Below are 144179 nucleotides of genomic sequence, written 5' to 3' on the forward strand. Positions count from 1 at the left end.
TAACGAATATTATACAGACGCCCAACAGCAGACCAGAGGAGCGCAAGAATCAAGTCAATGATTTGAACTGTGAGGAAGCAAAAAACATCCAACCGGAAAAGCAAAATGAAAAAAGAATCCAAAAATGCGAGGATAGTGTAAGGAGCCTCTGGGACAGCTTCAAGCGTACCAACATCAGAATTATAGGGGTGCCAGAAGATGAGAGAGAGCAAGATATTGAAAATCTATTTGAAGAAATAATGACAGAAAACTTCCCCCACCTGGTGAAAGAAATGGACTTACAGGTCCAAGAAGCGCGGAGAACCCCAAACAAAAGGAATCCAAAGAGGACCACACCAAGACACATCATAATTAAAATGCCAAGAGCAAAAGATAAAGAGAGAATCTTAAAAACAGCAAGAGAAAGAAACTCAGTTACCTACAAGGGAATACCCATACGGCTGTCAGCTGATTTCTCAACAGAAACTTTGCAGGCCAGAAGGGAGTGGCAAGAAATATTCAAAGTGATGAATACCAAGAACCTACAACCAGGATTACTTTATCCAGCAAAGCTATCATTCAGAATTGAAGGTCAGATAAAGAGCTTCACAGATAAGGAAAAGCTAAAGGAGTTCATCACCACCAAACCAGGATTATATGAAATGCTGAAAGGTATCCTTTAAGAAGAGGAAGAGGAAGAAAAAGGTAAAGATACACATTATGAACAACAAATATGCATCTATCAACAAGTGAATCTAAGAATCAAGTGAATTAATAATCTGATGAACAGAATGAACTGTTGATTATAATAGAATCAGGGACATAGAAAGGGAATGGACTGACTATTCTTGGGGGGGAAAGGGGTGTGGGAGATGTGGGAAGAGACTGGACAAAAATCGTGCACCTATGGATGAGGACAGTGGGTGGGGAGTGAGGGCGGAGGGTGGGGCGGGAACTGGGAGGAGGGGAGATATGGGGGGAAAAAAAAAGAGGAACAAATGTAATAATCTGAACAATAAAGATTTAATTAAAAAAAATAAATAAAAAAATAAGATTACTGTCTCACTGGACTTGTTTTAAATGAACAATTCTATTGTAAATAATACCATTTAAATGACCAGTGCAGAGCTTCAAAGGGAAATGAGGGGGGAAACTAAAAATCAAGATGTTGGTTGTAAATTATTCCATTTTACAATGGATGCCTCAATATTTAAACATATGGTATTACTGGTATTTTAAAATAATCTTAATAATTTCATAAATTCAAATTTTCTTAGTTATATTTTAAAACATCTCATGTATTTGTGAATTAGAAGTTCAACGTTAGGAAGAGAATAACTTAACACTACTTTAGCTGTCAATGATTAAGATGACATGTAAAAACCAAGAAAAACAATACTTAAAAAAAAAACCAGACTTGCAAATTTTCAAAATGAAACTTTATTTTCCATCTGTATATTCCAACTTTGTCACCCTAAAATGGAAAGCGTGTGTTTGTATAGGAGTATGAGTCACATACATCTATACTACCCACACCCAAAAACAGAGAAAACACAAAAATGTTATAAAACAAGGTTTATTCTGTAATAGTTTGTCATAATGAATTGCATTTCTTTGATAAAAATAAACTTTATAAACATTTTAATAATCAGAGATTAGATACAAAAACTAAACATCTGTTAAGTTGTTTTAATATGAGCAAAGATTGGCAACTGAGAAGGGGTTCATTTGGGCTGGTCATCTACTGGCAGTTAAAACTCAAACTCAGGGCAATTTTTATGCTACATTAGAAAAGGGGATAGGGAAACAGTATGATTCAAATTTCTTGAATCAAACAGCATTCTTACACTTTAATTAGAAATAAATACTAGTTACAATGAATTGGCAATTATACATTTTTATACACTATATGAATGGCAACGCAATACTTTAAAATTAAGCACTTTAATGAGAAATGTACAACACTTTAAAAATAAGTTTTGACAATGGCACTGGCAGTTAGATGCAAAAAAAAATTGCTTTAAGAAAAAAAAATGGCAGGTATAACATTAATATACTTTGTTTTTCAATAAATATTTTGACCACATCATTAAAATATTGAAGTAAACTTTAAACATTTCAAACAAAAATTATAAAATATATGTAAACCAGAAAGCCTCAAAGTTCTTATTTAAATGCTACGGTCTTCACAAGTTTTTTAAGTTACTATAGTATTTAAGACGATAGTCTTTACAGATTTGTAAAGCATTCACATCTGTTGCTTAAATTGCTGGGAAAGGCTGGAGAAGGCCTCCTGGTCTACCAAGACACACACGTTTCCTCTTTAACTCTTTCTCTATCTTTGAATTCATGCTAACATTATGTTTAACTGACCATCTGGTATGAACCTTTTTACTTAATGTCTCAGAAAGTAGCAAAAGAAAAAAAAATATATATCCTAAACTTTAGTATATACAAAGAAACCTAAGTTAAGAGAAGTCATGCTGGCTATAAGGAGAGCAGGAAAGGCTCAGAGGTGGAAAAAAGGAGGTGATCCACCGATAATTAGCTTTTCTATGAATACGAGTAATGTTTCCTTTTTCTGAATTTGAAGATAAAATGTTAACTAATTTAGTAATATATTGCACAAATAAATTTGAAAAACACATAGTATTCAAGAAACACTGATTATATTTGGGATGTGAAAGATGAAGATTGTGTTGAGGCAAAATCTTTACTAGAGATCTACTTATAAACTGGAATTGGTTCTAACAATTTATATTGGTGTAAGGCAAATTATAAGTTAGCTTAAATCAGTTTTAAACTATGTTGAAAAATATTTACTTCTCCAGGATTGTTGCTTTTATTACAGTAAGAGTTGTTGTTGATATATTATTTATAAATACAATTTCCAGTTCATAGAAATTCAAGTGATTTTCCTTAACTGAGTGGTTATTAGCCACGTTTTTATTTCAATTCACCTGAGAAATGGGATCATGTCTACGGAAGTAATAACGGGGGACAATAATTATAAAGGTTCTTGCCTTTGAAAATAACTATGTTGGTAAATGGAAAGTTAGGCACTGAATTCTGTACAAGAATTAAGTGTAAAATATTGTGTAACTGTTCTGTTAGTTTTTAGTGCAAAATTGTTTATTGCCCTTGCTAGTGATAAATATAACTTCAATTTTTAAATTTCTGGGAATACATGAAGAGAGAGAGAAAATCAATCTAAAGAATTATTGTTACTCATATTAAGACAAAATAATTATGAAGAACTCTATTAGAACTGAGAATGACTCTCCCCCTCCTTATCTTCATCTGCCTTTACTTAGAATAATTATCTTACTAATGGACAGGAACCAGAGAGAGCATTTTTGGTACAGAATTTCAGCAGAGCCAGGCTGGTGTGGTTCAGTGGTTTAACACTGACCCATGAAGTAAGTCACTGGTACGAGTCCAGTCAGGGCACATGCCTGGGTTGCGGACTGGAACCCCAGTATGGGGTGTGCAGAAGGCAGCCAATTGATGTTTCTCTCTCATCGATGCTTCTATCTCTCTATCCCTTAACCTTACTCTCTCTCTCTAAAAATCAATAAAAACATATTTAAAAAAAAAGAATTTCAGTAGAACAAAATGAACTGGAATCAGGTCATTGAAACACTGTTACTAAAGTCTATCGAGAGGGCCATGGTAAATGGTTTAGAAATATTGTTACTAAAATGATGTTTTATAATCTGTACTATTTTATACTGTGGTAAAGCAATTTTTGGTGTTAATATTCACTGTCTACAGTAAAAAGTGTCAACTTGAGTTAGCCACTTTCTGTAGTAGATGTGACATATATGAAGAAAAATCCAAATACCTTATCCTGCATACTTAAGGACTTTTTCATTATTAGCAAATTTAAAAATTACTAAATTTCAACAGCACCGATTCTATTAATGTAGCTATCCAGGTTCAATTATAATTAACATAGAAATAGAACAGATGACGTTTTGCCCTAATAAAATTTAGAAGTTAAAATATTTATCTCTTAAAAAAAATTCCAAAAAACGCTTTGTAGTCATAGAAATAGCTGAAAGTAACAAATCAAAATCATAAACCTATGTGTGTGTATAAATGTATATACATATATATATGAAATTATCAGAAAATGAAAACAAGATCACTATGAAATAAGATGTTGGAAAGTTGCTTCTGTCATTCTAAAAAGATATATATAATGAATAAGTTTACTTTTATTACCATCCCTTATACCTTCTAAATAATATAGTCAAACTATACAAATGATATGAAAAAATGTCTCATACAAGCAGATTTGTTCAAATACTTAAAATGCCTTAGTCAATGCACATTTGGAACTGTAATATAAAACCTTTAGGCATGGATTAATGGCACATAATAGGTATTATACAGCCTTCTCAAAAGGGTATAATGTGCAAGATTTAATTTTATATAAATTTTGAGATCCATGAAGGTATTTTGTCTCTGTAGTTTTGTTACATCATTTTTAATTGGGTGTACATACACATTTAAGTCATACAAAGCTTGAATGGATTTTCTTTCCTAAATGATCTACCTTTATTTATAATGATGTAATATTCAAAATATTTGCACTAGAATACACTCCATTCGTACTACAAGATTTCCAGAATGCACTACATTTAACAAGCAAACAAAAAGATTCTCTTATTGCAAGTGTGTCAAAATGGGTGTTAATCCATAACACATTCTATGGCTATGTCCTCTCATTGGATAGTTCCTACTCAACAAAGATAGCTAGTGGTTAATATTTAAACAATGGTTGCAATGCACTCTGGGAAAGAATAATTCAGTAAATGCTAAAGTTTTTGGAAAGTAAAAAAAAATTCAAAGATATTATAATAGGAATTGGAGTGCTTTTAAATGAAATTACATCACAAAATGGCCTTTTCTACATCTTATAAATCCTTGCTTTACTCTCTGCCTATGTAACCAAAAGGAATATTCTAGGCATCTAGGGTCTTTTCTAATTTATATTCAACTTTGTCATGCTTCCACAACAAAAATTAAAAACAAAAATTAAGATAAAATTAAAAATCCAAATATTATCCTACTGGATTGCATGTGTCAAGAGAGGAGTATGTGAGATTGAGCAAAATTTTTAGCTACATCAGCAGTTGATTACAGACTGAAAAAGAAAATGGAGTTGCCAATTATTACATTTTGGCACAAAAAGAGAATAAAAGATTTCTCCTACAAGTTTCAGATAGAAGCTATGGATTTTCTTGTATAAAAATTTCAAAAATCTTAGAAACACATCACAAAAATTATGCTTTTAGGACTTCAAATCATATTTATGGTTGGGCATGATCCTAATAGCAATTATTTAATGAAAATTAAAAAACAAACAAAAATGCTTTGAAATAAACAATTAGCATACCTCCCCTCCCCTCCCCGAAAACAAAAATAAGTCCATATGGCTTTGATATCCCTTGTAAAGAATTAAGTAGAACAGTATTGCCACACTTTAAAATAATTTCACACTAACAGGTATTTCTATTTTTTCCGCTGCTTTTGATTGTGTGTCTTTGCAGTACTTATTAGGGAACCCAGACATGTACGAATTCCAGCAAGGTGGAGTAGAGACCCAGCTGCCTCTTTGAGCTCCTCATCAATTTCCTGACATGACATTTTTCGCATCTTTTTGCCTGGCTGCCCCTTTGCAGAGTTACCTGCACAAGGCTGTGATACATAGCCGCTGTCTCCAAGAGGATCATCTTCGTAATCAACATCTGTATCTTCTTCACTGTGAAATCCTTCACTGCCATCACTTCCCACATGACTACTCTTTGGGATAAATTCAAATACTTCATCCACAGAAGACAGAGAAGACACGCTAGACCTGGATGCGCAACGCTGTGCTGCCATGCTATTTGCACTGTAATTGTGGTCTTCTTTTGGGTCAATGCTGGTGGCTAGAGAATCACTCTCTTGTAATCGCATAGCACTGCGATGATTAAATGCACTGCCATAACTCCTTTTTTTCTGCATTGCTGTTTTAAGAGAAAGAGGCTTTTCACCTGTGGAAAATAAAACTTTCAATAGGTCAAATGCATTTGATTACAAAAACAAGCCATTTAAAACAACTATATAATTCCTGAATAGTAAGGGCTGTAAAGTTGGAATGTTTTGTAGGTTCTTTAAAAAAACAAAAACACACACACATGTCTGCTGACACGGCTCAGTGGTTGAGCATTGACCTATGAACTAGGAGGTCACAGTTCGATTCCCAGTCAGGGCACATGCCCAGGTTGTAGGCTTGATCCCCAGTGTGGGGGCGTGCAAGAGGCAGCCAATCAATGATTCTCTCTCATCACTGATGTTTCTCTCTCTCCTTTCCTCTCTAAAATTCAATAAAAATATATTTTAAAAAAACCAGACCAACCATATCATTCTGTGGGTATTAATCTGAAACATTTTAACACCACTTAATGATATGTCTTGACCTTTCCAGGGAAAATGGAATTATTTTGAACTGCTTGCACAGAATGCCTCAATATGTATGTCACCACTACATTAACTACCATTACAATGGTTTGCTAACCATCTCCTGGTTGGTATTTGTAGGTCGTTCCCAATTATTCATTACTACAAATAACATTGCAATGAAAATTCTTCTAGATGCCTTTTCTCACACATATGCAAATATTTTTTTAGGAGAAATACCAAGATATGGAATTATTAAGTAAAAGGATATGCACATTTAAAGTTGCAATTGTTATTTCCAAATTGCCCTCCAAAATGGCTGGACCAATTTTTATCCTACAGTCTATGATAATACACTGTTCCCATACTTAACACTTAACACTATAAATCATTTGAATTTTTCATAATTACATAGGCAAAAAAAGCATCTCAATATTGTTTCATATTGCATTTCCTTGATTTCTAGAGAAGTTGCATATCTTTTCAATTGAGTGTTGTCAATGTGTATTTCTTCTCGAGACCCATCTATTAATATATTTTGCTGGCTTTTTTGTTGAACTGTTTTCTTCTATTCTATTGATTTCAGAGAGGCAGGTAGAGGGAGAGAGAGACAGAAACATCAACGATGAGAGAGAATCATTGATTGGCTGCCTCCTGCATGACCCCCACTGGGGATCAAGCCCACAACCCGGGCACATGCCCTTGACCGGAATCAAACCCAGGACCCTTCAGTCCCCAGGCCAATGCTCTATCTACTGCAGTGGTTCTCAACCTTCTGGCCCTTTAAATACAGTTCCTCATGTTGTGACCCAACCATAAAACTGTTTTCGTTGCTACTTCTTAACTGCAATATTGCTACTGTAATATGAATTGTAATGTAAATATCTGATATGCAGGATGGTCTTAGGCGACTCCTATGAAAGGGTCGTTCGACCGCCAAAGGGGTCGTGACCCACAGGTTGAGAACCGCTGATCTACTGAGTCAAACCAGCTAGGGCTGTTTTCTTATTTCCTATTTGTAGAACCCTTTTAAATACATATACTCAATATGAATCCTTTCTTTTACATAGAATAAAAAAATGTCCTCCCAGTGTTTTGCTTGTGTTGCTTTTCTTAAAGACTTGTTTTGTTGTCAGAACTCTAAATATTTGATGTCTAATATAATTTGCTCATTTTTTTCTTTCACGCATTTTGTACTTTTATCTTTTTTTTTTAGTTTATTTTTTATTGGTGACTAGAGGACCGATGCACGAAATTTGTGCACTCGGGGTGGGGGGTGGGGGTGGTCTCTCAGCCCAGCCTGCGCCCTCTCCCAGTCCGGAAGCCCACAGGGGATGTCCGACTGATGGCTTTGACCCACTCCCCTAAGCCGTCAGCCAGACATCCTTAGTGCTGCTGCGGAGGCAGGAGAGGCTCCTACCACCACCACTGCACTCACCAACCGTAAGCCCCTGAGCGGTGCTCCACCTGTGGGAGCACACTGACCAGGTGTGTCTGCTTCCTAGTGGTCAGTGACCATCATAGCGACCAGTCTTTCCGCCATTTGGTCGATTTGCATATTACCCTTTTATTATATAGGAGAGTATTACAGATGTCCCCTATTTTCCTCGCACTTCCCCACTCCACCAGCTCCTGCCCCAACCCAGGTCTTCACCACACTATTGTCTGTGTCCATGGGCTATGCATATAAGTTTTTTGTTTAATTTCTTCTCATCATCCTCACTCTTCTCCCCTCTGAGATCTGTCAGTCTGTTCCATGCATCTATGCCTCTGGACCTGTTTTGTTCGTCATTTTATTTTGTTCAATAGTGTCCACATATAAGTGAGATCCTGTGATATCTGTCTTTCTCTGACTGGTTTATTTCACTTAGCATAATGGTCTCTAGGTCCATCATGCTGTTGCAAAGGGTAAGAGATCCTTTTTTATAGCTGCATAGTATTCCACTGTGTAGATGTACCACAGCTTTTTTATCCACTTATGTACTGATGGGTACTTGGGCTATTTCCAGATCTTAGCTATTGTGATAATGCTGCTATGAACACAGGGGTGAATACATTTTTTCTGATTGGTGTTTCAGAATTCTTAGGCTATATTCCCAGAAATGGAACTGCTGGGCCAAACAACAGTTCCATTTTTAATTTTTTGGGAAAACTACACACTGTTTTCAGTAGTGGCTGCACCAGTCTACATTCCCACAAGCAGGGTACTATGATTCCCTCTTCTCCACATCCTCACCAGCACTTGTTGTTTGTTGATTTATTAATGGTAGCCACATTTAAAGAAGGCTTTTCCTATTCCAAGGTTATAATTATACTTTCCTATATTTTCTTATGTATAGCTTTCATTTTTACTTTTAAATCTTCAAGCTTAATTTCTAAATACACTATTTCTTCATTTCTTGGTCAATGTAACATGATCTATCATAGCATTAATCTCAATCTTCCAATTGCTCACTAAGGAAATGGAAATATAGTAAAACAAAAATTAAATTATTAGAATAAAAATACAACTTAGCTGGAAAGCATAATTTGCTGTAACATTTAAATACCTTGCATTCTAAATTATAATGAAAAAGGCACTCACAAAAATGTATTTTAAAAAGAAAAGCATGATTACTTACATTCTAGAATTCCTTGTTCTATAGAAGTATTTAAGAGCATCATTGCAGTAGCAGCATCAATATCAGATTCTGGAAAAGGAAAACTAACAATTTTAATGTTTTCTATTATAGGCATTTGCATGCACCAAAAGGTAACCAACATTAAGATTTTGGTGTATATTCTAATTTATAAAAAGACTAGTGATGGGAGGAGACTTGACTTGGGGTAGTGAACACACAATACAATTATGTAGATGATGAATTATAGATTTGTGCACCTGAAACCTATGTCATTTTATTAATCAATGTCATCCCAATAAATTCAATAAAATTTTTTTAAAAAGAAAAAAATTTAAACAAAATGAGGTACATATTTTGCCATCTGCTTTTGTTCACTTAAAATTATGAACAGTTTTGTGATTAGTATTTTATATAGGAGGATTGACAGGTATAGAAATAATAAAAGTTTTATTCTTTAATTATTTACAATGAAAACAAAACCCTGAACTCCAGTTCAATAAGGTTTGTCCTTAAACAGACTAAATTACGTAGGAATGTACATTAAGGCATTATTACGTTTTAACATTTAAAAAAATCCTTATTTATGCATATCTGCAGTTATAAAGTAATGAATTAATCACATGCTAACGGAAATAAAAATAAATGTAATTGGGCAGTCTGGATCATATGAATCTACAAATGCTAAAGGAATAATTATTGCTGGCACAAAAAATATTACTACTTATGTCTTTAGTCATAATTATATATAAGCCTATATGTACGATAGGTTTATATAATACTCAAGAGGTCAAACATAATTATGAATATTCCATAAGAAAAATGGGCTGGTAAAACCAGCAGGTTCTATTCCAGATAAGGTCTGGAATAAGATTTTGTTCTCATATCTATTTTTCTACTGAAAGGTCCTCTCCATCTTAGTGATCTATTAATCTGAATAACTGTAACTCAATAAAAGTGAAATGGTATAACCTAAAATATCAAGGAAAAGTTAGAAAATATTTAAACTTTTTAGATTATAAAGGATACGTTTAAAATAAGACTCAGACATGAAACCTCCCATTTCTATCTCAAAGCTAGAAAATTTTTATTATCCCAGTTTTCCATTTTACTTGCAATATCTAATTATAAAGTTATTTTAAATAAAGTCATAAAGATACTGACTTGTTCTTCCCCCAACTTTACTGTAAATTCTGTAAAGGCAGGCAATGTTTGTTACTGTCTGTAAGTAAATCAGAAGATGGTTGCTATGAGGGAGTACACATAATATTAGAGTTCTTTCCCTTAAATAAAATGTGACCTCATGAAACAAAGTCTCTACGTGAACATCTTTCCAATTAGACTGTCAGCTTCTTCAGGGTAGGAACATTATCTTACCTTTTGTCTTCCATAATACCTGGGAACAATAGTAGGTCCTTAATAAATGTGGAAAGAGTAAGTATATTATATCTTTGCCCTCCTTTCCTTAGATTAAACTGAGTACCACTAAATTACTAACTAACATTGAGCACTTTCAATCATCTTGGCATACTTTAAGTATTATTAACTCATCTAATTTTCACAACTTTATGATATGTGTATTATTTGTATTTCCATCTTAAAGATGGGAAAACAGACACAGAGGAATCTCTAGGAATGAGAGGTAGGATTTGAACCTCAGTGGTCTACCTCCAGAACTCAGGCCCTTAATTTTTACTCCACCATCAACCCTTAATAGGAAATTCTGCAGAAAATTACAGAATATGCTGGAAATTCTTGATTCTGTTATTCATTCAATAAACTAAGTGTCCTGTTATAAGCCTGACATCATTTCATACAGCAGAAAACAAAACAGGAAAATCCCTAACCTCTCAAAACACAAAGAAATAATTAAAGTATAGTAAGCCAGAGAGTCATAAGCACTAGGGAGAAAAATTAAGAGAAAAGTGGTTACAATTTTTAATACAGAGGTTAGGGAAGAGGAGAGGGTAACAGTTGAGCAAAGACTTTAGGAAGGTCAGAGAAGAAGAAGCCATGTGCATATCCGAAGGAAAAGCATTTAGGCAGAAGAGCAGCTAGTGAAAAAAAAAACACGAATCAATAATTCCCACATGTCATAGCCAAGAAGATAGCAAAACAAAGACCTCTCCTATTCCTTTTAGAAAGAGACTTGACTACGACTTTGATAGAGTTCAGTATTCTAACGTGTCTTTGAAGTGAAAAAGGTGCAGCCGCTAGACCATATTGTATCTCTGTGTGAGTTGGAAAAAAGGCAACTCTGTCTCCAGGTGAATGCTTCCCTGTATCAAGGCACACAGCTTGAAGACTGGAAGGTGGGCTGGATTTCAGACCCCACTCTTTCCTCAGCCCGGTGTCCTTATGCAGGACACAACTTGCATGGCATTATGCAAATGTACAAACAGATTTTCCTGTTCCATGAAATAACTTTTCTTTTAATAGAAAAAGGTCTTCCTTATTTCCAATTTTTATATATATATATATATATGTATATGTATATGTATATGTATATGTATATGTATATGTATATGTATATATGATGTGCTGGGGCAGGAGCAAATCTAATACTGAAATTCATTATGAGGAAATAATTTCAGAAAATTTATCATCTTATAAAACTTATAATCTTATAAATGTAACATATAAAACCTTATTAAAATTTAGTGTATCTCTAACTTCCATTACAATTCAGGGAGTCATATTTCTGAACACTATATCTAAAACTAAAGAAAACTGATAATAGGCTTATCTTGGCAATTATAAATAAGCTGCATGAACACCATTTCTTTTCTTAGTTTTCGAATATTTAAAGTGATAACAAAGTGAGGTACTATTTTTGTAACAGTAGAATAATAGATGTATTCCTTAAATAGATTTATTTCTTGTAGAAAATTTATTATACCTAATTAATTTGAACTCTCCCCATAAAATTAACTTTATAGAACCAAAAACTTCTTTGCAAGAAGATTTTATCTACATTTGATTTGTTTGGTTTAGAACATTTATAAGTATGCTTCCCACAATGCCTTGCTAATTAATGCTAACTCTGAATAAATGTTTAACTTCACCATTAAAATATTCATTAGAAATAGAAACCATAACACTTGGTAATCAACACCTGATTATTAATGATTTGTCCAAGATACAATTTGAACTTCTTAGAACAAAAACTCCCTGTACAGCTTTACAACAATTTTTTTTTAAACCTCACCTGAGGATATGCTTTTATTGATTTTTAGAGAGAAGAGAGAGAGGAAGAGAAAAACATCGATGCGAGAGAGAAACATGTGAGAGAAATATCAATTGGTTGCCTCTCCTATCTGCCCTGACTGGGAATTGAATCCCCAACCTAGGTATGCTCCCTGACCAGGGATCAAAACCCACCACCTTTTTGGTGTATGGGACAATACTCCAACTAACTGAGCCATCTGGCCAAGGCTACAACAATTTTTATTTATAGTACCCAATCTGTCTTGGTATTAAAATTAAATTGAAGACTTATTTATCGTCACAATGAAAAACACCTCATATTTTTGTTATGAAATGTGGGATTTATGAAACTGGTGCAGAAGTGACAGTCGGACACTGTGAGGTTCGGAAAAGAGCCTTTAATGCAGTGCTGCTGGTTCAGGGGACTCTAAGATCCAGATCCTGAACAGCCTGGACAATGAGATTTTCTCTCTCTATATTGAAGGGGTTAAAAAGAGCAAAAACAGGGCAGAGAAAGATTTATTGTGCTTAGCAGATATCTTGTAGAAAGCTTGCAGCATTGAGCACAGCATAGCTCAGATACCCAGGAGACACCTGGCATGGGAGGAACTAAGGATGGACCAGACCCATCTCCCACATTCTTTCACAAATGGAGTTAATTATAGGCTAGCAAGAGAGTACAGTAGAAAGCAGGTTACTGGGACTAATTCAGATTGCTAGCCCCCTGAAAATGTCTCATTTTCCCTATAATTTTTTCACTGATAAGTATTTAACACTATTTTAAACACATACTATTAGCTATATTACCTAACATACCCAGGTCATGAAGAAAAATATTTTTGTTTTTATATATCTTTTGTATATATTTTCTGACACTATACTTAGATTAAGCAAATAATTCACTTCCAGCTGAAAGTCATTTGTCATTAGAACCATGAAAGTGATCCAAATAGTAATTTTAAAAAACAAAAGTTCAAAGTCATATTATTTCCCTTTTTAGCCTTCCTAGTTCTGATTGGAGTTCAAAACATATTACTGATTCAATGACTGGTTCAAATAAATTTGTCAATAGTGTGAACTCCCACGTTTCCTTATCCTTATTGCTGGGAAATTAATAATAGTTGAGAAAAAATTTAAAAGGCATAAGTTTTAGCCCTGTGAAAGTGAGGATTATAAGATAACAAGTTTCTATTATCTGATTCTCAGTCCATTTGCTTAATGAATAATATGAGAAGCATAGAGGCAGAATTTAAATGGACATAAGCACAACAATAAGTATAAGAAGATTTACTGCCTTCATCAAAACTAACATACACATTTACAGAGCATCCAAATGGAGAAGCTGTCTCTTGTGATTCTTTAAAGATTCTTTAGGAGAGCAATTTCAATAAATTACAACACTTCAAGCTGCCTGGACCATGGATTTACTTTCATTTCAATAAAGATACAAATTATGCTAATTTGCAATCTTAAATTGAATTGAGATTTGCACTTAGCCTCTAACATTACCATTAACTATCTAAATTTTATATCTGTTGTAGTAAACTAGTGCTTATGTATAAATACTAAAATCTACTACTAGTAATCAGAATGTAAGTTCCATTTTTGTCTGCATTGTTTTTCACTGATGACTTTACTACAAATGCACAGCACACCAAACTTTGACAAAAAAGGTTTTGTTTTACTATCTCAGTATGAGATTCCTGTGCCACCTGCTACTGTTATACAATACTGTAACATAGATGCTAATATATATAATTAGTCATTTTAAGGCAGTGGTCGGCAAACTCATTAGTCAACAGAGCCAAATATCAACAGTACAATGATTGAAATTTCTTTTGAGAGCCAAATTTTTTAAACTTAAACTATATAGGTAGGTACCTTGTTATTAACTTAATTAGGGTACTCCTAAGGCTTAGGAAGAGCCACACTCAAGGGGCTAAAGAGCTGGATGTGGCTTGCGAGCCTCAGTTTGCTGACCAAGGTTTTAAAGTGAACAGGAGAGACAACTATACTTTTTATTTTATTTACTAGAGGCCTGGCGCATGAAATTCATGCATAGGGAGTGTGGGGGTCCCTCAGCCCAGCCTGCACCCTCTCGCAATCCGGGACCGCTGGCTCCTAACTGCTAGCCTGCCTGATAGCCCCTAACCACTCGCCTGCCTGCCTGATCACCCCTAACTGCCTCTACCTCGGCCCCACTCTTTCTCTCCTAAGAGGCCTTTGCTGAGTTACCTCTAAGCTTAATTTGCCATTCTCTTCCTTTCCCGCCAGTGTGCTCCGCATAATTCTAGCCAACCTTCTTCAATTAAACTGCATGTTTTCTGAGATCAGGACCTGGGTCTCTCTCATCTCTGTATATCCCAAAGTGCCCACTACAGTGTCTAGCACTGCGTAAGAACTCAATAATTACTTGTAGAATAAATAACTGTTTATTCATTTAGTATTGTATTTTTCAAACTTTTCCCCGGAAATATAATATCTAGAGAGAATAAAAAGCAAATCTCCTCAGAATTCTATGAAAATGCCCTAAAGCAACCTTATTTAAATATACATTTTCTTAAGTTTTGGTGAAGTCTTTCGTTTTTCTCTTAGACTTCATATTCTATTCCAGGCTAGATCTGCATTTTTATTTATTTATTTATTTTACCTCAGAATACCAACACCTTCCCCACCAAGTTACTTCTTATTAGGGGAATAGGTCTAAGACTTATGAGTACAGGTATGAAGGGAAATAAAGTGTTAGAAGCACTGGGGAGATGATGCATAATATATATAAATCATTAAATGAAAGGGAAGTACCTACACAAATTATAAAAACCGGGATTAAAACTAGCAGGAGAAACTTGTGAAAGTGTCTGCTCCCCAAAGGGAATTTAGAAGCAGAATTTAGATAATATGAGATAAAAACAAGACAAGATTCTAAATAAACCCCAGAATTCAGAAAGAAAATGTTCTCAAAATGTGTATATGAACTGAGCTTGAAAGAGTGTCAGAAATTAATGAGATATACAAAGATAAAGGAAGTTTCAACAATACATAAATGTAAAGAGAAACCACATATACCCATTAGGTAATAGAAAAATGGATACTTACCTTATGTTAAACCAGAACATATCTGAAGTGGACTCCATATACACTAAACTTCTTTGCAAAGTTCTCTTAAACATTTTCACATTCTCTCCTTCCCTTGTTTTTATAGACCAACATTATAATGCTTCCTATGCTCAGCTTAGTGAAATTCCAAAGAGACAGTGTGTCTCTGATATACAGAAATGCTTTTGGTCTATGAATTTCTATTTTTAAAAATCATAGAAATTTATCTAGGCTCCAAAGCAACAATGCTAGAAACTTTATATTAACACATTACTAATCTCTAATATCAATTATGAGTAGGGGGAAAACCCACTGAAATTCAGAACTTTTAATATACTTTCAAAAAGAAGTTTATAAAATTTTATAAATTAACTTATTGTCTTCTTAAAGTTCTTTTAACTTAAATAAACTATAAAAATCATTTTGAACTTTATTTAACTCAGGGGTTGGCAAACTTCTGTAAAGGGTCAAGTAGTAAATATTTTAGGCTTTGTGGGCCAAGAGGCAAAACCAAGGATAAAATACAGAGGTCTCTGTTGTAACTACTTGACTCTGCTGTTGCAGCAAATTACTTAAGTTCTATATTTTTATTTTTTCAACTACTTACAAGTGTAAAACCATCCCTAATTTATAGGCTACGCAAAAACAGGTGGCAGGCCAGATATGTTCCATAGGTCATAGATTGCCAACCTCCTATTCTAGTCTAAGACGTACTTTGAGAATTATCTTCAAGGAAAAATACACGTTAAAGGAAATGAAAATGGGATATAAAACAGTGTATATGTAGTATGAGCGCAGTATTTGAAGAAAAGATATGTCTATGTGTGTCTGTGCATACACACAAACATACCTACTCATGAAAAAAAAAACCATAAAAAGGACCAAAGCAATTGTATCAAAATGTTTACAGTAGAATAAAGGGTTAGGTTTTTAGTTTCTCCTTTATAAATATTTTTATTTTTCAAATTTTCTACAATAAACCTATAAATGCTTTATAATTAGGAAAAAAATTTCAATCCTAATTTTTTACCTAAAATTCTATAATTTAAAATACTGATCTTATACATACCTTTGAGGGTTTGCACCTGATTCTGCTTGAGTACAGAGCTTAAGTAGTGAGGTGATAAAGAGCCACTGAAAAAGAGATAAGACAAAAGTGATTATAAGAATCTTTATTTTGCTTGTTACAGAACTCAGTTACAAACACAACTAATTTCTAAAAAAAAAAAAACCCCAAACTATTTTTACCTTGTTTTCTTTGTTTAATACTACTCAGTTTAGGAAGAGAATGCCAAAGCAGAAAGAGCGTAAGATTAAGATTAAATCACAACTTTTTGGATGTTCTTAGGCAAAATAATTAATCTCTTAGTTTCTTCATCTGTAAAATAGGAATAATTAAACCTCCCATATAGAGATGCTCTGCCAATTAAGTAAGAACAATGCATTTAAAATACCTGAAACAATAAAAACAAAAAATAAAATAAAATACTTGGAACAATAGCAATACATAATAGTTACTACTTGGTGTTGTATTGGATGCTTAAGTTTGACATTATATCACTACTAGGGGCCTGGTGCACGAAATTCGTGCACTGGGTGTGTGTGTGTGTGGGGGGGGGGGAGTGTCCCTCAGTCCAGCCTGCCCCCTCTCACATATTGGGAGCCCTCAGGCATTGACCCCCATCACCCTCCAATCACAGGATCGGCCCCTTGCCCAGGCCTGACGCCTCTGACAGAGGTGTCAGGCCTGGGCAGGGGACCCTCATTTCCCCCCATCACTGGTTCTGCCCCCAGCCCAGGCCTGATGCCTCTGGCCCAGGCATCAGGCCTGGGCAGGGGACCCCCAAACCCCTCCGATTGCTGGCTCTGTCCCTTGCCCAGGCCTGATGCCTCGGCCAGAGGCGTAGACCCCCATCACCCTCCGATCGCCTGATCGGCCCCTTGCCCAGGCCAGACGCCTCCGCCAGAGGTGTCAGGCTTGGACAGGGGACCCCCATCTCCCCCCGATCACTGGCTCTGACCCCCATCCAGGCCTGAGGCCTCTGGCCCAGGAATCGTGCCTGGGCAGGGGACCCCCATCTCCCTCTGATCGCTTGCTCCACCCCCCGCCCAAGCCTGACGCCTCTGACCCAGGCTTCAGGCCTGGGCAAGGGGACCATCATATCCCCCCAATCCCCGGCTCTGCCCCCGGCCCAGGCCTGATGCCTCGGCCAGAGGAGTTGACCCTCATCACCCTCCGATCACCAATCACCGGATCGGCCCCTTGACCAGGCCTGAGGCCTCCGGCAGAGGTGTCAGGCCTGGGCAGGAGACCCCCAGCTCCCTGCGGTTGCAGGCTCCGCCCCTGCCCAGGCCTAACGCCTCTGGCCTAGGCATCCGGCCCGGGCAGCGGGGACTCGCAGCTGCAGCGGCCCCGCGATCGTGGGCTTCGCTTTAGGCCCAGGCAAGGGACCCCTAGCTCCTGGGACTGCCAGCTTCGACCGTGCCCAGCTCCCATCGCTGGCTCCACCCCTACTTCCTGCTATCACTGGCCAGGGCGGAAAAGGCACCTGATTCTCCGATCATGGCTGGGGGGCAGGGCAAAGGCGGCCCAAGGGCCGCCTTTGCCCTGCCCCCCAGCTCTTAGCTCCCCCCTGGGTTTCCGATCACTGTCAGTGGCAGGGGGCTTCTTCCTGCTTTCCCTTTCGCCTCCCTGCACTGTGCCTATATATGCAAACTAACCACCACCTTGTTGGCAGTTAACTGCCATCTCAGTTGGCAGTTAATTTGCATATAGCCCTGATTAGCCAATGAAAAGGGTATCGTCGTACTCCAATTACCATTTTTCTCTTTTATTAGTGTTGATAGGTATTACCACAAAAATTGAAGAGTTTATAAAAACAAACATTTAAGGAGCACTGAATGGTAATGATGCAAAACAGATTAAGTTCCTGATTTTATTAGTAAATATCATTATCACATTGAATTTTCTATATCCATGAAAAGAGACCAGCAATTTCTTCTTAACTCCAAAGATTAAAACATTTTTGGGACAAACTACTTCTGTTTTTTGGAGTTTGTGACAGTGTAAGAAATGTATTTTTCTAACTAAATTAAAAGTCTATTTTCTACTCACAGTTTTATATATACTGTATCTCATTCTCTTCCTCAGAATTACCAATTATGATATGAAAGGGCCACACAAAGGCAGGTCAGCTGGAACTATCATTTTGCCAAATAATGTAAAAGAGAAAATGTTTCTAAAAATAGTTAGGTGCCCTAGTCAGTTTGGCTCAGTGGATAGAGCATCAGCCCACAGACTAAAGGGTCCCCAGTTCAATTCCAGTCAAGGGCATATACCTCAGTTGCAGGCTTGATCCCCAGCCCTGGCTGGGACCTATGTGGGATGCAACCAATCAATGTGTCTCTCTTACATCAATATTTCTTTCTCTCTCTCTCCCCCACCCTTCCACTCTCTCTCTCTCTCTCTCTGGGAAAAAAAAAAAAAAATCAATCAATGGAAAAATACCCTCAGGTGAGGATTAACAGAAAAAATAAATTAAAAAGTAAACAAAAATGCTTAGTAATGTTTCAAGGTCAAAGATTATAACCTTTATGTTGTCATTATTTTATCTACCTATTTTAAGCCATAGATCATTTTATTTACCTTTAAACATGATAAAGTTGAAAATGCAACATACCAAAGACACAATGAAGTGTGTTTTTGTTGGTATACAAAAAATTGCACCAATTCTCCCATTTAATCTTTTTTTCTTTAAATCCTCACCTAAGGATATTTTTCCCATTGATTTTCAGAGACTGGAAGGGAGGGAGAGGAGGGGAAGAGAGAGAGTAACATCAATATGAGACACACATTGACTGGTTGCTTCCTGCACCCAACGCATCCAGGCCAGGGAAGAATCTGCAACCGAGGTACGTGCCTTTGACAGGGAATCGAACCCTCTATCCTTCAGTGCGTGAGCCGATGCTATAAACACTTAAGTACACCAGCCAGGGCTCCCATTTAACCTTTAATTTAAAAAATAGCATAGCTAAATAAAACACATAAGTGACCTTCACTGAACTTATCAGTTTCTAAATTTAGAATGTTGGTGCTTTAACCAGAACATAAGCACCAACATTAACTAATAAAGATATCAACTCCTAAACAATGAAGATATATTCTGATAACTTCTTTTCTAGATTTCATTTGTAAGAATAAATCACTCAGTTTTTGTTACAATGATCCTTTTACTTACTAATATGGTAAACAAGCTTAAAATCTCTAAGAGTATCCTAGATAATAAAAGGCTAATATGCAAATTGACTTAACAGCAGAACGACTGGTCACTATGATGTGCACTGACCACCAGAGGGCAGATGCACAACACAGGAGCTGCCCCCTGGTGGTCAGTGCGCTCCCACAGGGGACTGCTGCTCAGCCAGAAGCCCTGAGCCAGGCTCACAGCTGGTGAGCACAGCAGTTGGCAGGAGCCTCTCCCACCTTTTTGGGAGTGCTAAGGATGTCCAACTGCCGGCTTAGGCCCACTCCCTAAGCCATCAGTCGGACATCCCCCCAGGGATCCCAGGCTGCGGGACCCCCGAGTGCACAAATTTCGTGCACCAGGCCTCTAGTATGTACATAAATTTCAGCATTAGCCTTATTGTTTTTTTACTGTATTTTAGCTACCTGTAAAAGTTATCTAATAATATTTTAAGAAACTAGTATATGAAGTGGTGATAATTGTTGCAGCTGGGAATTCTTTTAACTTTCTCCCTACTTTTTTGTATGTTTGAAAATTTCCACTTATTACTTTAATTAAAAAGGTTTAAAATTTTTCCAAAAATCACATTAACCATTACAGATAACTCTTAAAAATATCTTGACAAAATCTGGCATTTTTAACTCAAATGAATGTACATTAATAGAATTCAAAAAGATTCTAAAGGCTTCTCTAGAAAAAGGAAACCAAATCAGATTTAAGGAAGTCATATCATTTTCAGATACAATTTAAAATGGGAAAGCTATAAGGCCAATAGGAGTCACTGAGTTTGAAAGCAAAAGGCAAGGAAATACTTTACAACTGTATTTACCCGTAAAATCAAAACAAAATGTTACAATGACAATCATCTTACTTAAACATTTTAAAATATACCTTTAATTTCCCACATCATTAGGTCAGCATTAATATTGCAGACAATTCAAATGATTTAGTCTTTTGTAACTAAAATCATATAACTGTCTTTAGAGTTTAGTTATAATATTAATTGAGTACTGACTACATTTCCCAGAATTTATGTTACTTATCCAATATCCTGTTTCCTAATAACACAAGTTAGACTATAAGTAAAACTGCCTTACGCTAATGTCTTATCCATAAATAATTGAATAATTGTCAATAAAAAACGCCAAACCCCTACAACTTTGTTGAATTTCTCCATCTCATACAGGGAAATCTTATAAAGCACCATTGATATATATATATATATGAAAGATCCTGTACCTTTCTGGAGATGTTAATGCTGAAGGGAAAGGTTGCTTCTTCAGAGCTTGCATAAGGTTGGGTTTATATTCTGGATCAACACACCATAAGGAACCTTTCCCATTAACCTAGAATAAAATACACAAGAATTAATAACCTGAAACTTTGTGAAAATAATATAACCCCTAGTTATATGGTGACCAGCATGGACGGCTGTACAAAATGGCCCTCCACACTTTCCGATATCAATAAATGTTAGCCATTACTAGTATTATTGTTACTGAAAACTCAAAAAGAAAAGGAAACTTTCTATACAGCATCATAGGGAATACTTTAGGGAATATGATACTAAGTGAGGCATCAAAGAATAATTCCTATTTTTTAATGGCATTAACAGCAAACAATTTAATGAAGATAATGGCAAATTCCTCAAAGAGAAGTAAGTTGGTGACACAGGTATGGAAAAGACTCTTGTAAAAAATTATAAAAGCTCTGGTTGGGGGTTCAGTTTTTTGTTGCATCATCCTATACAGCAAAAGATCTTGAGTTTGATTCTTGGTCAGGGCACATACCTGGGTTGAAGGTTTGATCCCTGGTCAGGGCGCGCACAGGAGGCAACAGGTAATGTTTCTCTTTCACATCTATGTCTTTCTGTCTGTCTCTCTCCATCCCCCTTCCTTTCTTGCAATATATCCTCTGGTTAGGATTAAGTATACACACGTGCGTGCGCAACACACACACACACACACACACACACACACACACACACACGAAAGAAGCATTAATTCCTTCTCTTAAGATGGTTAAGTTTCAACAGTTGAGGGACTTCTGGATAATATGGCTGGCAATGGGTACACAAGCTCAGAGGCCATGAAAATAAATATTCAATGTTAATGGAATCTAAAAATAATGGAATTTGTAGGATTCTGGAAACTAGAGAATCCTATCTAATAAAAGAGAAACATGGTAATTGGCGTACGACCGCTACCCTTCCCATTGGCTAATCAGCAATATATGCAAATTAACTGTCGGCCAAGATGGCGGCCGTCAGCCAGGCAGCTTGAAACTAACATGAGGCTTGCTTGCTTCAGTGACCGAGGACTCCAACGTTCCCCGCCTGCTGCTGCAGGCCTCTGAGCCTGCAGTTTCAGACATTGTAACAAATATAGACGCTAAACAAAACCCCAGAAACCAGCTTTCAGCCTGCTGGGATCTCAGAGCTGGAGTTGATACAGAGTTTCGATTATAGAATCGAAACAAACCAGATACCTGCTTTCAGGAGCAGAGGCCTAAGAGCTGGAGCCTCAGAGCTAAAGCTGGCCCAGAATAAAAAAAAAAAAGAAAAAAAGTAGCAGTTGGGAGCTTCAGTCCCAGCCTGAAAACAGCCCTCAGCCCCTCACCCAGACTGGCCAGGCACCCCAGTGGGAACCCCCACCCTGAAGGGTGTGTGACAAGCTGCAAACAGCCATCATCCCCTCATCCAGGCTGGCCAGGCACCCCAGTGGGGACCCCCACCCTGATCCAGGACACCCTTCAGGGCAAACCAGCCAGCCCCACCCATGCACCAGGCCTCTATCCTATATAGTAAAAGAGTAATATGCCTCCTAGCACTGGGATCAGTGGAGCTGAGAGGCCTCCCGGCACCGGGATCAGTGTGACAGGGGGCAGCGCCCAAACCCCCTGATCGCCCTGCGGCTCTGTGTGTGACAGAGGGCGGGGCCACAACCTCCCTATGGCCCTGCTCTGTTCATGACAGGTGAAGGCGCCCCAACCCCCTGATCGGCCCTGCTCTGTGCCTGATAGGGGGGAGCTCCCCAAACCCCTGATCACCCTGCGGCTCTGTGTGTGACAGGGTGCGGCATCCCAACCCCCTCACCCCACGGGCCCTGCTCTGTGTGTGACGGGGTAGAGCTATAACCTCCCCATCGGCCCTGCCCTGAGTGTGAGAGTGGCGGCACCCCAACCCCCTGATCGGCCCTGCTCTGTGGGTGATAGAGGGCAGCGCCCCAACCCCCTGATCTGCCCTGCTGTGTGTATGACAGGGGGTGGTGCACCAACTCCCCTATCGGCCCTACTCTGTGAGTGACAGGGGGGAGCTCCCCAACCCCCTGATGGGCCCTGCTCTGTGCGTGACAGGGGGGAGCTCCCCAACCCCCTGATGGGCCCTGCTCTGTGCGTGACAAGGGGGAGTTCCCCAACCCCCTGATGGGCCCTGCTCTGTGCGCCACAACCTCCCCATCGACCCTGCCTTGAGTGTGACAGGGGGCGGTGCCCCAACCCCCCAATCGGCCCTACCCTGAGCGTGACTAAGGGTGGCATCGCAACCTCCCAATCCGCCCTGCTCTGTGCATGACAGGGGGCGGCGCCCCAACTCCCCAATCGGCCCTGCTCTGAGCCTGACCAGGGGCTGCACCTAGGGATTGGGCCTGCCCTCTGCCACCCGGGAGCAGGCCTAAGCCAGCAGGTCGTTATCTCCCAAGGGGTCCCAGACTGTGAGAGGGCACAGGCCGGGCTGAGGGACCCCTCCCTCCCCCCCCGAGTGCACAAATTTTTGTGCACCGGGCCTCTAGTCTATTAATAAAAGCACCTACTAAATTACAAATGGAAGGTGCCTGAAACAAAGGCTTACTTGATTTATAGTTCCCATAATAAGAAGGAACAGCTTATGAAGAAGGTAAGTGAACAAGATACCTGAAGAACCTCATAATATTATCTAACATGCAGGAAAAAGGCCAGGCTATGAGGTAACTCCTTTGAATAGGTTTGAAGATGCTGCATATTTTACCTCCCTCCTTCTTAAATTACACTACATATTTGTAGATTAGGAATCAAAACAGTCCTGCTATAATTAAACCTGCTTTATGTGGTTCCCCAAAATTATTTGACACAGAACCTCTTTATCCCAGGTAATATTTAAGAAGTTAGTGTTCTGTGGGATGCTGATGAGAAAAACTGATGTAATTAGCGAACTCTAATAGAATATACTTTCCAAATATTAATGGGGAAAAAACTATAAATTTTGACTATACCATGAAGAAAAATTAATTCCCTTTTAAAGATCCCAATTTTGGACTCCAACACAAAATGAAAATAAAAATTAACAATCTCACAACAAAGTTCGCTGACCACTTGGAAATTTATAACCATTCTTGGATTAAAAAGCTATCCAAACTAAAATTACAGATTATCTAGTATCTAAAGCAGGGGTCCTCAAACTTTTTAAACAGGGGCTAGTTCACTGTCCCTCAGACTGTTGGAGGGCCAGACTATAGTTTAAAAAAAAACTATGAACAAATTCCTATGCACACTGCACATATCTTATTTTGAAGTAAAAAAACAAAACGGGAACAAATACAATATTTGTATTTGCATGTGGCCTGCGGGCCGTAGTTTGAGGACCCCTGATCTAAAGGGTATATGAAACATTGTTGTATCGAAACTAAGCAGATGTGGCCCTAGCTGAACTTAAAGGCAAATTTATATCCTCAAACATTTTCATTCTTTTTTTTTTTTAAAATATATTTTATTGATTTCTTACAGAGAGGAAGGGAGAGGGATAGAGAGCCAGAAACATCCATGAGAGAGAAACATGGATCAGCTGCCTTCTGCACGCCCCCCACTGGGGATGTGCCCACAACCAAGGTACATGCCCTTGACCGGAATCGAACCCGGGACCCCTTGGTCTGCAGGCCGACGCTCTATCCACTGAGCTAAACCAGTTCTGGCAACATTTTCATTCTTAAACAAGAACTGCAATATCTGAAACAAGCTTTTGTCACATCTACAGGGGAAAAATAAAAAAAGAAAATTACATAATATTTTATAATGTAAATATATTATATAAAATCATATAAAAAGAAAACTGATAAATATATAAACTAAAAATTGGGAAAAGAATAGAATTAATAAATTCAAGAGAGTTTTTAAAAAACCATCAGTATCCCATACACACTAGTGAGCTAGTCAAATGAAATAACTGAAGGGCCCTGGTCAGATATCTCTGTTGAAACGTCGTCCTGATGTATATCAAGATTGAGGGTTCCGTCCCAGGTAGGGGCACATGCAGGAATCAAACAATGCATAAATGAATGGGCTGGGCAACAAATCAATGTCTGTCTCTCTCATTCCCTAATCAATGAATAAAAATTTTTTAAAAAAGGAAATACTGAAGGACTTTAGGAACTGTCATATCACTCATTAACTCTTCCTATTAATTTTCCTATTTCCTTAGCTGAACATCCCTACCTACACATCCTGAACAGAAGCCCGACTACAAGCATATTTCTACACATGTACCACATTCACAAACAGAACTCCATAGCCATGCAAAGAGCAAGTCCAATGGCAATCTCATCCCACTTCCCCAGAGCTAAAGACTATTCATACAGTGATTAAGAAGGCAAGCCTTAGAATCAGGCTGCTTACTTTAGAAACTGGTTCTATCACTTAACAGCTGTGTAACCTTTAGAAAAATGTATATGTTCTCTGTGTATTAGTGTGCTCAAAATATCTCTATAGAAATTGTACCTACTTCAAGAATTACTTTATTATAAGTTAATTCACATAAAGTGTTTAGAATACTGCCATTCAACCACTCAACAAATGTTGGCTACTAGATATTTTTCTCCACAAATGTAAAAATCATTTACAAGTATAACCTTGTCCTCTCTCCTACCATATGATTTTCAAAACTTCCTCAGAACCTCAGAACTAACTCAGAAGATTAGTGAAATTCAAACTATTAATTTGTTAACCCTTTCTTTAATTTGATTTACTTAACAATTACTTAGACAACAATAAAATTTACATGTTTTCTGTTCCCCTGCTCCCTGTTATTTATATAAAATCTTATCCTATCTAATAATAGAGAAACATGGTAATTAACCGTAACTTCACTACCCTTCCCATTGGCTAATCAGCGAGATATGCAAATTAACTGCCAACCAAGATGGCGGCCGGCAGCCAGGCAGCTGAAGCGAACAGGAGGCTTGCTTGCTCCAGTGATGGAGGAAGCCAAGGTTCCCCGCCTGCTGCTGCTGGGCCCTGAGCTGCAGTCTAAGAAACAATGTTGAAATTATAGAAGCTAAACCATCCCCAGAAACCTGCTTTCAGCCAGCTGGGATCTCAGAGCTGGAGTTGCAACAGTGTTACAATTATAGAACCCAAACAAACCCAGATACCTGCTTTCAGCAGCCGAGGTCTCAGAGCTGGAGCCGAGCCTCAGAGCTAAAGCCGGCTCTCAGCTCCAGTGACAGCCATAGAAGGTAAATAAATCCCAGAATAAAGAAAAAAAGGAGAGGTTGGGAGCTTCAGTCACCCGCCAGCCTGAAAATGGCCCTCAGCCCCTCACCTAGACTGGCCAGGCACCCCAGTGGGGACCCCCCCACCCTGAAGGGTGTGTGACCAGCTGCAAACAGCCATCATCCCTTCATCCAGGCTGGCCAGGCACCCAAGCGGGACCCCCACCCTGATCTGGGACACCCTTCAGAGCAAACCAGCTGGCCCCCCACCCATGCACCAGGCCTCTATCCTATATAGTAAAAGGGTAACATGCAAACTGACTCTAACAGCAGAAAGACTGGGAATGACTGGTCACTATGACATACACTGAACACCAGGGGGCAGACGCTCAATGCAGGAGCTGTCCTGCTCAGCCACAAGCCAGGCTGATGGCTGCCAGTACAGAGGTGGTGGTGGGAGCCTCTCCTGCCTCCTCAGCAGCGCTAAGGATGTCCGACTGCAGCTTAGGCCTGCTCCCCGCTGGCAAGTGGACATCCCCCGAGGGCTGCCGGGCTGCCAGATTGCCATCTTAGGCCCAATCCCCCCAGGGAGCAGGCCTCAGCCAGCAGATGGTCATCCCCTGAGGGGTTCCAGACTGCAAGAGGGCACAGGCCGGGCTGAGGGATTCCCCCCTAACCGCCAAGTGCACAAATTTTTGTGCACCGGGCCTCTAGTATAATATAAGCTATTATAATTGCTGAAGATTTGATGTGATGAATTCTAGAGTACTTCCATTTCCCTAAATCTTTTGCAAGGTAATATTAATCTATTACTGAGGCTCTTTTATCTTTGAATATCGTGTCATAATTATTATGGCAGAGTGGCACAATGAAAGAACACTTCTACAGGTTTAAAAACTGAGGTCCTGCCCTAGCTGGTTTGGCTCAGTGGAGAGAGCATTGGCCTGCAGACTGAAGGGTCCAAAGTTCAATTCCAGTTAAGGGCACATACCTCATTGCAGGCTCCTCCCTGGCCCGAGGGCTTGTGCAGGAGGCAACCAATCAATGTGTTTCTCTCCCATCGATATTTCTCTGTCTCTCTCCCACTCTCTAAAAATCAATGGAAAAATATCTTCCAGTGAGGATTAAAAACACACAAAAAACTGAGGTCCTAGAAAACAAAACAAAAAAACACTGAGGCCTTGGCCAGTTTGGCTCAGTGGATGGAGCGTCACCCTGTGGGCTGAGGGGTCCCGGGTTTGATTCCGGTCAAGGGTGTGTGCCTTGGTTGCTGGCGCATCCCCAGTGGGGGGTGTGCAGGAGGCAGCTGATCAATGTTTCTGACTCTCTATCCCTCTCCCTTCCTCTCTGTAAAAAAATCAATAAAATATATTTTAAAAAAACACACACAAAAAACACTGAGGTCCTAAACAGTGCTTCTTGATTGGCTATGTGATAATCAACAAATCATATCTCTAAGAGTCAGTCCTCTCATGCATAATTTACCTGTAAAATAAAAAACCAGGCCATCACTAAGTTGTGATGAGATTCAAAGAAGGTAATTCATATGTAAGTGACAGAGATAAAAAATAAGTTAATACTAGGAGGATATTCTAAAATTGCATATGTAAAGTGAGAGATTATATGGTTTAATAACAGTATATTCTTATTCCTTTACTTCTAAGAGATGAGGTAGTTTTAAAAAACAGTAAGAACAAAAGTCAATTAATTCCAGCCCGGTTGGTGTGGCTCAGTGGTTGAGCATTGACCCATGAACTAGGAGGTCATGGTTCAATTCTTGGTCAAGTCACATGCCTGTGTTTCGGGCTTGATCCCCAGTAGGGGGGCATGCAAGAGGCAGCCAGTCAATGATTCTCTCTCATCACTGATGCTTCTATCTCTATCTTCCCCTCCTTTCCTCCCTGAAATCAATTTTTTAAAAACTCAATTAATTTGGAATAAGAAACAAAGTCAGGTGGTAAAGAACAAGGGGTAAACTAAATTTAAAAAGGAAAAAAGCCCTTGTCTGAGGAAAGGTATGGTAATTGATGTAAGGCAGTGTTTAGCATCCTAGCAACTTAAATACATAGGAAAAGAAAAACCATGGGTGTCCTATCACACTGTAATATAGAAAGAAATATACCACATATCAGGTAAAACGTTTTTGTTTTTTTCTTTCAGTGGCAAGATACCACATGAACTATGCTAAACAAATATTTGAAATTTTGGGGTTTTTTTCCCCAAAGGAAGTTAAGTTTACAAATATACTTTTAGATTAAATGATGGAACTTCTTAAATTAAATATATATTTAGTCACTTGGCCCAAATAATGTTTTGGTGGGGAAACAAAATTATAAAATGTAAGCACCCACAAAATGCTTTGCCCCCAAACCATTCCAGTTTCAGAGAGAAAAGATATACGTAAATTATTTTTGATATATTTACTAAGACAATTATTTTAATAATTCTAGCTATGTTCTATCTTGATATTTCTGAGATTACACTCCTAGAAACTGTTTTCAAATTCTATTGTGAGAGAGCTGCAAATTGTTTTGATAATGGTAGAATCGCTATTTCCTTGAAATAACAAATTAAAAGAACTGGTACTGAAAACTTGAAGTTCGGGGCAGTTAAGTATCTTGAATAAGGTCTCCAAATAACAGTCTGGTTTATGTTACCATGGCAGCACTTCCTTTCACGGGGTCTGTTCATGAACTATCAGTAACAAGAGATAAAACTATGCATTTGCTAATCTATGTTTTAGAGTCTATAAGAAAAAAGAACTTATTTTTAACTAGCTCACTTCTTAAAAACTTGGCCTCTTCATTATTGTGCTTAGATGATAGAACAAATAATAAAGAGCTTTAGAAGTTAAGAATTGTTTTCAACTAAATTTACAAAGAACAAGATAAATCTTTTGTGCAATGGAAACAGGAAATGTGTATTCTCTCATTTACTATTATGCATTTGGAAACACTAAGGCTTTTGGACCTATTTGGTAGAGAAGGATGAAGGTTCTGAAGAAATGAGCCAAATTTTAAAAAGATTTATCTTTTTTTTTTTTAAACTTTTTTTTAAAAAATATATTTTATTGATTTTTTACAGAGAGGAAGGGAGAGAGATAGAGAGAAACATCGATGAGAGAGAAACATCGATCAGCTGCCTCCTGCACATCTCCCACTGGGGATGTGCCCGCAACCCAGGTACATGCCCTTGACCGGAATCGAACCCAGGACCTTTCAGTCCACAGGCCGACGCTCTATCCACTGAGCCAAACCGGTTTCGGCTAAAAAGATTTATCTTAATGGAAGTTGTAAATAATAGATAGGGAGAAAGGGCAATGTTCATTATTCCTGAGATGTTTTTAAAGTACTTGCCCCATACATTTTAGTAGAGTTCCCCCTCTTGACTACGTTTTCAGTGGTTTTTAGAACCACTGAATTAAAAAGAATTAACAAGTTAAAATGGTATTCATATCTCTTGCTTATAGCATGAACTTTTATAGTGGTTAGCATGATTCCCCCCACCTTCCCCTGGGACTCAGCTATCGAAACACGTAATCATCATGCAAATGTAAATTGTACTAGACCAGGTAAAATGTCAAACTTCATATTTCCCAGCTAAAATCCCAGTTATAATATTTTAGTTTGGCTTTATAAAAACGTAAAAAGTAGATATAAGGCTTGGATGCTAATGTTTAAAATGTAAAAACAAAAACAGAATGACAACCACAAAAGAGCATGTCTAACTTTTATAATTTTAAAATCCCAAGGCAGAAAAATACCATGCCAAGATTTTTAGACCTGCCTTTTGAGGGAGTAACTATGCTATGAATGATAGGGGAATCTATCCAACCAGCTATACCAACTGGTTTTTTTATCATTACCACTTTGTAGTCTGACCTGGACGTTGCTATCTTGCCTTTTTCTTTTAAAATTAATCCTCACCCGAGGATATATTTTTATCGATTTTTAGGGAGAGTGGAAGGGAGAGAGAGAAACATCGATGTGAGAGAAACAGCAATTGGCCGTCTCCCGCATGTGCCCTCACCAGGGTTCAATCCGAAACCTAGGTATGTGCCCTGACCCAGAATCGAATTCACAACCTTTTTTGGTATACAGACAACACTCCACCCAACTGACCCATCTGGCCAGGGCCACCTTGCCTTTTTTTAGATTACCATCTCTACTTAATGATCAGTCATCAGAAAAGTGCTGTCAAGGTTGCCAAATTTATTTCCAACATTTAATGGAAGTAAGTATAACCTACTTGCCTTCTGCAGATTAGAAGCGAAATACTATCCTTCTGAGGCATTGATTTTAAGAAGTATTTCATAAATTAAAAAATCCATAAACCTTCCTAATCCTACTTAAATGTGTCACTTTCTGCATCCATATTTCAGACACTTAAGCAAAGTGGTCTATTAATTTTTGTGATGATTGTCACCTATGATTTCCTTTCCTTCCACCCTAACTTGTGGTGACAGCCTGATAATTTTGCCTCAATATATAACAATTTCTATACTTATCCTCATATTCCGTGTTATTTGATAGCATAATTTTTTCTTCTTTATCACACTCTCCCTGTAATCTGGACTTTATGCTTTCCTGTTTGCTAGCTCTTACTTCCTTAATTACTTTCTTTCTCTGAGCATTCAAAAACACTCAGGTTAATTATATAAATAATGCACACATTTAAAATTTATAGACAAGAACAAGTCCCTTTTGATCATTACCACAAATCACACCACATTGAACACTTTATTCTACAACATTTATTACAAATAACACCACAGTGAATATTCTCATATACATTGCCTTGCATTCAAGTATGAATGTTACTTTAGGGGAGAAATCAGAATCTGATCCACTAGATCAAAGGATAAGCACATTTCTATTTGTAATAATTTCTGTCAAGTTGCCTTCAAGTATGATCATATTAATTTACACTCCTTTGTAATCAAATGTGTGAAACTATTGATATTGTTTTATTTCCCCATGTCGTCCTCATCTAATTTGATACTATCAAACATTTAAAATTTTTTGCATTCTAGTAGGTAAAAGTGGTCTTTGATTACTAGTGAGGATGAATATCTTTGCATATATTTATGAGCCATTTGTATTTCCTTTTATGAACTGCCTGTTCATATTCTTTCCCATTTTTCTATTAGGTTTTATTTTCCTTACTAGAGGCCTGGTGCACGAAATTCATACATGGGTACGGTCCCTAGGCCTGGCCAGCAATCGAAGTGTGAGCATCTGGAGTGGAAGGGCAGGTCCCAGCTGACCTCTGGGCCCTGAGCAGACCCTCGGCCCCCAGACCCCCGTGTGCCTCCCTCCACCTGAGTCACAGTGTCTGAGTCCCCACACAGAGATGCAGTGAATGCAGCCAGACACTGCAGGCTGGGATGCAGCATGGGCCTCTGGGCCACCCAGTGGTGCTGCAAGGAAGCCGGGCAGGCAGCACTCTCTCCCAGCCGGCCTCACAGACCGGCTCCTGCGTGAACCCATGGAGGGCCCCAGCGGCTGCAGCCTGGCTCACCCGAAAGGAGGCCATGCGGGTGCGGGGTGGGCTCCTTGTGGGCACCTGGCACCTGAGACCGGGGGCTTCCTCAGTGTGCAAGCCCTGGCGTCCCTGCATTTTCACCACACATCCATCCCTGTCACCCCCACCCCCAGGTAGCTGGCGAGGCGTCGCAGCACGTTTCCAACACTGGCCACGTTCTGCGCCGCCCCTGGTGGTCAGCGCACGTCATGGTGAGCGGTTGAACTCCCAGTCAAACGACTGCCTGAGGGGACAATTTGCATATTAGGCTTTTATTATATAAGGGTTGAATTATGAGTCCCTTAAATATAATGGTGTGCTGCTGACTGTAAACATCTCATCAACTTCACATTTAATGTTGGTAGCTTGAAACTGGCCATGACGGAAATATCTGTATTGTGGATATCTGCAAAAGCTATATCCCCGCTCCCACCCAATTATAAACATTTACCACCAGTACACCACTGCTTATATATTTTGACCCTAATCTTTTGTATCAATGAATTTTTCTTAGCAAATCATTTCCAAGTTTTTTGCAACATTTAACACTATTGCTCATACACACTTACCTCAACTGCCTTATTTTCCATTACACCCTTATTTTCTTAGATTCGTCTACTGAAAATCAATGCTGACTTATACACTTAGAGCTGTAATTCCACAACATCCCCACTATTCCTGTAGCTTATTTCTAAATACCTAGTAGATAGTTCAACTTTTATGTCCCACCATAAATGTAAACACAAACTAGAGAAGAATTAAGTGACATAATTAAAAACTAAACTCTAACGATGCACATGGGAAAAGACTTAGAATCTGCTTCCAAGATGGCTCACTCTCCTGGCTATTGAAACAGGATCTCATTTCCTTGCCACATGAGCCTCTCCATAGGGACACCTAAGTGCCTTTAGGATATGGCAGCTGGCTTCCCATTGAACAAGTTATGCAAGAGCCCAAGATGGAAGCCATGTTTTTTTATGATCTAGTCTCTGAAAAGGCAAACTCCCTCATTTCCACAATATCATCTGGGTTACACAAGTCAGCCCTATTCAGTATTGAAGGAGACTCTCCAGAAAGCGGGGCTCATTTGGGGCCATCTCAGAGGCTAACTATGACAGAGATTGATCCGTTAAAATTATTGAGGCTTTTAAAATGGCCTAATACATAGTTGGTCTTTGTAAATATTCCATGTATATAGTACAGAATATGAGACAGCAATTTGTTACATGGCAATAAATAACTAATACAACCTCCTGTAAGTTAGCTATAAGATGATGATATTTCATAATGTCTTGCTACTCAGGGTGTGTCCATGGGCTAGCGGCATCACGATCACCTGGTAGCCTGTTAGAAATAAAAGCCTCATTCTCCATCCTAGATTTGAATCATAATCTGCATTTTAACAAGATCCTTCTACATTTAAGTTTGAACAGCACTATCCTAGAAAATCCTTCAATCACCTAAAAATATAATTACTTACTCTTTTAACTTTTATTTCACTTAAGAATAGACTTCTGCTGCCAGTTAGGGAATAGTAAACTATAAGAGAACATTACTCTCAGTCTAATTAAAAAAAAAAAAAACTCAAAATAATCTACAAAATCATAATTTTTTATGAGTCCATCTGAGAGCTAAAACTGCAAGACAACTGAAGGAACTGAATTCTAAACTGTGACAGGGACCTATCAGGAGAGATGGAATATGTGGACTGTTTTAATGGAACATGTGAGCTGTTTTACCATTGGCAGAGCATGGAAGAAGTAGTAGTCATAAAGAAGGTAAGAAAAAAAACTACTCAAAATTTAACAAATTCTTAAAAGCCAAGTGTGAGCTAGCAAGATAAGTTAGCATCCTTGGCATTCCCAGGCAGGAAAAAGTCTTCATCCACTAGTCAGTATTTTTCCATGAACCTCCATGCTATGCTCCAGAGAAAGACTGTGGGCAGTGCAGAAGACCTAAAAGAGACATCCTTGGAAATGAAGATAGATATATAGAATCTAGCAAGACAAACCTCATCCATACTGCTGGCCCTGAATGAGCGTAAGGTGAGATCAGGTATTCCTGTGGGATAGGCACACAACCTGTCTATATTCTGGACAAAGCTCCAAAATTAAGCAAAAGCTGTCTGCTACTGAGAGAAAGACAAAATACCCTACTCACCTCAGTCCTAGGCAAAGGACGGCTGCTGCTAGAAGAGAAGTACAAAACCAAGTATCCTCATACTTCATTGACACTAGGCAATGTGCCATGTGTCATTAGGAGAAGGGCAGAAAATCTGCTCATGCCCAGCTCCCCCAATAACACAAAGCACAAATCTGCTACACTGAGAAAAGAAATGGTCACTCACTTGTACCTAAGACATCCCACTGATATTAGCCAGTTTATCTACCATAATGGGAATAAGCAGGAAGCTGGCCTGAGCTCCGGAACAGCACTGTCCAGTAGGACTTTCTACAATAACAGAAATATCCTATATCTATGCTGTCCAATATACCAACCAGTAGCCACATGTAGATAGTTGGCTAGTGATGAATGCAGCTCTAGACTCCACTCTGAATAGACGGGAGAAACTGTCTGCTCCTGGAGGAGGCAAGAAAAAACCCACTCATGAGTCAGAGGCATTCATACGCCTGCTAAGACTAAAATGGGAACAGAAGAACTAAAAAACCCACCTTAAAAAGCCTTGTACCTCCCTAGATGGTTTGGCTCAGTGGATAGAGCATAGAAGATAGAAGGGTCTGGGGTTCGATTCCAGTCAAGGGCACATGCCCGGGTTACAGGCCACGAGAGGGCATACAGGAGGCAGCCGATCAATGATTCTCATCATTGATGTTTCTCTCTCTTTCTTCCTCTCTGAAATCATTAAAAATATATATTTTTAAAAAAAGGCAAAGTAGCTATCATTTTATTTTTTTAAATATATTTTATTAATTTTTTACAGAGAGGAAGGAAGAGGGATAGAGAGTTAGAAACATCAATGAGAGAGAAACATCCATCAGCTGCCTCCTGCACACTCCTCATTGGGGATGTGCCTGCAATCAAGGTACATGCCCTTGACCGAAATTGAACCCGGGACCCTTGAGTCCGCAGGCCGATGCTCTATCCACTGAGCCAAACCGGTTAGGGCAGTAGCGGTCATTTAAAAAAAAAAAAAAAAAAGCCATGCACCAAGTAATAAGCAATAACAATCTATTGCTATTGGAGGGGCAAGAGCATGAAAAGAAATGTCCAGACTCCACTCCAGCCCCCAAATGTGGCACAAGCTGAAAGATAAAGGTGAAATAGAAACACTAAGAAAAATCATCTGATACTCCAGTTCTCACACTAAGCACAAAGTATTGGCAGTCCATCTCTGTAGGGATCTGAAGCCTGTGGTATGCTGAAGGTAACTATGACAATCACAAAACCCAATCCCAGTTCAATTATTAACTAGATTGACCAATGCCTGTTCACACTAACAACCTAATAAAAGTAGAGGCAATGTCTACTTCTGGGCAGAAATATTATTTACCTTAGTCTCTACCAATATCTTACACTGACATTCAATCCAAAATTATGAAACACACACACACAAAAAAAACAGGAGACAAAACAGTCAACAAAACCAGACCCAGAGATGGAACAGATATTGAAATTATTGGACAGATACCACAACTATGACTAATATATTTATAGATCTAGTGGGAAATTTTAGCAGAGAGATGGAGAATATTTTTTAAAGGTAAGTACAAATGCTAGAAATAAAAGGTATGACAAATTCTTTGTCAGGCTTATCAGCAGAACGAACACAACAGAGGAAAAAGTGAACCTGTATAAAGAGCAATAAAAATTATCCAAACTGAAATAAAGGGAGAAAAAAATAGAAAAAGGGGCACAGCAACTAATAGGTGAGACAATAGCAAATGGTCTAACATATTTTTACTTAGCGCCTCAGAAGTAGGAAGTGAGCCAAAAGAAATATTTGAAGAGACAATGAGCAAAATTGTTCTAAACGTAAGAAGAAAAACTAACCACAGATCCACAAACCTCTGAAAAACCAAAGTAGGATAAAAATAAAGAAAAATACAACTAAGTACGTCATAGGGAAACTACTGAAAAGTAGTGATAATGCAAAGAATCCTAGAGGGTAAATAACTGGAGTGGGTTCCACCACATCTCGAGGAGGCACTGCTGGGGCACGGAGGCTCTGCCAGGCATTGATTTTGAGGGGTTCCAGCAATAGGGAGGACAGGATGGAGGAGTTGTGGGCCTGCTGGCCTGCTGGGAACAAGACTTCTATAAGGACAAATATGTCTGGAAGGCTGTGGTCCAAGACCATTTTTGCTGGCTATAAGCAGGGTCTCTGGAACCAGAGGAAGCACACAGCTCTTCTTAAAATTGAAGGTGTTTGTTTATGCTTGATGAGATGAAACAGAATTCTATCTAGGCAAGAGATGTGCTTATGTGTAGTACAAAGCAAAGAACACAGTGACTCCTGGTGGCAAACAAAACAAAACCAGAGTAATCTGAGGAAAGGTAACTTGTGCTCATGGAAACACTGGAATGGTTCGTGCTAAATTCCGAAGCAACCTTCCTGCTAAGGCTACTCGACACAGAATCCGTGTAATGCTGTACCCCTCAAGGATTTAAACTTACTAAAAATAAATAAAATGGATCTGTTTTCCTGTGGGGGCAAAAAAGAATCCTAAAGACAGACAGATAGCTAAAAAAGAAACATAACAGAGGAACAAAGAATGCAGTAGACTTCTCATTAGAAACTAAAGACAAGAGAACAACATCTTTAAAGTACAGTAGTTCCCCCTTATCTGTGGTTTTACTTTCCACAGTTTCAGTTACTTGCAGTTAACTGCAGTACAAAAATATTCAGTTTCCTCAACCATTGATATCATCTGCTCTTGACATCAAACTATCAAGATTATCATGGTCCAATGATCCAGGATCACCTAAAGCAGGTGATTCTTCTCTGATGTATGGTCAGAAGGTCAATAGTAGCCTGGCATTAAGTCACAATGCCTATAACATTTATCTCACTTTATCTAATCCTGTAGGCATTTCATTCACAAAAATAAGAGTGATTATAGTAAAGTAAGATATTTCAAGAGAGAAAAAGAGAGGCCATACTCACGTAACTTTTATTACAATATATTGTTGCAATTGTTCTATTTTATTATCAGTTATTGTTATAATCTATTACTGTGTCTAATTTATAAAATTAAACTTTATCATAAGTATGTATGTATAGAAAAAAATAGTATATTCATATATATAGGGTTCCATACAATCTGCATCCACTGGAGGTCTTGAATTATACTCCAGCAGATGAGGGGACTACTATGAAAACGGCCAACCTAGAATTCTATAGCCCTCCTCCATAAAATGGTTGAAAAAAGTATTTCATTGCTAGTGGACGTGAACTACAAGAAATGCTATATAAACTTCTCCAAGAAAAAAAAGGATCCAGATAGGACATCAGGATTAGTCAAGTTTTTCTGTAAAAGTCCAGATAATAAATGAAATGGTATAATATTATTTGAAGGTAGAATGTGATAAAGATATATACAGAGATACATGTATGTATATACCTATATATACATACATCTTTCTCTCTCTCTCTCTCTCTCTTTCTCTCTCTCTCTCTCTCTCTATATATATATATATACTGAAAATTATATAATAAATTGCTAAAAAAATTTAAGTAATAGCTAATAAGCCAATAGTAGAGATAAAATTGAATCATAAAAAATATTCAATCCAAAAGGCAGGAAAGTGGAAAAAGGGAATAAAAACACACAGCAAATAGAAAATAAATAGCACAGCAATAGATTTTAATTCAACCATATCAATTGCGTTACTATAAATGATCTACATTCCAATTTTAAGGCAATGGTTGCAAGACTACATAAATAAGAATAATATACTGATAGTGATAGAAACACTATACAAACAGAAAACTGGACCATTAAAAACACTAATTTATGTACCTATGGTAGACTGAAAGCAAATCTACACTAATAAAAGAGAAAAATGGTAATTGGCGTACGACGCTACCCTTTTCATTGGCTAATCATGGCTATATGCAAATTAACTGCCAACTAAGATTGGCAGTTAACTGCCAACAAGATGGCGGTTAATCTGCATATGTAGGCACAATGCAGGGAGGCGAAAGGGAAAGCAGGAAGAAGCCCCCCAGCCATGATCGGAGAATCAGGTGCCTTTGCCGCCCTGGCCAGTGATAGCAGAAAGTAGGGGTGGAGCCAGCGATGGGAGCTGGACACGGTCGAAGCTGGCAGTCCCAGGAGCTGGGGGTCCCCTGCCCAGGCCTGACACCTCTGTCAGAGGCGTCAGGCCTGGGCAAGGGGCCGATCCTGCGATTGGAGGGTGATGGGGGTCAATGCCTGAGGGCTCCCAGTATGTGAGAGGGGGCAGGCTGGGCTGAGGGACACTCCCCCCCACCCCCCCCCCCACACACCCAGTGCACGAATTTCGTGCACCGGGCCCCTAGTGATGAATATAATTAAGATCAAGCTGAAGTAATCTGACTTGGCTATTTTTGTCTTCCTTTGATTTCCCCATATTTTAAGGTCTCAATGTTAGCTCTCCCCAACCTCCCCAAATATAGCAATGTTCATAATACTGACCTTGCCATGGCTTCTTTCCACTTTCTGAAAACATTTATTCAGGGACAGATTATGTCGAACAGAATTCTTCCAGCCTGTTGGTGCAGTAGCAAAATATGGGAAGCGGTCCAGAATCCAGCTATAAATTTCTTTGACAGGCAGACATTTATTTGGAGAATGCTCTATAGCCATATAAATGAGAAGACTAAAAGAGTATGGGGGCTTTGAAGTTGCTGATTTTTTTTCTGGGTTCTGGTAGCAAGATGGTCCTAATGATGGCATATCATCTCCCTCTATGTCATACAAAGGACTAACAATTGGAAGACCCTCACTTCCAAAGCTGAAGTTTGTTAGAAGATTAGTACTTTCATGAAGCCAGTTCAAGTTTGTAAGCTCATCATCTGCTGATTCACAGTCCATTAGAGTGGCCTTTGGCCTGGCAGCATCAACAGCTTCAGGCAAGCTTCCCATTTTGTAAATCTGGCTTAATCCTGCAACCTTTTCAGCTCCTGGAGTTTCAGCTCTCTTTTCTGGAGTCATTCCAATTATTGGACCCATTTACTCTTATAGTTCTGCAACAAAGGAAATAAATACCAATCAATGTAATGCTTAAGAGTCTTAGGCTCATGAAAAAATAGAATGCATATTTAAATATCCCCAAATCAGAGAAATTCTGCAATTATCCCACATAATATTTAAGCATAGTATTTATATAATTAAAATTTACACTATGAGAAAGAGAATTTCCTATTTTTTGATATGGCTGTAAATAATGCAGCATTATAGTACCATATTGTATGAGTGATATAAACAAAATTAAATAATGTATTTTGAGTACTTAAACAATATTCCAAATAAACCCTTTCCTGAAATCTAAAATATTATGAAGAGAGAAACCATTTCTCATATTTTTACATTATAATACTGTAACAATATTTCTTATTCATCATCAGTAAAATTATATTTATTATGTTATTTCTTTTGTAAATTCCAGTGTTTTTACATCTGCATTCTCTATAATCTTATCAAGTACTGAGACTGTAAGGGTGACATTCTCTTAATAAAGTCTGAAGTGTTACTATATTTTCAAAGAGAAAAAAAATTTCTAAACTGTTTGTTTGTATTTCTATTTTCTCAAATGACTTCTCTTTTGCTTTTTAAACACACTTCAACTCAAAACCCCTATCGTGGGAGAATAACTGACCAAAGAAGAAAGTGATAGAGCTAAAGTGCTATTTAAGTTATTTAATGATTCAGAAAAGTACCTCATTTCTGAATTCAGTGAAAAAACTTCTATGTTTTCCATCAGTCTAGTCAATATACTTATGCTTATATAACTGAAAGATAAGTATCTCCAAAGTTTTCCTTTACTTAGAATATAGCTGCCAGGTTATCCCAAGAATTATGAAAATTGGTCAATTTTAGATGTTGAGCAGTATTTGAATTCTGGTAGCTACTAGTAGATATAGTCTTAGAGAACTCCATTTTCAATAGCAGTAGTTAATAATTTGGGAGTCAGCTATTTATTATATCTCAAATAACCATGAGTTAAACCCAGAATGTAGGCACTATTATTAACCCAATTTTATAGATAAGGAAAATGATTCAGAGAGGTTAAACATCCTGTTTGAGGTTGTCTGGCTAGCAACTGGATATGCCAGCAGACTGACTTCAGAACCACTACATTATTCTGGTGACAGTATATATACACCATTTTTTATTTTATCATTGTTCTCTCCATAATCAGTTCCTATCTCTCTCACATACACCTATATCTATAACTTCACACACCAAGACATTGTAAAAAGGAAAAGATAAAACTATAATTAATTTGATGTCTATTTCAATTAGTAATGAAAACCACACACACATAAACATATGCCCATGTGCATGCAATAAGTCTTCTACCCATAGAAAAACTTTAAAACTGTGATGGATGAAAATTAATTTGTTGAAGAAAGTCTTGTTTCCTTTAAAAAATCTTAGTATTTACTGTACAAAGAAGGAAATGACTAATTTCTAATGGTCCACTTTTGCCTTTTCACCTATATCTCCCTCCATTTATCTTCAATTACATATAGAAATTAGAGAGTACCAAACAGCACTGACTAACATTTACTGAGATTTTACTATATTACAGACACTATGCTATCAGCTTTGAAATGCATCATCTCTACTTACTCCTCCCTACTACTTAGCTCTATGTTTCATCCTTTCTTTTTGACTGTGAATTCCATATGGGGCAAGAGTCTTTTACTTCTGTATTCCTAATGAATCTTAACAAAATGTTGGGCATGAGTAAGCAATCAAACCATAATTATTTAAAACTGAAATTAACCAATAATCAATATACATGTCTATTCTGGACCAAGTGCTATGCTATCTACCTTTAAGAGTTATTTATTTTTGAAAAAAATTCTTAATGCTAGGAAACATGCTCACTGGTAACAATCAGAAAATTGAAATTCATTGATTATAAATAAGGAAATGAAAATGAAATAAGGCATTTGCCTAAGTTCTAAAGCTAATAAAAAGGAGAGCCAAAATTATAAACCAGGCTGAGTTCAATACTCAAGTTTTTTGTCCATTAAAGTACACTCGATCTCTTAAGGAATTTGTATTTTAGCAACACTATCTAAAACAAATAGATACTGTTGACAGATATGAGAATATATAGTGACAGAAACTAATTTAGATGGTTGCAAATACATGTTATTTCTCTGAATTACAAGTTTAGAATAAAATCTTATTATTTGAAGCTATAAAGTAATATTATGTCATCAAATATGTCAAAGATTACAGCCAAGCAAAGTTAAAAAATCAAGTACTGGCAGTGAAACGCTAATATGCTCTTAGGTTTGAACTGTCACTGTATTTTCAAGGAGAGAAGAGGAATGTTTCTAAACTATCATTTCACAATACTTTTCAACACCATTCACTTAGAACACTAAGTCTATCACAATAAATAGGCAAATAATCTTTTTCACAAATATTTATATAAAAATAAGTATATAGCCGAAACCGGTTTGGCTCAGTGGATAGAGCGTCGGCCTGTGGACTGAAAGGTCCCGGGTTCGATTCCGGTCAAGGGCATGTACCTGGGTTGCGGGCACATCCCCAGTAGGAGGTGTGCAGGAGGCGGCTGATCGATGTTTCTCTCTCATCGATGTTTCTAACTCTCTATCTCTCTCCCTTCCTCTCTGTAAAAAATCAATAAAATATATTTTTTAAAAAAAAGTATATAAATAGAAAATAAATGTAGAAAATATTGAACTCCACTGATGATCACAGAAATGCAAAGCAAACAAAATGTGATATTAAATATGATAATTTAATACAGTACCTAGTATGCAGTAGACACAAATACTAGTAGTAATAAAAGTAATAGTATCTATCTTTGCCCAAATTAGCAATGGTTTACAAATATATACAATTTGGGGCAAGGGTCTCAGGCCATTTTGGACAGCCACCTGGCAATATACACCTAGAATCATTAAAAATGTCATATTCCTTAACCCAGTAATTCCACTTATGAGTCACTTCAGTGAAATAATCATATGTAAGATAAGAGATCCTCTCTTCTCTTTCTTCCTCTCTCTTACACAACACACACACAGATGTCCATCCAAGAATTATGAAAGATAATAGAAACTATAAACAACTCACATTTCTTATTATAGAGTAACTAGTGACCTGGTGCAAGGATTCGTGCACATTGAAAGGAAATTAATTAGAAGGTGGGCGGTGGGGTGGGACAGGGCAAGACAGGCCAAACACGCCCTGGAGCCAACCTCCCTCGGTCCCTCCCCAGCCTGTTGCACCTGGGGTGTCTGCAGAGTGAGTGGGATCCCTCCGGCAGGTGGGGTCCCTTGGCCTGGCCTGCAGGGATTGGGCCGAAACTGGCTCTCCGACATCCCCCAAGGGGTCCTAGAGTGCAAGAGGGCACTCTGAAAAGTTGTTGTTGAATAGGGTGTGGAACGCAAATGCAAGTGTGCAGGAAACCAGATTCGAGGAAAACAGTGCCCCAACAACAACATAACCCACGCCCAGCCAAAGGTGGAATCGCGCGGCCCCATAAGGTATTGGACTCCCTCCTCTCTGGTTTTGGGGTGCGTCACCTGAGAACCATCACTGCCAAGTCACTGCAGCTCAGCAGCTCCTGCATTGAGCACCTGCTCCCTGGTGGTCAGTGTGCATCATAGCTACCGATCAGGCAGACACTTAGCATATTAGCCTTTTATATATATAGATACCTAATAAAAATAAAGTACACCTATTCAATCTAATATTTATTTAGCAGTCATTAAAAATTACTGTCTTAAAGACTACACGGTAAACAAAAAAGCTTTGTTAAAACTAGTTTAAAAAAAAGCCTAATAACAACTCCATGAAGAAAGTGTATAGATTGGACTTCAGTATCAAACAGATTTAGATTTGAATTCTGAAAAAAACACACACAAAAAACGGTAAAAAACCCAAAAAAACAAACAAATATACAAAAAGCTTACTGTAGCCCAGCCAGAGTGGTTCAGTGGTTAAGCGCCAACTAATGAGCCTGGAGGTCAGGGTTCGATTCCTGGTCAGGGCACATGCTGGGGTTACAAGCTCGATCCTCAGTGTGGGGTGTGCAGGAGGCAGCCAGTGATTCTTTATCATTGATGTTTCTCTCTCTCTCTCTCTCTCTCTCTCTCTCTCTCTCTCTCTCTCTCTCTATCTCCCCCCCTTCCTCCCTGAAAGCAATATATATATATAAAATAAAACAAATAGCTTACTGTAGTTTACATTAGTAACTTGGTAATTTTTTCTTTGTTCTTCTATTTTCCAGTATTTCTGTAATGTGTTCATTATTTTTATAGTTTAAAATAAAATAAAAAAACTCGCCCTGGCCAGTTTGGCTCAGTGGATAAAGTGTCGATCTGCTGACTGAAGAGTCATGGGTTTGATTCTGGTCAAGGGCACATGCCTGGGTTGTGGGCTCCATCCCCGTAGGGAGTGTAATGTGCAGGAGGCAGCCGATGATGATATTCTCTTATCATTTATGTTTCTATCTCTCTCTCCCTCTCCCTTCCTCTCTGAAATCAATAAAAATATATTTAAAAAATAAAAACTCAAGAGGGAAAAGGTAGTGCTAGATTACTTTTAGTTGTAGTGTTTTCATTTCACACAAAAATCAAATCATAAAAAGATTTGGACTTATCGAAGTCCTCAAGTCAAAAACAGAAGTCACCTCATAATTTTAGTACAGCCTATTCTATCACCAAGCTTTTCTGTAACACCAATTAGTTCATGGGTAAATAAGGGAATTATTTTACTACAATGTGAAAATCACATTGGTTTGTACATAATTTTTCCCAGCCTATGTTTTTGCGCTAAATAACAACAGCTGAACTCCAAGAAGGCTAACACAGTGGAAAGCAGCAAGCTGCTGAAAACACAGTACTGTACACAATTCTCATTCAACCCATGTTCTTCCTTTTGGCACAGGTTGGCCAGATGTATTTTCCTGTTAGTGCTTAATGAGCTCTCTTCTCAAAATTTTATGCATTTTACTATGACTTCCATAACCCTGTATTTGCACACACTTCCATCAGGCTAATTTCACCTTTTTAAGTCCTAAATCAACTACATTTTTTATTTGTAAAAAATTTAGTATAGCTTTAAAAATATTCTAGTATTCTTATTAAGATTTATTTTTTTGTTAGTGCTCTGGTTACCAACTTTCAGATGTTTTGGGTGAGTTACCCCAGGAACTGTACACAATTTTAGTATTTTCAAAAATATTTATATGTAATATCACAACAGAAAGGTCTGTAGATTTTATACCCAAATCAAGAAACCTTTACGCTTTATTTATTTGGAAAATTCTAGATTTATGAGCAACTACTTCTTAAAATGAACTGAAATCATTCAGTAGCAGATCATTAATAATATGTATGAAAGTTTGTTTCATAAAGCAAAACAATTAAATAAAAGGAAATCTAAGCTAGAGATATATTATTTCCTTTTCTTAATCCTTTAAGAACAATCCTTCAACAAACCACATAATAGTTGTTGCACATAATAAACGTCACTCAAAATGAACATTTAATGCCAAGAGAAAATAAAGTGGGATCTGAAAAAAAATGTACTCTAATTTCTTAGGTTTATAACTATCATAACCCAAGTAATCAATACACCCACTAATAAACTAATTTCTAAAACTTAGACATTGCTACCAAAAAAAAGTAGGTAAACATACAAGACAATTTTAGCAAAATACACATTTTGCTAAATGTAGACTCCAAATCTACATTTCAGAAAGAACAGTTTCTTCTCACAGGAGAATTTTAAAAGAGTTTAAATAAACCCAGTACAATCTCTCTAGAACCCCTGCTAGAGCTTCACTGTAGAAGGGCCACGGCAGTATCTTCAGAAGAGGGTTCAGAATTCAAGTGTACCATTTTTTCCATAGCTGTGTAGCTCATGCATCTCTCAAGGTGTCTGCATGTTATGTTCAATATTACAGTGATAATCTATTCTAGGACAAGAAAAATAAAATGCCATATTGGAATTCTTATATCGTTTCCCAAAAGATTAGAGGAGAGCACTTTTGCTTAGGTTGGTTATTAACACTGGTGTGAGAAGAAATGCATGACAGAGACTAAACAAGAGAAGGAAAACTGAGCCACAGAATTATCTAAAAATAAAATGCTGTATTATACAGTATTAGAGGTGTTGCCCCAAATAACCAAGGAATCCCCTAAACATAAAATGGTAGTTATAATCACTTACCACTCTTTTTACCATTCCTTTTTTAATTTCAGACTTTCTAGATCATTTCCTTTCTATTTAAAAAGAGGTCTGCTAGGGTACTTTCAGGTTTTATTTCTTTGAGCATGTATTTATTTAGCCCTTGTTCTTAAAATGTATTTTTGCTAGCTATAGAACTCTAACTTGAATTACGAGTCATAGTTGTTAGACCTATTTTCACTGAGTATATCATTTTGTGGTCTTCTACTTCCATTATTGTTTTTGAAACCTAGTAGTCCTTTGAAGGTGTTCTGTGTTTTCTCAAAAAAATTTCTCTTTTATTAAGCTCTTTTTATTTTCCATTTTGTTGTCTCTCTGTGTTGCTTTCTGGACTTTTCAGATTTATCTTTCATTATATTATTTTTTATTCAATGGGATCTATTTGCTTTTATCTCTCCCTTAATTTTAATTGCTGTATATTTTCATTTCTAAAACTTCTGATTTTTTACAAAGTGGCTGCTCTTTTCCTCACTTTTAAGTTTTCATTGAATATATTAAAAATACTTATTTTATATTTTACAACTGATAATTTCAAGATGAACTATTTGCAGGTCTGATTTTTCTAATTCTCTTATATTATGCCCTGTTTTCCCTAGATGATTTATACATTTTTATTATAAGATAATCAGTTTCATTAGAACTTCACCAATGGGAATTATTTGATGATGATGATTCATGTTGCTTATGTCAGGCTCCTGAAAGTAACAATCCAGGATCCTTTTACATTCTTAGCTTGAGGTTTAGTGTGAATTCAGGTTGCAAGCCAGTGTGAGGGCTCATTTGTGTTAATACATTTTCAGCAGAGATATTATTTTTCCCTTAGCAGAAATAATCTAGAAAGATCATTTTGTTATCCTTGGTGACACTAAGGCAAAGAACTTCTAGATCACTCTTACACCTAAAATGTATAGACCTATGGAAGTCCAAATTAATGGGGAAGACTATTTCCTGCTTGATGTTTTACCTCGGCTGGGTCTGGGTTTTGCTTCCTAATCCCTGAGCCCCACAAAGCCAGAAAATAGAAGTTCACTTAATTTGGTAAATACCTTCAAGGCAATAGCCAGCTTCAGCACTCAGCTTACCTCTCACTAGGTTTCTAATTAGTGTTTGGTCTAAATATTCTTTATTCTGTGCCAGAACATTGATGCATGTTAGGTTATTTTCAGCAGAAAGGCTGGTCCAGATATGTAGTTCACCATTCTGCGGAAAACAGATATTTACATTAGTTTCCAATGGCAATATCTCTAATATGCATTAGCCTGTATGTTAGAGCATTGGCTCTTAAATTTCTTCTGCCTCTGCATACTGGAGGAATTTGATTTACTGCTCATTATGACAGTGATTCCCAACTGGAATTAGGTACAGAACATTTCCCTGGAGGCTGAAATTGATTTTCAAAAATTCGGTGCAGATTTTTAAAAAGAGGATGCTTTCATCACTTTTAAAAACCATACTCTTTAAATACAGTAAAGCTATTTCAACCCCTTAACTATGATTCAGTCCATAATTATAAACAAGTATTACTCTCCTGATAAAAATAATACTTATAGGGGATGCTAAAGTATATAGGACTATTTGCCAGTTTATCAGTGTTTCTCAAATAAGAATGTCCCAAGGATGTTCCTGGGGACAAAAGCTTTGTAAATTTTCATTTTTTTGCTTTCATTTCAATAACAGTATAAAAATGTATTTTTACTGTTTTCAAAGAGAAAAATAAAAAGACTTAAAACTACTCGAGGAACTAAAGTCAGTGATTCCTCAAAATGGGATCTATAATTTTTTTTCTACAGAAGGATCCATATATTATTTAAGTTAAGAAATATTGCTCCACACTAAAGGCCTCATATTGCTAAGTTTGAGTTACTGGATTAATCTTAGTTCAATATCCTAGCCCTCATTTGTACTGTAGTCACTGTACCTGATTATACAGGTGTATGACCACTTAGCAAAAATCTTTAAGGACAGATACATTTCAGAATTCAGAGTATTTTGGAATTTAGAAAGGGACTACAATGCAAATATATGTTATGTGATGTGTCAGTGAAGTCTGAGGCAGCACCCCATAACAAACATGTTAATATTTCTGTAGCAAAATGTATATTCACACTAAAAGGGGGTTAAATAAAGCTCACCAATAGTCATATCAATTCAGATCATGTTTTGGCAATACAGTGGGGCCTTGACTTACGAGTGTCCCGACTAACGAGTTTTTCAAGACACAAGCCGTCTCTCGGCCGATTTTTTGCTTTGAGTTGGGAGCTAAAATTCGGGTTACGAGCCAGCTTCAGATACCCCGCCGCTAATTGGCGCAGCGAACGTCACAGTGAATGCCACAACATCAGCCCAGCATCACGTGCCTCACTCGTTCACTTTATGATTTGACATACGAGTAATTTGAGTTACGAGCTCCGTCACGGAACGAATTAAACTCTTAAGTCAAGGCCCCACTGTATGAGAAAACTTTAGGTTTTTCAGAGCATTTTGGATTTCTAAATCATGAGGATGGAATTATAGAACCATTATTTACTGGAAAGCCTGATAAATTTCATTAGAATTTCATATAAGATCATACTTAAGAAAGATCAAATAAGGGTAAAGAGCTCACCTTAAGGTTTATAAATCTAATGCATAAACTTGGTAATTTTTTTCTCCCAACTACTTTGTAGTCTCTTTTTGTCTACTTGTGGCTTAATAGTGGAAGATACAGAATAAGTAAGCTCCTGATAAGCAGAAAATATTATATTATTAATTCTAAAATGTCAGAAGTACCTAAATGTAATAGGAATTTAAAACTCATTCCAAAGCCAACATATTAGCCAAACTGGATTATGATTACAATGTCTCTTCAGCTAGCAATGTGGATAAAAGGTAGAGAGAGAGAGAGAAGTGTAGTAAATATATATTATTTAGAATAACCTTTCCTGATCCTTTTCTAAGAAGCTTCAAGATGAAATCTCTTACTCCTACTAAACTCATGGCCCTGTTGTCATAGTTGTTAGATTTTATGGTGAAATAGTGTACAACTGTAAAATGAAAGGCTTCTTCCTTAAAAAAGAACTTAATATGTTTAACACTAAGAGAAATTAAACAGAAACTTAAGGGGGCAGTATATTTGAAGTTATAAAGAATAAGCAATTTCATATTATAAAAAAACCATAAAAGAGAAATTTAAATCATTATTCTTGATATTATAATCACATCTGGAAGCAGTGAAGCAGAGTGTTAAGAGCCTGACCTGTGAAGATATATGCGTAGGTTCAAATCCCAGCTCTACCAAACAATAGGTTATAAGATCTGTCAATTTAGAATTTTAATAGTACCTACTTTCATAAGATTGTTAGTACACATTAAATGAGAATAAATATAAAACACTTAGAACAGACGTAGTACAATAAATACTAGCAATAGAGATGGTAATTATTATTATTGTCATTATTAATTTTTAAAAATTATTATTACATTTTTTCCTAAAGTAATAGGTTTGCAAATGTTACATTTTTCAAATAAAAAATAATGGCACAGAAAAAAAAATATGGCACAAAATTTAAAAAATCTTCTGGTATTAAGGATGGGTCTCCCTCATGACCAATGATACCCATTGGCAAAACAGCCAACTGAAATTAGGCCTTTTTCAGAAGAGTGCTGCAATAAGTATCATCATTTTCTTTTTCTTTTCTTTTTTTTGGTATTTTATTGATTTTTTACAGAGAGGAAGGAAGAGAGATAGTTAGAAACATCGATGAGAGAGAAACATCGATCAGCTGCCTCCTGCACATCTCCCACTGGGAATGTGCCCACAACCAAGGTACATGCCCTTGACCGGAATCGAACCCAAGACCTTTCAGTCTGCAGGCTGACGCTCTATCCACTGAGCCAAACCGGTTTCGGACATCATTTTCTTTATGACGCAACTTTCACTTCCTTACTCTATTTGATGCACTTTTTAGGTTATGTCAATATTTTTTTTGCCCAATCATGCAACATGACAGAACCCTTCAAATCTTTCTAGTTAAAATAATATAAAAGAATCTAACCTGGCCAGCATGGCTCAGTTGGTTGGAGCATCACCTGTAGTCCCTTACACCAAAACATCACAGATTCAATTCCTCAGGGCACATACCTAGGTTTCGGGTTTGATCCCCGGTCGGGGATGGGAGGCAGCAACTGATTGCTGTTTCTCTCTCACATCAAGTTTCTCTCTCTCTCTCTCTCTCTCTCTCTCTCTCTCTCTCTCTCTCTCTCTTTCTCTCTTTCCTCTCTCTAAAAATAAATAAAAACATGTCCTTCGGTGAGGAGTAATAATAAGAGTAATAATAATAATAATAATAATAATAATAATGTAAACTTAAATCACATAAACTTTAAGAACTTTTGCCGAAGCCTGTTTGGCTCAGTGGATAGAGCGTCGGCCTGCGGACTGAAAGGTCCCAGGTTCGATTCCAATCAAGGGCATGTACCTGGGTTGCGGGCACATCCCCAGTAGATGTGCAGGAGGCAGCTAATCGATGTTTCTCTCTCATAGATGTTTCTGACTCTCTCTATCCCTCCCTTCCTCTCTGTAAAAAATCAATAAAATATATTAAAATATCATCTTTTTTAAAAAAAACTTTAAGAACTTTTTTAGTATTTTATTATCTAGTGTCTCCCTCTGGCAAAGTCTAAATTCCTTTATTTACAGCTTTGGCTGATAACATTCTTACACACACACACACACACAAATACACAAATCATAAAAAATAAAGAAAATAACTACACTATCTCTGAAATAAAAATGTTGAGTTTTCACTAGTAACAACATTCTCAATAACAAAAAGAAAAGATATATGGCAAATATAATGCTATAATCAAAACAGGACAAAAATATAAATACCTACATATATTGTTATATTCATTTGTATCCAACTAATTCAGAACCTACTATCCTGTTACAAAATTTTGATCATGTTAAAATAGTCAAAATAATAATTTTTCTCTACTCTCAAGATATTACTCATATTGTGAATTTCAAAATTAATCTAAAATACTTTCAAAATATGAGTTCATGAATATAAAATTTAGTGACAAGAAATCAGGCTCTCAGTCCAGCAATTCTCATGAATATAAAGTTAGTGTATACTTTAATAAATAATACAGCGCCATAGCAAATCCTATATAATAAAGATGTAATATGCAATTGGTTGTTAGGTGGTGAGGTGTAACGACCGACCACGTAACAACTGGATCACGGATCAGCAGGAGGGTGGGGCAGCGAGCTACAAGTGGGTTGTGGAGAGCTACAGGAGTGGGCAGGGCAGCAAGCTATGGGGGGGCGCAGGAGGTGGAGGGAACTACAGGAGGGTGGGGGAGTGAGCAGAGAGCTACTGGAGGGTGGCAGCGAGCTACTGGCACAGGAATTCGTGCGCAGGGCTACTAGTAAGATACACTTCTAATCAACTCAATTCTGTTAATGATGTTTAAATACTTTTAAAAAGTGCTTTTCAAATTATATTATTGAATATCTTCATGTCACATTTTTTAATTTTAATTGTTTTTATCTTACCCATATTATAATTAGAGCCAAAATCTGTTATTATTTGCAAGATAATGTAATAGTTAAAAATTTATATTTAATCCATTACATTACTAAATAATACTGAAAAAGGATTAAGATCAAAATAAAATATGATAGTCAATTTTTTATATCCCAAGGCAAATTAATTACAATTAATTTTTTCCTTGCACCCCTGACACAATCATTGAATATTTCTTTCCTCATTACCCAGAAAGAGTAATAAGGAAAATCAATTTTGCTGTTTCTAAAAAGCTTTTACTACACTGGCATGAAAAGGAACCCTACCACCTGTTATGTTCTACTAGAACTGGGAAGAAGTTGAAACCAACACTTGAGCAATTATACCGAGAGACCCTGAAGACTTGTAGTCAGCCCCACGCTTAAAGCAAGAGATGATTAACCATGAACTACATGGCAACGTATGACTTACAGATGTAGTTGTTTTATCTTTTCATCACCTACTAGTCCAACTTCCTATTTAAAATCAGTCTCACTATACTTACTTTAAAGATCTGAATTCCTGAATCATGTGACGAATGATCACTATATTTTTGGTTATGTTCAATTAAATGAATCTCCAATTTCCAATTTGGTCAATTTTACATGGTCTTAAGACATTTGGAAATTTTATTTTTATTGACTTGCCATTTTACTTCCCATCAAGAACTTAATGTCATCGGTAAATCAAACAATCTTATAAATGTCAAAAGAGCAATCAGAGATTAGACCCCTCCCCCCACTTCAGATTTGTGGCTTTCCCATACAATCACTTTAAATTAAGCAATATTAAAAACCATTTGATTTGGGCTAAGACACCCTAACAAAGGGAAATAGGCAATCATTCACTGAATTCAGATTACTAAACAGTGTTTTTCATAGAAAAAATATATATGACAGAGCTTGGCATACCATAGAAATACAAAATGTGCGATTTTATTAAAACTGCCTGGCAATTATCTCAATTCTTTATTGTAAGTTAAACATTGTCTTTGATTAAGCTATACTATACAATTAAAGAAATTTACATTCAATTTCCCTCTCCTTTCATCTCTAATCTCCTTTAGAACCATTTTTACTTATTAATTATAATGAGGTACCATTTCTCAAGACTGAAAGCCATTGCATTATATTTCCTATAGTTTTTCAACAGTACACTAAGTTTATTATAATAAGCTCAACATAAAATATTTTAGCAGTTTACAGATACTAATAATTTTCTAAATCTTGGGAGTTATTCCTTTTTTTTAAAGGAAAACAATTTTCTTCTTGTTAATTTATCACATCAGTAGCAAAAATCAAGTGTAACATTTATTGAGCACATACTATCTGCAAGGCTTTGTGTAATAAACCTAACAAATGCTAAAACTTTAAAGATATTCTATTAACTCAAAATACCTGTTAACTTTGGTAACCCTCAATAGAAAAAAAGATATATAAAAGGAACTCACAACCTTTTCTATTGAATTAACAATACATTCTTTGTTTTTATTAAGATTCTCAATTATAAATACTGTCCATCCCATAAAATCCAATTCTGAGATTAGGGGGTAGATTCAAATCCCAAATGTACTGCAACAAGACGTATGTTTGATTAAAATGCTACATGATGTCATGTATCCAGGACAACTGAAGCATTATGGTCTCTTAGGAATAAAACTGCCTCTTGGTCATAGATTTAGGTGACACAGCATGTGATCCATTGTCTCTAAACAAAAAATGTGTGCAGCTGTATTTTCCAGTCAAGAAAGGGGGGTGAGGAGCAGAATACAAAAGGGTCAAAGATTTGTTTCATAGAGAAACTGTTTTTCAAATAGGGGTAAAAAAAGAAAGAAAATTGAGTGGGTGGGGGGGGAACCTTTCTCCAACTCATACTAAAAGCAGAAAACACTAAAATCTGGGGGAGAAAAATCTGTTGTGGTAGACTACTGAATCCACTTTTCTCCTACACTAACTTGCCCAGATACACTGTGTAAACCATGGCTTAAATGCCACTTCTATCTAAATAATTTTGTACTCTTTGTACACAGTATATAGAGTTCTCCTATACATTGTTGCAGCATTTGCCTCAAAAAAAACCACCACCACCACCACCACCAACAACAACAAAAAACACCAAAAGTCTCAATTGTTCATCAGTTTCTTGGGGAAGTTAAAAATGAAGCAATACCTTTATTTTTTTTTTTTTTAAAAAGAACACATTTGCTTCTAAGCAGTAACAAACCTGATATTTTCTGCATAAAGATCAAATACTTCTTTTTATAATGGATCCCTAGCATAGGTAACTCTGCCTTTCACACAGAAATACTGATTTTAAAAAGCAGTGCCACAAGATATCTAAATTGAGTGAAAATTGTTTTCACTAATAAAAAGTTATTTCGAATAAATGTTAAAAAAGTTGATGACACAATAACTTGTAAACTTTCATCAGTATCTAAAACGTAACACTAATTACTTTATATGTTATTAAATATAATGATAGAAAAGAAGCACTACTAGCTCTCAAGAGTAAATCTAGTTTAGAAACTCATCTCCTCAAACTTTGGGATAGCAATCAATGTGGTGTCCAAACAAAAATATTTTGGAGGCTGGAAAAATTGATCGCACAGAAATAAAAAAACAAAAATAATCAGTAATGAAATTAGAAGTAATATCATCTGTGCTACAAACCATATAGTGACCAGTTAGCCAGCCAACCAGCACTTTGGTTCTTTGAGAGTCTTGTACTCTGCACTTGTATAATAACGTGGAAAAGGAACAAAGTAACAGAAACCTAAAAGTCAACAGATCTAATGTCCCAGAGTACAAAGGTAAGTATGGTTAGCATTGGAATAGAAACAGCTGGTATTCTTTGTTGTCATGATTTATTTCTGTGTAAGATTATTTTCAATGCCTTGAACACAAGCCATTATTAGTCAGCCATGGAGTAAGCCTCTCCCAGCCAATTAAATTCCACTGAAAATAAGCATTTTTTAAAAGCACACTCATGATCAGAAATACATTTAATAAAAGTATAAAACGGCATCTTACCAGTAAGTCCCTTTTGTCAAATTTGGAAAGCAAGAGTAAAACTTGGTATAGTAAAACTATACTGGTTTATTTAATATACTGATTTTATATGTAGTTCTAAAACAACACAAAACTACAATTAGTTTAACACAGAATTAAGTTCATAAGGACTAAACGGACCCTATATGTACACTTACTGAAGTAAAATATATTTATGCTAAAACCTATTAAAGATATTTGTTATTAATTAGATGATCTCCAGAGCATTTTAGAAAGTAACGTTTACCCTAATGAACACTCAAGTTCCTAAATAAATTTGAATGGAATATAACCTAAATTCTAAGTAGCCATATTAACAGCAACTATATACAGTTAAGTAGTCTAGTTGTCACTACTAGGAGACAGGATCAGCAATAGAGTCGATGGTAGTTCTACTTGATAATATAAAGAATACTGAAAGAGAAACGGGCTATTTTTCTTCTTAGAGATCAATGTATGTCATGATTGTTTTTTGGTAGGGTTTATGTTGTTGTTTTGACCTATTGAGTTTGAGATGTTAGTGAGACAATCAAGTGGAGTGGGTATTTGGGATACATGCGATCTAAAGTTTAGGAGACAGGTCTGGTCTGGAGATAGATTTTGGAGTATTAATATCTGTAATCTGCCCATCTCTCTCCATTTTCATGGTCCACTATGCTCCAGGTCAACAGTATCTCTCATCTTAACCACCACAAAGGTAGTCCACATAAATGGTACGACCCTGTGGTTGTGTTCTAAATGCACACACACAGTGGCTCTGACAGTATCTTCCTAAAAGAACAACCAGAGAGTAGAGCCCCCATTTCTGATTTGTGGCTTTCCCATCCAAAAGTCTAATCTCCTTGAATCTATGCCTGATCCTCTTTTTTCTCTAGAACAAAATGTAACTAGAATAATCTTGTGAAATGCAACTCTGACAATGTCCCTTTCTTGCTCAAATCATCAAGGGAACCCTTGGATCAAAATGTAGGTAAGTAGTTCTTGACATGTTATATGAGAGGTTCTGCATAACTTTGCCCCTGTGTAATCTCTCTGGACACATCTTTTACCACTCTTTCCCTTGTCTCCCCACTGTAGATTTCTGAAAAGGCCTTGCTTTCTCCTTCTTCGGGGCCTTTACAAATGCTACCCACTTTGGCTAAAATACTCTTCATTTCACCTAGCCCTGGATAACTATTTATCACTCAATCTCAGCTTTAAAATCTTAAGGGAAACCTTCTCTAATATCCCACACTAGAGGGGACTCCAAATTATATTCTTTCATAATATCCTGTACTCTTTGATAACATTTATCACACCTAAGGATGGTTTAATACACATCTTTTCCTGACTTACTGAAAGCTCCATAAGGCAGATTTGGTTGTCTGTTTTGCTTACTGCTCAAGTTATTTGTTGTCTAACAGATCTTGGTTCTAGCTATGCCACTACATAACTCTGACATCTATTAATGAGATGAATGGGCTTTCATTCTACAATAATCTAGATGCTATTAAAAACTGAAATCCAAATACTACTAGCTTTCCTGCAAATACATACATGGTAAAATTTACAATTCCTACCTATATGTACATTTCTTACATGCCTGAGTGTATGTGCCTAAATTATGTACATATAGTATAAAGGTAAGAACTAGTACTTTCATATATGTGTTGTTTTAAGTGTTTCACTAGTATTAACTCCTTTAATCTTCATAACAGCCTTACCAGCCTTGCTATTAGTAGTGCCCATTTTCTATATGGAAAAATACATAGAGATGAAATGATATGCCCAATATCACAAACCTTGAAGAGGCACAACAGGAATACAAATTCAGGGAATATAGCTCCAGAACTCACATTCTTCATACTACACTAGCTGACATCCTGCCTAGATAGCTTCAGAACTACAAAAGAAAGACTGAAAAAAAGTACATACTACCATCAATAAATCTGACTCAATATCTACATCCTCAAACAAATTCTCTACTTGAAGCTAGTGCAAACTAGACTAATCTTGTTCAAATACTTCCTTTGTGTTTCTCTACTTATATGCTTGCTCCTGCTATTCTAACATCCAATTGTTTACACCTTGCCTACTACCATTCAACCAAAGGCCTAAACCCAGTGACAACTCTTCCATGTAATTTCCACCCAAACATCTTTTAGAGATATTTTTCTCTCCCCTACTATGTCCAATTGCATTTATATATCTTCTTTTTTACTGGAGTTGTTTTTGTCTCTATAGCTCAAAAGAAACAATAGACACAAATTACTTTATAAACACTAAAATTCTATACCTTATAAAATACTTAATCCAGACTAAACAGAAAAACAGAGGAGAATAAAAAATATCAATGAACACAACACCCTCAAGCAGATTGCTTCAAGCAAGTACAACCTGGCTCTAACTTGCTGCCAACTGGATTAAAAATGCAAAGGGAAAATTATACCCAAATGTACCACATCATTGCATTTTCTTCAACTAAACAAAGGAAATATATTTGATCAAACTATACGTTTAAAAAATTGAGTGAAATATGATACTTATTTAAAAAATAGTTACTGAGCAATTAACATTAAAGTACAAAATACTATGCTAGATACTATGTTTCCATTCTGCTTTGTGATCTTTTCACTTCCTAAATTTCAGTTCTCCACTTAAGGATTACTGATATACCATTAATATAGTAAACCTCTATCATGGCTGTATTTCCTCTTTTAAGGTAAAGAAACAAACTATAAGAATATAAGTTTATCAACTTCCTGAATTCTCTACCTCCAAAATTATTAATATAATTTAAAATTTTACATTAACTGTGTCAAAATTCTAATTTAAATATTAAATTATGCTAAGTGGGCTATTCAATATAGTATGAAAGGTATAACTGTACTAATACACTTTAGAAAGAATTTCAATAGGCGTTCAAAGTAAGAGTGTTTTGTAGTTAACCAAGTTAATTAAAAAAACAAAGAACTGAAAACCTCATTCAACAAGTCTTTAGTCAGATTTTATTCTCCAATAAAATTGTTATTTTTTAATTAATATTCCCATTGTTAAAATGGCATCACTTTTTTACTCTTCTATTAAGTGACTTCCTTCCAAAAAAAGTTTATCATCAGTTTCAAAATTTTGATTAATGTTCTTTATTTAACTCGACCTCATTTTTTTTCCCAAAAATAATCATAGCATCTCATAAAGAAGAGCGCTCAGGATCTGTTTTCCTAATGTGCTTTTCCCGACATACCTGTTAAACTACTTCTCAGGGGGAAAAAAGCTAAGTGGAAAAATTACCGAATACCTATGAAAATAGGGATCGGGCCTAAACTGGCAGTCGGACATCCCTCTCACATACCGGGACTGCTGGCTCCCAACCGCTCGCCTACCTGCCTGATTGCCCCAAACCACTTCTGCCTGCCAGCCTAATAACCCCCTAACCACTCCCCTGCCGGCCTGATCGAAGCCTAAATGCTCCCCTGCCAACCTGGTCGCCCCCAACTGCCCTCCTCTGCCAGCCTGGTCGCCCCTAACTGCCCTCCCCTGCCAACCTGGTCACCCCTAACTGCCCTCCCCTGACAGCCTGGTCGCCCCTAACTGCCCTCTCCTGCTGGCCATCTTGACCACATGGGGGCGGACATCTTGTGAGGGCATGGCAGTCAATTTGCATATTACCTCTTTATTATATAGGATTATGTTTATAAGTGCCATTAAAATCAAGGCCTTTATTGAGAGGATACATTTTATTTTATGTTGCCCTGGCCGGTGTGGCTCAGTTGGAGCATCATTCTGTGCAATGAAGGGTTGCAGGTTCTATTCCCAGTTGGGGCACATATCCAGATTGCAGGTTCAATCCCTAATAAGGATGCATATGTGAGGCAACTGATTGATGTTTCTATCTCACATTGACGTTTCTCTCTTCCCCCTCCCTTTTCTCCCTCCCTCCCTCCCATTCCCTCTGAAAAGCAATGGGAAAAAATATCCTCAGGAGTGGATTAACAAAACAACAAAAAAATTCTACTCCATGTATAAATCAGGCAAACTCCAAAAGAGTAGAAATAAAGAATCTTGCTCCCCACTATATTCTTAGCACTTAAATACAGTAGCTGCTCAATAAATAGCTATCCAAGTTTAAATGTTTATTTATTGAAAAGAAAATCAGGTTGAGGAAAATAAAAAAATACATGAATCTGCCCTGGCCAGTGCAGCTCAGTTGGTTGGAGTGTCATTCCGTACGTACATCTGAAAGTTTCGGGTTTGATTCCTGGTCCGACCCATACCTAGGTTGCAGGTTTGATCCCCTTTGGGGCATATACAGGAGGCAACTGATGGATGTTTTCTCTCCCCAACCCCCTCTCTCTGAAGGCAATTAAAAAACAAGTACATGAATCTAGGTTAAGGCCTAGAGCATGGACTGTGCTTAGTGACTTGCTTCCAGAGCAGAATATGGAATGAGTGGATATGGGGGTGAAACCTAGCAAACAAAGACCTCAAAAAGGTGATCATGGTTAACATAATTTTATCATATTATTTGCAAGTAACCTTGATATATTGTGATGAGAATGGCTCTTCACCTCTGTTGTCTTGCTCCCTAAAAACCATGACTCCAGTCTAATCAAGAAGCATCAGAGATATCACCTCATACCTGTCAGAATGGCTATCATTGATAAATCAACAAATAAGTGTTGGTGAGAATGTGAAGAAAAAGAAACCCCTCATGCACTATTGGGGAATGCAGATAGGTGCAGCCACTGTGGAAATCAATACGGAGTTACCTCAAAAAATTAGAATGGCCTGCGGACATCCCCTGAGGGGTCCTGGATTACAAGAGAGCACAGGCCAGGCTGAGGGACCCACTGGTGCACTATCGGGGCCGGGGAGGGACCATAGGAGGGTTCCAGGGCGTGTCCGACCCATCTAGCCCTGTCCTGATCACCCGGACCCCAGCAGCAAGCTAACCTACTGGTTGGAGCGTCTGCCCCGTGGTGGTCAGTGCACATCATAGCAACTGGTCGAATGGTCAGACACTTAGCATATTAGGCTTTTATTATACAGGATAGCCAAGATTTGGAAGCAGCCCAAGTACCCATCAGTAGATGAGTGGATACAAAAGCTGTGGTACATTTACACAACGGACTACTACTGAGCCATAAAAAAGGAAGGAAATCTTAACTTTTGTGACAGTGATGGATGGACCTGGAGACAATTATGCTAAGTGAAATAAGCTAGTCAGAGAAAAACAAGTACCATATTAAGTGAAACCTAATGAACAAAATAAACAAAGTGGAGACAGTCTCATGGATACAGAGAACAGACTGACAGCTATAAGGCAAGGGGTTGAGGGCTAGGTGAAAAGGGTGACTCAGGGACACAGATAATAGTATGGTGATTGCCAGAGAGAAGGGAAGGTGGGGAGAGATAGAAGAGGATAAAGCGAGTGGGAGGATAAATGATGGACGGAGACTTGATTGGAGTGGTAAACAAACAATACAATATGTAGGTGATATATTGCAGAACTGTGCACCTGAAACTTGTATAATTTTGTTAATCAGTTTCACCCCAATAAATTCAATTTAAAAATTTTTTAAAAATCCCAATCGAGGAGCAGTCTATAAAATTTCTGACTAGTACTCCTCAAAATTGTCATAGTCATCGAAAACAAGAAAAGTATGAGAAACTGGAATTCTGGAACCAAAAATGGGCACTAAGGGAAAACTAGTGAAATCTGAATAAAGTGTGTAGTTTAATAGTAATGTAGCAATTTTGTTTCCTTAGTTGAGACAAATGTACCATAGTAATGTAAGAAATTAACAAGAGGAAAACTGGATGAGGTATTACTCTATGTACTATCTTGCAACTTTCTGTAAATGTAAACTAGCCTAAAAAAAAAAGTTTATTTAAATTTTAATAAGTTTAGGATAAGGGAAGTAAGGAATACATAAATCAAAATCCCTTGGAAGAAAATAATAACAAACATTATTTTGGTCCCTTTATATTTGGTGGTAAAAATAGAGATAGCATTCTCATACAGTGGAAATAAAGTTATTAAAACAATACCATAGTTATTATACAAGTCTATATTATGAAGTCACATGTGACCGAAGCAAATGCCCCCTGAATTCTAATTTCTCACAATATCTTTTTCTCAGTCCTCAACACTTCATTAACTCTATGACAAAAATTCCTAACATAAGCTGTCAGCTCTATATTGACTGAATTATCCCACACTTCCAGCTTCTAGTCACGAAAGGTCAAATTCACCTTACACTCAACTAAACTCACCACTCTCTTTGTGATGTTCCCCTTCTAAATCTCCTTCTCAAATTTTTCTTTTTTCAATATATCTCTTCCCTTCTCCGTCCTCTTCAGTCCCACAGTTAATAATTAGTCCTACACACTGCTGTCAAATGAACCTTCCTCAAATAAGGATTTTATCACATCATTCCAGGCTCAAATGCCATATTTAAGTTCAGAAGTGATGTTTTCAAGGCCATCCATAATTGTTTATTCTTTTGTACCCATCACATATAAAGAAAGACCTTTCCATCATCTCTCTACCTTATAGGGTAAGTCCTGCTTTTCCTTTATTCACAAAATAATAAAATATCCACTAAGCATATAACATATATCTGAGAAGATAAGATTTTATAATCTTCTTGGAGTAATAAAACTTAAAAAGATAACTAATAACATGGGAATTTGTCTATTCAAGGATGTATCCTCAGTTCCTATAAGAGTGCCTGGCACATGGTAGGTGCTGAAAAAACATTTATTAAATGAAAACAAGGCAGTACAGAATGTTACAGTCCAAAAGAATTTGGTGTTAATAGTGATGAGAGTTTTCAGTTGGAGAGAGAAAGGCAGATCTAAAATTGTATTATTTTAAGGCTCTCAGGGCAATCAAAATTACAACTAAACCTCAAGCTTGAGCAGATCTTCAGCAGTTAAGAGGATGTGTGCAGGTGCACGTCAACAGAAAAATGTTATATCAACAAAGGTAAAAAAAAAAAAGAAAGAAGTAAAACTGGTATATCATGTTGAAGTAGTGAATAAACAGTTCTTATAGGTTAGTGGAAAAGATGGGAGAAGACAGGAACCAAAGTTTGAAAAGTCTTGAGAAGAAATTTGGTATTCATGCTTGATCTTCAGGAAGATGAATTTAATGGGAGTAAAACTTTAGAAAGCAAGAGAGCCCTGTTTCTTCAAGAAGCCTCCCCTATCTACTCAAACCTCTAGTTTTCTTTCCCTCTTAACTTACAGCACCTGCCTGCATCATACAATTTAACTCTTAACTATATCATCTCACATTGTAAACTCACTTTCACATGTTAATCTTGTCTCTTCAACCTAACAGGGATCAAATCTTAGGCCTCTTTTTCTTCCCTAAGAAATCAGCAAAGCATTAGATCTTCAAAAGTTTGTTCTTGGAGGACCTTTTTGCACTTATGCAAAAATTACAACTGAAGAGCAACACATACATAGCTAAGCTATAAACTGGCATAAGAACAAGACTATTTTTTAAAGTTTCATTTGATAGATCCCATAATTAATAATGTAGTTATCTTCCAGTGTATGTTTTCAATGCTTTCTGCTTTATGTAAGTATTTCATTACCTCATTTACTTTTCTTTCTCACCTAAGCATTGCTCTCAGTGGTGAGCACACATATTCATCTCTCAATCCCATTATCTTTTCTGCACTGAAGCCTTCCTGATATTTTTATCTGTTAACTTCATGAAGAACCATTATCATGGTGTAATTAAAACTCTAGTAAATGTTGCTGCTATAATTTCTCTACACAATTCTAAATGTTTCTAAATTTCTCTACACAGCCTTAATGTTTCCTGTGGTTTAGCACTCTTCCAGTAAAACTGGTTAAATAAAAACATATGTTATGGAAATAATTCAAATACACAAAGTATTCACAAAATGAAACGATGCATTAGTTAGTAACCAGGGATTGTATTTAAATTCTAAAAGTTTCCAAATGCTCCAAAAGTTTAGATTTTAAAGTTTTCAATCTTTTGACATTTAATTTTTATATAGTCTAAAAATTAATTTTCATTCCCTTAAAATCTGTTCATGTTAGCATTCATATTAATACCTTTCCAAAAAAAAAAAAAAAAAAACTTAAGAAAGTGTGCACACATAAACCAAACGAGCGTTTATTTCAGCCCTAAACAAGTACTTTCAACGGTAACAATCTTTTCAGGTCACGACTTCTTTGTAAAAAGAAAAAACTTTAAGATTTTATAAAGCGACCAAAAAGAAATCCTCCAGAATGTGATTATTGATGATTACACCAGAACCTCTCATTAATGGCTTTAACATTCAAACATCGCCCCAACTCCCGAGGTAGGAAACCCCATCCATAATGTACCATTTTATTCCCCACTACTCTTTAATGGGTACTTCATGCTGCTAAGATTTTAAAAATGAATCATCAGAACGGCAAAGGACGGCAAAAATGTCAATATATACCTTACAAGGACTGCAAGGAAACAGATAAGTCTTTCGATTTGGACATGTACAGTTCAGCTTTTTCCACTTCCCCATCTCAGAAAACACCAAAATAAATGTGGATGGAAAGCTACGGCCCGGTTACAAAGCCCCCGGCTACCGGCGAAGTGGCACCCTAGTGGCACTAGGACAATCTCTTACACTCCGCCGGCCACGTGGCTGTCACAATTAGGAGGACGGGAGAAACAGCGTAAACTAACCAGAAATAAATAATCGCACTCCTCCCCCCGCCTTGGAGTTCGGGTAGAAGCAAGTATGTGTCATTTCTTTGCATGTAAAGACTTTTTTTCCTGTAAGGAGAAAACTAAGTGCAGAGGCCGCTACAAAGAGACTTGAAGTCGAAACAGGGTCAAAGGAGATGCCGAGAGTGTGCCCCCAACGAACTGGGTACCCCAACTCCCTTGAGCTGCGGTGGGAAAAAGCATCCCGAAAAAGGGTGAAAGGGGTGGAGTTGAGGAAGATGAAGCACAGGCTCGTGGGCCGCTTTCCCCGGACTCCCCCCGCCCGCCCCGGTTCCAGACTCGCTGCGGCGGCGGCCGTGGGGCCAACTGGAGGCGTAAGAGCCGCACGCACGCCCTCCCAGCTCACACCCAGGAGGGAGGACCGAGGGCAGAGGTAACCGCGGCCCCAAGAGCGCAGGCGAACAGGAAGTGTCCATTTTGTAGCGCCGAAACACTAACTCCCATCCCACCTCGACAGCCACCCTCGGAGGCCCCCAGGGCGTCCGCTGGAGGAGGAGCCAGAGGGTGCCGGGGTCGGCCACCCCCACATCCGGGACCCGAACCCGGCCACCCCAATGCCCCGGCACCCAACCGCCCGAAGTTCACTCCTGGCGGCGCCTTCCCGGACGCTACTTGGCCGGGCTCAGCCGGAGTCCGCCCGGGGCCGGGCGAGGACTCCGCGCCCCGCACGTCTGGCTCCAAGACGAGCCAGGGGAAGGGGCGTTGCAAAGACTCCTGGGGGGCTCGGGGCAGCCACTTCCTCGCACAGTGGATTCTCCCCAGTCGAACCCCAAGCGTCCTCGGGGTCACCTCCAGCCTTTCCCGAGAGACGGCACCCTTCGCCACAGTTTCCTCCGCGCGCCACCCGCTCCCGGGCGGCCAATACCTTTCAGGGAAAACTCCGAACTCCTCCCGGGGCCGCACTCCCATCAGTTCGACGCCCCCGGGGAGCCCACGCACCACCCAAGCGGCGCTCTGGGGAGATCCCCGAGCCGGAGCCAAATCCCCAGGACGAAAATGTCCGGGCGCGTCACGGGACAGCCGCCTCCGGGCCCCACGCCCGGCGCTGGCCGCACGCGCTGCTGGTGCCCGGGAGCTGCGCCGCGACCCCGGGCGGCGCCGGACGGAGAGGGCGCCGTTCCACCTGGGACTCACCGTCAGCTCGGCCGCCGCGGCGGGGAGGCAAGGGACGGGAAGGGGAAGACACAATATGGCAGAGCACCGCAGCTGCTCCCGGCAGTTTCCAGCAGCCGCCTCCGGGAAGACGCGGCCACGAGCAGGCAGCAGCAGCTGCGGTGCCGGCCGCGGCAGTACCACATCCCCCCCTCCCGCTGGCTTCCTCCCTCTCCCCCCGCCCTCCCCCCCGCTGCCATGGCAACGTGGCGCCAAGGAGATTAGCCCCGCCCCTCCCTCCCTGGGTTCCCGCCTCCCGCAGCCTCTCGGGAGGAGCGCTCGGCCCGCCCCTTCCCGTCCCCTCCCACCTCAGCTGAAGGGCCGGGCTCGGACCCGGAGGCGGCCTGGGAGGGCGGGTAGGGGAAGGAGGAGGCTGCGGTGTCCGGAAGGGCGGGGCTCGCACGGAAGGTAGGGCGGAGACGTGGTGGGCCAGTGCGGGTTTCGGGCTGAGGAGAAGCTGGGGAAGGCGGGAAAATGGAAAGGCCTCGCGTCCCGGGAAGGACCTATAGGAGTGCGGCGGGGCGCGGCGCGGCCGCTGACTGGCCGAGGAGGCGCGGGGCGGGGCGAGGGTGGCTGTCCCGGCCGGTCGTACCGGGACCGCGAAGCCGGTGTTGGCCCTGCAGGGACAGCCCCCAACAGCCCGAGCCTCTGTGCTTTCCCCCGAGAGCCTTCCTCCCTCGGCCAGGCTTTTTGAAAGCGCTGTAGGGACGATAAAGCATGAATATAAACTTAGGGCATTAGTACCCGCGCTGACTGAAATGTGATGTGGAAACTGAACTCAAGGTATTTGTGGTGGGGGAAAAAAAATGACTTTGGAATCAGAACCAAAATGTAATGAGCATAGCATTTGCAGAGTGCACACAAAGTGCTAGGGACAGGGCTGTCTTTACGTGCATGGTCATCACCATAACGCGAACCTAGCGTTGCCAGATAAGATACAGGAGTGCCCAGTTACATCTGAACTTCGGGTACGGGTAGCATAATTTTTTAAATATAAAATGTTCCACTTGGGCTATTCTTTCTAATTTCTTTTGTTTGCTAAATCTGCCAACCCCATCCTAACTCTTACAAATTTCCAGAGGAGGAGACTGAGGGTTAGAAAAATAACCTGTCAGATATAAAGTAAGTGGCAGAACTAAGGCCCTATTTTACTAAAATGATGATGCTGATAGTGAAATCTCTGAATATCTATATCCACGTCCCCCAAAACTACAGTAGTGATTCCTACCTCCTCACAAATGCGTTGAGAGGGTTAAAAGAACAGGTATATGAGAGAGACCTGCGCAGTGCCTGATGCATAGTAGGTGCTAATGGAAGTTTCCTTCCTTCCTGAACAACCCATGTTAACTGGATAGTCACTGTGTGCCAGGCTCTGAGTGTAAGTGAGCTGAGTATGGAACAAGCTGCCAACTAACAATAAAACAAGTCCAGCTGAGGGGGTGACAGTGATGAAAAAGAATTAATAGGCATCAGGATATATAAAAACAAAAATGGAAGTTTGATCCGTCTCATTCCACAGATGAAAACACTGCATTTATATGATTTGTCCAAAGTCATCTGCTAATTGCATTTGTTTTTCTTTTTAATCTTTATTGTTGAGGTTATTACAGATGTCCCTCTTTTTTCCCCCCTATTGCCCCCCTCCACCCAGTTTCCCCCCAGCCCCAGGCCTTCGTTGCCCTATTGTCTGTGTCCATAGGTAATGCATATATGTACATAAGATCTTTGTTTAACCTCTTGCTGCCCCCCACCCCCCTTCCCTCTGATAATTATCAGTCTGTTCCATGTCCATGCCTCTGATTCTATTTTATTCACCAGTTTATTCCATTTATTAGATTTCTTATTCGTCTATTTTTAGATTCACTTGTTGATAGATGCATATTTGTTGTTCATAATTTGTATCTTTACCTTTTTCTTCTTCTTCCTCTTCTTAAAGGATACTTTTCAACATTTCATATAATCCTGGTTTGGTGGTGATGAACTCCTTTAGCTTTTTGTTGTCTGTGAAGCTCTTTCTCTGACCTTCAATTCTGAATGATAGCTTTGCTGGATAAAGTAATCTTGGTTGTAGGTTCTTGCTATTCATCACTTTGAATATTTCTTGCCACTCCCTTCTGGCCTGCATAGTTTCTGTTGAGAAATCAGCTGACAGTCGTATGGGTATTCCCTTGTAGGTACTAACTGCTTTTCTCTTGCTGCTTTTAAGATTCTCTCTTTGTCTTTTGCCCTTGGCATTTTAATTATGATGTGTCTTGGTGTGGTCCTCTTTGGATTCCTTTTGTTTGGGGTTCTCTGCGCCTCCTGGACTTGTAAGTCTATTTCTTTCAGCAGGTGGGGGGAGTTTTCTGTCATTATTTCTTCAAATAGGTTTTCAATATCTTGCTCTCTCTCTTCTTCTGGCACCCCCATAATGCGAATGTTGGTACACTTGAAGTTGTCCCAGAGGATCCTTACACTATCTTCATATTTTTGGATTCTTTTTTCTTTTTGCTTTTCTGGTTGGGCATTTTTTGCTTCCTCATAGTTCAAATCATTGATTTGTTTGGGGCTCCCTGACCCAGCTGCATCTTGTTTGAGAGATTTTACCTTGAGCAAGGAAAGGCTATTTATTTGCAAATGCTGCTTCACACAGCTTGGATGGGGTTGTAAATTGGGTGAGGCGGGGTCTTAGGGAATCACCAGGATGGAGCAAATAGAAATGGCTGCCAGTCAGCCCTGCAACTGGGGAGGTCCCAACATAGGAACAATGATCCCTGCGAGCACCTCCATCTGGAAGAATACTGCCCTAATGCCAGATAATCCATCTCCTCCTGGTATGTGTCTGTGCTCCCCAGAGCCTCTCCCTGGTGTTGGAGCTCAGAGGAAGCAGGACCTTGTAAGTTCAGTTTGTAGTGCCGGGCTTTTAAGAGGAACAGCTGGGTCTCCTCTAGCCTCTGTGTCACTGAGCCCCAATCCACGCCAGTTTTTACAGCCCATATTTCTTACTGCCTATAGGGACTTCTTTTTCCAGCTCTGGGATCCTGGGCTGGGGCTCTGGTGTGGGGCTGGGACCCCTTGCTCCTCCAGGCAGCCTCCACAGAGACAATCTTCCTCCCGATTAAAAAAGAGGCACACATGGGTGCAGGATCAGCCCATTCCACACTCCGCGTCTCCTACCAGTCTCAGTGTGCTTTCTTCTTACTTCTCTAGTTGTAGGACTTCCATTCAGCCAGCTTTCCAGCAGTTCTGGATGATGTTTGTTCTGTATTTTAACTGTAATTTTGATGTGGTTATGGGAGTTGGCAAGTAAAGGCATTTACCGATGCTGCCATCTTCCCCCTCTCTCTGCATTTGTTTTTCTAAATCTCTCTCTGTCTCTCTCTCTGTCTCTCTGTCTCTCTGTCTCTCTCTCTCTCTCTCTATATATATATATATATATATTTTATTTATTATTGATTTTTTACAGAGAGGAAGGGAGAGGGATAGAAGGTTAGAAACATCGATGAGAGAGAAACATCGATCAGCTGCTTCCTGTACACTCCCTACTGGGGATGTGCCCGCAACCAAGGTACATGCCCTTGACCAGAATCGAACCTGGGACCCTTGAGTCCACAGGCTGCTGCTCTATCCACTGAGCCAAACCGGTTAGGGCCTCTGCATTTGTTTTTCATTACGTTGTCCTGAAGAGCCTCAGAACTACATTCAGAGTCAGAAACCACAAGTATTTAATAAACTTTATTCAAAGACAAATGAATTAGAAAATATATTGTTTAAAATGCCCTCATGTTTAGGATAGAAAGTGAAAGAAACTCAAATATACATGTTTAGAATTTAAATGTGTTTATAATTGTACAAAATGTATTTAACAAAAGACTTTTTGATCATGAGTTGATGATTCTAAAAATAACCAGTTTACCAATAAGGTATCGAGACTTTTAGCCCCTTGAGGTCAGTGACCATGTCTTTCTCATCTTTGTAATCTAAATTCTTAGAATAGCTTTTGGAATAGGGGTGATGTTCAATTCTTGTATTCTTATCAGTAAAAGAATTCTTGTTAGTGAAAGAAGTAACCTTCCTCAAATTACATGGTACCAAGGCTACCAAAAACATTCCTAAGTACTAATCTGCCATCCGGGCTAAAAAAGTATAATTGTGAAAAAGTCTAATTTTTCTTCTTTAAGGATTATTTTCATTGTACTTTTAAAATAAAAGGGTAATATGCTAATTAGACCAGATCGACCGGATGTCTTCCAGATGTCTGACTTCCTTAGGGACAAAGCCATGGTGGCAGGGGCCGAGGCAGAGGCAGTTAGGTGCGATCAGGCTAGTAGGGGAGAGCGGTTAGGGGCAAGATCAGGCTGGCGCGGGGGAGCAAGCAGTTAGGGGTGTGATCAGGCAGGCAGGCAGGCAGATGCGGTTAGGGGCAATCAGGCAGGCAGGAAGAGTGGTTAGGGTAATCAGGGCAGGTGAGCGGTTAGGACCCCTGTGGGGTCCTGGATTGGAGAGGGTGCAGGCCAGGCTGAAGGACACCCCCCCACACACATGAATTTAGTGCACCGGGCCTCTAGCATTTAATAATACCTACATTTCTATAAGTCCTGGTATTGGCAGTAATATGGACCAATCCTCCTACTGAGGACACTAGAAAAACTCAACAAAATATCATCTCAAAGGCATCAGAGAGCTTACAAAATAGGAATTACCAAACCATCATCTGAGGAGCAAAGGAAACCTAGGGAGGTCCATTTATTCATTCCATAGAGGGTTGCTGAGAGATGGGGGGTGGCAATTAGAGTTCGGGGTATGCTAAGGGGCTGGGGACTCTGTTGAAGACCCATTGCTTTGGATTGGTAATTCAAATGGCTATATCCTAGAAGTGAAGGGGTTAAATCTATTTTAAATCATCTCAATTCCAAGATTGGATTCAGATAATTCCTTTGAGTTTAGGCCTTGCTCAAGTACTTGGTGGAAGCAAACTAAAATTCTATGTGGAGGAAAGTAATGTCATTTCTATAAAAAATTTTACAAATACAATGTCTAGTACACAGTAAAATATAACCAGTTACCCAAGGAAACAAGAAAAACATAACAGGAACAATAAAGAATAAAAACAAACCCCAAAGGGATTTGGATAGTGAAATTATCACAGATTTAAAAATGACAAATGCTTCCTATCTATACATAAGTAAAACACAAGTTTAAAAATTGAGGCAGAGCACTAGAAACTTAAAGAAATAAACACATGAAATTTTAGAAACAATAAATCCTCATCTACTAAATGCTCTGTACTGGTCTTTTCTACTCATTGATTCGCCTCAGAGAGGCTGGGCCCATTTAAATAATCTCTGTGGGCGAGGTTCAGGTCTCTTAGGAAATCTGTCACACTTAATTTCGAGGTAACTAAGTGTGACAGATTTCCTAAAAGATCAATAAAAACATACTTTTTATTGATCTTTTAGAGAGAGAGAATTGAAGGAGAGAGAGATAGAAACATCGATGAGAGAATAACACCAATTGGCTGCCTCCAGCATGGCCTTCACTGGGGATGGAATCTGAAAGTAGGGCATGTGCCCTGACTAGGAATTGAACCAGCAAACCCTTGGTGCATGGGATGATGTCCAATCAACTAAGTCATACTGGCCAGGGCCATAGTGGCATTCTTTAGGCAGAAGGAAAATTATCCCTGTTGTAAGGTTAGATATACATGAGGAAATAAAGATCAATTAAAACAATAAATATGTGGGTAAATAAATGAATATTGATATTGTCTATATAAGATAATAGTAATGTCTTCTATATTTAAAAATACACAGCACTGGCATAAAACTCAGGAGAGGGTAAATGAAATCAAGTGTTCTAAAATCCATACATTGTCTTACAGGTTGGAAGAAGTTACAATTAATAGTAGACTCTGATAAGTCAAGAATCCATCTTGTAATCTCTAGAAGAATCACTAAGACAATTGTAAAAGATTAGTCAAGGGTCACCAGAGAAACAGAACCAACACAATGCATATGTGTGTGTGTATAGATAAAGAGAGAGACTTATTTTAAGTGATTGTGGAGGCTTAGTAAATCCAAAATCTTCAGGGTAGGCTGGCAGGCTGGCGACTGAGGGAAGAGTTGCAGTTTGAGTCCAAAGGCAGTTTTCTGGCAGAATTCCTTCTTGCTTAGAAGTGGTCAGTGTTTGTTCTATTAAGGCCTTCAACTAATTGGATGAGGCCTGCTCATATTATGGAGGATAATCTGCTTTACACAAAGTACATTGATTTAAATGTTGATCATATTCAAAATACACTCACAGAAACATCTAGAATAATGTTTGAACAAATATCTGGGCACTGTGGCAATGCCAAATTGACACAAAATTAATCATCACACTATGCAACTTTCCATCTAAAACAGGGAGAAGAGGAACAGAGTAATAAAAAGTAATCAATCTTGCCCTAGCTGGTTTTGCTCAGTGGATAGAGCGTCCAACTGAGGACCCAAAGGTCCCGGGTTCGATTCCGGTCAAGGGCACGTACTTTGGTTGCATTTTACTATATTTCATAATTTTGTGGGTCAGGAATTTGGATAGGAAACCAGAGGGACGGCTCATCTCATCTCTGGGTGATGGCTGCTGGGTGAAATGTCCTAGATAACCTCTTTACTTTCATGTTGGGCACCTCAGGTAGGATGGCTTCAATGGTGGGGGTTAGCTGGACCAACCTGACTGAAATCATATGTGTGGGTCCTTTATTCTCATTGTTAATCGGGTCCTTTGGTTTTTGTTCAAGTAGTTCCATGACTTTCTCTTCTTCACATAGCCTCTCCAGGCAGATAGGCAGACTTCTTATACACAACCTCAGGGTTTTCAAAAGGACTTGGAGTTAGCATATTGTTACTTTTCCCACATCTGTTGGATAAAGCAAAATACATGTCCTTTCCAGAGTCAAAGGGAGGGAACTATATAAGGGTGTAAATGTTAAAAGATCTGATAAACCTGGAACTACCAATCAATTTATGACACAAGACAAAAAAAAATCACAATTCAGCTACATGCTGTTTATAAGGGATATGTCTAGAACATACTAATGCAGAAAAGGATAGAAAAAAAAAACTAAACCATGTGATATTTTCTAAGGAAAGCTGGAATAGCTATGTTAATATTGGATTAAGTAAACTCTAAGACAATAAAGCACTACCAGAAATAAAGAGAGACTCTTCATAATAATAAAGATTTAATTTGCCAGGAAGATTAAAAAATTCCAAGTTTTATTACCCTAATAAGATATTACATAAAACAAAGTTACACCACTACAAGGAGGAATACAAAATTGATGATTTCAGCAGGAAATGTTAATATATTATTACTAGAAAAAATACGCAGAAAATTCAGTAAGAATATAGGTTTGAACAACACTGCGAGCAAAATTAAGTGTAAAGGCATATTGAGTACATTCCTATAGTCCCTTATATATATGAACAAATTTATCAGATTATATTATTTCTGTTTTGGCTCATGAAATTGGAAGGGACATCTGAGGATTCTGAGCCTTCAGGCTGGTGAGAGGCTATCTGTATTTTACAGATATAGTGTTAAAACAGATATAGTTTTTAGTTTTACCTTATTCATTAAATAAAAATATTAAATTCCTACTATTTGCCAGGCCCTGAACTTAGTAAAGATGAAAACTATAGTTAAAACTGCTGATAAATCAGAAAACGCAATGTGGTTTTATAAGTACAGTGGTAGAGCTTTGCATAAGGAGCAATGAGAACCAAGTTCTAGCTCAGGAGATGATGCCTGAGCAAAGTTTGAAGAATGTGGAATAGTGGCTATGTGTGGGTGGAAAGTGAAACTGCACCTAGCAAGGCCTAGTTCTGTGAGAGCTTGACTGTTCATCAGAGAACTGCGGTCATTTGGAATGTCAGATGTATAAAAGGTTGCTGGAGTTAAGAGTTATCTGGTTGCAAGAAACAGAAACTCATGCCAGTTGGCTAAAATAAAGGAGTAACAAATATAAAAATAGGCAGGGATTATGTGAGACACAACTGTGGGAAGCACAGCTAACATTACAAGAAGTCTTGTTTCCCCTTTCTCTTTCTCATTGGCCGATTTCTAGTTTTAGCTTTTCTTTGTGTGGCTGCTTCATTTCCTCAGCAGACTGGCTTTTCTGCTCACTTACCTGCTTGCATGTAGGCTACTATTGCTGTCCCAAATAGTGGCCCCAGCTCCACCTCTGGCCACACCACCCAGTTTGCCCAACTTTCCAGCTTAGCAACCTACAGTTATTACTTAACTCCATCTCAGGATCTCAATTCCATATTCCCAGAAGCTGTAATCTGACTGGTACAGTTTCAACATGCATGTAAATCAAGGGTCAGCAAACTATGGCCAGGGGGTTAGGAGGGGGCAATCTGGCCTGCCTTACACTTTTGTAAGTAAAGTTTCATATTGTCTATGGTTGCTTTGGCATTAAAGGACAGAATTGAATAGCTGTGACAGAGAACATATGAACTGCAAAGCTGAAAATATTTACTATCTAGATCTTCATAGAAAATGTTAGTTGACCCTTGCATTAGACAGTTAGATGTGGGGATGTAGTGCTGTTTAGATGCTTAAGCCCCTGTAATTAAAACTCGAGAGTTGTTGTTTTTTTTTGCAGAAAAAGGATAATATGGAGAAAAGGGCAACTGAGGAAGTATTTTGAGAAAGAAACTGAAGGCTCTAACATAGGAAATATAATCAAACTCTCAAATATGCACTAAATTTTGAACACAAGGTGAAAGAGTGTGAGACAGTTACTTCTTAATCTGGAGAAATTCATTAAGATACTAAATTTAGGAGAGTGTGTCATCCTAACTACCTTTAAATATCTCACTTGTGGCAAATTTCCCAGACCCTGCGCAGTTAGTTCTTGGTGAAATGAACTGACTGAGGCACAATGTTCACTTTACAAAAAGATTTTTAAATGTATGTCCAGAAGGTTAAATGTCATTTAACTTTCAAAAGAGAGAGCAAGAGAGAAAAGAGGACCTGAGAGAATGAGACATTTAGATAGAAAAGACTGAGGCAGATAGACTGAGACTTGGGGGAATAGGAGGAGATGAAATCTAGAATTTACATTTGGTAAACTTAAGATTATTGTGGAGAAAATCTTTCATAACTAGTCTTTGGTTGAGTAGAAAAATGATTTGAGTTTTAAAAACCTTAGAGATCATTCTAGTCCTTGCTATTCAAAATGTTGTCTGAGCATACTCAGCAGCATTGGCATCAGAAATGCAGAATCCCAGGCCCAACCCCAGACCCACTGCATAAGAATCTGCATTTTTAAAGATCCCACAGGTGATTCATATACACATTAAAGTATGAGAAATTGAAGCACTGAATTAGAATAGTAGCTTTTAGAGTCTTCAACGTAGAATAGTTGTGGGTTATTTTGTTTGGAGCCCAACTCTATTAAATAGATCAAAGTGGACCTGCTCTGGTTGAAGATGTGCAGATTCTAAAAGGCAGGGAAGGGCTTGGAAAACCTAGGCATTTGCATCCTCTATTCCTCAAGGAACATAGTTTGAAAACCAATAACCTGGCAGAATGAGCAGAAGTAATACCAGAATCTTCAGGGCCAGCCTTTGTCAAACTCCCAGGTCTCTTCCACTTCTACCTCATTGAGAACTTCTACTACAATGAATCCCTGTTAGTGATGGGATATATTCTGCCTTTAGAGAGTTGGAATTTTTAAAAACTTAGAAATCAATGTTCTCGGTCCCTTGTCTGAGATTAAAGATGGGGAAACTAGGGCGCAGAATGTGGCCAATGAAACTCCATTCAAATACATTTTAAAATTATATATATATCAAAAGGAGCTGCTATAGACAGTTTGTTTCTCCCCAAAATTCAAATGTTGAAACTTAATGTGTGGGGAGCCGATATAGAGTTAAGCCTCGGACTGACCTGTTAGCAAAATCACAAACAAGTCTTCTTCCGAGTCTTAACTCAATCCGAGAGATGGCTGCTGATTTACACACACTGTCATTTAAAAAATTAAAATGGGGGAATTTGCCGGAAGCCAGTCCACCCTTGCTGCTTGACACAGTTGCTGCAGGGAAGAAACATCTGCACAGCTTATGTTTCAAGGGACCTGGCATATATGGCATATGTTTGCTCCCCCTCTTAGCGCTATGTGTTTTAAACAGGACCACCTCCCCGAGAAAGGTTGTTTCCCCAGGTTAGGGATTAACAGGACTAAGGAAGAGAATAAATCAGTAAATCCCCCTAGTGTTACAGAAATACCATGTACTACTTATGAAGAACTTGGACTAAGACTGTTGGCAATAAATTTGGGACTTGTTGGGCCCACATCCCCAGGGGTCTGCCCACCAGGGAAAGCACAAAGGCCTATACCCCTGGAGACCCACCGACACGGCAGTCCCAGGGAAGGCAAGCAGTGAGGCTGGGAGGACATAACCTTTACTGGGTAGGATAATCTCCTTCAGTCACTTCCTTGTAGCCTATCAGTAGAGCAGTGACCTTGGAATAGCCCTTGTAATGGAAACACAGAGATTAACCTAGACAAGATTAAAATCAACAGGACTAGATAGAGACAGGATTTTTGGCAAAGGTCAGATAAGAAACAAGGAACTATAGAACCTTACCCAAAACATACCATGATGTGATTATAGAGGCATGCTTATAGGATCAAATGGTATAAATATAGATGTAACAGGACAATAGAAAAAAGAACCTTGCTATGCTGATCAACTGAACTCTGTCTCTGTGTCCTTCCTTCTTCGCCGACTCCGTCCACACCTTTGGGAACCCCTGGACCTGCTGGGGCTGGACCCCAACATTAATGCCCAATGTGATGGTATTAGGAGCCCTATGGAGTGGTATTAGTGCCTTGATAAAGAGATGCCATTGAGCTCCCCTGCCACTTCTACCATGTGAGCTTTTAGCAAGAAGATGGCAATCTTCGAACTAGGAATTGGGAACTCATCAGACACTGAATGGTGGGACTTTCCAGTCTCCAGAACAGTGAGAAATACATATTTGTTGTTTATAAGCCGCACAGTCTATGGTATTTTGTTATAGCAGTCTGAATGGACTAAGACAGGCAAATCTAAAGCTTAAATAATTCTTAGAGACTAAAGGGTTTCAGAGCAGACCTCCTCAAAGTGTGCCACTTTGGTATGTGAATTATTTTGAGCTGAAGGCAGTTGTAACCCTGTGGGCTTACAAGAAACTTCACCTCTCTTTTAAGTTTGGGACCTAACCCATAACAAGATTTATCACCAGAAATAACTTTTTTATGTCATATCTATGTGGTAGGACAAACTTGTAATTACTGAACATCTGTTCTTATCATTCTGTGAATGATCTTTCCTTGCTCAAAAGCCCTATGGTGTCTTACCTCATTCTTAGCTCAGAATGCCATATATACCTCATTTTAACTTTCTGTCTTTGAACCTCTCACATATATGGGATCTCTGACTCTCTCATGTATATGGGGTTCCCATATGTAGGTATGTAATTAAATTTGGTTATTTTCTCTTGTAAAGTTGTCTCATTTGGTGATTAGACCAGCTGGAAGAACCTAGAAGGGTAGAGGAAATTATCCTCCTTCCTCACAAGACAAGAAGGTGCTGAAGTTCCATATCCTTCACTGGTCCTTCCTGACTTAGCAATCAAGTAGAGAGACCATCTGTGCAGTTTTTAAAACCTCTAGACCTAGAGAGACTCAAATTTGAATCCTGGCTCCATTGCTTACCAGCCCAGGCAAAATATTTCAATATTTTCTTAACCTCTTCATGTCAAAAATAAAGATAATAACTTCAGCCTCAGAGGGGTGCTGTGAAGCAAATATATGTGAAACAATTTAGCACATAGCCTGGTAAATAAGTCCTCAATAAATGTTACTATTAATATTATTTTTAAAGGAACCATGACTAAAAGGTCAACCTACAACAATTTAGAAATTGCTTAAAAGGATTACCCATATGAAGTTAGAGAAGACTGTTTTCTTCTTCACTGCTACTGCTAAAAGAGTAAAACAAATTATATTTATAGCAATAGGCTATCTAGTATATGCAGTTTATTCTAAATTAAATACTACAGTTGTGAATGGTTTTTGATAAATGAGGTAAATGTTTAGGGAAGACAGTGAGTATTAAAGGGATTCCAAATTATATTATAGCAAATGCAACTTTGTTTTCCACAGTAGTATTGCTTTTAGAGTCAGGCATTTTTAGTAACTATGATCGATGGCTTCAATCTGTCTTTTTTTTCTTTTTCTTTTTAATCCTCACCCGAGGATATGTTTTATTGATTTTTAGAGAGAGAGTAAGGGAGAGAGGGGGAGAGAAACATGGATTGGTTACACGTTTTCTGCAACTATCAACTAATTCAGAAAAAAATTATATGTGTATAGAGAATATGGAGGAGTGATAGAGCAAATGTAGTTAATTGTTAATGATTGATAAATCTGGATGAAGGGTGTATAGGAATTCTTTGTATTATTCTCACAACTTTTTTGTAAGTTTAAAATGACCTATAATAATAAAAGCATAATATGCTAATTAGACCAGATGACCTTCCGACCTTCCGATGAAGCCGGGGTTAGAAGGAAGCCTGGGCCCCGGGTGCCAGAGGGAAGCTGGTGCCAGCAGCTGGGGGAAGGAAGGCCTATTCTTGCATGAATTTCTTGCATCGGGCCTCTAGTTTCAAAATAAAAAGTTAAAAAAAAAATAAAACCAATCATTGAACAAAATTCTCCCTCTATCCCTTAGCTTCCAGCCAGGATCCAGCAACCACCAACACAAATAGGAAAACCAATTGGAGAGAAAAAAAGGAAACAAATGACTTTTGCCTTACTACTTGTCAGGTACTGTTTTTCTTTGTTTTATTTCATTTTTGTAAGACTCTTAGAGCGCTGGTTCTTGACCTCATCTATACATTACAATCACCTAGGGCGGTGGTCGGCAAACTCATTAGTCAACAGAGCCAAATATCAATAGTACAATGATTGAAATTTCTTTGGAGAGCCAAATTTTTTAAACTTAAACTATATAGGTAGGTACATTGTTATTAACTTAATTAGGGTACTCCTAAGGCTTAGGAAGAGCCACACTCAAGGGGCCAAAGAGCCACATGTGGCTCGTGAGCCACAGTTTGCCGACCACGGACCTAAGGAGTTTAAAAACTCCCTATACCCTGGCAACAGCCCCACTGATGAATTTAGAAGCTCTGAGTGGTGGAACATAGTCATCAATATGTTTAAAGTTCTCTAGGTGATTCCATTGTGCAGCTAAGGTTGAGACCACTGCCTTGCACTAAAACTTTATTATCGCCCTTTTACAATGGTCTAAGTCAGCAGTTCTCAACCTGTGGGTCGCGACCCCTTTGGGGGTCGAACGACCCTTTCACAGGGGTTGCCTAAGACCATCAGAAAACACATATATAACTACATATTGTTTTTGTGATTAATCACTATGCTTTAATTATGTTGGATTTGTAACAATGACAATACATTCTGCATATCAGATATTTACATTATGATTCATAACAGTAGCAAAATTACAGTTATGAAGTAGCAACGAAAATAATTTTATGGTTGGGGGTCACCACAACATGAGGAACTGTATCAAAGGGTCGCGGCATTAGGCAGGTTGAGAACCACTGGTCTAAGTTGAGGTCTAAGGAAATTCAGCAACTTGCTCATGGTTACATAGCTTGTGGAAGTGGCAAAGAAGGTAGAGGTGGACATGGTCACACAGAAAGGGGGTGGTGATCATGTGACCCCATTTGGGGGCTCTCTTCACCACACCCGTTGGTCTTCTTGGGTCTTCAGCTGGCTTTCCCCAAACCTGGCCAGAAGGCAAGGAACTGAGATGGATGCTGCAAAATACAATCAGACGTGCTTTGGATTTTAAGGAACTTATAAAATGACATAAGCATATGAAAGCGAGTGAATATTAAAAATTCTATAAAAGTGCATAGGTGCTTTGTGAAAGGGTAAAATTAGCTAATGGGAATAAGTTCAATCAGGAAAGGCTTCTTAAGTAAAGAGACATTGACATCACTAAATATTCGTTCTTGTGAAAACATATCTCCTTTCAACCTTTTCTCCCAACTGTTTTCCTCCCAAATGTAAGGAGCAACTTCTTACATTTTCTTCAACCAGACAAAACAGACCTAAATTTTTAAAATTGTAAAATAATAATTTTTGAAAAGGCTTCACTCCAAATTTAGAATAATTAAATGTTTTCTTTAAGCCATGTTTTTTTTTAAATAACTTCTAAAGCATTAGGATAAATTACATCTCATTTTAGTTTAGCTCATCTATTAATTTTTCATATTGCTGAACAGATAATGTTCATGTAATAAACCATAATTGTTTTTCCAAATTTATCCTAGCTTTCCCAAACATTGGGGAATAAACCTTTTCAAGTGCTGTTTAAGCCCAACAAGAGGAAATTTGACCCACAGTTTGTCACTTACCTCATTAGCATACTAATATGATTACAATTTGCATTTGACTAACGGGTTGTTCTTTCACCCTTGTAGTCTTGTTGGTGGAATATCACAGTTTTTGGTTGATTTTTAAAACAAATTGTCTAGGGAAAATAGGTGATGTTGATATAAGAAGTTTGGACGTGAATTAATTGCTCTTAAACAATTCATGTGAGTTTAGCCCCTTCTGTGGTGTAATTTGCACAGCTCTCATAAATGCTCAACTCACATTGCCACTGAAACAAAATCAACCCTAAAATATTTCTCACACTGTGTAATGAACGATTATTTTTTTCTTAGACTCAAATTACCTAGGTCCTGCAGTGATTTAGGATGGCTCTACTTATATAAGTAAAAGTGTGGCTGTGGCTTTCCAATAGTTTTTTCAGGTAACTAGTTCAAAATGAACTAACTCTTTATTAACCATTTACGGTGCAATCTACCTTGATGTGGGTACACATAGGAAGGAAATTAACTGGACCATGTTGGTGACAGTCTTCCTGGTATCAAGATTTTTATTATTAAAATGTAATTAGATATTTTAAGTAATAACAAGGCCTGTAGTGAAAAAAACCACATTCACTGTAGAGAGAGGCAGGATATCTCTGGTATAATGACGCCATTGCATTCATATGAGCTATAGATTGAGTATTTGTGGCTCCCCCAAATTCATGTGCTGAAACCTAATCCCCAATGTGATAGTATTTTGGAGATGGGGACTTTGGGAGGTGATTAGGTTGTGAGAGTTCAGATTATAAAGATCCCAGAGAACTGCCTTCCCCTTTTCACGGTGTGAGGACACAGCAAAAAGATGGTGGTTTATAAAACAGGAACTGATTCCTCACCAGACACCAAATCCTGCCAGTGTCTTGATCTTGGAATTCCAAGCCTCCAAACTATGAGAAATAAACTTCTGTTGTTTAAACTACCCAGTTTATAATGTTCTGTTAAACCAGCCCAAATAGACTAAGACTGTGTGTGTCCCAGGTACACCAGTGTAAGGAGATAATAGATAGATAGATAGATAGATAGATAGATAGATAGATAGATAGATAGATAGATAGATATTTTATTGGATAATAATATAAATATAATATATATAGCAGGTCCTTTAATAACTCTTTTTATTCAACATCATTTTGTTATAATGTTGGTGAGTTAAAAAAAAAAATCAATTACCAGAGGAACCACTCTCTGTGTTCCTCAACTGGCACATTCTCCCCATGTTTGCATGGGTGTTCTCCCAGTACTCTGGTTTCCTCCCACATCCCATGGATGCACACATTAGATAAATCTAAATCATCTCAGTATGAGTGAGCCTGGGGTGAGGTATGAGTGCATTGTACAATGGAGGAGTGTCCCATGTAGGGCTGGTTCCCGCCTTGTACCCTAAACTGGAATAAGTTGGTTGTAAAATAATTATCTTACTTGTTTTTATTCATCTTTTTAACATATATTATAGTATAGCTCACATTTATTTTAGTGTTTAATTTAGAAGTGTTTGGGCTCTTTATTTAGAAGTTTGGTGATGTTTTTGTGGCCGTAAGAACTTAACTCTTGTTTATATCAATTAGCTTGTGATAAATTGGTTTTGTTGCACATCATTTCTTTTAAAGTCATAATTTCCAAGACCTTATTGACAACATTAAGTAAAAACGTACAGTGTGTGTGTGTGTGTGTGTGTGTGTGTGTGTGTGTGTGTGTAGTGGGGGTTTAGAATGAGTCACCTGAAGATGTGCCTCTGTGGTATGTGGATTGTTTTGAGCCAGAGGCAACTTTAGCTTTGGGCTCAAGAGAAACTTCTGCTCATCCCTTAACTGCCTAGAATTTGAATTAGGGGCCAATAAAAAGGGACCATCAGAGATAACCTCTTTTGACCTACCTATAGGGCAGGGAAAACTTCTATTTACTAAATATCTGCTCTTCTGCTCATCCTGCAATGATCCTTTGGAGCCCCCAAGGCAATTTACTTCATCCCTAACTCAGAATGTCAAATATACCCATGTTCCCTTTCTGTCTCTAAATTTGTCATGCATGTGGGGTCTCTGACTCTCTCATGTATATGGGGTTCCTATACGTATGTAGGTATTAAATTTGATTATTAGACCAACTAAAAGAACCTTGAGGGTAGAGGAACGTTTCTTCCTTTCCCAATATAATATATATTTGTCAAAGAGAAACATTTCTTTCTTTTTAGGAGACATCAAATACTCACTAGGTCCCTTAGCTCAACTGGTAAGATTGTCTTTTCTCTGTCCTAGGACAAAGTGCCAAAACCTCCCTTGCAGTAGAGAAGGGACCTACAATTACAATACCTGTCAATTAGGAGTACAAAATAATTAATTGGTAGAGGTAAAATTCCTAGAATGCTGAGAAGAAGATATTAATTTTTTTGAGGGCTGTGGTGGAGGTCTTTTGGTCACACAGGTGACTTTCTATTGCATCTCTACTTAAGAAAAAGTACCTGACAGTTATTCAGGGAGTGGGAGGAGAATAAAAGAGGGATGACACTAATCATTACCAAGCACCTACTCTATGCAAGATACAATAATAAACACACTTAATCTATGTTATCCTGCTTAATTCTTTTTATTTAGAAGTTTGGTGATATTTTTGTGGCCAGAAATATGCTGTAGAAACTTAACTTGGCAACCATAAGAGAAAGGACTGATTTCTACACCTGTCAAATTGTGGAGTTATAGTAACTTGCCTAATGTAACACAGTAAAGTGATATAGCAGAGGTTTAAACCCAGTCTTATGGTCTCCAAAGCCTGTTTTCTTTTTACTATACCATGCTGCTGTCAAAATGTAAGACGGTTCAGTAAAACCTAATAAGAAAATAAAACTGAATATTTGGTAGTCTGTTGAAGTAAACACAATAAGTTTTGGGATTAATATGGCAAAAAGAGTATATTGCTCAGGGCATGGGAGGAGAAGACAAGAAGATAGCTAGAAATAAGAACAAGAGAATCCAGACTTCTCAGCAACCCAGAAGTGAGAATAGAATGTGCTTTGTTAACTGAACATACTGAAAACTCTCAGGACAGATTTCTTCTAAGTTGAGCAAAGATGAACTATGAGCCTGTATATGCTGACCTATATGTAGCTATGGTTTTCAAAAAATAGTCTCATCACTGATAGTGGCTTTAAGAGAATTAAACTAAGTGTTTGTGGATGTCATTGAAAATTTATGAAGAGGAGGAATATAAAAGAAAAGTGGGAGTATGTAGGAGGATATTTCTTTAGAGTATATACAGGGGAATGAAATTATTGGAGCAATGGGTGTGGATCTGCATATTAACTGGATATTACCCAAGTGAGGGAGGATAGCTGTTTCTAGGAAATCTTTCCAGGAATATCACTCTATGGGAGGAAAGGAAACTGCATTCACTCCATTAACAATTCACCAACCTCATCAAGAGCCCATTATGAATGTGGCACTGGATTCTGGGAGATGCTAATAAATCCTCAGGATAGTTCCTGCCTTTGAGGAGCAGATCATATGATGTGGAGCCAGAGCATGGACCACTGAAACACTACATATTCCTCTGGTGATGAGAATATGTGAAGGGCCATCTGGGAGGTCATCGACAGGAGAGATGTGAAGAACCTTGTGATAAGGAAAGCCTTCTTAGGGACTTGAGCAGGGCCTAGAACAGTGATGGCGAACCTGTGACACGCGTGCCAGAGGTGACACGCGAACTCATTTTTTTTGGTTGATTTTTCTTTGTTAAATGGCATTTAAAGATATAAAATAAATATCAAAATAATAAGTCTTTGTTTTACTATGGTTGCAAATATCAAAAAATTTCTATATGTGACACGGCACCAGAGATAAGTTAGGGTTTTTCAAAATGCTGACATGCTGAGCTCAAAAGGTTCGCCATCACTGGAAGGACAGGAAGGTGGGAGGAATTAGATTGGGACAAATAAAAGGAACGAGAACCAGGTGGGAATATCCAGGCTTGGGTCTTCTGAGCCCTAATGCGCACACATGACATATTCACCATATACATCTGATACATGCATGAATGTTGGCATGTATATATTTCTTTACACTTTCTGACTGAAAGGCTCAGTGCAAGGAGCCCAAGAGCCAGGATGACTACCTAAGGCTATTGGTCAAACTATACAGGTGTATGGCCAGATGAACCAACTCCACCTTCAACCACATGGTACTGAAAAGGTTGTTCTTAATTTGCATCAACCGGCCACCTCTGTTCCTTTCCTGAATGATCTGGAAATGAAGCTTCCTAGCTGGGAGGGCAAAATCACTGTGGTTGTAGGGATTATGATTGATGACTTGCGTGTGCAGGAGGTGCTCAAACTGAGGGTGTCTGCACTTTGTGTGAGAAGCAATACCCAGAGTTGTATCCATAAGGTTAGGGGGAAGATCCTCAAGTTTGACCAACCGGCCCTGGACTCCTCCAAGGGCTGTGGCATCATTCTGCTCTCTGGTCCTCTCAAGGGCCAAGAGGTGTCCAGGTATTTTGGCAAGGCCCCAGGAGCCCCTCATAGCCACACCAAACCTTACATATGCTTCAAGGGCAGGAATTCCAGCACACAAGAGGCTGATGGGCCATTATGGCTGCAAAAACTACCCCAGATCCTACCTTGTTATTAAAAAAGATTTTTGAAGCTGGAAAAAAACAAAAAACAAAACAAAACAAACAAAAAAAAAAAACAAGAAGAAGAGTACATTACACATATTACTGGTAGGAGTGTAAATTAATACAACCACTTTTAAGAGCCATTTGGTAATATCCAGGTAATTTGCACCCTTTGTTTCAATGATTTTGTTTCTAGATATATACCCTATGGAAATTCCTCCTCATGCACACAAGGGAAAATGAATAGAATGGTTATTGCATGTTATTGCATGATTTTAACAATAAGATATTAGAACCAATTTACATGGCAATTCATAGGAAAATGAATAAATTGTGGCATATTCATCCACTAGAATATTAATGATACAACAGTTAAAATCAATGAAGTGGAGCTATATACATCAACATGAATAAATTTCGAAAACATTAGTGAGGGATATAAGCAAATTACAGAGGAATGTATTCAGAATGATTTCTATGTAAGGTTTAAAAACATGCAAAACAGTTCTTTATGTCACATATATGAAGTGAAAATATACCACAATACAGTTGTCCCTCTGTATCTGTGGGAAATTGGTTCTGGAACCCCTGAGAATACCCAAATTTGGGGATGCTCAAGTCCCTTATGTAAAATTGTGTAGAACAGAGCATACAGTTAACCCTCTACATCTGTGGATTCTCAATGGCAGATCAAAAATATTGTTTTCGATCCATGGTTGGTTGAATCTGCAGATGCAAAACCCAGGGATACGGAGGGCCAACTGTATATTTATTGAAAAAATGTGCATATAAGTGGACCCACACAGTTCAAACTCATGTTGGATCTACTGTGCTACATATCATTTATTATGTGGTAAAAAATAAAATTTACAATAGTGGTAACCCTGACCATGACAAAGTTGAATACAACTGGGAAGGAGACTTCAACAGTTTGTGTAATATTTTATTTTTTAAAATGTGTAATGGGCATATGAGTGCTTATTTTGAGGGGACATAAACATTCAGTTCATAACAAGTATCAAACTCCAAAAAATCATTTCAAATAATTTCAGAATGCTAGGGCTGAAGCACTACAGACGGATTATTTAGATTCAGTAACACATTTGCTTGCTTTAAATGAGTCCATATTTGTACCAAAGTTATACTTCCAAGCAGAACTACTAGTATATACCACTTGGTAAGATTCTGCTTTATTAAACTAACAAGGTAATTCTTCGGTCCTAGGTGATTTGAGGAAGATACAAGAATCTGCACAAAATAATAGCAGTAATCTAAATACAGCCAAGTCAATTGTATCTGCTGTGCACTAACAGAAAGATGCCTCAGTTTTAGTAGATAGCCCACTATGTAATCATCCTAGTTGAATAGCCTCAGATACTTTGTTTTGAAAGGACTGCAGAAATCCTGCAGGTTTAATTGCCAATAAATCAGCATGACCTCTACTCCCTGGCAGTCCTTTTCTACAATGATCTTTTCAACCAGAAAATGAAGAGATAGATTTTTCAGGGTATTTGTACTGCCTGTGGTAAGATAACAGAATTACACTTGCTGTTTTCTCCATTATAGGCTGTGCTAGATAATGAAGGACTCTATTAATGATATGTTCTGTTTGCTGTTAGGTTATTTTAATCTTGTAGTTATTTCTCTTTGTTGTTATGGAGAGCTGTCCTTCCTGTTGTGTTTTTTTTTTTTAAAAAACAAACAAACCCTCTATCATTTGTTAGTTCAATATTTTATCATCACCAGAGATTTTATTCCCTAGTTAATTCACACAAATTTGCATTAAAATATTCTAGCTCACTTAGAAAGCTATTTATAAACTGATTGAATTAGATGTTGCTCTTAGCTGATTTTCAGATTTGTTTTAAAAAGTAGTTATTTTCAATCAATATTTCCAATTCATGACTATAACTAATACAGAAATCTTAACACTCATCCATACCCAAATGTAACATAACCCTGCTGTTTGTACTTTTGAACTATTCATTTGTTTAAGTTTATTTTACTGTGAATGAGTATTATTTGGTGGTATATATTTATACATTTAGACTTTTAATTATATGAACTCTCTAAGAAAACATCAAAATTAAAACTACTAAACAATAGGTTGTATATCCTAATTCATTTTGGAGTGCTCCTGCCACCTATTTTACCCTCTGTTCTTTTAAAAATATATATTTTTATTGATTTCAGAAAGGAAAGAGAGGGAGAGAGAGAAAGATCAATGATGAGAGAGAATCACTGATTGGCTGCCTCCTACACACCCCTCACTGGGGGTTGAGCCTGCAACGTGGGCATGTGCCCAGACTGGGAATCAAACTGTGACTTCCTGGCTCATAGGTTGATGTTCAACTACTGAGCCATGCCGGCCGGGCTACCCTGTGTTGTTGAGAACGAAGATAAATAAAAAAACCCATAGTCTTGAGTTTGAATTAGAAATATCAATATTAAGTCAGAGGTATTTATGTTTAAAAGGGTATGTTTTTCCGTATCTGTGTGTTATTTTATTTTATAAGAAAAAAGTCTCTTAAAGGAGGTTTTCTTTTTTATTTTGCATATCTCTGTCCACTGAAGAGGCCCAGAAACAGTGAGCATCCTAACAGCCAACTGTGGTCTTGGAATACCATACTACTATCTCTCCCTAAAGAAACGTGAGTTTCATGGAGAAATGGCTGATTTCAGCTTTTGGGTAGTGTATTCGTTTTCTAGGGCTGCTATAACAAAGAACCACAAACCAGGTGACTTAAACAACATAAATTTATTGTCTCACAGTTCTGGAAGCTAGAAATCCAAAATCAAGGTTTTGGCAGGGTTGGTTCTTTCTGAGGGCTATAAAGGAAGGATCTATTCCAGTTTTCTCTTCTTGGCTTATAGATGGTTGTCTTTTTTCTATGTTTTCTTACATTGTTCTCTCTATATGTATCTCTGCATCCAAATTTCCCTTTTTTTTTTTTTTATTAGGACATGAGCCATATTAGATTGGAGCCCACTCTAATAACCTCTCTTTAATTTAATTACCTCTGTAAAGATCCTTTCTCCCAAAAAGTCACATTCTGAGGAGGGAGAGGTTAAGACATCAACATGTAAAATTCAACCCATAACAAGCAGTAAATAAGGTTTTCCCCATCTGAAAGCAAAGCATTCCTATGAAAACTTTCATAGTTGAAACGGTTTGTATAAACTGAAGCAATTACCATAAGACACATCTTGCTAACAAATACACAAAGTAAAGCAAAATAAAGCACAGATGCTCACAGACACAGGTCAAAGCTACTGAGATGCTGAATGTAGTTCCTGGGGCAGGAACTTGGGGATAGCACTCTCACTGCTCTGGGTGTGCGCTGCCTCTACAACAGCTCACTGCAAAAACAAACACTGAACACCATTTTCACTTTTTTTCATAAAAGCAAAAATCCTCTTTGGAATTTTTTTGTTTAGTAAAACAGGTACTAATATAGGTCTTTTGTAAAAGCAAAGTGGCGTAAAGTGAACTTTCAAAAAGCTGGGGATACCTGTAAACAGAATGAAAATAAAAACGTGCCGATAGTGAGGAAGTTATCAAGATTTACCAGTGTCATGTCTGAAGACCCAGGAGCTAACCTTTGGTGAAAGAAAAGATAGGACAATTGCAGCTTGAGCTTCAAAGTTGATGCGTGTGTGTGTGTGCATGTGTATGTGCGTGCATGTGTGTGTGTGTGTGTGTGTGTATGTGTGCGCGACAACCAATAAATGAAAAAATATGATTGAATTAGAGTACCATCATCTTTCAACTCTCAACAAATTAATGGATATAGACACTGAGCTGCGAACATCACAAAAAGAGAGACAACTAGACATGTGCCTCCCAGTGAAAGAAAATATCAATACCTAGTGTCTTAGTCCATTTAGTCTTCTATAACAAAATACCACAGACCGAGTGGCTTATAAACAGCAGATATTTATTGCTTGCGGTTATGAAGGCTGAAAGTCTAAGATCAGGGTGCCAGCATGGTTGAGTTCTAGTGAGAGCGTGCTTTACACTTCATAGATGGTCATCTTCTTGCTGTGTCCTCACATGGTGGAAGTGCAAAGGAGCTCTCTGGGGTCCCTTTTATAAAGGTATTAATCCCATTATGACCTAATCACCCCCAAAAGTTTCCACCTATTAATACCATCACCTTTGGGAGTTAGGATTCAACTTACAAATTTTTGTGTGTGTTGCAGGGCGTGAGGGGGGCGGGGCGGGGGGAGTGGGTGGGACTACACTCAAACATTCAAATCATAGCACTTAGTTTTCCCAAAGGATCAAACTTGAATCTGATCATGCCTCTGGATCCAGCTGCCAATATGCGGAAAATAAGAGGACAGAGAAACTTGAACTGCACTGTGTGTATTCAGTCAGCAACATTCAGAGTGTAGGAGAATGTACGGGTTAAACCGTCTGGATTCTTCAACAGATAGGGTGTAAAGAAAAGAACTGGAGGAGGAACCTATAGATTAAAAGAGATTTGAAAGTAAAAACTTTCCTAACAAACAAATAAGATTAAACAATAGTCTAGGGTTGCATAATTGGATGTTTTGTTACACTTGGGTGTTAATATTGTAAAAAGAGCCAGATTGTAATACTCAGAATAGTGGTTACTTTTTGGGAGAGTGGGGGTTATCTTTGGAATAGGTATTATGGAAGGGCTTCTGCATGGGAATTGGGATTGGTAGAGTTCTATTTCTTGGCTTTGATGGTGGTTACAAAAGTATTTACTTTAATGACCCATCAAGTTATACATTTATTTGTGTGGTTTTCTGTGCCTGTTTTGTTTTTTCAATAAAAAGGTTTGTCTTTTAGTGTTAGTGTTTTAAGAACAGTGCAAAACATGAAGCTCTTTAGAAGATATTGTGCTGTATACTGCTTTAATATCAGGATACTTGTTCATGGCTTTAAAGAGTCCTAATTTGACCCCCTTTCTCATTAAATTCAACAAAGCCTGTTCTTGGGTAACAGACAAACACTCATTTCTGCTGCAACCTGACTTAAGGACAGGCCAACAAAGCAGAAAAGAAAAATGTTTGCCATCTAAGCATATTCCTGTAAAACATTGTATTAAGCTAAACCAGGAGGGCAAAGGCATGGCAGCATGTGTAGTGGTATTGCAAAGCCTCTTTGAGAAGTTAGAGAACCCTTCACTCTCTGTTCAGGTTTACAGCTTCACTCCATTCAGATTAGACCAAGACATCACTTTTATCCATTCAATCCATTGATCTTTCAACTTTAAGCTGCAAAGGGCTACCTGGAGATAAGTTTGCAACCCAAGTCAGTCTTTAAGTTATCGGCAAGCACTTCTCTGAAAGCTAACTTCCCTGAAGTATTCATTGAAGCAGAGAACTGGAGTCCATTGTGCAGAGCAATAACACATTCCCTGCAATGAGTGAAAAGGGGGTCTTGGGGTCTGTATCAGACAATTTGCAATTTATTGAGCACGGGTTTTTTTTGTTTGTTTTTGTGGGGTTTTTTGTTTGTTTGTATAGTCTCAATTTCAAATATGGAGCTGGAGTTCCAAATATATGGTCATCATACCCATACTATAAAGTCATTCTTTGTCTTCTTTCTTCCACTCCTAATGAAAATGGTGCTGTACTTGCAGGTGGATCTGACAGATTTAACACATTCTTAAATTTTAAAATTATTATAACCAGCCCAAGAGATTCTGAGGATGTGCCCTAAACCCCCAAGGTGCCACTTGGAATAGTGGGGTTTATAAGCAGGCAGAGTTATTTAAATCCTATCAATTCTTTAAGGCTTGCCTCAGCAACATCTTTCTGTTTAAGAGCATAATAGACTGAACCACTTCCAACCTAGCTATCATTATTGCTACTGTTACATATTGTTCTCCAACTATTTCTTTTTCCTTACAGAAGCATTTTATTTACTTATTTCCTTTTTTATTGAATTTATTGGGGTGACACTGGTTAATAAGATTATATAGATTTCAGGTGTGCAATTCTATAATACATCATCTGTATATTGCATTGTGTGTTCACCACTCCAAGTCAAGTCTCCTTCCATCTCTATTTATCTCTCCTTTACCCTCTTCTACCTCCCCCAGCCCCCTTTCCCTCTGGTAACTACCATACTATTGTCTGTGTCTATGAGGGTTTTTTCCTTTGCTTAATCCCTTCACCTTTTTCACCCAGCCCCCCAAACCTCCTCCAACTACTTTTTAATTATTAACTTTGTGACCCTATCTGGTTACAAAGCTTCCTGAAGGCAGCAATTATGTCTTATTTTTTCTTTATTCTTAAAGGAAACACCCAATATTCATTGATCTCATTGCTTTGATCCTTTGATTCATCCATTTATTAAATCAACAATAGTATTTATTGAGGACCAACTATGTGCTATTCTCTATGCTGGGATCATAGCTATGAGCAAGTTCGTGCTCTCATGAAACTTCCATTTTAAATTATTGGAATAAGGAAAAAACCCAGGGAACCTTTTATTTTGTTCAAAATTATGGACTCTAAAGTGACTAACCGCCCTTTCTACTCATTCTGCTGCTTAGTGGTAGGCAAACTAAAAGAAAAGAAAAACAAAACAGGTTTAGCAGGTATGAATTCTTTCTGATTGCTCTTCCCTGCAGTGACCTGCTTACTTCAACAAGCCAAGTAGAGCCTTTCAAAATCCTGAGGTGGGCAGGGTTTCAGTTTCCCTTTGACTCCCTTTCTTATTTATCCCCATTACTTTCCCTCAGCCATATTCTATTTATATACATGTATATACTCATGTATGTGTATGTAGATATGTGCATGCGTGTATGTACATGTGTGTTTATATTATAAGGTTTGTCTCTCTCTTCCCTCCTTCATAGCGTTTCTAGGGAGACTTTTTAAAGCAGTAGTTACCCTAGTGCCCTTCGCCCTCTACAAAGATTTCTTAAAGTCAGGGCTGTGCCAAAGCTATAAACCTTTGCCTTTGTGATTCTCTTTTTGATGTTGGAGCTTTCTCACCACCTGCTGTTTTTGAATAAGCAATTCCCAGGCTTTCACAAGCCTGAGTATTTGGCTACTTCTTAACCATTCTTATTTATTTCTTCAATAGTGTTGAAGTGACTAATTTTATAGCACAGTGACTACAATAACATTGATTCTCAAAGTAGGTATTTTCTTGGTTTTATTTGTTTTGACAAAATAATCTTTGACAGAAAGAACTAAATACAGTTGCCCTGGGTGAACTGCCAAGCTTTATAATGGATATAGCATAAAAATGATAAAACTCTGTCCTTAATAAATATTGTGCAAATTAGTGCAATGCTGCAGATAATGTTAACAATCAATTAATGCATATATAGTAACTTCTGAAGGAGGCAAAAGTGAAAAAGTCAAAGTCTGTCCTCAATAAATATAAAATCTCCCCTGCATCCCAGTGCTGCTACCAAGCCAACATATAGTAAGCACAATAATACTTGTTAAATGAATGAATTCAATTCATTTACCCACCACTCCCAGATCCCTAATACTTTAAACCTAATTATCTAAGAAGATAAGGAAACATATTATGAATATAGATAATAGAATATAGATAATAATATGAGTATAACAATTCATATATTATTTTAAACCAGTATCACTATGGCCAAAACTTAGTGCTTTAAAGCCAGGGCTCATGTCAATAATTGTTCACCCATTCTTTTTTTTAAAAAATATATTCCACTGATTCCTTCTACAGAGTGGAAGGAAGAGGGATAGAGAATTAGAAACATCAAAGAGAGAGAAACCTCAATCAGCTGCCTCCTGCACCCCCCCCCCCCCCCACTGGGGATGTGCCCACAACCAAGGCACATGCCCCTGACCGGAATCGAATCTGGGACCCTTCAGTCCGCAGGCTGATGCTCTATCCACTGAGCCAAACCAGTTAGGGCATCACCCATTCTTTATACATCATCTGAGTAATCTGATTACAGACAGATAGGAAGAGAAAAGTTTCACACACACACACACACACACACACACACACACACACACAAAAGGAAAAAGGAATCAGGAGTATTTTTCTTGTGGAAATGCACAAACATTCTAGATACTTTCAAGGTTTTCTCTAGGTGATCCATTCTTGATACCCAAAGAATTGTTGTCAGAGGTGCTTACTGCTCCAAGATGGGGCTGAGTGTCTTTGAAAGGAATATGAATTAGTGGGTTTTCATGTAGGGTGATTGTTTTTTATTTGTCCAAGTAGAAAGGGCACATGCAAAGCAGATGGCTCTCACTTAGTACAGATGGCTCCAGATGACTGTACTGTTCCCATCTTAAGCTGTGAGGAAGCTCAAACCAAGTGGGTTGTGGACACACAATCAGTGAAACTTGTAGGTAACTGTGGAGAGTCTTTCCTACATGTACTCTGACCTGAACTTGATGCTGCAATATCTCCTTGGGTAGAGAGATTTGTTTACCTCAGAGGAGACTTTTAAAAAGATTCAAAGTCCTAAAGCACTAAGGGATTTTAGTCAAACAAGTACATTCATGTCTCATTTCCTTATCGGAAATAACATAGAAAATATTGAAATTGCTTAGATATCCTCTTTATTCATACAAATGGAACAACAATAATGCAGGGATCCAGCAGAGCCTTTAACTGAGTTAAACAGTTGGTCTAATCAAAGTAGTTTCTCTAAGAGTAGGTCATATTTCTGCCCTGTGGAAGGGAACCCTTGATGCTGCAGGTAGAGGCCTGATCCCTAAAGGCTACTAGGAGTGGGAGAAAGCATCTTAGAATTTCCTTCCCTGCCTTAACTCTAAGTCTTCATTCATTATGCTATGTCCTAAGCCCCCCAGACATCAAGATCCAGAGCAACCACCCATAGCCTATGTTTCTGTATAATAGTGGTAACTAGCATTGGTTGAGTGCTTACTATGTGCTAGGCACACACTAGTTACATATATTATCCTGCTTTATCCTCCCATCCTGATGAAATAGGTACTGTTATTACTACAGAATAGGCTCTGATTGGACATATTTACTTCTGGGCAGAAATATAAACACAGATTTTGGCTCTGGGGGGCTGAGGATCAAGAGAGAGAAAGTGTTTTGTATTAGTTATATCTTGCTGTATGCCCACCAAAGCTACCTCAAACTTAGCAACTTAAAATAACACACACTTATTAACTCACTAGAGGCCCAGTGCATGGATTCGTGCACCGGTGATGTCCCTCAGCCTGGCCTGCACCCTCTTGCAATCAGGGACCCTTCCAGGGATGTTGGACTGCAGGTTCCAGCCTGATCCAGGCAGGGGCTGAAACCAGCAGTTCGACATCTCCGAGGGATGTAGCAGTGTGTGAAGCGGCAGGCGGCCGGGGAGGAGCCTGAGCTGGGGCCCAGCACTGTGCCGCTCCTGCTCATCCCAGCCCCTCTGCGCCTGCTGCTGTGGCCGCTCAGTAGTGCTGCCACCACTGCTGTGCTCGCCAGCCCAGCCATGAGCCCGGCTTCTGGCTGAGCGGTTCTCCCGCTGTGGGAACACACTGACCACCAGGGGGCAGCTCCTGCATTGAGCGTCTCCCCCCTGGTGGTCAGTGCACGCCATAACTACTGGTCAACTGGTCCAGCAGTTGAATGGTCAACCGGTAGCATAGGCTCTTATATATATAGATAGTTTCTAAGGGTCAGGAATGTGGGAGCAGCTTAGCTGGATGGTTCTGATTCAGTCTCTAATAAGCTACATCTTGGTCAGGGCTGAAGTCATCAGAAGGCTTGACTAGGATAGGAGAATTCACTTCCAAGATGGCTGACATGCATTGTTCTTGGCAAGAAGCCTCAGGTCCTTGCCCTGTCAGTGTTTTCACAAGGCTTCCTTAAGCCATAGTAGCTGTCATCCTCTGAAAGACTGATCCAAGAGAGAGCAAAGCAGAAGCCAAAATGTCTTATAACCTAGCCTTGGAAGTGACATTCCAAATCACAGATATGAATAACTGGAGGTGTGGATCTGGGGATTGGTACCCATATCTTTTAAAGCTGAAAACCATGAACCAGCTCTTCTTCATATTAAGAAAATAAAGCCTTGGAATATCTCTGGTAGGCTGGCAATATCTGACTTTAACAATTAGGTGTTAGGTAAGTGCTGTGCTGGCTGGAAATGGTCTTCACCCATTCAGATGAAGAGCCCACTCAAGATTAGGGCTGTCAGTTATCTTTGCTCTGTAAGTGAATCACCCAACTGGGGATTATTATATCAATTGTTACTTTAGCAGAAGTCAGGTCTGTACCACCGTTAGCCTGGCCATGTCAAGGATTTGTGATTCCCATTTTATAGCTTTGGAAATGTAGACATTTGCTCAAGATAATACTACATAATTAGTGGAGGTGGCAAGGATTCTAATGCAGGCTATTAAACTGCAGAGGTCATCCTCACAACCAGAACTCTATAGGGACCTACCCTCAAAGGGCAGGCCATACTCTCATAGTTCTTTCTAGTCACCAGCTCAAATAGGAGGAACGTGAGCTAGGGCAAGAAATAGGGCATAGCCAGAGTGTTACTCAAGATTCCCTTGGCAGGACATCCCAGAAGAATGGCAGGCATATGTGTAGTTAGATCAAAAGAATACTCAGGGCTGGAGATGGCATGAGAGTATTGAAGGAAGAGATTTCCTGCTTCTGATGGGCTGATTGAGGGTCTTTGTTTCCTAATATGTGTGAAAGTGACATAAAAAATTCAGTATTAGTAAAAAGTATTGCAAAGATAATTTTCATTAATGCTGAATAATTAAATGAATGGAAGGAAGTCCTAGCTGGCTTTACTCAGTGGATAGAGCATCGGCCTGCGGACTGAAGGTTCCCAGGTTCAATTCCGGTCAAGGGCACATGCCTGGGTTGCAGGCTAGATCCCTATTGGGTGGCAGCGGGGGGCGGAGAGTGGGGGGATGCAGGAGGCAGCCGATCAATGATTCTCTCTCATCACTGATGTTTCTATCTCTTTCTCCCTCTCCCTTCCTCTCTGAAATCAATACAAATAAACAAATAAAAAGAATGGAAGGAGACGATACAGATACCTGCATTGGTAAGGTAAAGGAAACACAAACTGTAGTCATTAACATGAAATGTTTGCAGTTTGTGTCTGGCTAATATAATCACATTCAGGAATAAATGCAAGGAAATCATGGGCTCTGATGTGCAGTTAGGAGCCTCTCAGAATTTATTCCACTGGATATTTCTCTTGGAACTAGATCTGCCCTACTTCCTCCCTCCAAAAATTAAATAGAAAGTAGCTATTCCTTTAAAAAATTATGTTAGCTCTAGTGATTCCATGATGCTGAACCAGAAGGATGCAATCATAAAAGAATTTTGTTAGAGATGATGGCAAATTAAGAAGCTCATTTGTGTCTTCCTCTTCTGCAAAACCTTCCTTGATTTTGCCATGGTGGCCCAGTCACTCCCTCTTCCTATTTTGCCCGAATGGGAATTTGGATTAAGGATATGCAGGAAAGATAATTTGAAAACAGGAACACTAGGAGAGAACAGGCACTGGGGATGGAGGATTGTACTGCTCTAAGGAATTCTAAGGCTCTCTTCCCAGCCAGACTCTAAATGACTTTGAACCTTTTTCTCCTTCCCGTAGGTCCAAGAAATTCAGCTTGCTTTCTTTTCTTTTCTGAGCTATTAACACCTACTCCATTTCTTGGTTCTCATTTCCCTGCAAGAGTGAATGTGGAGTGGGATATATCCCTGTTTTTCTGTATATGAAAATAAGTTCACAGGCCCTTTCAGTTGTAAGGGTTTGGTTGGGAGCACCATGGAAAAACAGAAGGGAATTTAAAAAATAACAACATAAGAAAGTTATGAAGTCTTCAAAAAACTTACATAGTGTGCAACTTTATTCTTACCTGGTACCCAGAAATGTAGATGGCCCTTTTCTGCTCCTGAGGGTTTACATCTCATCAGGGCTCCTCCTTTCTGCACATCTTCTCTCTCTTATCTTGTTCCCCCAGACCCCTTCCCTGAGGGCCTCTCTTTTAAAGTTTGTGTCTGGGCACATAGACATTCAAGTAGTCCCAGACCCAAGGGATCACTTACTGCCAGAGTCACCCAAGACAGTTCCCTTCATCTCTATTAATGCCTCCTCATGCAACCTCAGAAGTTCTTCACTAGAAAAAAACAAAACAAAAAACTGCAGTTGAGGAGAAAGGACATGGGAAGAGGCAAAGATGTGGGCTTTGGGAAGGCACCAATAACACACCATACCTACTTTGCCATTTGCTGAGAATCATTGGTGCCAGAATGTGGTCTGGGCGCTCCTGGCCAGCATCAATAGGTGAAGCATTTTTTTTTTAATAGCTTTTTTATTGTTGTTGTTAATCCTTACCTGAGGATATTTTTCCATTGAGTTTTTAAAATATTTTTGTTGATTTCAGAAAGGAAGAGAAAGGAGGGGGGAGAGAGAGAAACATCAATGATGAGAGAGAACTATTGATCAGCCGCCTCCTGCACATTCCCCACTGGGGATCAAGCCCACAACCCAGGCATGTGCCCTTGACTGGAATCGAACCTTGGACCCTTCAGTCGGCAGGATGGCGCTCTATCCACTGAGCCAAACCAGCCAGGGCCCTAGGTGAAGCTTTTAATAGGCTGTTCTCTGTAAATATGAATCTGGACACTCCAGATGTTAAAGGTGTGAATCACAGGAATCCAACCTGGCATAACCAGGAAGCCAAGTACTTTACAGGACAGACCAGTGACTCACCACAACTTGATACTATCACAAACAAGGACAAAACTTGGAAGCTTTGGTATGCTAAATGGGACTAGTCATTTTTTATAGTAGAACAGAGAGTGCATCTAAAGTGAACTTTCAAGAATGTCCAACTGCTGGTGTGCTTCATGCATTCAACAGGAAGTTCAACAAAGAATGGAAATTGGAAGCTGAAATATTGATGTTGCTTCAAAGGACTCATGAGTAGTTAAGTAACTTAGGTGTAGCTTGTTAGTAGTTAAATCTTTAGTGATATGAAATACGCTTTATGTGAAAAAACTCTTGAAAGATGTTCATATAGCTTATGTTCTCACTTACATTTGAAAAGCATAGTCATAGTGCTGAGTGCCTCTTGGAGTCATCTGGTCTCCCTAGTATCCTGATTTCAGCCCCTCCCCATGCAGACAGTTATAGTCTACATCCAGCCTAGGACAGGAAAAAAAAGGCAGGTTTGGAATCGGATGGATTCGTGATAATGGATAATCTAAATTGAAAGCATACATATAAGAAATTATAAACATTTTATGAGATAAAACTTTCATATGAAACAAGTGACCAGGTGCATGGATCCATGCACATTGAAAGGAAATTAATTAGAAGGTGGGTGGCGGGGCGGGACTGGGCAAGAGAGGCAGGACATGCCCTGGAGCCAACCTCCTGCAGCCCCTCCCAAGTGTCTGCAGAGTGAGCAGGGTCCCTCCAGCAGGTGGGGTCCCTTGGCCTGGCCTTCAGGGATCAGGACAAAACTGGCTCTCTGACATCCCCCGAGGGGTCCCCGAGTGCAAGAGGGCACTCTGCAAAGTTGCTCTCATATAGGGTGTGGAACGCAAATGCAAGTGTGCAGTAAACCAGATTCGGGGCCGACAGTGCTCCAGCAACAACATAACCCACGGCTGAAGATGGAATCATGCGGTCCCGTGAGGAATCGGGCTCCCTCCTCTCTGGTTTTGGGGAGCTGCCAAGTCACTGCAGCGCAGCAGTTCCTGTGTTGAGAGTCTGCCTCCTGGTGGTCAGTGTGCATCATAGCAACTGGTCAGACAGAAGGAGGGTCACTTAGCATATTAGTCTTTTATATATATAGATGTATACTTTTAAAAATTAATCTTAAATTTGAAAAAACAACCACAAATAAAACCCCTACATTGGAGAAGGCAGTTTGATGACACAGTTGTTTGGAGAAGTTTTTAAAAATAATAAAACAATAAAAGAAAACTCACTGAAGGATTTTGAGAAACTCCAGATGGACTCAAACAATTTGAAGGAGGCAGTGGGTAGCAATATGACAAATGAGGTCTGACTTAAGTATCCATAGTTTTCAAAAGGAAGTTTGAAATTCTCAGAAAAGCTAAATTTTCTGAAGAAGAAAAAAACTCTAGAATTCACAATTCTCTGTCCATGGTTTTTGAAGAACTATTTATAAGTATGGAACAATCCTAAGTGTAAAATGGGAGCAATAGGTTGCTTCCCTGTCCAAGACAGCTGGGCCATTTGTTCTTATTCAGCCATATGGAAGTGGTTATGGATCCCAGGATACTCCATGTTGTGATTCCTCCCTCCACATCCCCATCCCACTCTTATCAATTCTGTTAGGTTCTTATGGTACCGTATACTTTCATTCTGTGGCAATTAACATAGTTTGTAATTAGATATTTACTTGTTTGATAATTTGATTATCTGACATTATCATACTGCAAATGTCAAGAACAGGAACTGTCTGTTTTGTTCAGAATTGTATCCCTAGTGCCTACTTAAAGTATGGTATCTAATAGTAATTAATAAATATTTTGAACAAATAAGTAAGTGAGCCTTAGCAGATGGGTTGTTTTTTTGTGTTTTTTTTTCCTGCTTGGAATTTCTTCCCTCTTTCTATTTGGCTGGTTATCTCATATTTATGTTTTTCAAAACCCAGCTTGTATCACCACTCCCAAATACTGCTCCTATGAAGGAAATTACAGCCTCCTTTCTCTCCATGTCTTTTAAGCATCTGGATTGCTATACTCACAACACTCACCTGCAATTACTTGTTTACATGGCTCTCTTGACAATTAGACTCTGAGCTCCTTGAGGCCGGCAACTGGATCTTATTTATATTTTTATTCTTAGTATATAGTGGCATATACTAGATGCTCATAGATGTTTAGGGAGTGAAGCAATAGAGGAACCTTATATTTTCTAGCTACCTCATCAAAGGAAAAGTCCATTTAGGGCAGCTGTGAGCCATAGGTTGACAGTTCAGTAAATGTGCAGGACACCAATAATGTCCCCACGTAACATTGGTGTTCCCTTTGCTTTCAGGACTTGGCACTTTTCTCCCTCATTCCTGTAGTTCAAATGGAATGTCCCAGGCCACTGTAGGGCAAGTCCACGATGCAAGCTGAGACAGTCAGAGAGTTTGTCTAGGTATTTTTTCTTCCAGTAGGTGAGTGATAGATAGCAGCTCTTTACTCTCTGATGGTACTAATGTCCAGGTATGAGCACAAGTCATTCCTCACCACTTGGAGAATGTAGAGTCCTTAGAGAATTTAAGTGCCAAGTTCTAATGAGACCCAGCCAATCATCCCTGTATTTTCAGTTATTTGATTATACAGGCAAGTGCATTCCCCTTTGACCTAGTTCAAGTTATAAGACTTAGTAATAGAGGCCAAGCTCAGCTTCTTTAAAAAAAAAAATATTTTTATTGATTTCAGAGGGTAAAGGAGGGAGAGATAGAAACATCAATGATGAGAGAGAATCACTGATTGGCTGCTTCCTGCACACCCCACACTGGGGATTGAGCCTACAATGCAGGCATGTGTCCTGACTTGGAATCGAACCGTGACCCCTTAGTTCATAGGTTGATACTCAACTGCTGAGCCACGCCGGTCAGGCAGAGCTCAGCTTGTTTACCACTGTTGGTCCTTAGCCTTTCATCTGAAAACTTCTTGGACAAATAATAAAAAATATCTGTGAGAAAATAGAAGAATTATATATTGGTCTTTGCCTCCAGTTCCTGGCACAGAGCTCCTAAAACTGTTGTAATTTCCTGAGTGATAAGAGTACTAGGAGCATCCTTTGTTCTAATATTTGGTCTTTGACCTCCGTTCCTGACACAGAGTTTCTAAATCTCTTAGAATTTCCTGGGTCATAGCAGTAACTCTTGGTGGGCTCCTAGATGGGGGCTGGTCATCAGAAAGACTAAGCCGTGATTAAAGTTTGGAAATTTCAGCTTAACCTCCCATTCTCCAGAGAGAGGCTGGAAATGGAGTTAATCATTGATCATGCCTGCATGATGAAGCTGCCATAAAACTCCCAAAAGTACAGAGTTCTGAGAGCTTCCAAGTCAGTAAACACATCCACATACTTGGAGAGTGAGATACCCTCTGAATTTCTGCTCTCAGGACCTTCCCAGATCTCACCCTATTTGTATCTCTCTATCTGGCTGTTCATCTGTATCCTTTATCATATATTTTAATAGGATGGTAAACATAAGTGTTTCTCTGAGTTCTGTGAGCGCTCTAGCAAATAATAGAATCCAAAGGGAAGAGGATCATGGGAACTTGAAATGTATAGCCAAGTCAGTTGGAAGTTGTAGGTAATCTGGAGACCTACTACTTGTGATTGTCATCCAAAATGTGGGTGGGGGGGAGAATAAAAATAAAATAAAATGTGGATGGGGGAGCAGTCTCATAAGACTGGGCCCTTAATTTGTGGGATATGATGCTGTCTCCAGGTAGATAATGTCAGAATTGAGTTAAATTGTAAGACACCCAGCTAGTGTCACAAAACTGCTTGGTGTGGGAAACTCCCCCCCCCCCCCCACATACATATCTGGCATCAGAAGTGTTGTGTGAGTGTGGTAGTAGTATGAAAGTAAAGGAGAAACACAGGAGGAAAAACGAAGTGAGGACTTCAGGGCCAGGTTTTTTTTCTTAATACAATATTCATTTGGAAGGCTTTTAATTTTATGATGACAGAATGAAGGTAATTCTGCTCTCCCTTTCTCCCCCTCAAAAATTATCCTAAAGCAATAAGAACAAGAATAAGAAACATAGAATTATCTTTAGTAAAACTAGGAGACAATTGTCACTCTGAACCAAAGAGGAAGAAGGTCAAACTAAAGTTCCTGCATGGGGCCATGTTAAGCAGAAGGAGCTGATTCACTCCACCCACCTGCAGAAAGGCTTAGGAATCAGTGTCACCAAGTACCTGGAAGGCAGAGAGGAGCGGAGGGAGTGGAAAGATGTTTAAGGGTGTGTAAGGAACAGATAGACTTCTAGGATCCCACTTACTCTATAAGGGAGCTACCTTTCCCCCACCCTCAAAGATGAGAGTAGGAGCTCTGGAGAAGCTGAGCTAGAAAGTCTCAGGAAATCAGGTACAGAGGAGCGCTAGTGAGGCATTAGAGTCTAAAAAGAGGGAAATGAGGACTTCAGGGCCAGGTTTAATGGAATTACCTCCCTGCCCTCCTCCCATAGGAGAAACTGAACACCATCAGTAGCTGAAATCTAGGGATACCAAGTGAAAAAGTTGGCTAGCGGGGAACCCAAGATGGTGGCATAGGTAAACACTGGAAATTGCTGCCTCGCACAACCACTTCAAAAATACAACTAAAAGACAAAACAGACATCATCCAGAACCACAGGAAGGCTGGCTGAGTGGAAATTCTACAAACAGAAGGAAAGAGAAAAGCACACTGAGACTCAGAGGAGGTGCGGTATGGAAGTAAAGTGCAGAGGTACGGAGGCGCACCTGGAAAGGGCTGGCAGCTAAGGATGCGGTTGTCTTTTTCAATCAGGAGGGAGTCTCAAGCTCCCGATTGCTCCGAACTCCAGTTCTGGGCAAGTCTCTGGGGACCCAGACTCATATGGGGAGAAACTGGACTGTCTGGCATCAGTCAGAACTTGAGGGCGGCTTTCTCTCAGAGGTGCTTGCAGCGATTACCGGGACACTGAGAAGCGGAGCCTCTTAGGGCAGGACTGAGGAGCAGCCATAGCTGTTTGCTCCGCCCTGTTGATCCCCTGAGACCCTGCCCCACCCAAGCTGTGGGCAGAGGCTTTTGCATATGAAAGGCCTGGCCCTTTGCAATCTGAAAATTACCTGGCAAACTGCAGCTGGATCAGAGAAACCCAGAAAAATCCAAAAGAAGGCCCAAGGCCCCACAGCAGCTTGCATTGCTTCACAGCTGGGCTCCTGCTGGGTAGCCTCAGGCAGAGGCTAAATTAGCACTTCCTTAGAAATCCAAGAGCCAGTGTACCCAGTGGTCAGAGTGGGACCATCCAGATTACAACTCCTCAGATCCATAAGGGACACACTCAGGGGGCAGATTCAGTGAGCACCAAAGCCCCACTGAAGCAAGTCTTGCCCCAGAAGGGTGTCTTCAGCACAGAAGTTCTCCCACTGCAGACACAGCTGACTCTCACAGCCAATTGGCCTGGAGGTCAAATCCTCCCAGTGATACCTACAACAATCAAGGCTTAACTACAACAAGACCGTGCACAAAGCCCACAAAGGGGTGCACCAAGAGTGTCCACCTCTGGTAATTGGGGAGGCTGACCCACTGGGCCCTATAGGACACCTGGCACACAAAGCCACTCTATCAACACAGGGAAGCAGCCAAAATGCGGAGACAAAGAAACAGGTCACAAATGACAGAAATGGAGGAAAGCAAACGACTGGATATAGAGTTCAAAACCACACTTTTAAGGGTTTTCAAGAATTTTCTAGAAACTGCCAATAAATTTAATAAGACCCTCAAGAAGTCCAGTGAGACCGCCGATAAATTTAGTGAGTCCCTCAAGAAATCTAGTGAGACCCTCGAGGATATGAAAAAGGACCAACTAGAAATTAAGCATACACTGACTGAAATAAAGAATATTATACAGAATTCCAACAGCAGACTAGAGGATCCCTAGAATCAAGTCAAAGATTTGAAATATGAAGAAGCAAAAAACACCCACCCAAAAGCAAAAAGAAAAAAGAATCCAAAAATATGAAGATAGTGTAAGGAGCCTCTGGGACAACTTCAAGTGTACCAACATCCGAATTATAGGGAGAAGAGAAAGAGCAAGATATTGAAAACCTATTTGAAGAAATAATGACAGAAAACTTCCCCTACCTGGTGAAAGAAATAGACTTACAAGTCCAGGAAGTGCAGAGAACCCCAAACAAAAGGAATCCAAAGAGGACCACACCAAGACACATCATAATTAAAATGCCAAGAGCAAAAGACAAAGAGAGAATCTTAAAAGCAGCAAGAGGAAGTAACTCAGTTACCTACAAGGGAGTACCCATACGACTGTCAGCTGATTTCTCAACAGAAACTTTACAGGCCAGAAGGGAGTGGCAAGAAATATTCAAAGTGATGAATACCAAGAACCTACAACCAAGATTACTTTACCCAGCAAAGCTATCATTCAGAATTGAAGGTCAGATAAAGAGCTTCACAGATAAGAAAAAGCTAAAGGAGTTCATCACCACCAAACCAGTATTATATGAAATGCTGAAAGGTATCCTTTAAGAAGAGGAAGAAGAAGAAAAAGGTAAAGATACAAATTATGAACAACAAATACACATCTATCAACAAGTGAATCTAAAAATCAAGTGAATAAATAATCTGATGAACAGAATAAATTGGTGAATATAATAGAATCAGAGGCATAGAAAGGGAGTGGACTGACTATTCTCGGGGGCGAAAGGGGAGTAGGGTGTGCGGGAAGAGACTGGACAAAAATCGTACACCTATGGATGAGGACAGTGGGGGGCGGGGTAAGGGCAGAGGGTGGGGTGGGAACCCGGTGGAGGGGAGCTATGGGGGGGAAAAAGAGGAACAACTGTAATAATCTGAACAATAAAGATTTAATAAAAAAAAGAAAGTTGGCTAGCCCCCTGCTTATATTGCAGGTCACCAGAAGGTAGGTCCATCCTCATATAAACAGGTGCCAAACAGCTCTTAAGTACCTCATTTTAAGTTTTAAATGGATCACTGGAGATCTGAGGAAAATTTCTGATGTAGAAGTTAGAAACTAGAACAATAACAGTAACAAAAACTCAGAGAAAAAAATCCTTTCAGAGAGAAAGAAAAAAAATCATTCTAAAGGATTGGGGGGAAAAAGTATCACTGTACTTCTCAGCAACAACATTTACAACTAGAAGCTAATGGAGTAATGCCATTAAAAGTCTGAATAAAAGTTATTTTCAATCTAGAATTCTACACCTTCCACCCAAACAAACCATTGATTATGTGTGATGATAGGATATACATTTTCATACATGCAAAATCTGAAAAAGATGTTTCTTTCACATATCCTTTCCCAAGAAATTGCCAAATGATATGTTTCACCAAATGAGGAAATAAACCAAGAAAGAACACAGTGTGTCCAGAGAACAAGGGATCCAACACACGAGTGAGACAAAGGGCATCTCCAAGATCATGGCAAAGAAAGTCCCAAAAGACCTCACATAGATGAGATGATGTGGTAGACCTGAAAATGACTTGTATAAATGAAGTGGGGAACAAAACAGAACTACTAGATTATCTAACAGGTCTGGTCATGTGAAATTTTTTAGTGAGAAGCATTTAATAGAACTGTTGGTGGGTGTGGGAACACTTACATTTAGTTCAATGGAATCTAAGGAAATGAAAAAACAGGCAGTTATCGACTTCAGGAGGAACCAAAAATATACAACAAGGAAAATGCAATCACCATACACCTATTGACTCATTAGCAAACAGTACTTATGGTCAGATTAAATAACACTGAATATGAGCCTAACCAAAAAATATGATACAACAAGGTTGGGAGGATGGAGGAATAGATAGGGGAAGAGGAAGAGATCTAATTGCCTCACCTACAATGAAAGGAAATCAATAGATAATATCTAGCTTGATGAATAGAGCGAATCACACACCCAGAAACTTGGAGGCAAATAGAAACAACTATAAAAGCTGGAAATGATGATCTCTGGATAATAGGATGGTGGGGTGGAACAGAGCTGTGTGAAAATATTGCTGTTTTTTGATACAAGCCTTTTGATATTACTTGACCTTTTAAATTATGTATATATATTGCTTTGATAAGTAAAAATTAGTTTAAGAAATATCATATTGAAGGAGTACCAAATTATTAGCTGGCTTAATTGCCCACATATGTCATTACTTACGCTTGAAGAATTGAAGATGTGGTCAGAGAGCAGGTCAGAGGATAAATTATGAAGAGTGTTGTATGCCAAGCCAAAGAACTCAGATTTTATTGTGCAGGGAATCTTTAGGGATCTTAATGGGATAATAGGATCAGACATGCTCTCTGAGCATTAGTTTCCTAGGCTGGGTTGGCCTTGGAGGGACTAATATGCCACTTTTTTCTTCCTCAACATTTTATTATAAAAATTTCAAATGTTTCATTAGTTACTATTTTAAAATTTTTATTTATTAGTATTTATTATATATTATTAAGTAATTATAAATTAGTTATATGTATTATGAAAATTTTCAGAAAATTTGAATTATATAGTGATTATCCATATAGCTATCTCAATTCTATAATTAACATTTTACTATATTTGCCTTCTCACAAAATTATCCATTTATCTATCCCTCTGTCTGTTTGTCAACCCCATCTGATATTTTTAATACATTGACAGACATCAATATACTTCATCTCTAAACACTTTAGCATGTGAAGCTTTTGCTTTCACTTCTTTTGGATATATATCCAGAAGTGAAATTGCTGGATCATATGGTAATTATAATTTTAAATTTGGGGGGAACTGCCATACTATGAATAATAGCTTTACTTTTTTACATTCCCCACAGCAGTGTACAAGGGTTATAATTTCTGCACATCCTCACTAACACATTTTTTTCTTAGTTTATTTTGATAGTAGCCATCCTAATGGGTGTGATTTGCTCAGTGTTTGAGCATTGACCTATGAACCAGGAGGTCAAGGTTTTTTGTTTTGTTTTGTTTTGTTTTGTTTTGTTTTAAATTGTCTCAGTGACTTTTTTTTTTAAATATATTTTATTGATTTTTTACAGAGAGGAAGGGAGAGAGATGGAGAGTTAGAAACATCGATGAGAGAGAAACATCGATCAGCCGCCTCCTGCACATCTCACACTGGGGATGTGCCCGCAACCAAGGCACATGCCCTTGACCGGAATCGAACCCGGGACCTTTCAGTCCGCAGGCTGACGCTCTATCCACTGAGCCAAACCGGTTTTGGCCAGGAGGTCAAGGTTTGATTCCTGGTGAGGGCACATGCCCTGGTTGTGGGCTCCATCCCTAGTGTGGACGTACAGGAGGCAACCAATCAATGATTCTCTCTCATCATTAATGTTTCTATTTCTCTCTCTCCCTCGCCCTTCCTCTCTGAAATCAATAAAAATATATTTAAAATTAAATCTGAGTACATCTTCAAATATATTTAAGGCCCCAATTGTGGGTCTTTATCTTGAAAGGCAGCCAATGGTACTGAGGTGAGCTTCTGGAATTTGTTTTCTGGCTGCATGGACACTTCTTCATCTCATTCTATCTGGTCACTCCTTGCAGAGCCCCACTGGAGAACTCTTGAACAGTTTCAGTGGTGTAAATTCTCATGACTTCTGACCTCGGCTCCTTGGCAGCATTAACTATACACTGCAAACCTTACTTTCTTCTGGAACTGCAGTGCATTCTCTCTGCTAGACTGAAGGGAGTCTTCCCAGAGTCCTGAATAGGTCCAGCTCCTCCCTAAGGTAACATAGTTCACAAAAGGCAACTGAAGGGGAACTATACAAGTTTTACTTGCAGGAAAGAGATTGTATAAAGATAATAAGCAATCTGAGAGAGTTATAAAATAATAGAGTGAGGGCAGATTTTGAAGATTCCTTGTAGTACTGACAACAAAGCTGAGTGAAGGAACATTTGGCAGGCCTCATGCCCCAGCCACATCCTCTGTCACCCCATCAGCTCACACCTCTGAGTCCAGTTCTGTTCTTAGGGGTCTTCAGTGTGGGTCATTTCCCCCATTTTGCAGATAATTCTAAAAATATTTCCAAAAACTTAGGCACAGGCTAATGGAAGAGAATTTATGATTTAAACATTTTTAATTTCACAATTAACTGCTACTCTGGGTAAGTCAGTAAACCTACTACAATTGTGTTCTCAGCTATGAAATGAAACAATTGGACAAGAAGTGTTCAAGAGCCCTGCCAGCTCAAAATAATTTTAATTTCAAAACTAATTTTGGATGATCCAAAAAACATTTCCTTTTAGTTTTAGCAATGCTATTAGATATATTTTGAACATAATCACCTCATAAGGTTTTGTGTGGTCTATATTTAAATAAGTTAGTATTTCCTAAATATACCTTAGGCAGAACAAGTCACTTGGGGTTATGCTGGTTGAATTTCAAGGAAATAGCAATCCACCAAGTGGATATTTCACATATGGTTAAGAATTGGAAGGCTCTAATCAGTCTTTAACAGGCCTGAGAGTCAAAGTAATTCTCATTCTGCCTTCAATGGTGACCTCATTAATGTTGAGTATATCTCTGAAAACTCAGAATCAGATGTTTGTTGCTGTTGGTTATCTGCCGGAAAAGTGTATATTTGTGTGTCTGCATTTGCAGAGAGCTGTGATTTTCAGTCATTCCTTCTTATCCACCACCACTTCCAAATGCTTCTTTTCTAAAAGCACACACAAAGATATCACTGGATTAAATGTAAATATAAAATGCTGCATCAGAAAAAAAAATCAAGTGTGTGCTCAGTGGTAGTCAAAGTCTATAATTGCTCTTGTATCACTCCCTTTTACTCATTCACTATCAAATTCACATGGCAAACAATGTAAAAAGAGACTAAATTCAGAATTGTCATCATTTCCCACAGTATTACTGTGATTAAAAAGTAATGAGCCTGTTATTGTTATGGGCCCTGAAATGTTTTAATGGGTTTTCCAGCCTGCTGAGAATCATTCCAGGACACTGAGCCAAGCAGAGTGAAATCTGAATCACCCAGTTGTTTCTGACATACCTTTTAATTGATGTCATCAGACATTTCTTGGAAAGTAGAGTAAGCCAAGGCCCACGTGCTAGTCATGTTCATTTTCATCAATTTAAGTTATATTCACTTATTGAAAATAATTCTTAATTCTTATTTATTCACTCATTCTATGTTCTGGGTAAACTTTAAAAATGATGTTAAACATGCTTCCCCTGATTTACAATGTATGTTTTGACATGCATGTAGCTATTAACACATGCAGAAGAGAATATCATAGGTAATTCTCAGTTTTTAAACCCTTTAACACCCACTTTGGTAGCATATAGTGTACAGGATAGATAAATTACTTTTATGATTCTAAAATAAGATTCACGTTTCTTTAGGGTAAAAGTCCATATTATCAAGTCTATCAGTTAAAGTTAAGTTGCAGGAAACAAATCACTACCTATTTCAAGCATAAGCACATTAAATATGGGGAATTAGGTGCTTACAGAATTGTGGGGAGGCTTATAGGAGTGGGATAAACTGGTTCCTTTCAGATGAACTCCAGAATATCAGGAAAGTGGGGAATCAGGACCTTGCTCTGGAAGTGTTGAGTTCAAAAACACACCACCAAGACTCTGATCCAGGGATCAGGAAGCTTCCATTTTAACTACCTTTTGATATCTGTGAAGCTAATCTCTGGACACTAGGACACTGTTGCAGAAAACCCTGATAATTCCATGACCATGACTGTTAGCAGCAACAGCTAAGAACATGAGAAGATGGTGCCTACCCCTTCTGCTTTCAAAATCTTTCATAATGCACTGAATTGGTGCAATCTATTTCATACCAGAACCAGCTGCCAGGGAGCATGAGAAGTGTGAAATTTCATTTTTTTGACACAAATAATCATTACTATTGTCATAAGTATCACAAAGGTAAAGCACAGAATACAATGACAACATATAACAGGTGATCTGTTGCAGGGGTCAGAGACATTTTTCTCCCTATATTTTTATAATAAGTTATACTCTTTTCTACATCTTGCCTTTTTAAATTTAATAGAATATCTTGGATATTATTCTATAGCAACACAATGGGCTTTTACATTCTTTTTTTAAATGACTGTATATAATTATGTACATTATATACAGCATATGTACATAATTCATCTTACCATTTCCCACTTAGTGAACATTTAGGCAGAATTCAGTTCTTTGCTATCACAAATAATGTTAAAGTGAATGGTCTTGTATTTACATAACTTCACATGTGTACAAGTATATCCATAGGATAAATTCCTAAAAGTAAAGTCACTCAGTCAATGGGTATGTTGTTTGTCATTTTTAAAAGAAAATATTTTATTCATTAGTTCATTTTTTTGAATAGCTAATTTACAGAGTAAAGAGATAAAAAATATAAAAAGGTAGATAGTGGAAAGTAGGTTTTCTTCATCCAGAGATATTCTATGTATATACAAGGGCATAGACACACTCATATGCATATAGAACCACATATGACATATGAGCATATAAGTTAATATGTAGAATTTCTCTTCTTTGGCAGATTTTTATTTCATTTTATTTTATTTACATTATAGTCAATGAAGACCAGGAAAGTTTTTCCAAGACATAGAGAGACCCCAGCCTTCAGTGTACCATTGTGTTAGAAACATTCTTTGTTGTTGCCTCATCAATTCATCTTTATTGTCCATACATGGGCTTTCACTGTGCTTATGTAGTTACTCTGGAGGCAAGGTCATCTATGGATATGGGCTGTCCTTGGCCTCAGATTTTCGAAAAAGATATCTTATGCTTTGTGTAGAGCACTCATCAAGGGCTCCATCTTCTCCATATCTGGCACATTCCCTTTGCCTCTCTCCTGTGTTGAATCTGCTGTTTCATGTGGCCCATATATATTCCTTCTTGCTTTACTCCCTTCATATTTTTTTCTAGCAGTTTTTTTTGGAAAAGGGTATTATAGAATAAATTTTTTGAGATCTTAAATATCTGAAAGTGTTTTTATTCTATCTGGCTACTTAATTGATAAAGTGATGATATGGAATTCTAGATTAGAAATATTTTTCCTTCAGTATTGCTCTATTGACTTCTAGTTTTAAGTGCTGCTGTTGAGAAATGTAAAGCTATTCTGATTCTTGCCATGCGACCATTTTTTCAGTAGAATTTCTTCTTTGTTCACAGTGAAATTTTATAATGCTATGCCTCTGTGTGAGTCTAATTTTCATCAATTCTCTTGGACATCCAGTAGGTCCTTTCAGTCTAGAAACCCTATGTATTCTCTTAAATTATTCATTGCTGATTTCCTCCCCTCTGTTATTTAGATGTTGGATTTTCTGACTGGGCTCCACTTTTCTTATCATTTTTCTATTTTCCTTCTTTAGTCTTTTCGCTCTATTTTTTGGGAAAATTTTTCAACTTTATCTTCCAAAATTTCTAATAAGATTTTTCATTGCTGTTTTTAATTTTTAAGACACTTTTTTGTTCTTTGAATTTTTTCATTGCATTTGGTGTGCAGACTCTTCTCATCTTCCTAATGACATTAATATAATTTTTTAAAGTATGTTTTATTGTTCCTCAAAGGACTCTTCCCTCTAAGTTGCTTTTCCCCCCCATATTTGTTTGCTTTGTTCTTTATCTTCCATCTTAGGGTCTTTCCTCAGATATCTTGTAATTGTTAGCTGTCTATTAATAATATAAAGTAAGGGACTGATTTTCTGGGGTGTTGAAATAGTCCATATTGTGTTAGGGGTATGAGTTACACAGATGTGCACATTTACCAAAACTGCTCAAGTACATTTAAGATCTTTGTTTTTTTGTTTTTAACCCTCACCTGAGGATATTTTTCCATTGATTTTCAGAGAGAATAGAAGAGAGAGATGGAGAGAAATATCAATGCCTCCTGTACTCACACCAACCTGGGCCAGGGTTGGGGCGGAGCCTGCAACTGAGGTAGGTGCCCTTGACTGGAATTAAACCTGGGACCCTTTGGTCCGCAGGCCGATGTTCTATCCACTGAACCAAACCAGCTAGGGCGAGCTTTGCATTTCAATACTATACATAAATTATACCTCAAAAAACATTTTAAAAAACTAAAAAAACAAGTGAGGAATCAAAACACTGGCAGCTCTGAGCAAGTGGGTGGGATTTACCAAGCTAGAGGTTTGCCTTTAGGACATATGGTAGGCCATTTGTTGGTACAGGGCCCTGCCTTCAGTGGGGCCTGGCATTCCCTAGTCCTGGCATCTTCTTCTACCTCCATAAGGAATACTCCCCCAAGCTCTGCCAGGATAAAGGAGGGCAGTTACCCAGCAGTGTGGAATGGAGAAGTTCTAGGGGTCTAATTGCTTCTCAAACATCTTTCACTTGACCCTCCTTATTTCAGCATGATGCCTCTTCACCCCAGCTCCAGTATTATCTAGTACAACGAGTTCTTGAACCTATTGAGAATTCCACAATGTAAATTGGTTTGTACTCTGCTTCCTCACTGCTACTATGCAGCTTCCAAAATATTATTGTACCAGCCCAAGAGGGTTGATGTTTTTTAAAAAAAATCTCTTTATTGTACTTTTTTAGGGTTTCAAGAGGAAGCAAAGTTAGGTGTGTGTATTCAAGCAACTATCTTAACTGAGGAGTCAGGAAATCAGAAATATGCTTTTTAATTCTCCAGTTTCTGCAATACAAGAAGGCCCTCTCTAAGGAGTTTGGAATACATGCTAAAAGTGACTCACCAAAGCTATCATAGTTAACCCCTTTAACTATTCAACATCTATACATAACCTTCTAATCATACTTTAATGTCTAAACAATAGCAGTCTAACATGCTTTCAGCTAACAAAATGCAATGATCCTTTGTGCAAATGAAAACGTTTTCAGTATCTCTGAAGGGGAAATTAAAAAGTTGTCTTCCTTATGTGGTAAGCAGACAGACATGAGCAGAGCAAGGACATTGGGCCAGGTACAGAAGGTCACCAGGATAGAAAGCCCTCGCTGCCTAGTAAGCATGGACAATTGAAGGTTGGGAACTCATCCCCAGGGTGACCTTTCATCCCCTAGCATATCACCACTGGTCATGTGGTTTGGACCCCCTGACCTTTCATATCTCTGGTCATTCAGTTTAGAACTCCTGACCTTTCCTCCCTAGAGAGAACATCTAGGCCTCAGTTGTATTTCAGCTCCAGGCCCAGAAAAGCAGCAAAACCAGACAAATGACACCAAGGCTGAGTTAGGACAAGTTGCATTGAATAATGACCCCTGCCCTGGCTCTGACCAATCAATAAGTGGAGATCCTGACCCTGAACGAAATATTATATTGAGATCTTCCCCTGGGACCTCCCATAAAATCTCCACCCTTAAAACTCATAGGATGAGGACCCAGTGCACTCTCCCTCTTGGGAGCATGCCTGCGTTTGCTTCCCCCTCCCTCCCATCCTCCTTCATGTCACCTTGACCTTCCTGATTCTAAGCTCCAAGGGCCCTTCCTTTGCCTCTATAAATTGTTTTTCTAAGAACATTTCTTCTGTGAATTACTTCTACCTCTGTGATTTTCTAAACAAATGTTTTCTTATAGTTTGAGTCTTGGCTCTGAATTCTTTCCTAGCCAGAACTCAAGTACTGAGTTTGCTGAACCCAGGTCCAATCTGACCCTACCAGTCTAACACCTGGTGTCATTCCCACTGTCACCAACACTTGTACCTCTCTATGAGTAAAGTTCATTTTTCTAGTTCAGGAACACTCTCTCCTGGATATCATGTAACCTAAGAACTAAATTATAAAATTAACTACCACCAACATATCTTATATGAAATAGTAAGGAAGAGTGGATACTTGTTATCTATAATTATGTGTGCATTAGGAAGAAAATATGGATGACTGCTATAGTCCTTGTTTCTGCAACTAGTCACAAGGCCACAGTTGGTATTTACAATTTCCTTCCTTTGTACCAGCAATTCAGCTATTTGGGACTCATTTTGTCTGTTAATTCAATTAGTGGCAGGGTTAGGCATTTTGAACTGCCAACAAGAAAATTTTAAATGGGCCCTCCCTTATTTTTGTTATTTTCAAAATGCAAATTTCCAGCCTTCTGGCATTTCAGGGAGTGTTCTGATATTATCAATTCCTATGAAAAGAGGAAAGCAAACAGAAATCATGTGTTGTACTTTTCTGTGTAGATGAGAATCTCAGGTGGAAATTACAGCTTGTCAGCTGAATACTTTCAGAAAGTTAAGCAATAATAGATTCATTTACCAATGGTAGACAGATGAACATGCCTTAGATTGAAGACTAGCAAGTAGTAAGGTTGCCCTTGTTCTTCATCCAAATTGTGAAGCTTGACATTGTGTTCAGGACAACCACCAGCTTCACTACAGAGATGGTCATCAGGTGTAATTGCAAGCAGAATTAAGGTAGTCCTAAAGAGGGTAGTTTGGGAAGGGTAATAAAAGTTGTTTTGGTGCCCTTTATCCTCTATCATCAGCCTCAGCTTTTCCTTCTCTTCCTGACCAACCTCTGCTAAAATATTAACTGTTTATAATATGTCATCTGATAAAAGATTGGAATAACCTCTGAAAGAGATATTTACATGTCAAAAGAGTAGTCATAAAATTTAAAAAGCTTTTGAAATTAAAAAGAGTAGAACTTACCTATAGAATAACAGATGATAGAATTCATGTGCCCCATCAGAAGGTTCCATTAGCCTGTAAAATCATTCCACTAAATTGATTTGTAACATAGATTGTAAATAGTGATGGGGACAGAGTTAAATTCACATTTCATGATATATGGCCTACATTCAGACCCTATTGTCATTGAGCTCAAAGGTGGCTTTAATCATTGATAGTTCTATTATTATCAAGCCCAGAGTATGTGAGTAGTGGTCAGCTGGGATGTTTATGACATAGAGCTATAGTCTGTCAACACGGGTTATATCTCAGACTATCCAACCATCTTCCAATTTCAGTAGCTGGTCTCCAGGAAAATTGGTTTAGGACTCAATGGTAATGTTCCCAGGTCTCTTTTATCTGGCAGTTTATAAACACTTCTTGATGCTGTTTTCACATTGGGAAATTCTTTAGCAAAGTTGAATTGAAAACTAGTATACTAGCTATGATATGGCCTACATTAACATTGGGAATTTTCCAGGGCAGAAATAGGCAAATATTGAGTAATGCCCTAGATTTTAGGGCCCAAAGAAAGGAGTGATAAAAAAGAAAGGATTTCTTTAGGTTTGCTTTGCAGCAGTTCTCAACCTGTGGGTCGCGACCCCTTTGGGGGTCGAACGACCCTTTCACAGGGGTCACCCCATCGGAAAACACATATATAATTACATATTGTTTTTGTGATTAATCACTATGCTTTAATTATGTTCAATTTGTAACAATGAAATTGGGGGTCACCACAACATGAGGAACTGTATTAAGGTGTCGCGGCATTAGGAAAGTTGAGAACCACTGCTTTAGGGGAAGGAGGTGGGGGAAATCTTTGGTGCTCCGTGGGAAAACTGAAGTACACCGACCTCTGCCTTGGGCAAGTCAAAGGATGCCTCCAGCCCTTAGGTTCAGAATCGGCTAATTTGGAGTTTGTGATCTTTTGACTTTGCCTTTGTGCCATTTCTGAGAATAAGATTTATTAAACAATTTACTAAAAGGGGAAGTTTTCAGAGGGAAATAATGAAAGTATTTTAGAGAATGAACTCTTTTCACAGAAACAATTGATAGGCTAATTGAAATGAAAACAGTTTACCATTCATTATAACAGGCCTAGAAGGCCCTTCCCTTGAAATGTTTTATTAGCTTTAAATATAGTTACTCTAAGTACTCACAATGAATTATGTTACACCTCTATGGCTGAGTTTATAATTCATACCTGCTCCTGTCCCCCAACAAGCAGTTCAAACGCCAATTTTACTAAGAGCTCTAATTTCAGACAAGTGCTGCAGAGCCCAGACTGCAGAAAACCTTCATTGTTGCTCAGAAAAAAAAAGGGGGCTGGTGGCAGCAGTAAAAAACTTTCAGGAGGAAGGAAGCAAATGACTTAGGTAAAGTATTTGGATAGTCTGTCAAATAACAAACCAGAGGAAACTGTGGGGTGGGTCAGGAAAAAGGTTAACTAAAAAGACCTTCAAAGCAGATGTAAACAACCTGATAGGAACGAGTGTATTTGTGGGTTTGGGTTGCCATGACCTGAATGTTTGATTAATGTGAGAAAATGGACAGTTTAAAAATTTAAAAGGCCAGTGAAATCCAGGCTTTTGAAAGCTTCTGGTCATTTTGTAATCTTTAAACCTTACAAATCAGGTTGGCCCCAGAGAAACTGAATATAGGCATACCTCAAAATATTGCAGGTTTGGTTCCAGACCACCACAATAAAGAGAGTCATAATCTTTTCGATAGTGGAGGATCTTGCCTTTGCTTTGTGGGGGAAAAAATTAAATGCTGTATCTGTCAAGGGCAAATAAAATGAGGTACACCTGTACAGACACCTATAGAAGATTTACTCTGAAACTGCCTTTAGAATGGAGACACACAAACGTTAGCCTCGCTGCATAATGGAATGTGAACCCTGTTTTACTGTATAGAGGTTAAATAAAAAATATACTCTCTGTTATCTTGGTCTAAAAGTTTTATACTGCAATTTATTTAAAAAGTACTCTCTTTAGTTCAACTTAAAACTATACATTTAACACCTTTAATTAGAGGTTTTATTAAAAGAGTGAAGTAAAACAAAACAACAAAAATGATTATAATTGCTGGATCTATGTAGGTCAGTGATGGCTAACCTATGACACGCGTGTCAGAGGTGACACGTGAACTCATTTTTTTGGTTGATTTTTCTTTGTTAAATGGCATTTAAATATATAAAATAAATATCAAAAATATGTCTTTGTTTTACTATGGTTGAAAATATCAAAAAATTTCTATATGTTACACAGCACCAGAGTTAAGTTAGGGTTTTTCAAAATGCTGACACGCCGAGCTCAAAAGGTTCGCCATCACTGGTCTAGGTGGATGCTTTGCTCATAGTACATGTGCATATAGGTGTTCAGCACCAAGCCCTGTGCCAAGAAGGCAGGGCAGAGAATAGACTGAAAGAAACCAGGTCACTTGCTTATTTAAATATTTATTTAAGAAATAAGTTTAATACATAAATCAGGGAAAGGAAAGGGAGAAAAGAGTTTCTTCTGTTTTTGTTCACTTTTCAGGTCCAGGCATCTCTACTCATTTCTGTTATGGAAACAACTATTATTGATAATATTGGAAATTAATTTCATTTTATTTATTGCATTTTAACAAATATTTAAACTGTGTGATTTTTCCAATTGGGGTGCTTTATTTTGGCTCTGAAATTTTATTTATAATAGCCAGCTTGTTTTGTTGTTCACAAATGTATCTCACCTGCTAGACTGGAAACTCCTTGCAGGTAAACTTCTCTCTTCTCAACCCTCAAGATACTTTGATGAAGAAGGGGCCACATACTAAACCTGACAAGCTCAGTAGGGATGCAGAGAACACCTCACTGATAACACTTTGATGCTGCCAATCCTGGAGGCATTGTTCTGGTATTAGAAATTGCTGGAAGGTAGCCAGTATCCCAAATAGCAAAACTAAGCCATCGTCTGAAATTGCTACTTAGATATTATCCTAGTCACACTAGAAACCTTGAACCATTTGCAAGGAATTATGAGGAAAATGCAAAGTAATCACATCTTCAGGGGAGCATGCCAAGGTGCAGATGAATAGAGGGCTTCTTTGTTTACTGCCTCACCACCATCGTTTATGACATCCGCTAACAGATGCCACAAACCTGGAAATGGGCACCTTCATGCGCTGTGTTTTGGAAAACACTCTATTAACATTGCTGACTAGAGCATCGAGGAAATAAATGCACTGCAAAAACAACCCATGAATAAATACAATCAGGTACTCTTTTGACGGCTTGAATCCTTTTCAATGTGGAAATAGAGACAACAGATGCCAATAGGGGAAATTATACCCAGTGTTCTGAAACTGCAATAATCAGGTCAAGCACAAATGCAAAGGGTTTGAATGGCTTTCAGGACTTGCAGCTGATGATTCTAGAAGAAGCCAGGGCCATCTGGAAGCCCAAAGAAAATTCTGTCAGGTAAATAGAATGAGTAGAATTAATTATAGCAGTAACTAGACTCGCAGTGGTTCTCAACCTTGGCTGAACATTAGAATCACCTGGGAATCTTTTTAAAATCCTGATTTCGGGGCCGCATCCTCCGGAAATTCTGTTTCTTTGTTACTAATGTTGTGGCCCCACCCCATAACAAAGAAACAGAATTTCCAGAGGATGGGGCCCAGAAATCAGGATTTTAAAAAGATTCCCAGGTGATTCTAATGTGCAGCCAAGGTTGAGAACCACTGAACTAGAGTCAGACCACCTGAGATGAAGGAGCCATGCTAAATGGTACTTTATGTCTCTACCAAAGTTGGGTAAACCTGGATGCATGGCTGTAACATTAGGAATGTCAATAATTTGATTTTCTCCTTCTGTAGCTAGAGTGATTATTTAGACTGCAGTAGTTGGAGCAGAACTGATGAAGTCAGCAAGCCCTTTTATATTTTCTTATTAATTTCTCTTTGGTGAAACTCCTTGCTCCCCAGCATCACCACCTAATTATCTCAGGAAGATCCTATCTTTGGCTTCCTGGAATCCTAACTTGTCAAACTTTGTATTGCACAGTGAGTTTTTTTATTTATTGACAATATCCAGGAATAAGGTGTTCCTTATATAGGGTGTCCCCCCAAAAATGTATGTACACTTTGAATAATTATTAATTCCAATGGGTTAACTGAAAAGAAACATTAAATGAGCTATCAGCTTTTAGTAGGGTATACACCCTGTATATAAAAGAATATTCCATATGACTAAGACATTCTTTTATGCCAAAATATTAAAAACTGGTAAAGATATTTGCAATAAGCATTCCTGTATTAATTATCCTTTGCTGGGTAACAAATTATCCCCCAAATTAGAGGCTTTAAACAGCAAACACGTATTGCCTTATAGTTTTTGTAAATCAGGAATCAGGAAGCTTAGCTGGGTGCCTCTGTCTCAAGGTGACTTATAAGACACCAATCAATATGTCATCAGGGCTGTTGACTCATTGGCTTCAGATGCTCACTGATGGGTTGTTGGCAGGATTCAATTCCTTGTGGGTTGTTGGCCTGAAGGCTTCACTTCTTCACTGGATGTTGGCCAGAGGCCTCTCCCAGTTCTTTGCCCTGTGAGCTTCTCCATAGTTAGCTCACAACATGGCAGCAGGCTTCCCTCCGTGCAAGTCAACAAGAGAGGCTACATACTAAACAAGCAAGACAGAAGCCACAGTCTTATTGTAACCTAATCTGGAATGTGACATTCCATCACTGTTGCTATATTTGATTTGTTAGAAGCAAGTCACTAGGTCCACCTGCTCATTCTTAAAGTATTTGGACCTATTCCTAAGTGTCTATGTCAAATATCTTCTCCTAGAAAATACGATTTTGAGTCTTATACTATTTATTCTTTTTTTAAAAAAAACTTCCAAAGGTATTGTGATGTAGCAGGTCAGTGGACCAGTATTTGAGAAACACCACTCTAGAGCTGTGCTTCTTGAAATTTCAGTGTCCATAAGAATTACTTAGGAACCTGTCCGCAATGTGTATTGTTAGCCTTTAGCCCAAGAAAGGCCAGTTCAGAAGAGTTGGGTGGTGAGTTGAAGGCCTCTCGTGGGCCACTTTATGTCCTCACAGCCTCCTTCGGCCACTGCCATGGAGACCGGTTCTACGGCTTCCACAGCTTCTTGGTGGCACCTTGCACTGGGCCTGTGTACCTCTCCCTTTCTGCTCCAGAGCTTTTCTGAACACCAGGGGCAAGGAATGTCTGAAGGAACCAGTTGGCATTCGCCCTACAACACTTTACCTGATATACAGATTCATAGATAGAGAGCAGGCTGACAGCTGTCAGGGATAGGGGCAGTGGAGGAGCAGAGGGGTGAAGGGATTGAGTAAAAAAGAAAAAAAAATAGAAAAAATCCTCATGGACACAACATTGGTGATTTCAGGAACAGTGGAAGTGAAAGAGGGTATAGGAGGAATAAATGGTGATGGAGGAGATTTGACTTGGGGTGGTGAACACACAATACAGTGTACAGATGATGTGTTGTGGAATTGTGCACCTGAAACATGTATGATTTTATTAACCAGTGTCACCTCAATAAATTCAATAAAAGAAAATTTTTTTTTACCACAACAAAACTGAAACAGAGACTGGACTGGTGATTGCCAGAGGGAGGGAGGGGTAGGGGGAGTGGGTACAGAGGTGAATGGATTGAGAAGTACAAATTGGTAGTTACAGAATAGTCATGGGGATGTAAAGTCCAGCATAGGGAATATGGTAAATAACATTACACCTGAAAGCAATACATAATAATATTAAAAAACAATAATTTACCATATTATAGCTTGTATTCATATATATTTAAAAAGTCCAATTTATAGAGATGTTACATCCAACTTTCTAAGAAAAAGGAAGAAAGAACATTAAAATTAAGTGAGAAAGAATTAGCCACTGAATATATGTAATTACACTTAATCCTCACAGTAGTTTCATTTACCAGATGATAAAGCCAAGCATCAGTTGGGCTAAGTAGGCTTGCATGGGGTTTCCCAGCTACTAATAGTGAAAAGAACCTGAGGCTGGGTGTGTCTCATTCTATAAACCTTTTCTAGTGAACCAAATACTATTTTCCTGATTATAATCTATAAAGCACTTGATAAATGTAAATTGTTAAATACCTACATCTTCCCTTTAACTGCCTTCATCAACTTCAGAAACATAGTGATATTTATATTTAATAACGAACATTCCTGCTACCTTTAAAATGGATCCACATTTTTAGCTGCAGACAGCTGCTTCTGGTTAAGACAAATTTCAAAGTTAGAATACAAACCATTATAAAGCAAGGCATTGAAATTTTTTCTCTGGTTCTTGTTCATGCATCAAATCTACAATTTCTTGACCACATAAGACTTGTACAGTCTGCACACTTGAGTTAGTTATCAAGTGGTTTAGAAAAAAAAGGAGAAGTGTGAATTCAGAAAAGCAGCTGATTCTAAGTGGAATGATATCAGACAGTCTCAAAATAAGCTTGATCCGAGATTGCGTATTCTCCTATGAATTGGTTGGTAACTTCCTCACTTTGTAGTGATTATGTTAAATCACCTTTCTATTTCTGTAAGATTAGGCTATTGATGGTTTGGGTAGAATTCATGCCTCTTTTTCAAATGGAATCTTATGTGGAACATTAATATGTAAATCAGATAAGAAAAAATAAACTGGGTAAGGGCTGAAATGGAGCCCAGAGGCACATCAGCTGGGCTCCAGCTTGGGAGCTGCCCAGGCCCTCTGCAGAATCCCCACATAAGACCATCTCTAAGGTGCCTTGCAAGTCAAAAATTCTATGAATCAATGGCTCTGTTGGGTATGTGTTAGTTATCTTATTGCCATGAAAACCAGTTGTAGTCAACAAGGGGAAAATAACAATTACTGCCTTGCTCTGGGAACATCTGGTCTGGAAATTAGAACATTTTAGTTCTAATCCCAGCTTTACCACTATGTAGGTCTGTTACCTGGGACTGTTCACCTATCTATGAAATGAGGATAAAATATTTCCTATCTATGTTATTTTCAAATACATTTTCTTGTGAGGTTAAAAATTCCCTTTGACAAACATAAAATTAGAGTATAACTGTAAAGTATTGCCTTCAGGAAGCTATATAACAAGAGGTATGGATGTTGACTTTTCTTCCAAAGTCACTACTGTACAGTTACTACCTATGTTTATAATTATAATAAAATTAAAATCTTCAACTATAAGTTTGATTAATGTCTGGGTGTTCATTCTCATTTGTGCATTGTTACAAAATATTTCCAGAAAACAAGTGGGAGAATTTCTTTGTTAAAAGAAAAAACTTAGTTTTTATAGTTAATATATTTTATTAAATTTCTACATGATCCTTATTAAAATACCAAAATGAAACCATTTCAACCATTTAAACCTATAACAAATGACATTTGTTGAAGATCTTTCAAGACTTTCTATATACAAATAGAAAGATAGTAGGTAGGTAGATAGGTAAAAATGTAGGTAGACTGAGAGAGTTAGATTGGTAGACAAAAAATTGGAATTATACTCTACATGCTATTTTAAAACAAAAAATATGTAACTTTAGACTTTCATTTAATGGAGGTCAAGGAAATTGAAATAGAACTAGGAATTGATGAATTTTAGATAAATGTTTCTTCACTATGAAAGTTGTTAGTTACTAAATTTCTTTTAAAAGTATGAAAAATGCTAAGAGGCTGGAATCATTATGTAGAAAGTATTTCTTTACATTTCATTTTAGACCATAGCTATAGTTCCTATGTAATGCAAGATGAGAAAATTAGCATATTTACTCTTCTACCATATTCTTTCTGTGATACCACTTACATTATGCTCTATAGCCATAATTCCCGCAGTTATTAATACATGGTCCTTAGTTTTATATTTAAGTGAATTAAAACTTCTTCATTAATTCTGTTACAATGACTCCCATATTCCCTATTCCTATGTTATTTTAATTTGCTTTTTGTTGGCAGTTTTTTTTTTATTGCTTAAAGTAATACAAAGGGTATTACATATGTGTCCATTCCCCCCCCTCCCGCCCTAGACAGTCCCCTAGCCTCCCCTATCCCCCAGTGTCTTATGCCCACTGGTTATGCTTATATGCATGCATACAAGTCCTTTAGTTGATCTCTTACCCCCCTACCTCCTGTCCCCCAACCCTCCCCATACTTCCCACTGCAGTTTGACAATTTGTTTGAGGCAGCTCTGCCTCTGTATCTATTATTGTTCAAAAGTTTATAATGTTCTCTATTATCCATGAATGAGTGAGATCATGTGGTATTTTTCCTTCATTGACTGGCTTATTTCACTTAGCATAATGCTCTCCAGTTCCATCCATGCCGTTCCAAATGGTAAGAGTTCCTTCCTTTTTAGAGCAGCATAGTATTCCATCGTGTAGCTGTACCACAGTTTTCTAATCCATTCATCTACAGATGGGCACTTAGGCTGTTTCCAGATCTTAGCTATGGTGAATTGTGCTGCTATGATCATAGGGGTGCATATATCCTTTCTGATTGGTGTTTCCGGTTTCTTGGGATATATTCCTAGAAGAGGGATCACAGGGTCAAATGGGAGTTCCATTTTCAGTTTTTTGAGGAAACTCCATACTGTCTTCCATAGTGGCTGCACCAGTCTGCATTCCCACCAGCAGTGCACAAGTGTTCCTCTTTCTCCACATCCTCTCCAGTACCTGTCGTTTGTTGATTTGTTGATGATAGCCAGTCTGACAGGTGTGAGATGGTACCTCATTGTTGTTTTGATTTGCATCTCTCGGATGATTAGTGACTTTGAGCATGTTTTCATATGTCTCTTGGCTTTCTGAATGTCCTCTTTTGAAAGGTGTCTATTTAGGTCCTTTGCCCATTTTTTGATTGGATTGTTTATCTTCCTTTTGTTAAGTTGTATGAGTTCCCTATAAATTTTGGAGATTAGGCCCTTATCAGATATGACATTGGCAAATATGTTTTCCCACACAGTGAGTTTTCTCGTTGTTTTGTTGATGGTTTCTTTTGCTGTGCAGAAGCTTTTTATTTTGATGTAGTCCCATTTGTTCATTTTTTCTTTAGTTTCAAGTGCCCTAGGAGCTGTATCAGTGAAGAAATTGCTTCGGCATATGTCTGAGATTTTGTTGCCTTTGGATTCTTCTAGAATTTTTATGGTTTCCTGTCGTACATTTAAGTCCTTTATCCATTTTGAGTTTATTTTCGTGTATGGTGTAAGTTGGTGGTCTAGTTTCATTTTCTTGCATATATCTGTCCAATTTTCCCAACACCATTTATTGAAGAGACTATCTTGGCTCCATTGTATGTTCTTGCCTCCTTTGTCAAACATTAATTGAGCATATTGGTTCAGGCCGATATTGGCAGTTTTATCATCAAATTTTCTTCCCAACTTTGAGCATTTGGAGAACCAAGATGGCGGCATAGGTTAACGCCAGAGTTTGCTGCTTTGAACAACTACTTCAAAAGTGAAACCAAAAAACGGAAGGGACATCACCCAGAACCACAGGAACGCTGGCTGAGTGGAAGTCCTACAACTAGGAGGAAAGAGAAATGCACACGGACACTCAGAGGAGGCGCAGTGGTGAAGTCAAATTCTGAGGTGCGGAGTGCGCGGAGCGGGCTGGCGGCGGAGGGCGCGGTTGTTTTCAATCAGGAGGGAGTCGCAGACTCTGAACACCAGATCCGGGCGAGTCTTTAGGGACCCAGACTCAAACGGGAGAAGCGGGACTGTCTGGCTTCGGTCAGAGCTTTGCAGCGGGTGCTGGGACTCAGAGAGGCAGAGCCCCTGGGGACAGGACTGAGAGCCGCCATAACTGCTCTCTCCGGCCCACCCTGTTGATCCTGTGCGACCCGTCCCGCCCAAGCCCTGCACAGAGGCATTTGCCGGATAGCCTCAGGCAAAGGCTAGATTAGCACCTCCCTAGAGGACAGAAGTTCTCTCACTGCTGACACAGCTGATTCTCATAGCCACTTGGCCTGGAGGTCAAACCCTCCCTGCTATTAGCTACAACAATCAAGGTTTAACTATAAGACTGCGAACAAAGACCACTAGGGGGTGCACCAAGGAAGCATAACAAAATGCGGAGACAAAGAAACAGGACAAAATTGTCAATGGAAGATATAGAGTTCAGAACCACACTTTTAAGGTCTCTCAAGAGCTGTTTAGAAGCTGCCGATAAACTTAATGAGATCTACACGAAAACTAATAAGACCCTCGATCTTATATTGGGGAACCAACTAGAAATTAAGCATACACGGACTGAAATAACGAATATTATACAGACGCCCGACAGCAGACCAGAGGAGCGCAAGAATCAAGTCAATGATTTGAAATGCGAGGAAGCAAAAAACATCCAACCGGAAAAGCAAAATGAAAAAAGAATCCAAAAATGCGAGGATAGTGTAAGGAGCCTCTGGGACAGCTTCAAGCGTACCAACATCAGAATTATAGGGGTGCCAGAAGATGAGAGAGAGCAAGATATTGAAAACCTATTTGAAGAAATAATGACAGAAAACTTCCCCCACCTGGTGAAAGAAATGGACTTACAGGTCCAAGAAGCGCGGAGAACCCCAAACAAAAGGAATCCAAAGAGGACCACACCAAGACACATCATAATTAAAATGCCAAGAGCAAAAGATAAAGAGAGAATCTTAAAAACAGCAAGAGAAAGAAACTCAGTTACCTACAAGGGAATACCCATACGACTGTCAGCTGATTTCTCAACAGAAACTTTGCAGGCCAGAAGGGAGTGGCAAGAAATATTCAAAGTGATGAATACCAAGAACCTACAACCAAGATTACTTTATCCAGCAAAGCTATCATTCAGAACTGAAGGTCAGATAAAGAGCTTCACAGATAAGGAAAAGCTAAAGGAGTTCATCACCACCAAACCAGGATTATATGAAATGCTGAAAGGTATCCTTTAAGAAGAGGAAGAGGAAGAAAAAGGTAAAGATACAAATTATGAACAACAAATATGCATCTATCAACAAGTGAATCTAAGAATCAAGTGAATAAATAATCTGATGAACAGAATGAACTGTTGATTATAATAGAATCAGGGACATAGAAAGGGAATGGACTGACTATTCTTGTGGGGGAATGGGGTGTGGGAGAGGCGGGAAGAGACTGGACAAAAATCGTGCACCTATGGATGAGGACAGTGGGTGGGGAGTGAGGGCGGAGGGTGGGGCGGGAACTGGGAGGAGGGGAGTTATGGGGGGAAAAAAAAAAAGAGGAACAAATGTAATAATCTGAACAATAAAGATTTAATTAAAAAAAAAAATTTTTCTTCCCAACTTTGAGAAGTCCTGTCCCTTTTCTTTATATCTGAGGGACAGCTGCCTGGCATTATCATTTAGAATGTGGCTCAAAATAAAGAATCTTTCCACCCCAACACACATACACACAAGATATTTTTAACAAGTTGAAAGTTTATTGCTCTCTCACATAATAGAAGTCCAGAGCTAGCGCAATGGCTCCGTGAACTCATCAGAGACCTGTAGTCTTTCCAGCTCACTGTTCTATTATTTCTTGGAAGTCCGCTTGAGCGCCAGCCATTATATCCGTATTTCAGGCAGCAGGATGAAGGAGTCAAGAAGTATGGATGAAGGAGTCAAGAAGTATAGGTCCCCGCCCTAGCCGGTTTGGCTTAGTGGGTAGAGTGTCAACCTGTGGACTAAAGGGTGTCCTAAGTTTGATTCTGGTCCAGGGTACATGCCCGGGGTTGCGGGCTCGATCCCCAGTGGGGAGTGTATAGGAGGCAGCCAATCAATGATTCTCTCTCATCATTGATGTTTCTACCTCTCTCTCCCTCTTCCTTCCTCTCTGAAATTAATAAAAATGTATTTTTAAAAAAGAAGTATAGGTCCCGATATTTAAGGAGAATTCTCTGAAATGGCACACATTTCCACTTATATTTCACTAGACAAAATTTAATTGCATGGCTATAGGATATAGTCTTTTAGCTGGTGGCACTGTCTAGCTCAAAATCTGGGTTCTTTGTTTTAAGAAGAGAGAAGCAAATGGACATGGAGAAATAACCATCATTCTTTGCCTGCCATACCTGGATATGAAGTTTGGAGTCATGCTTTCAGGCTCTCAAAAACTGTGTAGTGATGCACCAGATATATATTACTTTTGACAATAATATATATCTATTTGTCTCCCACATTACATCCAATGCCTCCCCACATTCAAAGTGAGCATTATGCTGAATCTTACGTCACCATATCTTTGATTTCTTTTTATATTGTCTTATTGTGTCAATATGTATTCCCTAAAAGGATTACATATGCAATATATATATCATATAAATCATACATATATTTGTTGGTTGTTATTAACTTTATAAATAGGATACCATCCTTTATGTAAAGGATGTACTTTTTTATTTACATTACATTACATTGCTCTTATTCATCCATATTATAGTATGTCATTACAGTTCATTTGTTTTGGCTATTATAAAATACTAGAGGCCCGGTGCACCAAAATTTGTGCATTCGGGGGGAGGGGGGTCCCTCAGCCCGGCCTGTGCCCTCTCGCAGTCTGGGACCCCTCGGGAGATAACGACCTGCTGGCTTAGGCCTGCTCCCAGGTGGCAGAGGGCAGGCCCAATCCCTAGGTGCAGCCCCTGGTCGGGCTCAGAGCAGGGCCGATTGGGGAGTTGGGGCGCCGCCCCCTGTCATGCACAGAACAGGGCCAATCAGGGGGTTGGGGCGCTGCCCCCGTCACACACAGAGCAGGGCCCATCAAGGGGTTGGGGCACCGTCCTCTATCACCCACAGAGCAGGGCCGATAAGGGGGTTGGGGCGCTGCCACTCTCACACTCAGGGCAGGGCCGATGGGGAGGTTATGGCTCTACCCCATCACACACAGAGCAGGGCCCGTGGGGGGGGGGGGTTGGGGAGCTCCCCCCATCAGGCACAGAGCAGGGCTGCTCAGGGGGTTGGGGCCCCGCCCCCTGTCACACACAGAGCTGCAGGGCGATCAGGGGGTTTGAGCGCTGCCCCCTGTCACGCTGATCCCGGTGCTGGGAGGCATATTACCCTTTTACTATATAGGGTAGAGGCCTGGTGCATGGGTGGGGCCGGCTGGTTTTCCCTGAAGGGTGTCCTGGATCAGGGTGGCGGTCCCCACTGGGGTGCCTGGCCAGTCTGGGTGAGGGGCTGAGGGCTGTTTTCAGGCTGGGAGTGACTGAAGTTCCCAACCGCTCCTTTTTTTCTTCTTTCTTTTTTTATTCTGGGCCAGCTTTACCTTGAGGCTTGGCTCCAGCTCTTAGGCCTCCGTGGCTGAAAGTAGGTTTCTGGCCTTTGCTTACAATGTTGCGAATCTGCTGGCTGAAGTCCAGCGGTATTTGTTACAATGTTTCTTAAACTGCCCGCTCAGAGGCCTGCAGCCGCAAGCAGGGAACGTTGGTTTCCTCCAACGATCCTCCGTCACTGAGGCAGGCAAGCCTCATGTTAGTTTCAAGCTGCCTGGCTGCCGGCCGCCATCTTGGCTGACAGTTAATTTGCATATCTCTCTGATCAGCCAATGAAAAGGGTAGCGGTCGTACGCCAATTACCATGTTTCTCTTTTATTAGTGTAGACTAGAGGCCTGGTGCACAAAAATTTGTGGACTCGGGGAGAGGGGGGTCCCTCAGCCCCGCCTGTGCCCTCTCGCAGTCTGGGACCCCTCGGGAGATAACGACCTGCTGGCTTAGGCCTGCTCCCAGGTGGCAGAGGTCAGGCCCAATCCCTAGGTGCAGCCCCTGGTCAGGCTCAGAGCAGGGCCGATTGGGGAGTTGGGGCTCCGCCCCCTGTCATGCACAGAGCAGGGCAGATCGGGAGGTTGCGATGCCACCCTCAGTCATGCTCAGGGTAGGGCTGATTGGGGGGTTGGGGCACCGCCCCCTGTCACACTCAAGGCAGGGTCGATGGGGAGGTTGTGGTGCCACCCCCGTCACGCACAGAGCAGGGTCGATCAGGGGGTTGGGACGCTGCCCCCTGTCACGAACAGAGCAGGGCCCATCAGGGGGTTGGGGAGCTCCCCCCTGTCACTCACAGAGTAGGGCCGATAGGGGAATTGGGGCACCGCCCCCTGTCACACACAGAGCAGGGCGGATCAGGGGGTTGGGGCGCCACCACTGTCACACTCAGGACAGGGCCGATGGGGAGGTTATGGCTCTACCCCGTCACACACAGAGCAGGGCCAGTGGGGGGGCGGGGGTTGGGGCACCACCCTCTATTACCCACAGAGCAGGGCCGATCAGGGTGTTGGGAGGCAGCCACTCTCACACTCAGGGCAGGGCTGATGGGGAGGTTATGGCTCTACCCCGTCAGACACAGAGCAGGGCCTGGGGGGGGGGGTTGGGGCGCCTCACCCCATCACACACAGAGCAGGGCCGATCAGGGGGTTGGGGTGCCGCACCCTGTCATACACAGAGCCGCAGGGCGATCAGGGGGTTGGGGAGCTCCCCCCTATCAGGCACAGAGCAGAGCTGATCAGGGGGTTGGGGCGCCTTCCCCTGTCACGAACAGAGCAGGGTGGATAGGGAGGTTGTGGCCCCGCCCCCTGTCACACACAGAGCCACAGGGCGATCAGGGGGTTTGGGCGCTGCCCCCTGTCACACTGATCCCAGTGCCGGGAGGCCTCTTGGCTCAGCTGATGCCGGTGCTGGGAGGCCTCGCGGCTCCGTTGATCCCGGTGCTGGGAGGCATATTACCCTTTTACTATATAGGATAGAGGCCTGGTGCATGGGTGGGGGCCAGCTGGTTTGCCCTGAAGGGTGTCCTGGATCAGGGTGGGGGTCCCCACTGGGGTGCCTGGCCAGCCTGGGTGAGGGGCTGATGGCTGTTTGCAGCTGGTCACACACCCTTCAGGGTGGGGTTCCCCACTGGGGTGCCTGGCCTGTCTGGGTGATGGGCTGAGGGCTGTTTTCAGGCTGGCGGGTGACTGAAGCTCCCAACTGCTCCTTTTTTGCTTTTTTTTTTAATTCTGGGCCAGCTTTAGCTCTGGCTCCAGCTCTGAGGCCTCTGCTGCTGAAAGCAGTTATCTGGTTTGTTTGGGTTCTATAATCAAAACACTGTATCAACTCCAGCTCTGAGATCCCGGCTGGCTGAAAGCAGGTTTCTGGGGTTTTGTTTAGCTTCTATATTTGTAACAATATTTCAAACTGCAAGCTCAGAGGCCAGCAGGGGCAGGCGGGGAACGTTGGTTTCCTCTGTCACTGAAGCAAGCAAGCCTCATGTTAGCTTCAAGCTGCCTGGCTGCCGGCTGCCATCTTGGCTGGCAGTTAATTTGCATATCGCCCTGATTAGCCAATGGGAAGGGTAGCAGACATATGGCTAATTACCATGTTTCTCTTTTATTAGATAAGATTCTATGGCATGACTATACCACAATTTCTGTATCTACTTTCTTTTCATAAGCATTTGAATCATTTCCAAGTTATTGTTATATTAAGAGTATTTCAATGAACATTCTTTCACATCTTGTAATGCAGGTCCAAGTGTTTCTTTGGGTTTATGCCTAGGAATAGAATTGTTGAACTATAGAATATATCTAAAACAGAATTCATGATGATACCCTCAAACCCAGCCTCCTCTCTACCTCCCTATTTCTGTTAGTAACATCCTAATCACCAGCTCCTTTGACTCCCCAGTCCTCCCTGTTCCATATATTCAATTGATTGCCATGCTTGGAAAGTTCTTGCCTTCCCATGTTATTATCCACCTCTCCTGTTCATTAATTCTCCCTTTTACTCCCTACTTCTAAACATAATTGTTAATAAATTTTAATCCCATCATTTCCCTGTTCTACATCCTTTTGTGTCTTCCTATTATCTATGAGATTAAATGGACCCATAATACAGCATTTAAAGCTCTTTACAGTAGTGTTCCCCACCACCTTTCAGCTTTAATGTCTCTGTATTTTGTTAGCAGAGAATATTAGAGTTGGAAGACAATTAGAGATCATTTAGGTAGACACACTTACCTACTAATGAGGAAACAGAGGCCCAAAGAGGAAAAAGAATTTTATATATGTGATCTGTTTGAACAATTTTATGGCTATTGTAACTACTTCACAAAGAAGGCAAAGAGAGGCTTGGAATCTTCCATCTTTTTTTTTTTTAATCCTCACAGGAGGATATGTTTAGATAAAGAAAGGGAGAGAGGAAGGGAGAGAGAGAGAGAGAGAGAGAGAGAGAGAGAGAGAGAGAGAGAGAGAGAGAGAGAGAGAGAGAGAAACATCAATCAGTTGGCTTCCTGCCTTCCAGGAGCAACACAGGTATGTGCCCTGACCAGGAATCAAACCAACGACCTTCCAGTGCACAGGACGGTGTTCAACCAACTAAGCCATTCCGGCCAGGCACGATCTTCCATCTTGGGTTGAGGATCATGGAGTTTAATAGTTTTAGGCAGGGAGAATGAACCTGAATATATCACATTGAGAAAAATAGTGAGATATTGGGCTGGAAGAAAAGAACCATAAAGAATGTACTCTTCTGTTATTATGTTCAGTTTGCACAATATTAAGATGTTGTTCTTTGGGACTGGAAAAGTGAAGCTATCTATGCTCTTGAAGATACTAGTTGTGCCTGAGAGACATGCCTTTCAAAGAGGAAACCATAAAATGGAGATGGAGGGGCCCTAGATGTGTGGTTTGGGTAGTAGGGTTGGAACTGAAATCTCTGTCTCTCTCTTTTCATCTCCGCAGCACCCACCTCATTTCTCTCCCCATCTATCAGTCTTGCTTGTGAAATAATAATAGATAGTATTTACTGAGTGCTTTTCATATGCTAAGTGCTATACCTAGATTATCTCATTCAATCCTCATCAATTTTATAGGATAGATACTATTATCTTCATTTAAAGATGAGCACATTGGGCAAAGAGAGAATATACCCAACATGTGAGTAGTGGGTTATAAAATGTCATTCTTCAGCTTTAGACAATTTGGGAATTAGGAAAGAAGAACTCAGTTTTTATGCCTAAAAATTTTGCTGGTTTTTTATTTGGGGATAGAGTGTGGACACTCTGGATGCTTTGTAGAATAGGACAGGTTTGGAGCACCTTGAGATTGAGCTTATGTTAGAATGATTCAAATTTTATGATATATGAGTCTTTTGAACTTTTTTTCTTTGTGTTTGTTTTCCTTAGTAATTAATATAGCCTATCCATTTTGTGCTAGGAACTAGGTTATCCAAGAGAAGGTCTTTTTGTTTATTCACCTGAGTCAGAGTGCTTAAGAGGCAGTAGCATGCTCATGGAGGAAGACATTTTACTACCAGAAGAGCTCCCAGTCTTTCCTGGGGAGTTCCCTTCCAGTTATGAATCCTGAAATTCCAGACAAGTTCTAATAAAAAATATTGGTATTTCTTTCTGTCTTTCCCTCTCTCTTCCACTCTAAATAAATAAATGAATGAATGAATAGATAGATAGATAGATAGATAGATAGATAGATAGATAGATAGATAGATAGAAAGAAAAATATGCCTGGATGAGGATTAAAAAAATTACCATTTTACTGTACACAGAAGCTATATTAACCAAGCTGATGGCTCAGGGTGTCAGGAGTAGTAGAATTTGGGATTCCCAGGGGCGAGAGAGGCTGGGAGCCAACAAGAAATGTATCTACAGTTTCATGTAGGGTCTGCAGTCTGCCCTGTTTAAGGCAAACTGTCCTTACTTCTGTGGAGGAGACAACTAGCCTGAGATGCTTTTTTTTAGATTAAAAAAAATTAGATTATTAATTCTGTCACAGTTTTAGCAGCTGTCTTGTAATTCCTTCCCACAGATCTAACACACAGTTCTGTGACTAAAGGAAACAACATATTTATCCTATGAGGCGTTTCCAACGATGTAAGTCTACAGAAAAAGATCCATCGGGATAGACCTCAATCTGAGCTGCTCCTTTCTTGGAAGACGTAGTAGGAACCAAAATACACCTTCCCTGACTGCCCTGTTTCACTGAGACTGCAGGAAAACATACTTCTCAGCTTCTCCCCATTCCTGCCCTTGGGAACCTTGGCCGCAGCCAACCTTCCTTAAAGTGAGATCTGTTTTAGGCCAGAAACATAATCCTCAAAACATATTTCTATGTCTTTGGTTTCCTACCAGGCTGCCTCTTTTCTAGAGCCAATATTTTCATACAGACAGCAAATTGACTGTGGTTAGGATACAGTTTTATTATATCTATTAACATTATTTTTAAAAGTGTAATGACAGATTCAGAAACAAGAGGACCCCATATTTTCCTACTGGTGACATGAAGAGCTGTAACAGAAGTTCTATCTGGCGGCAGTAAATGGAAAAAAAATTTTAGTTGCTACATCGAAAGCTTGCCCTCAACTAACAAGCACAATTTTTTTCATTTGCCTTCAGCTGCACACAACTGGTTTCTCCCCTCATCACTACTGAGGGACCCAATATGGTCTCCTCCCACCCCCACCTCCCCATCTTCTCCCTCCAAGCTGTAAAAAACTACTTTCAAAAAGCATTTGATAATCTCACTTGAACAGTTGTATTAATGGCTGATAAATGATAAAAGGAAGTTAGTGGAAAGTGTCTGAAAGCACACCTGAGTAGAAATCCAAGGCTTGGCTTGTTTGGATTCTAGTGAATCCTAGTGTTGAGGGAAAATGTTCCCAGACTTTTGGAGGCAAGCATGCCTGAATTTGAATCCTGGCTCCATCACTTATTAGCTGCATGACCACAGACATTTAATCTTGTGTTTCTGAGTTTCCTATTCTTTAAAGTGTATATTGTAATATTTACTTTATTCAATTATTTTATGGCTTGCAATAGTTTCAGCTTATCTGTGATTTCACTTTCTCAGGTTTTAGTTACCCAGGGCCTACCACAAAAATATTAAATGGAAATTTCTAGAAATAAACAGTTGTAAATTTCTCACTGTTCTGAATGGAGTGATGAAATCTCCATCCCACCTGGGATGTGAATCATACCCTTGACCAGTGTATCCTTGCTGTATACACTCCCTGTCCATTAGTCACTTAGTAGCCCTCTACGTTATTCGATCAACTGTTGCAGCATCCAAGAGCTTGTGTTCAGGTAACCTTTATTTTACTTAATAGTAGTCCCAAAGCCCAAGAGTGGTGATGCTGGCAATTCAAATATGCCAAAGAGAAGCTGATGGTGCTTCCCCTAAGTGAAAAGGTATGTGTGTACAGGAAAAAACATCATATATATAAAGTTTGGTATGATCTGTGTTTTCAGGCATCCACTGGGGGTCTTGGAACATATGCCCTATGGAAAAGGGGGATCTACTATATTTGTCAGGTAGCACAGTACTTGAAATATAAAAAGGCACTAAAATGGCAATTATAGTAAGTTGCTAATAGAAGAGGATTGAGGATGCTGTACTCCTTTTTGCCCAGTCAATTAGTGGGTATTTCTTTGCTTCTTATAACAAACATCAAACAGATCATGGTTCTTATGACCAGTAACAACTTTCCATAGAACTAGCTCGTATCAAGCTTGGCTGTAGGCAGATCTGGGGAGGCAGAGATTCCCTGGCAGAAAGACAGGATGAGTCGCCTTTAGAAAACATTGCCAACCCTCAGCCAGGGAACAGACTACATCTCTTTGATCAATTATCACACTATTGCTTCTCCAGTGCAACTTATCAAAGAGGTAGAGAGAAACATGGAAACAAAAAGGAGACAAGCAAACATCACCTGGACTGTTCCTTTCTTGGTTCCCTCTTTTATCAGGTTTTCTCTTATCTCTGAAGAATACACTTTACCAGGATTAAGTTAAGCCCCGGGAAGGTGCTACTCCCCATCTTCCGTCCAGCCTCTCCTGTGGATCACTGCTATATGATCATAAAGATTTTTCAAGGTTATCTGGTCATCCTTCATGAGACTGGAGTCTCCCAAGAAAGAGGACTGTGTATTTCATTCGTTCATTCATTTATCCATTGATTTATGTATTTATTCATTCATCACTATAAAATTTAAAATAATAGTTAATATTGACTGAGCTCTTCCTATATGCCAGATAACTTGCTAGGATTTCCCCCCATATTACCTAATTTAACTATTTCAACAACCCTGTGGTGTAGTTACTAATTACATTTCATTTTTCAAATGAGAAAACTGAGGTACAGATGTCACTTGCCCAGTCACATGGGAGAGTTAAGTTTCTACCATTTGACCAAGTTAGTGTTAAACAGACACTGAATGGTATAAATAGTATATATATATATGATAGCTCTTGTCCCCCAGGAACTTGGGTAGGTTCATAAGACATAAAATAGGGCTAAATACTAAAATAAACATACTTGGACAATGGAAATTAGTGTGGGCTTGACCAGTAAAAGAAGAACTCCTAGGCTGGGGTACTGGGGTGCTAAGAAGATAGGCAAGCTAGACCTTATCTGTGTTATTATTGTGTTTGTTATTATAAGTGGTGAGAAGTGAATGCAGTTCAAGTCCGTTCGACCAGCACTTATTGTCTATTATCTGCTAGGGACCGTGTGAGGTACTAGACAGATGACAGAATGAGACATGCTTTCTAATATCAAGGATACACAAATAAATATGTAGAGCATAATGCATACATACAATAATAAAGGCTTGTGCAACACATAGAAGAGAAGAGTGAGTCACTGAATTGGGGCCAGGGAGACAGAGAGAGGTAGCTGGGGAAGAATCACTGAGGAGTCAACCCTTGCACAGCATTCCAAAGGATGGCCAAAATGAATAGGGGTTTTCCCAGGAGGGTGAAGTGGGTGGAATGCATAGCTCAGTTCAAGGTTTGGAGGAACAGGAAGGACATGGCAGGAATTAAGCAGGTAATAGAGTCCTGGCAGGCAGTTCAGGATTCAGGGTCAAACTGAACTTAGCAGAGAGAACTGATATATTAAAGAGGAAACTAAGATAGAAAATAGGCATGTGTGACAGGGCAGGGTAGGGGCAAGGAATAACCAGGCCTCAGTGGGCATAACAGTGTCATGGCTAACTACTGACTGGTGTGTGGGGTACAGGCCACTTGTCATGTGACTTCTTCAAGAGCTTCCCAGTGGAGAACCTGATTTTTAAAGCTTCAGCTACCTGCTCAGGATGGGCTCAGGGACAGGAGGACCAGGCCTCTGACTTTTACTGAATGAGGCTAAGTCAATTCCTTCTTTATGAATTCTGCCATGTTCAGACTCTTGGCTCTCTGGATCATTAAAATAGCTTCCTAATTTTTTTAGCTGTCTAACACAAGTTCCTCTGATCCATCTTCTAGACAACCCTCAGGGTGCGTTTTCTAAAAGGCAAATCTGATTATGTCATTTTCCTGCTTAAGATCCTCAGTAGCTGCCCATTGTCTGCCCCCTGCTCTTTAACAAGGCCCCTTACAGTGTAGCCCTGCCAAGAGCAGATGTTTTGGGAAGATTCTGAAGCTGAAATGTCAAGGCTCCCCAACTTCTGTTCCTGGGAAGTTGCTAGAGGTGTGTTTATATGGTTATTTTGTATTCAGTTTTATAAAAAGCCTCTCAAGTTGTGAAAGTTCCAGGTCCCATAAAACCTAACTCTATTCCATGGGTCCTTGTTCCTTCTCTCTCTCTCCCTTTCTTTCTTTCTTTCTTTCTTTCTTTCTTTCTTTCTTTCTTTCTTTCTTTCTTTCTTTCTTTCTTTCTTTCTTTCTTTCTTTCTTTCTCTCTCTCTCTCTCTCTCTCTCTCTCTCTCTCTCTCTCTCTCTCTCTCTCTCTTCACTAAAAGCCTGAGGTTCTCTGAACACCCAGCCTGGAACACTCCCCACTAAGCTGTCTGTTCTTTAGCACCCTCATGAGGCATCTCTCCTGAGGAAAGGCTGCCCTCATCCCCACATCCCTGAAAGCTGCTCCTCCATGCTGCCCTGTACCATGGGTATACTGCCAGATTCCTGCAGGCTTCATGCCACCTAGGTCCTAGGAGCTATCCACCCCACTGAACTGAGACCTGCTTCACCCAGGTACTTGCAATACAAAAGCAGCACCTGGGATGAAGAGGAGAGTCTCAAATAGGCTTATTGAACTGATCTGAAATGAAATGTCACTGCTGCCTCTTATAATTCACATTAGTCATCATTTATTGTCGATACACTAAGTGTCATGGAGTAAGTAAGGCACTTAAAATAGATTATCCATAATCCCCACAATAACCTCAAGACTGACTCACAATGAAAAGATAATATTAGGTTGACCCACATCAAATTGCCAATATTTGGCCATCTTTGGTGTATACAAACAGTAATTTCATGTGGTTCAATGTAATAGATTTAAACCAAGTCAGCCTGCCTCCCAAGGTAATGCTGTTTTTTGTAGAGAGGAAGACCCATCCTGACAGGCTGAGGTAAAGAGAAGAGATCTTAGAGCTGCAGTTGCAGGGTAAACCCTGGCAAGCTTGCTGATCATTGTGTGGGAGAAGTACATGTGATAATTCTTTTTATTTCTATTTTCTTCTATAGACTGTATTTTAACAACCATAGTCAAAACAATCAAAATATTGGTTGGGTGGTTGATGTGTTTATTTTCTTCCCCTGCAGTTAAAAATATCCCAAAGGGAAGGATTCTTTTTCTTTTCTTTGGGGGTGGGAGGGGTGGGGGGTGGGGAAACAGAATGGACAGCATAGTTTTCCTTATTAAGATTTTAAATAACAGCTCCTTGGTAGTCTTATGAATAGGAGAGCTCCCCTTTATTTTTTTTTTACAAGATTATATTTTAAGTAACAGCAGCTTTCACATGACACTCCTTGCATAATGATTTTTGAAAGAGGAAATTGTGTTTATGTTTTAGGATAGCACTTAATTGTCAGGAACATAAAGAACCCAAGGCAGCATTACTATTGAAGCCTGAAAGAAAATGGAAAGCTTCCAGTCCCATTACTGTAGTGCAAGACAAAGTCATAATTAATATAATTTATAAAGAAGTTACTATCAAAGGGAGTATGTTACCAAGCCCCACAATTCCCAGTTGTTGAGCTAATTTCGCTAATAACTGCTTTGCCATAACCACTCCCATTATATATAAGCAGAAATAAATTGATATATTCACATGGGCCACACCACAGATCCTTCATCAACTCTGCAAAGGTATTTTGAACATTGCCTGAGGAAGGATTTTGAATTGATTGTCTAGAGCAGAATAGAAGAGAACAAGAACAGAAAATGGAAATTTGCAATTACAGCTCAGAATATCTTTAGGGAAGCTGAACCACTGCAAAGCACGGGTCAGCCACACCAGATGACAAATGAGGATGGGGAAAGACTCCTGACTGCTGGCACCCCTCACAATTCACAGGATGACTTTTATTTTTCCCTGGTCCCTTTCTCCATCTCTTTCATACCCCTTTTAGTTGCCATCCAGAGAGAGCACTATTCATCTTCAGATACATACATTCAGTAAACCTTCCATAAATAGAACCACTCCCAGGTCTCTCCCCACCTCATCACAGGAATGTCTCCTATCATTATCAGCTCCCAAACATATGTGAATTTAGATCTGAGCAAGACCAAGTTAGGCAGCTGCTACCCCTGCCTTCACGTTAATCTGGAGCTGAGGGACCACAGGTTTAGTTCTATGAGGAAAAGTTTACTCTTTCTCCTTTGCTGTCAGTCTAATGCTATCCTTTCTTCTTCCTCATGCAGCGGTTCTCAACCTGTGGGTCGAGAACAATGAAAATACATCCTGCATATCAGATATTTACGTTACAATTCATAACAGTAGCAAAATTATGAAGTAGCAACGAAAATAATTTTATGGTTGGGGGTCACCACAACATGAGGAACTGTATTAAAGGGTCACGGCATTAGGAAGGTTGAGAACCACTGCTAGAGACTCCCAGTCCCAAGCAAAGTTCCATCTAGACCAGAAGAGAAAATCTTGGTTTACAAAGTCTAAACTGTGAAGACCAGCATGGCACAAAAATTTGGTGGACGACGTGTCGATGAGGATAGCTAGATACAAGATAGTCAATAATTTGATAAGTCTTCAGGACTTGTATCTTCCAGGAAGCCTCAGTGGTGAGACTTTGTAGTACTGTGGACTGAGACCTGAATTAGACATAGGAAGATTTGAGTTCTAACCCCCTCTCTATTACTGTGTAGCTACTAGTAAGTGGCCTTGGACTGCCACTTCGTTTCTTAGCACTTCCATTTCCTCACCAGTAAAAGCCTGGATCAGACTCCGTCAATAATTCTCAAGCTTTCTTCCCCCAGTGACACATGACACATTCCCACAATAGCCCAAAGATCATATCCCACCATTTGAGGTTACTCCTATGGGATGGGGCTGTGTTTTTCTCAGAAATTTTTAAATATATGCCGTCTTTTGAAGACTATAACAATATAAAGATGTTCTGATACCCTTCCAACTTTAACATTCTCCAATTCCAAGCAGAAAAGGTGGGTCTTTTAATTTTTATGCTTGTTTCTGTACATGGATGTGTTTCAGCGTGCCTCCTAGAAAGTGGTCAAATATTTATAGAACAAAATTGAATTGGGTGGCTTCAATATCATTCTTTCTTTTGGGTCAGGGACGGTCCCCCTCACCTTTCATCCTCTTCACTACCTTTTATCTCCTTTCCCTCCCGTTTCTTTCATAATCCAAAAGGTGCTTGGGCAGTGAGCCAGGTGCAGTTTGGCATAGAACCTACACTCATCACTTTAATACCTAGCTGGTGAAGCCCATCCAACCCCAGAAGATCTGGGCTTTGCTTAGCAAGAGAACCAAATGTCAGTTTCCCTTTTTCTTTCAGCCAGCAGCAAACAAGAATGTCCTGCAGAGGGCCAAAGCTGATAGACTTACATGGAGCACACTGAAGTCTTTTTGTTCTTGTCCTCCCTATATTTTGGAAGCTCCAGCGGGAATGTGGCCTGAATTTAAACACTCAGGCCATGACCATTAACAGTGAGAACTTTTGTAGATTCATTCAGCCTCTCCTGCCTTTCCTCTCCCATGGCATTGAATAATCTGTTGTTTGTGGACAATTTGCTTGTTGTACTCTAGAGAGCAGGCTGATCCTGGCTCTCCCATTGTCTCTTATATGGGCAAACAAAAGCAGTCTTCTTAGGCCAGAGCATCAAGCTGATAAAAGACTGATTTAAGCCTCTTTTGTGGTGAAATTTAATAGATCTGGGTTAGGCATTATATTTGATTAACCCCCACCAGTCATTATATGGCATTATATATACAGTATAGCTATGCCCAACCGCTCTCAGCTGGGCAGAGCCTGTCTTTGAACTCCTGAATGGAGCCAAGACACCGTAGGCAGAGCTGGCCATCAGCAAAATAGAAGTCAATAAACTTGTCTCTGGGGCCTGCAGTTTTCCTTTTCAGTGTCTTTCCTTCTCCACACACCCTTTATGTCTATTTATTAGGTTCTTTCCGACAGGCAGGAAGACATTTGATAAACTCATTCACACAGAGTGATTTAATGGGCTACCCTTTCCAACAGTAGCGGCAGTTCAAAAAAGGAGCTTGGATTAGGAATTGTGGAACTTGAAAGGATAAAGCTCTCATGGTGATAGAGCCTGGTTGTTTTCTCAGCTCACATTTCTCCTTTCCTCCCATAGTTGGACCAGGAGGCTTCTCCCTGCTGGTTCTTCAGGACCAACCCTGGCCTCAGTTTGAAGAAATAAAAGAAAGTCTGATTTGACCCTCAAGTGTCCCTCAAGCCTCCCAGCTGCCTATCTTTCTTTGCTCAGTGACTGACCTAAGTGATGGACTATTAGTCTTTTTGGAGTAACCAGTCTCCTTACCTCTGATACCTGGCCCACCCAGGATCCCAGTCCTTCTAAGAATGGATCCATACCTTAATGTTGCCAGTTTTGTCTCTAAACTCTCTTTAACCTGCCCCATCCCACTACTGATATAAACCCTGAACTTTCTAGCCAACTTCCTGGATTTCCAACTATTCCCCACTTCCCTGTTCCTTCTTCCCATTCTTTATCTCTTGCTGGACCTCCCTCAGGCTGACCTGAGCCTGTTCTATGATTTGCCATCCATCCAACTGGATTTCCTCTTGCTACCAGAACCCAGTGAGTGATGGTTCCAGGTTCTATCTAGGCCTACCTCAAGCCCCCCATCTTCCCCTTCCCCCAGTAGTCAGTCAGTGGATTAGACTTTCTGTAAGTGCAAATAGCTGAATCTCTGATAATCTAGTACATGATTTAATCACTTATTATTTTTTTGTTAAAACTATGAACTTATAATGAAAATAACAAAAATAAATAATATCAAGTATTCTTTAATTTTGAACATTTACAAAACAAAAGAAAATAAACAGAACAAAGTTTAAAGAAATACTACAACTGGAACAATCTTATATTTTATTTAAGAAACTCAAAATCTTGCCACTCATAACAATTAGAACTCTTTGGATTACAAATGATAGAAGACCCAGCTCAAACTAACTAAAGCAAAAAGAGAAGGCTTTAGCTGATATGACTGAAAAATTCTGATGTAATGCTGGCAGTGAGGGTGGCTTAATGCAGGGCTCAATATGTCACCCCAAGACTTACTTTCTCCTTTATCCTGTTTCTTGAGTTGGCTTCAATTTCAACCACGTGCTCCTTTTAAAGTAAAAAGAGAGTTGTAGCAACTCTAGATCAGACATCCTCTCAGATTCAAGTCCCACCTAAGAAAGCCAGATTTTGTTTTCCCCAAATCCCAGCAAAAGCTTTAATTTTTCTTTTTTTTTTTTACTTTGATTGGATCATGTGACCATACTTCAAAGTGCAAGGATGGAGATTGGGGCATAGTAGATACCCAAAGAGCTGCAATTGGGATTGGTGTAAATGGATGCCAAACAGCAGCATCCACTGAAATCACTACTTCATTTTACTTGCTTTTCCTTACTGGGGTTTAAACAGAAAGCAACACTCATATTTTTTCTTAGGGTCAAAAGACTTCCAAGCGTTTTATGGTTTTTGAATTGGGCTTTGGCTTCTGAGCTTACAGCTTTGATATTAAAAGTCCTTGCAGAGCCCTGGCTGATGTGACTCATTTGGTTGGAGTGTCACACCGAAATGTTGCAGGTCTGGTTCATGGTCAGGGTACGTACCCAGGTTTCAGGTTCTATCCCAAAGTCGGGCACGTATGGGAGGCAATCTATTAATATTTCTTTCTCACATTGATGTTTCTCTCTCTCTCTCCCTCTCCCTCTCTTTCTCTCTCTCAGATCAATAAAAACATACCCTTGGGTGAGGAATGAATGAATGAGTAAAATAAATAGATAAGTAAATAAATAAATAGCAATTTTTAAAATAAATAAATAACATAAAGTAAATACATAAGAACTAGTATAGAGCCCTAGCTGTTTTGGCTCAGTGGATAGAGCCACGGCCTGCGGACTGAATGGTCCCAGGTTTCATTCAAGTCATAGGGCACATGGTTGGGTTGCGGGCTCAGTCCCCAGTAGGGGGTGTGCAGGAGGCAGCTGATCAATGATTCTCTCTCATCATTGAGGTTTCTATCTCTTTCTCCCTCTCCCTTCCTCTCTGAAATCAATAAAAATGTTTTTAGAAAAAGAACTAATATAGAGACAGACACATGTTTTTCCTTTTGCCTCAGGCTTAGTACTGTTGGATCCTGTCTTTAAAATGTTTTTATGTTTTGCTCATTAGGGATTTTTTGCATTAATTTTTATTTTTAAAATGTTGCATTTAAATATATTTTGATTATTGAATTTTAGGAGAGAGGAAAGGAGAGAGAAAGAGATAAAGAGAGAGAGACATCAATGTGAAAGAGAAACATTGATTGGTTGTGTTCCCCGCCCCCCGCAACACACACAAACACACATGTCCAACCTAGGGACCAAACCAGCAACCTAGGTATGTGCCCTGACTGGGAATCCAATGGGCAACCTTTCAGTGCACAGGATGACACTCAACCACCCGAGCTTCTCAGGCAGAGTTCTTATGTATTTATTTTAATGGGTAATTTTTTCCCAAAACACTAAAGTAGTTGAAAAAAATTGGAAATTTAAAAATTAGATGTATTAAAATTTCATTATTTTAATTTTAAATATTTTATTTATACCCAAACTGGAATTCCTTATACATTTACTTTCTTTGATTTAATGTAAGCAAATTCATCAATAATGTTTTTTTTATTAAAATGATTAAAAATTATATAAAAACATGTATACAGGGGTGCACACTTTTAATTAGTGAATCTATTAATAAGTGAAATCTGTTTTTCTAAGTTTGTCTAAAACTCCAAACATAAATTTTTTTAAATATATTTTTATTAATTTCAGAGAGGAAGGGAGGAGAGAGAGAGAAACATCAATGATGAGAGAGAATCATTGATAGGCTGCCTCCTGTATGTCCCCCACTGGGCATCGAGCCCGAACCCTGGGCATGTGCCCTGACTGGGAATCTATGACCTCCTGGTTCATAGATCGACTCTCAACCACTGAGCCACACTGGCCAGGCTAGACCTAAATTTGATTCTCCTTATAAACCATTTAATAGTTGTAAAAAATAAATTAATTTAAAATGTTTAATATATTTTTAATTGATTTCAGAGAGGAAGAGCAAGGGAGAGAGAGATAGAAACATCAATGATTAGAGAGAATAATTGATCGGCTGCCTCCTGCACCCCCACCACTGGGGATTGAGCTCACAACCGGGCATGTGCCCTTGACTGGAATTGAACCTTAGTCTATAGGCCAATGCTCTACCCACTGAGCCAAACCAGCTAGGGCTAAATTAATTAAATTTTAATTAGACAATTTAATTACATTATTATAGTGTTTTTTTAATTGATAGATTTGTATTTATTGCCATTTTATTAGTACACTTAAATTTAAATCTTATTTTTCAATTACAGTTTGCATTTAATATTATATTATATTAATTTCAGGTGTACAGTATAGTGATGAGAATCATATACTTTAAAAAGTGTTCCCCTGGTACCCTTAGTACTCACCTGGCATCATACAAGTTATAACATTATTGACTATATTCCCTATGCTATACTTTATATCTTTGTGACTATTTTGTCACTAATTTTTACTTCTAAAATTAAAATTAGTCTAATTTTTACTTCTTAATCCCTTCACCTTTTTCACCCTGTTCCCCAACTCTCCTCTCCTTGGCAACCATCAGTCTGTTTTCTGTTAGATCTATGAGTATCTATGAGTCTGTTTCAATTTGGTTTGTTCATTTATTTTGTTCTTTAAATTCCACATCTAAGTGAAATTGTATGGTGTCTGTCTTTCTCTGACTGAGTTATTTCACTTAGCATAATACCCTCTAGGTTCAGTCATTCTGTCGCAAATGGTTAAGATTTCATTCTTTTTAGTGGTCAAGTAATATTATACTGTATATATGTACCACAGCTTTTTTATCCATTCATCTATTGTTGGGCACTTGGGTTGCTCTCATAGCTTGGTTTACTTTAAATAATGTTGCAATTTATTTAGGGGTGCCTATATTCTTTCAAATTAGGGTTTTAGTTTTCTTAATTTAATTAAAACTAAAGTAAATTATTGTAGTGGTTTTTGAAGTGGAATATCAAGTAAAAAAAAATCACTCAAAAATCCCATAACCCTAAAATTATAGTTTTTGGATATTTCTTGCTAGTTCTTTTTGTATATCTTTCTTTTATATAGTTGTAACCATTATATACAAACAATTTAGGTTTATGTTTGTTTTTATTACACCACTTACCTATGTTGTTAAATGGCCTTTATAATTACCACTTAAAATGATTGCAAAATATACCATTGAATAAATGTCATGTTATCTATTACCTCATTATTAGATGTTTGAATAGTTTCCAATTTTGCACTGCTATAAATAGTGCTATTGCTTTATGCATGTTGCTTTTTCCATATTTTTTCTTTAAGATGGAATTTCTGAGAATTTAAAAAATACAAGTGAATAGACTTCTAATAAAAAATGGGGGTGGGGGGAGTTGAACTGATGGCAGAAGTCCCTTTTCTCCAATCCAAACATGGAAAGTACTAGTAAGTATTTTAGCTAACTCTGAAAGCAAGAAAGGAAGCTCTCTATAGAAATAGAGGAGCCCACAGCAATGTGAAAGATACTCAAGGGTAATGAGGCTGGGAACATGGGGTAAGAGTTGAACACAGGCTATTTGGAGTTAAACTGTAGACTCCATGTGCAATGGGGTGGGAGGCAGATAACATAAATTCCCTGTAAGAAAAACCTTCACTCTGATTCAGAAGTGGGTGGTGATAATTTTCAGGAAAAGGTAAAATTATGACTCTAATGCAGATATAAAGGTCATCTGGTAGCAGGACCTGGTCTGGAAAGAGCAAGGGAGGTCCCTGGACAGAGGGGATCAGATTATTAGATGGGTCACCAGAAATTACATATTTTAAAAAGGATTTGTACTTTAAAATATGTCAAATACATGTTATATATTTCAGAAACATACTTTTTAATATCTAGGCATAAAAATGTATGTTATAATATAATTAGGGTCACCCTGCTATTTAGAGCTGCACAAGATTGGCTCATTCCTCAATTTGTTTAAAGTTCAGTACCTTCCTCAAATTTTCTGGAAAAGTCCCAAGGACAAGTTCCTCATCAATTTTCATTTTCATCTCCTGCTTCTGCAGAATTAGTTGTTTGGGGATCATTTGGCCACTTCATATGTGCTGCCTCTGTGACAATATAGACCCAGTATTGGAATCAGCCCTCTCCTTGATTCTTTCCATCCTTTTCTCACAGCCACTGACACTCACCACTACTGAGTCATACAAGGCCAGTGGGTGTACAGCAGGCTTTAGTGAAGTTTTGGGGTGGTGATGAGTTATATTGCAGCAGTGCACAAAATTTATGATTAAAAAGTATCATCACTGTTTTTAGAAGTTCTTCACTACTCTGACACACTACCCAGTCCCCTGCCTTCTTTCATCTCTGACACTCAAATTCCTATTAGTTTCTCATGCCCTCGGGATATGAGATATTTTTTCACCATGAGAGGCTTTCCAGAAGCAGCACTGCTCTTATGCCCAGGAAGGCGGGAAGGGGGGAGGCACTCTGGATACTGCATTAGAGGAGCTTATCCCCAACCTATAGTCTGAGTGAGGTGTTTAATTGACCAAGGAGACACACCTGCCCAGAGTTTGCCACCCCTTCCTACCTTCCAGATGAGATAGTAAACATTTTAGGCTTTATGGCCATATGGTTTCTATGTCAGCTGTGGGCAGGAGTATGTTCCAAGCTTGGCTGTGTAGGCAGGTGTATCCTCACCTGTGTGCCAGAGGGTCCCTCTATTTGGGATAGAATTTGGGTAGGAAGAAAGGGCTCATTCATGGGGCAGGAGCTGGGACTGGGCCCCAACTCTCCCTAGGATACTAAATTCTGGTGCAGAACTCTGAGGAGTCCATAATGTCCAAATTCAAGCCTGGCCTTCCAGGTTATTAAGAAGAAATATTTGTCAAATTAGGAGAATGGAATACATTTTTAAAATAGTTTTTAACTTAATTTATAACTTTAAATTTTTAGACATACAGTATATGGGCCTCCTTTATCATGTTTACCCAGCCCCCACCCTACACTAACATCAAGGAGTTTTCCTAAGCAAACATTTAATTCCATCTTGAAGAAGAATCCTGATTTTAACATTTTTGTTCTACTCTGCTACAATATTATATTTCTTCTTCAGCTCTAAACATCCAAAGTCAATACCAGATAAGTAGCTAGTGTGATCTAATGTTAAAGCCTGAGTTTGGGCAAGAGCTTCTTATATCCCTTCCAGTTCAGCATGGGTTCCAGTGATGGCCTGAGGGTGCAGGGTGTGTGTGTGTGTGTGTGTGTGTGTGTGTGTGTGTGTGTGTGTGAAATCAGCTAGTGAGGGGTCTTGATGTTTACCTGTGGGGAGACAATTGGCAAAGGTAGATAACAGGCAGGGTCGGTCCGGCAAATCCAAAATTCTGCAGGCATCATTTAGTTTAGAAACCAAATTCCACAATAGTTACTAGCACTGCTAAGAATGGAACTCTAAGGATTTGTGCTTGCCCAGAGAATAAACACCATGAGAGAAAGACACAATGGGAATAATGAGCTTCATGTCAGCTCTGAGCTGTTCGGCTAGGAGGCTGGAAAAGGGACGCTGCAGCTGGTCAGGAGGGCTTTTCCCTCGTGTCTCTCTGGGCCATCTGTTCTGAACTGTGCCATCAGCTTCCCATCGGAAAGGTCAGAATGGGTTTGTGGGTAAGGCCTAATGTTGGCTCCACACACCACGTTAGGTGCAGCTGCTCTTGGCTTGGTCACGCCTGGGTTTGCACCCAAGACCCTCAAAAGCTCTGCGCATTATGGTAATTAGCCATCTGCTGCAGCCTT

The 144179-nt window shown here is 39.1% G+C and overlaps 1 protein-coding gene, 1 non-coding gene and 1 pseudogene across 4 annotated transcripts; 1 reads left to right on the forward strand and 2 right to left on the reverse strand.

The window, feature by feature from the left end:
• Positions 1-1539: 1539 nt before the first annotated feature.
• Positions 1540-63585, reverse strand: FOXN2 (forkhead box N2). 3 transcript variants are annotated; one of them, XM_059659893.1, is made up of 6 exons: positions 63446-63585; positions 38214-38764; positions 20834-20940; positions 16420-16484; positions 9051-9119; positions 1540-6023 (listed from the first exon to the last, which is right to left on the reverse strand). In XM_059659893.1, the coding sequence occupies exons 2-6, from the start codon at positions 38748-38750 to the stop codon at positions 5500-5502; spliced, it is 1302 nt and encodes a 433-aa protein (XP_059515876.1). In that variant the 5' UTR covers positions 38751-38764; positions 63446-63585; the 3' UTR covers positions 1540-5499. The 3 variants fall into 3 exon arrangements, with proteins under 3 accessions (XP_059515876.1, XP_059515877.1, XP_059515878.1); XM_059659894.1 differs by lacking the exon at positions 63446-63585 and adding an exon at positions 63177-63310; XM_059659895.1 differs by having other exon boundaries at positions 5884-6023; positions 9051-9133.
• Positions 35836-36204, forward strand: LOC132213821 (large ribosomal subunit protein eL33-like; annotated as a pseudogene).
• Positions 63586-129639: 66054 nt separating the features above from the next.
• LOC132214103 (small nucleolar RNA SNORA18) lies at positions 129640-129770 on the reverse strand. The gene has a single exon (XR_009448198.1). It is a non-coding gene; the product is annotated as a small nucleolar RNA SNORA18 (small nucleolar RNA).
• Between the last annotated feature and the right edge of the window lie 14409 nt (positions 129771-144179).

This window comes from Myotis daubentonii, chromosome 12 (assembly GCF_963259705.1).
Source record: "Myotis daubentonii chromosome 12, mMyoDau2.1, whole genome shotgun sequence".
NCBI lineage: Eukaryota > Metazoa > Chordata > Mammalia > Chiroptera > Vespertilionidae > Myotis > Myotis daubentonii.

Excerpts from the sequence above, each read along its gene's own strand:
- FOXN2 (XM_059659893.1), bottom strand. The coding sequence starts at position 38,750 with ATGGGTCCAATAATTGGAATGACTCCAGAAAAGAGAGCTGAAACTCCA. Across the intron at positions 16,485-20,833 it reads GCATTAACATCTCCAGAAAG|TGGCTCTTTATCACCTCACT; the intron begins GTACAGGATCTT and ends TCTCTTTTTCAG. Across the intron at positions 9,120-16,419 it reads TCAGGTGCAAACCCTCAAAG|AATCTGATATTGATGCTGCT; the intron begins GTATGTATAAGA and ends TTCCTTTTCCAG.